The sequence below is a fragment of the Equus asinus genome, chromosome 22, assembly GCF_041296235.1.
Source record: "Equus asinus isolate D_3611 breed Donkey chromosome 22, EquAss-T2T_v2, whole genome shotgun sequence".
Taxonomy (NCBI): Eukaryota; Metazoa; Chordata; class Mammalia; order Perissodactyla; family Equidae; genus Equus; species Equus asinus.
This window is the reverse complement of record NC_091811.1, coordinates 21,665,799-21,809,977: the sequence shown is the minus strand read 5'-3', so window position 1 is coordinate 21,809,977 and position 144,179 is coordinate 21,665,799. Positions and strand designations below refer to the sequence as shown.

Sequence of the window (144,179 nt, the reverse complement as noted above, 5' to 3'; positions counted from 1 at the left end):
ATAGCCTTATGGGATTTCTTTTGTATGTCACTTGTTGCCTTTCTCTTGCCGCTATTAGGATTCTCTCTTTATCTTTAATTTTGGACATTTTAATTATAATGTGTCTTGATGTCGGCCTCTTTGGGCTTATCTTGTTTGGAGACCTCTGTGCTTCCTGTACTTAGATGTCTGTTTCCTTCCTTAGGTTAGGAAAATTTTCAAGTATTATGTCTTCAAAGAAATTTTCTGTCCCTTTGTCTCTCTCTTCTCCTTCTGGGACACCTATAATAGGAATGGTAGTGCTCTTGATATTGTCCCAGACTTCCCTTAGACTGTTCTCATTCTGTCTAATTCTTTTTTCTTTTTTCTGTTCAGCTTGGGTCATTTCTTCTAGTCATCTGTCTAGCTCACTGATCCATTCTTCTGTATCTTCTACTCTGCTATCGAGTCCCTGTAGTGAATTTTTCACTTCCAGTATTGTATTCTTCAATTATGATTGCTTCTTTTTTATATTTTCCAGTTCTGTGTTGATGAGCTCACTGTGTTCATCCAGTATTCCCCAATATCTGTGAGCATCCTTATGAGGTTTTGTTTGAACTCTTTGTTGGATAGGTCACTTCTTTCTGTTTCACTTAGTCATTTTTTCTTGGGTTTTGTCCTGTTTCCTTGCTTGGAATGTATTCCTTTGTCTCCTCATTATGCCTCTTTCTCTGTGTTTATTTCTATGTATTAGGTGAGTCAGCCACATCTCCATAATTTGGAGAAGTGGCCTTTTGTAAGAGATGCCTTTTGAGGCCCAGTAGTCTGCTTCCCACTTTTCACCAGTACAAATGATCCAGGAGTGACTCCTTTGTGGGCTACTGGTGTCCTTCTGCTGTGGCAGGGTTGGTCTTACTGCAGCTACCCACAGAGTCTAGTCTTCCCTTTCCTGCCCAACTGTTTGTAAATCTGGCTTGGGGAGCTTCAGCACCACTGGTTACAAGGTCTAAGAGCACACTCCTTTTGCAGTTTTCCTGTTCATTGTGTAGGTACGCAGTGTAGCTGGTTTCTTAGCTCAGGGGCTTACAGTTGCTGTAGGCCTCAGGCCTATAAGGTTGTTGTCAGTTCTCTTAGGAGTGCAGCTGAGTGGCGCTGGCCTTAGGCATGTGAGCACTCAATTATTTCAGGTTGTGGAAGGTGGGGCTGATCCTTTTTATGGCTATTTGTTAAGCACAGGTCTTCTGCTGCTGCTAAGCCTCACCCCCCACAGGACAACACACACTGTCAACATATTCCTGGTCCATGCACACTTCCCAAAATCCTAGATTGTACCCTGATGCCCCCTGGAGAGGACCCCACCTCTCCACCAATGTCCCCCACAAGTCACCTGGTCCTCACACAGGTCCTGCCAGACAGAGGCAGACACACCTTCCTGCCTGTAGAGGATCAAGGCACCCAGTCAATGCAGGGTGACAAATAACCTGAGGGTTTCCTGTTGGGCTGGGTCAGTCCCTAGCGCAGGCTGCCTACCCTGGCTGAAGTGGATTAAATCTGTGCTCTAGTGGGTGTCGTAGACCCAGGGATAACAGCCCAGGGGAAGAATTTCAATGACTTCTGCTGGGGTCTGTGTCAGCACACAAGGACTAGGTCACAATAATGGACCCTACCAATATCTCAGTCTCCAGAGAGGTCTCTCCTCTCTCCAAGATGCACCCTGAGCCCAACAGGTGTGTGTTTTCACTAAAGCACTATCAGCCTTCTCTAGGTGATTTTAACTTGCTGAGATGGGTGAGTTTGTGCATAGGCCCTTTAAGACCTGAGTCTTTTCTGCTTTTGTCTGTTAGGTTTTCTGGGGGTATCCCTGCTGCAGTAAATAGCCAGCAAAGCCAGATAGTAAGACCCTCATCTCAGTTGTGCTGAGTCTGAAGGATGCTTATAGCAGTATCGGCCTCCACTCCAGACCTCACTCCTCCATGGAGGGCTGCGTGCCTTAGGGTGGCTCCCACCTGGCTGGCTTAGAAACTACACTACTCCTGGCAGTAGCTTTTTTTCTCTACAGAAGGAATTTCTGCCTCTTCTGCTTCAGTCAGGGCTGTCCCTTCTGTGGAGGTTCTCTTTATCCAGTTTTCAGTTTTCTACTCAGGGTAATAATTCCAAAATTAGTTGTAACCTGGTTGTGTTTGTGGGAGGAGATGAGTTCAGAGTCTGCTTATGCCACCATCTTGATGGGATCTCTCTACTTTATGATTGAAGGAGAGTAGTCAAAGAAGGAATCACTTTGTAGCTAGGTTTATCACCTGAAGAAGGTCTTTAGAAATCATTGAAGACAGTGTGGCTGCAGACAACTTCATGGCAGACATTTTCACTGGATTGCCCAGGGACAAAGCTGTTCCACAGTCCACAGGCTGATGTTAATGAGGATGGCTCTCAGGCAATAACTGGCAAGTAGGCAGATGCTGGAGGGCAAGGAAGTATGACTGAGACTGGACACAAAAACTTGCTAGAGAGTGAATACCATAGGACTTCCTGCTTGCATGCAGCTGGAACTAAACCACTTTAGCCAAAAGAGAGAAAACACCAAGAAAACAGGAAGAAGAGCCCTTTCTCCCGCAGTGGCTATTCAGTGATTTTTACTGACAAAATTTAACATCGTGTGAGCTGTCAAGGGAGAAAAGTTTACAGGATCTAGCTCCATTTTTTCAGAAAGCCGTGGAGGATTGTTTGAAGCTGAGAGTAATAAATTGTTAATTGACTTTCAAGGTTACTATGTAAGAACCACAAGGTTGCTGTATAAGAGACATTTGCATCTGCCCCACTTCCTCAGAGAATGCAACCAATTGTATCTTCTGAATCTGTTTTAGTGCAGCATAATCAATGATTAGGTTAAATCTTTGGTAGAGATTGGTCTTTTCGTTGTGTAATAATCAATGTTCTTTCATATTTTTTCACATCTGTGATCTTTTCCCTACTAGATAGCAGATATTTTGGAAAGTATCTTGTTTTATTAAATTTTCTCTCTCTCTATTCCTGTCATTCTTTGTCACCATGCTTAGAAAAATAATTTGATGGAAAAAACAAAATGTCAAAAAATGAAAAAATTGAGTTAAAACAATGAAAATATTTGTGTGGGTTGACCAGCTCATCATTGACAAAATTTGAGATTACCTTTAGTAATTTGCCAATGACTCAGAAATACTTCACCATAATTCAATTGCCAAAGGGAGAGACTTTACACTAGTATTGTTTTCAAAATAAATAATTTCCTATTTGTTTATCTGTAAGAATAGACATATTCTTTATATTCTTTTTAATTATTCTCTATCTTCATAGAGAGAAAATACATGAATATTTTAATTTTATATAATCTGTATATGGTAGCTGTAACTAATTGGTAAAGTTGTGTTACAAAAACCCAAGATGGTATTGACATTTAAATATAAGGACTAAATTCTCACTCACTCATTTGTGGTTTGGCTGGGCTTAAGTTGATGTAGACTAGGTATATATAGACTTGGCTCCAGACAAGAGACTCAGTTCAGATCTTTTTTCATATATTTATTCTCAGAACAGTGGGTTAGTTGGTACAAAACCTTGTAAAGCAGAGATTATCAGGTCTCAGAGTGGCAAATAGAAATTCAATTCTTAATGCCTAGGCTCAGAATTCCTAATTCATTACTTTTCCACTCGCATTACATTGTCAAAATAAGTCATATGGCCAAACATATCATAGCTTGTCTGCAAAGCATACTCTTCTCATAGTGGCCAGAGGGAGGAAATGTAGATTTACTGAAAAATAATCTAATCCATCATAATAGCCATAGCACTGTATTTCTCATATTTCATGAGATATGTAAGTTGTTTGTAAAAAGAATATATTGGGAAATAGAAGAAAATAGTACTTCTTACATTTCCCACGTAGGTTTGTGTTTCCTCTGTGTCAAAAGTTCTGGTGAAGTGGTTTTGTATAGTGGTAAAGATCGTTGTATAGATGCTTACCCCAGGATCCTTGATCCATGTACAAATGAGGAGTAAGTAATATGGAATAAAATTAAAGGACCAGGTGATTTGAGTGTAAATTCTACATGCATCCTATTAGCTTTATGATTTAGTTATAGAACTGTATTGGCTCAGTGTCCTCTCCTTTAAAATATGATAGAAATAGTATCTTATTCATAACATTACTTGAAGATTTTTTGAAAAGCACTTCCTGGAACACAAGTATTCACTAAATACAGTCATTTTTACTTAAAAACTTTATACTTTGATTCTATCACCTGTAACATAATGACCATAATTGTAGACATCTAAAAAAGGTGCTCTGAGAAATAAATAATATAATGCCTTAAAATCCTTAAAATAAAGCCTAACCATATTAAATGTTTGCTGTATGTGGTCTTTTTATATTTTGCTTCCCCAAATGTTCAGTAAAATCATATTTCAAGAGGCCTCAAACCCTAAAACTTTGTCTTCCTTCTTTTGCTTATCAAATCTCTACTGTTTCAAGAAATTAGTTTTAGCCAGGCAACAAAAATATAATCTGATTTAACAAATTCAATAATGCATATCAAAAATATTTGCATTTTAAAGACAGCTTTGCCAAATTCAATACACATTACATACGGATTATAAACGAGAGTAATTTTTTACTGGACATGAATTTCCTTAATTGAAATCAAGTTGCAATTTCACTATTTTTTGATTGGTCCAGAACCCCAGTCTCCTCCTCCAATGTATTATTTTGGACATATGCATAGGCTATCTTTTTTGGAATTGAAGAAATTTTGAAAGGAACTGTCAAGTTTTGGCAAGACAATCTCTCACACTTCCTAGATTTGGGACCAGATGAAAGTTTTACAGTGTGCTTGGGAAAAAGAGACTGAAATGTCCTTTTCCTGCCAAAGTTGGAGTGTCTCATCCACATATGTGCATCTCTTACCATGGAGAATGGAGAAAAGTAATAAAGTAGCCACTTAATACATTCTTAAGAGCCAAAGCTCACAATTTTCTAAAACACTATTTTTTTAACATTCAAATCTTGCACAGAAATGAAGCTAAAAGCTCCATAGGCATCTGTAATAAAGCCATGGGAATTTTTCTACTTGATAGAGTGAGATCAGATCATAGCCCCCAAAAAAACACCTGATATAAATATAGGAAACAATATTAGGAGGTTGTTAAACAAGGTGAATTTAGAATAGAAAGCGTCACAGAGAAGTTAGGAATATAAAGACCAAATTGATAGTTAGCTTTGTGGCTAACTCTCAGAGAATGTACCTTAGGTGTGGAACATAATGGGCTTGCATTCTGGAGTCCAGAATTAAAGAGTACCCATTTGAGTACTAATTTCAGAAGAGATAGTGCTGCTTTAAAATGTACTGCATGTTGAAGCAGAGCAGAAAGAATTTTCTTTGCAGGCAGCCAGTTCCAAAGAGAACACAGGAAGAAATAATTTGTTTATGTAGGTCTTGTGTTCCAAATTTACTAATCTGAAAATTCAGCTTTCTGATAATTAATGAGTGTAAAATTATGGATAAAATATGACATTAGGGAGGATCCAAGATGGCGCCGTGAGTAGTCCTCTTTGTCTCTTCCCCTTCGAGTCTACAGTTATTTAGACACTCATTGCTTAACAAAGGATATCCAGACAGCATCTCTGGATGTCTGAGAGACCCACGCGACTATACATCGGAAGGTGGACAGACTTCCCTCTGGGAGGTTGTAGAGATAGGTGAAAACTCTCTGACCCAGACCAAACAGCCTAGTACCTGCAAGTGGCTTTCTTCCAACGGACGCCCCCAGAGGATCAACACACACCTAGGGCAGGAGCGAGCACGCAACAGAGGAGCAACGGTGGAAACAGGTGACCAGAACCATACCTAAACCCCACGCAATTGCTCCTAAACGCAGGGGGAAACTCTGGAGTTGCACACCTGAGCCCGCGGGGAGAGTCTCTCCCCACCATTGGTGGGGAGATCCCGCCTGGTGTTCGCAGTGCCAGGAGGGTCCCAGAAAGAATCACTGAGGGTACGGAGGCCCCCCGCTGCCACTGCCTGCACGGTGGGGAAAGGGATTGCCGGAGATCTCAGAGAGGACTGGGGCTGGGTGAAGCTGCAGAGGCCGGCTCCACGCCCCAGAGGAGAAGCTCCAGAGTTCCACACGGGCAGCAGACAAAACTCTCTGTCTGCCATTAATGGAGGGGCTACGCCCAGCATTCACAACTCTGGGAAAGTCCCGGAGAGAATCCCAGAGGGCGAGGTGACCCCCAGCTGCCCTTGCCCACCCCGTGAGGCTAGGGATTGCCAGAGATCTCGGAGAGGACTGGGGCTCAGTGAAGCTGCAGAGGCCGGCTCCGTGCCCCGGAGGGGAAGCTCCAGAGTTCTGCCTGGGCAGCAGACAAAACTCTCTGTCTGCCATTAGCGGAGGGGCTACGCCCAGCATCCACAACACCAGGAGGGTCCCGGAGAGGAGAATATCAGGCAGGGCAGCAGCTGACCAGCTACCACTGAAATCGGGATCTCCAGCTATCCTCCAGACAGGGCAAAGGGCTCCCCGAGTTCCTGGGGAACAGGACTAGGGCTGGGTGGAGTTCCAGTGACCCAGCTCCATAGCCTAGGGGGAAATCCTACAGGCTCACAGCAGCCTCAGGGAAAGCCTCTGCACAGCACTAGTAGAGAGCACCCCACTGGCAGCCACAAGGTTGGAAGACCCTGGGACAAAAGTGGCATAGCTAGGTGAGCTAACCACAGACTGTAGAAGATGCCAATAGCTCTGCTGCGACCCACAGTGGACAAGTGAGATTTTGTGGGTGCCGACAGTGAAGGAGTGGCAAATACAAGTGATCCTACCCCTGGCCGCTGGAAAAGCCCATAACACCATTGCAGACCCCAAGGAGGGAGCACGTCTAGGTGGGCTGCAACAGTAGGCACCAGCAGCCTGAATCCCTCCTGTGACGGCCCCCACAGCAGAAGAGGGAATCCAAAGGACCACTGTGACTACAAGGAGGGGCCCAGGCCTGGTTAGCAACTGCAGATAGAGTTCCTGGTTGGTGCAGTATAAACAGCTGCTCCCCCACCACAGGAGCAGAACCAAGTGGAAGGAGCAACTAAACTCTATCTCTATGCGGAGGCACAAATCAACAACATCAAGCAATATGAAAAAATACATTAAATCTCCAGAACAGAAGGAAAATAACAAATACACAGAAAAAAATCCCAAAGAAAATGAGATATATAACCTAAATGATGATGACTTCAAAACAGCCATCATTAAAATACTCAATGAGTTAAGAGAGAATTCAGATAGACAACTCAACGAGTTCAGGAGCTATGTCACAAAAGAGTTTGATACAATAAAGAAGAACCAAACAGAAATAGTGGAAATGAAGAACACAATAGAGGAGATTAAGAAAAATCTAGATGCACTGAACAGTAGGGCCGATAATATGGAGAAAAGAATTAGTAATTTGGAAGATGGCAATATAGAAATGCTGCAGGCAGAGGAGGAGAGAGAAGTAAGACTAAAAAGAAATGAAGAAACTCTCCGAGAATTATCAGACACAATTAGGAGATGCAACGTAAGGATTATAGGTATACCAGAGGGAGAAGAGAAGGAGAAAGGGGCAGAAAGCCTATTCAAAGAAATAATGGCTGAGAACTTCCCAAATCTGGTGAGAGAGATGGATCTTCAGGTGACAGAAGCCAATAGATCTCCAAACTTTATCAATGCAAGAAGACCAACCCCATGGCATATAGTAGTGAAGCTAGCAAAAGTCAACGACAAGGAGAAAATACTAAGGACAGCCAGGCAAAAGAAACTAACCTACAAAGGAACCCCCATCAGGCTATCAGCAGATTTCTCAGCAGAAACTTTACAGGCTAGAAGAGAGTGGAATGATATATTCAAAAACCTGAACGACCAAAACCTACAGCCAAGAATTCTCTACCCAATGAAAATATCCTTCAAATACGATGGAGAAATAAAAACTTTCCCGGATAAACAAAAGTTAAGAGAGTTCATTGCCACAAAACATCCTCTTCAGGAAATCCTCAGGAAAACCCTCATTCCTGAAAAATCAAAAAAAGGAAAGCGGCTACAAAACCAAGAGCAGAGGAGATAAGTAGAAGGACAACAACAAAGAGTAGCAGCTCTTCATCAGAACAGATTAAACCATGGGATGAGAAACAGAGGAAATTGAAGAAAACCACAAAACAAGACATAAAATGGTGGTAGGTCCCCACATCTCAATAATCACTCTAAATGTAAATGGATTGAACTCCCCAATCAAAAGACACAGAGTGGCAGGATGGATCAAAGAACAAGACCCAACAATATGCTGCCTCCAGGAAACACCCTTCAGCCCCAAAGACAAACACAGACTCAGAGTGAAGGGATGGAGAACAATACTCCAAGCTAATAATGAACAAAAGAAAGCAGGTGTCGCTATACTAATATCAGACAAGGTAGACTTCAAAGCAAAACAGATAAAGAAAGACAAAGAGGGACAGTATATAATGATAAAAGGGACTCTCCACCAAGAAGACATAACACTTATAAATATATACGCAGCCAAAATTTGTAAAGCAACTCTTAATAGAACTAAAAGAAGACATCAACAAGCATACAATAATAGTAGGGGACCTCAACACAGCATTAACACCAATGGACAGAACATCCAGACAGAAAATCAACAAGGAAATAATAGAATTAAATGAAAAATTAGACCAGATGGACTTAATAGATATATATAGAACACTTCATCCAAAAACAGCAGATTACACATTCTTCTCAAGAGCACATGGAACATTCTCAAGGATTGACCATATTTTGGGAAGCAAAGCAAACATCAATAAATACAAGAGAGTTGAAATAATATCAAGCATCTTTTCTGATTATAAAGCTATGAAACTAGAAATCAACTACAAGAAAAAAGCAGAGAAGGGTGCAAAAATGTGGAGAGTAAACAACATGCTTCTGAACAAACAATGGATCATTGAAGAAATTAAAGAGGAAATCAAATATTATCTGGAGACAAATGAAAATGAGAACACGACATACCAAATCATTTGGGATGCAGCAAAAGCAGTCCTAAGAGGGAAATTCATCGTAATACAGGCTCACCTCACTAAACAAGAAAAAGCTCACATAAGCAACCTCAAACGACACCTAACAGAACTAGAAAAAGAAGAACAAACAAAGCCCAGAGTCAGTAGAAGGAGGGAAATAAGAAAAATAAGAGCAGAAATAAACGATATTGAAACAAAAAAGACAATAGAAAGGATCAATGAAACAAAGAGTTGGTTCTTCGAAAAAATTAACAAAATCGACAAACCTTTAGCCAGACTCACCAAGAAAAGACGAGAGAAATCGCAAATTAATAAAATTAGGAATGACAGAGGAGAAATCACAACAGATACCAAGGAAATACAAGAGATCATAAGAGAATACTATGAAAAACTATATGCCAACAAATTGAACAACCTGGAAGAAATGGACAAATTCCTAGACTCCTACAATCTCCCCAAACTGAATCAGGAAGAAATGGAGAATCTGAATAGGCCAATCACAAGTAAGGAAATAGAAACGGTAATCAAAAACCTCCCCAAAAATAAGAGTCCAGGACCAGACGGCTTCTCTGGAGAATTCTACCAAACATTCAAAGAAGACTTAATATTTATTCTTCTCAAACTGTTTCAGAAAATTTAGAAAGATGGAGAACTCCCTAACACATTCTATGAAGCCAACATCACTCTGATTCCCAAAACTGACAAGGACAACACAAAGATGGAGAACTACAGGCCGATATCACTGATGAACATAGATGCAAAAATCCTCAACAAAATTTTGGCAAACCGAATACAGCAATACATCAAAAAGATTATACACCATGATCAAGTGGGATTTATACCAGGGACACAGGGATGGTTCAACATCCGCAAGTCAATCAACGTGATACACTACATCAACAAAATGAAAAACAAAAACCACATGATCATCTCAATAGATGCAGAGAAAGCATTTGACAAGATCCAACACACATTTATGATAAAAACCCTCAGTAAAATGGGTATAGAAGGAAAGTACCTCAACATAATAAAGGCCATATATGATAGACCCACAGCCAACATCATACTCAATGGACAAAAACTGAAACCCATCCCTCTGAGGACAGGAACAAGACAAGGGTGCCCACTTTCACCACTCCTATTCAACATAGTACTGGAGGTGTTGGCCAGAGCAATTCAGCAGGAAAAAGAAATAAAAGGAATCCAAATAGGTAACAAAGAAGTAAAACTCTTGCTGTTTGCAGACGACATGATCTTATATATAGAAAACCCCAAAGAATCCATAGAAAAGCTATTAGAAATAATCAACAACTACAGCAAAGTAGCAGGGTATAAAATCAACATACATAAATCAGTAGCATTTCTATACAGTAACAATGAGCTAACAGAAAAAGAACTCAAGAACTCAATCCCATTCACAATCGCAACGAAAAGAATAAAATATCTTGGGATAAACTTAACCAAGGAAGTGAAGGATCTATACAATGAAAACTACAAGACTTTCTTGAAAGAAATTGACGACGACATAAAGAGATGGAAAGACATTCCATGCACATGGATTGGAAGAATAAACATAGTTAAAATGTCCATACTACCTAAAGCAATCTACAGATTCAATGCTATCCCAATCAGAATCCCAAGAACATTCTTCACAGAAATTGAACAAACAATCCTAAAATTCATATGGGGCAACAAAAGACCACGAATTGCTAAAGCAACCCTGAGCAAGAAAAAAAAAGCTGGAGGAATCACAATCCCCGATTTCAAAACATACTACAAAGCTACAGTGATCAAAACAGCATGGTACTGGTACAAAAACAGGTCCACAGATCAATGGAACAGAATTGAAAGCCCAGACATAAAACCACACATCTATGGACAGCTAATCTTCAACAAAGGAGCAGAGGGCCTACAATGCAGAAAAGAAAGTCTCTTTAACAAATGGTGCTGGGAAAACTGGACAGCCACATGTAAAAGATTGAAAATTGACCATTCTTTTTCACCACACACCAAAATAAACTCAAAATGGATCAAAGACCTAAAGATTAGGCTGAAACAATAAGTCTTCTGGAAGAGAATATAGGCAGTACACTCTTTGATGTCAGTTTCAAAAGAATCTTTTCAGACACTATAAATCCTCAGTTAAGGGAAACAATAGAAAGAATAAACAAATGGGACTTCATCAGACTAAAGAGCTTCTTCAAGGCAAGGGAAAACAGGTTGAAACAAAAAAACAGCTCACTAATTGGGAAAAAATATTTACAAGCCACTTATCCGACAAAGAGTTAATCTCCATAATATACAAAGAACTCACACTGCTTAACAACAAAAAAACAAACAACCTGATGAAAAAATGGGCAGAGGACATGAACAGACATTTCTCAAAAGAAGATATGAATATGGCCAATAGACACATGAAAAGATGTTCATCATCGCTAATCATCAGGGAAATGCAAATCAAAACTACACTAAGATATCACCTTACACCCATTAGATTGGCAAAAACATCCAAAACCAAGAGCGACAAATGTTGGTGAGGTTGTGGAGAAAAAGGAACCCTCATACACTGTTGGTGGGAATGCAAACTGGTACAGCCACTATGGAAAACAGTATGGAGATTTCTCAAAAAGTTAAAAATAGAAATACCCTATGACCCAGCCATCCCATTACAGGGTATCTATCCTAAGAACCTGAAATCAGAAATCTCAAGAGTCCGTTGCACCCCTATGTTCATCGCAGCATTATTTACAATAGCCAAGACGTGGAACCAGCCTACATGCCCAGAAACTGATGATTGGATAAAGAAGATGTGGTATATATACACAATGGAATACTACTCAGCCATAAAAAAGACAAAATTGGCCCATTCACAGCAACGTGGATGGACCTCGAGGGTATTATGTTAAGCGAAATAAGCCAGTCAGAGAAAGACGAACTCTATATGACTCCACTCATAGGTGGAAGTTAGTATATTGATAAGGAGATCTGATCGGTGGTTACCAGGGAAAAGGGGGGGTGGGGGGAGGGCACAAAGAGGGAAGTGGTGCACCCACAACATGACTAACAAAAATGTACAACTGAAATCTCACAAGGTTGTAATCTATCATAACATTAATAAAAAAAAAATCGTGGCTAGTACAACACAGGAACTGAGCTTTTAATTTTATTTAATTGAAAATTAATTAATTAGTATCCGAACTGTTGTGTGCTGTCCACATAAAATATACACATTTCAAAGATTTAGAATGAACAAAACATGTAAAACATCACTTTGATAATTTCATATTAATTACACATTGATATTTTGGATATAATGGGGTAAATAAAATATTATTAAAATTAAAAAAATATGACATTAGCATCTAGTAAGTGTTCTGTCATACATTATACATGTCTCCTCCTTAATTATGTCCATTGTTTCTTTGTGGCTCTTGCTAAGCCAACATGCATAAATTTAGCTTTTGCTCCCCAAATGCTCTGAATTGGATAAAAACCATATACTAACAAAGTGTATTAATAAAGTGAAATGTCATTCTCTATCTAAGGTTTATGTTTTCCTGTTCTATTTCACCACCTGTTCCAAAACATAAATATCAGTTTTATCCAAAATTCTGTACCAGATATTCTGGAAGAAAATTCAAGAATGTCATAAAATTATTATAATAGTAAAATGCACAAATACATATAAATAATAAAATGCCAACAATGAAGAGGTACTTCAAATTTTAATAAGCACTAGATATATTGAGTTTCACAGAGGCAAAACAATTATAGATCTCTTTCACATTAAAGAATAAAGACATTTAAATCCAAAGAAATTTGATTTTCTGTTTCTGGTGAGGCTATGTAAGCTCCTACTGGAACCTACCGCTGATAAAAATTATAAAATCTGGATAAAGCAAATAACACACACACAGACATACACAGACACACACCATCCTAGAGATGAAAGGGGGAAAACAAAGAATTTTGGAAAAATAGTTCAAACACGGAAGGAGAAAATGGCACAAAAACAGTTACCTGTTTTCACCATTTTTAGCCTGAAGGAAGACCAAATTCAACTCCATTTATGTGACTAAAACTTCAAGAAAAACCTTTCAGTCTTTCCTTTGTCAAAAAAAAAAAATGGAGGATAGCATACAAGAAAACCACAGCCACTGGAAAATGATGATGGAATCCCAGAAAGGAGTGAGCCGGAGAGTGGGAATAACAAATTCAGTGTATAAACTCTGCCCCAAATTCTGGCTGACAACAAAGCAATGCTGTGTGAAAAAGACCACACCTAAGGATAAACTAGAGAACTAAAATGAGATTTGACCTGCCAGCCCAGAGACAGGTTTCAGTTCCAGTCCCACTAATCAGTTGCCTTTTAACAAATAATATCAATACTCTTCAGAGAAGTATTTGTACCCTGAATCCTCTTAAGGGGATCAAGATTTAAAGAAACATAACGTATACAAAAAGTAGAAAAATGTGACCCATCTGAAGAGAAATGACACTCCAATAAGACCACCTCCAAGATGAACCAATTTTTAAATTATCAGACACATATTTTTAAAATAAAATTAAAAGAATGCTCAAAGATGTATAAGAAAATATACTCACAATAAATAAAAAGATACAAAGTCCCAGCAAATGGTCTAAAACACAACATTTGCAACAGAATATAGAATATAGAAAATGTAAAATTCACTTTACTGGTTTCATGGCACAGTGGATGAAAACTAGTCAATTAATATAGATTACTAGAAATAACCTTATCTGAAGTCGAGAGAAAAATAAATTTTATAAAGGAGATCGATGAAATAATACTAAATTTAAAACACATGTGTAATTAGAATCAAACAAGCAGAAGCAAGAAACATTTGGCAGAAGAATATTTGACCAAATAATGGCTGCAATGATTCCAAATTTGTTGAAAAACGCAAACTTAGATTCAGAGAGCCAAACAAGGTCAATAAGAACTATGTAATGGGAGTGACATCACCATCTCGGTGAAGTGAACTTCCCCAAGACTCTCTCATCTCCAACATACAACAAAAAGAGGAATCCATACTCCAAGAGAGGCCATCCTGACACAACACAAAAACGTCAGAGAGACACACAGCCGCACGATGGAAGGTGGAGAGGACAGAGCTCCACTCAGAGGAGCTGGAATGGGGTAAGAGAGAACTTCACTCCCACCTCTAAATACTGATCTGTGACCATGGGAGGCTCCAGGAGGGAAGGAACATGGGAGAGGATACTCAGTCACAGGAACATCATGGAATCCCTAGGGCCCTTGCAGCAATGAGGGAAGCCCTGTAATAGGGCAAAAGGTTTTACAGGTGGTCACCTCATTAAGCCAAGACCCCGGGAGAACAGATAGTGAGAGTACGGCAAGAAAGCCCTGAAAGCATGCAGGAGAAAGTGTTCCTCACCCCACCCACCCCTCACACACTCCACTGCCTGGGATCTTAGCCAAAGGCAGAATGTTCAGAATACACAGCTCCTGACTTCAACCCTGTGGCGATAGGCAGTAAATGCAACCAAATAATATCAGAATGCCTAAGATCTGCTGCACCTCCTCTAGCAATATCAGACACTACATCAAATTTCCAGACCCAACAGAAAATGACAAGTACCCAAAATTCAGTCCTGAGGACACAGCAACATGTAATCTAAATGACAAGGAATTCGAAAGCGCTATCATCAAAAAACTCAATGAGGGAAAAGAGAATGTAGAGAAACAATTCTACAAGTTCAGGAACCATAGCACAAAACAGATTAAGACTATAAAATAGAATCAATCAGAAATATTAGAGATGAACGAGACAATGGATGAGATCAAACAAAATACAGATTCCCATAACACTCAAGTGGACATCATAGAGCAGAGTACCAGCATAATTGAAGACAGACATGTTGAAATGCTACAGACAGAGGAGGAGAGAGAACTAACACTATAAAGAAATGGAGAAAGTCTCCAAGAAATATCTGACTCAATTAGGAAATGCAAGATAAGAATTATAGGTATTGCATAAGGAGAAGAGGAGACTGGAGCAGAAAGCGTGTTCAAAGAAATAATAGTAGAGGACTTCAAAAACCCAGGGAAAGAAAGGGACATCTGTGTGGAGGAGTCTTCCAGATCTCCCAAATTTGTCAGTGTAAAAAGACCTACAGCAAGGCGTATAATAGTAAAACTGGAATACTGAACGACAGAGAAAGAATACTAAGGCCACCAAGGCAGAAGAAAATAACCTATAATGGAACTCCTATTAGGCTTTCAGCTGATTTCTCTGCAGAAACCTTGCAAGCTAGGAGAGAATGGCACAACATATTCAAATCTTTAGAAGACAAAAATCAAGAGCCAAGAATACTCTATCCAGCAAAAATATCCTTCAGATATGAAGGAGAAATTAAATCTTTCCCAGACAAACAAAAGCTAAGGGACTTCATATCCGCGAGACCCCCCCTACAAGAAATCCTCAAGAAGGCCCTCATACCTGAAAAGAAAGCTGGAGAAAGGGGTCACAAAACACAGATTAAGGAGATAAATAGGTAGACATAATCAGAATAGGATAGCAAATACTCAAGTATAGCATTAAGCTAAAGGGAAGGAAAACACCAAAAACAAAGCTACTCCTGTCGTTTTAACCACAAACTCACAACACAAGATGGAATAAGATATGAGAAAAACAACTTAGGAGGGGAGGCAGGAAGGCACTGAATCAGTTTAGACTAAGGAAATAAGAGGCCATCATAAAATGGACTTTTTTACACACGAGCTGCTGACTGCAAACCTCAGGATAATCACTAAAGAGAAAATCAGAACAGAGACACAAATAATAAACAAGGAGAAAACAAACAAACACATCATGAAAAACTATGTAACCCAATGGGTAGGACAAAACACACAGAAAAAGAAACAATGGAAATGAAGGAAAACCAGATAATGAGTGATAAAATCACAACATTAAGCCCTCATACATCAATAATCACCCTAAACGCAAATAGATTGAATTCGCCAATAAAAAGACACAGAGTGGTGAGATGGATTATAGAACAAGACACAACAATATGCTGCCTTGAGGAAACACATCTCAGCTCCAATGACAAACACAGGCTCAGAGTGAAGGGATGGAAGGCAATACTCCCAGCTAATGGAAAACGAAAGCAGGTGTTGCAATAAACTAAAGCAGGTGTTGCAATACTTATAACAGACAAACTAGACTTTGAGATAAGACAGGTGAAGAGCGACACAGAGGGGCAGTATATAATCAGCAAATGGACAGTCTATCAAGAAGAAATAAGACATAAATATTTGTGCCCCCAATATAGACACATCAAAGTTCATGAAACAACTGTTAACAAACCTAAAAGCAGATATTAATAATAACACAATAATACTAAAGGATGTCAACACTCCACTCACAGCAATGGCTAGATCATCCAGACAGAAAATCAAGAAGGAAACAGTGGAATTAACTGAAAAGCTAAACCAGTTGGACTTAAAGAGACATATATAGAGCACTCCATCCAAAAACAGCAGAATACACATTCTTCTCAAGCGCACACAGAACATTCTCAAGGATGGACTATATGTTGGGAAACAAGGCAAGCCTCAAAAAATTTAAGAAAATTGAAATAATGACAAGTATAATTTCTGATCTTAATGCTATAAAGCTAGAAATTAATTACAAGAAAAAAGCCGAGAAAGGAACAAAGATGTTCAGACTAAACAAGATGTTGTTGAACAAACAATGGATCATTGAAGAAATTAAAGGAGAAATCAAAAAATAACTAGAGACAAATGAAAATGATAACATTCCATACCAAGTCATATGGAATGCAGCAAAGTGGTATAAGGAGGGAAATTCATCACAATACAGCCACATCTTAAAAAAAAGAAAAATCCCAAATAAGGGATCTCAAATTACACCTAACTAAATTAGAAAAAGAAGAACAAACAAAGCCCAAAGACAGCAGAAGGAGGGAAATAATAAAAATCAGAGCAGAAATAAATGCTATTGAGAACAAAGGCAGTAGAAAGGATCAATGAAACAAAGAGCTAGTTCTTTGTGAAGATAAATAAAATTGACAAACCCCTAGCAAGACTGACAAAGAAAAAAAGAGAGAAAGCTCAGATAAACAAAATTAGGAATGAAAGAAGAGCAATGCCAACAGACACCACAGGAATACAATGGATTATAAGAGAATACTAACAAAAAATATGTGCCAACAAAATTGATAATCTAGAGCAAATGGATAAATTCTTAGACTCTTACAACCTCCCAAAGCTGAACCAAAAAGAAACAGAATCTGAATAGACCAATCACAAGGGAAGAGATTGAAACAGCCATCCAAAGCATCCCAAAGAATAAAACCGCAGGACCAAATAGCTTTCCTGGGGAATACTACCAAACTTTCAGAGAGTATCTAATACCTATCCTTCTCAAGCTATTCAGGAAAACTAGGGAAGATGGCACTTCCTAACACATTCTACGAGGCCAACATCACTCTGATACCAAAGCCTGACAAGGACAACACAAAAAAAGAAAACTACAGGCCAATATTGCTGATGAACATACATGCAAAAATTATCAACAAAATATTGACAACCCAAATTCAGCAATATATCAAGAGAATCATACATCATGATCAAGTAGGATTTATATCCGGGACACAGGGACAGTTCAACGTCCACAAATCAATCAATGTGATACACCACGTCAACAAATTGAGGAATAAAAACCACATGATCACCTCAATAGACACAGAGAATGCATTTGACAAGATCAAATAGCCATTTATGACAAAAACCTCTTAACAAAATGGGGATAAAAGGAAATTACCTCAACATAATAAAGGCCATATATGACAAACCCACAGCCAACATTGTACTCAGTGGGCAAAACTGAACACAATACCCCTGAGAACAGGAAGAAGACAAGGACGCCCACTATCACCACTCTTATTCACCATAGTACTGGAGGTTTTGGCCAGAAAATTGGGCTAGAGAAAGGAATAAAAGGAATCCAAATAGGGAGTGAGGAAGTGAAATTCTTACTGTTTTCAGACAACATCATCTTATATGTAGAAAACTCCAAATAATCCAATGGAAAACTAATAGAAATAACAACTACAGGAAGATTTCAGGGTACTAAATCAACTTGTAAAAATCAGTTGCTTTTCTACACTCTAATAAGGAATTTACAGAAAGAGAACTCAAGTATACAATTTTATTTACAAGTGCAACTAAAAGAATAAAGTACTTAGGAATAAATTGAAACAAAGAGATGAAAGACTTACACAATACAACTATAATACATCACTGAAAGAAATTGATAACGACCTAAAGAGATAGAAAGGGATTCCATACATGTGGATCGGAAGAAGAAACATACTTAAAATGTCCATACTACCCAAAACAATCTACAGATTCAATGCAATCTCTATCAGAATCCCAATGATATTCTTCATGGAAATAGAACCAAGAATACTAAAATTCACATGGGGAAATCAAGGAATTTCCCATGAATTGCTAAGGCAATCCTGAGAAAAAAGAGCAAAGCTGGAGGCATCACAATCTATGAGTTCAAAATGTACTACCAAGCCATAGTAATCAACACGGCATGGAAGTGGTACACAAACAGGCAGATAGATCAATAGAACAGAACTGAAAGCCCAGAAATAAAACCACACATTTACAGACAGCTAATCTTCAACAAATCTGCAAGGACATACAATGGAGAAAAGATAGTCTCTTCAATAAATGGTGTTGGGAAAACTGGACAGCCACATGCAAAAGAGTGAAAGTAGACCACTATCTCATGCCATACACAAAAATAAACTCAAAATGGATCAAAGACTTGAAGATACATTCTGAAACCATAAAATTCCTGGAAGATAATGTAAGTAGCACACTCTTTGATATCGAACTAAAAAGCATCTTTTCGAATACCATATCTTCCCAGACAAGGAAAACAAAAGAAAATATAAACAAGGGGCCGTTCATCACACTAAAGAGCTTCTGGAAGGCAAAAGAAACCAGAATCAAAACAAAGAAATAACCCGTTAATTGGGAGAAAATATTTGCAAATCATGTATCTGAAAAGGGGTTAATCTCCATAATATATAAGGAACTCATACACTGAACAATAAAAAACAACAGCCTGATCAAAAAATGGACAGAGGATATGAACAGACATTTTTGCAAAGAAGATATACAGATGGCCAATAAACACATGAAAGGATGTTCAACATCACCAAACATCAGGGAAATACAAATCAAAACCACACTAAGAGGGGCTGGCCCTGTGGCCCAGTGGTTAAGTTCACACACTCCACTTTGGCTGCCCAGGATTTGGCTGGTTTGGATCCTGGGTGAGGACATGGCACAGCTCATCAGGCCACACTGAGGTGGCATCCCATGTGCCACAACCAGAAGGACTCACAACTGAAATATACAACTATGTACTGTGGGGATTTGGGGAAAGAGAGAAAAAAAAAGAAGATTGGCAAGAGTTGTTAGCTCAGGTGCAAATCTTTTAAAGAAAACCACACTAAGATACCACCTTACACCTGTTGAAATGTCTATAATCACTAAGACCAAAAAGACCAAATGTTAGAGAGACTGTGGAGAAAAGGGAAGCCTCATACTCTGCTGGCAGGAATGCAAACTGGTGCAGCCACTATGGAAAACAGTATGGAGATTTTTCAAAAATCTAAAAATAGAACCATCATAAACCCAACTATCCCACTACTGGGTATCTACCCAAATAATTTGAAATCAACAATCCAAATTGTAACATATGCACCCCTATGTTCATTGCAGCACTGTTCACAATAGCCAGGACATGGAAACAATCCAAGTGCCCATCCACTGGTGATTGGATGATGAAGTTGTGGTATGTATACAATGGAATACTACTCAGCCATTAAAAAGACAAATCTATCCCATTTACGACAACATGGAATGACCTGAAGGTAATTATGCTAAGTGAAAAAAGCCAGACTTAGAAAGACAAACACCAGAAGATTTTACTCATATGTGGAATATGAACAAACCCACGGACAAAGAAAACAATTCAGTAGTTACCAGGGGAAGATGGGTGGGGGTTAGCCACAGGGGTGATGGGGAACACTTATGTGATAACAGTCAAAAAATACTGTACAACTTAAATCTCACATCGATGTAAACTATGATGAACTCAATAAGAAAATAACTAAATCATGAAGGCATACCTAATAACTAAACTTATGAAATAGAGAAAGGTAAAATCTTGAAAGCAACCAGAGAATAACATGTAATGTAACATGCAATAGGTATGACACCTATATCATAAGGGATTGAAGAGTCAATAGAGCTGCATGATACAAAATTTCTTAAGTTCTATGAAATTAACTCGGTTTACACAGACTGTCAAAAGTTAAGAATATATTCTGTAATCTTTAGAAGAACCATGAAAATTATAATGTAAACAGGAATAGCCTGGAAGCCAATATATTAATAGAAATGGAATTCTAAAAAGTATTCAAGCTATCCCAAAGAAGGCAGGAACACAGGGCACAAAGATGAAACCAATTATAAAGCCAAAAGTATTTACTTTTGGAACTAACACTTATGTGATGTAAAAGACCAAGAGTAATTAAGGAAAAAATTCATCTATGCCAGATTCTTATTCTATTTATTCTTCACCATAAAGATTGTGTTGCCTGGATTAAGTTTTATTATTCCTTCGGCAAATTCAATTTAGGTTGCCTCATCTGAAGTGGATGTAGTGTTTTCCGGACCACAAAAACATGGATTTAAAAAAATGTCATGTTACCTATTTTTAAATCTCCATATATGTATTAGCGCATAAAGAATTATTAAAACTTTATTCTCTGAGTCGGCATCGTGGCTGAGTGGTTAAACTTCTACCCACTCCAGTTTGGTGGCCTGGGTTCGTGGGTTCAGATCCAGGGTGTGGACAGCTCCACTCATCAGCCATGCTGTGGAGGCATCCCACACACAAAGTAGAGGAAGATGGGCACAGATGTTAGGTCAGGGCTCATCTTCCTTGAACAACAACAAAAAAAAGGAAGATTGGCAACAGGTATGTTGCATCAGGGTGAATCTTCTGCACCAAAACAATAAAAACCATAATAACAAAAGACAAACATCAGTCTGTCATCCATATCATCACCATCTTCATAATAAAACAAAATTCCCCACCCTTACAGTTTATCATGGGAAAAATCATTTTCTTGAAGCCTTGCGATCACTGTGGCAAATATAACGGCAGACTTCATATCTGAACGAAGGAAAATATCTTGACTTGATGTTTTCTGAGTGACTGCTTTTTTTAAATGCTGATAGTTCCACTTTACTTGATATATGAGCTCATACATGTTGGGAGAATTCTTCTTGGTACAGTTAAATACAACAATATGCTTATATATCAGAAACAAGCTTCTAATATTACTTTCTCTTCGATATGTTGTTTGTATTGCAAAGTTAGAAATGTAAAAGGTTTATAACTCAACTTACCAGGTGTCACTTGAAGTACGTTACCTGTACATTCAAAATCCATGAATTTTCTTTCTCCCTTTCATCTCTATGTGTCTGGAACTCTGATAGTATATTGAGCGTGGGTCATTTCTAGTGACATAGCTTCTACATTGTCTCTGAATTGGCAATTTCAATCTTATCTGACACTCGCTGTTATGATTACCTTTGGATTTGGAAATATTTAGGTCTAAGAAATCCACATCCTAAGGAGGATTTTCATACCTCTTTCACTATTGTTGTAACTGGAGAAGTCATCTCACCATATTCCTAAACTGAGACCAATACCAACGATTAAAACAAGACTAGAGACATGATTAGGCATTACAACTCCTCCATGTCTTCCTGATATTGTCTTTTCACAGTTTTTGAATTGTCTAGTCCTAGCTAGCATTTATTTCTGAGATAAATTTATATAAATACGTTTAAATATAATTATTTATTAATATTATTATCCTTTATATATATTTATTTCTGAGATATTCATATGCATATTTTTTCACTGTTGTTATATACTTCTAGTGTTTTATTTATTCCACTTGCCCAGTCAATTTAATCAGGCTGGCTGAATTTGTAACCATTAAGTTCAACTTAATGGCTGTGGTGTATTGATGTGCCTGGTGAGAGGATTATATATCTTCTCTCTGTGGAGCTCAAGTTGGACACTTCTGAGCTGAAATACTAAGAGGAAGTTCATGGTTTTCTGTAGCTTTTTTCTCTCTGACTCGAAGACCAGCAATGTTCCTTACAGAGGCTGCTCCATAAAACTTGATCCAGGAGTGAGGGTGATGTGGGTGAGGGGTCCTATGGCATAAGTAAGAAATAAAGCACTCATGCTGCAGATGTAAATATTTGTTGATGGAAGCCTCCAGTATTTTCAGACTGTTACTGCAGGAAAATCTCACCTGTCTTGACTGATATAATAGTTTTGAATTCTCTATTTGCTTCTTATTTCCTTTGATTCCTGGCAAGACAACTGTGTTTACCTAATTGGCTTTCTCAATAACTTTCCATGCAGTGTTTTTACTTTACTATGGTATCCTCAATTTATATTTATTTATGTATAGATATACACATGTACCTTTTCACACAGAGCTTCCATATGCTTTTTAGAGACGAAGGCATAGCTCTGCTAAGAGAACATTATAACATAGGCACTTTTTGTCTATTTGAATATAACTATAAAAAATAAATTAGCAAATATTCTTTTCATTTAAAAATATTATTCCTTTATGGGATCAAGATGATCAGATTTAGGGGCCGGACCCATGGCTGAGTGGTTAAATTTGCGTGTGCTCCACTACGGCAGCCTTGGGTTTCACCAGTTTGGCTTCTTGGCATGGGCAGACACTGCTCATCAAGAGACGCTATGGTGGCGTCCCACAAACCACAAGTGGAAGGACCCATAACTAAAACTATACAACTATGTAGTGGATGGCTTTGGGGAGAAAGAAAAATAAAATGATTGGCAGCAGATGTTAGCTCAGGTGCCAATCTTTACAAAAAAAAAAAAAGATGAACAGATTTAGCCTTTATGGCTATATTACTTCCAGTGGTAAATTCACTGAAATCATAGGAAAAAGTATTTATAAAATAATCAACTCTTAAAATAAATACAAAATATAAAATAAATGCAAAAGAAATTTTTCAAAATTACTTAACATGATAAAACAAATGCAATGGGATTCAAAAAGTTTAAGTTAAATTTAAAAGTAAACCAAATTAAATTATAAATTAAATCATTCAATGGCAAATATAGCAAATAAAACAGAATAAGAGATGCAGGGTCAGCTTAAAGGTAGCAGATAATAATAGTAGTTTGATTTTTAAGACCATTCTCAGAGCAAGAAATTAAAGATCTTCCTTAAATTTTTAAATTTTATTTAAAGGTGATCAATGCTACATGGCTTTACTTTGAATCTTGAGAAATAAAAAGCATTAGAATTTTCCCTGTTATTATGCCTCTGAGAGAAATGCACTGTAGAGTTTGATTTTTGACATAGGGGACACCAGATTTTATGCTAAGTGTAGTTAAGAGAGTAGCTTACCACCAATTACGACCACCTGCAGGAGGTATGGAAATCCCAGAAGTCAGAATGTAAGATATCCACATACCCTATCCAGTGGCAAGGCTCTTCCCACAATTTCAATATTGCCAGAAATAAGTTTCTTTGCATATTATCTGAATTAGTTAACAAATTAATAAAAATACTATTTCATGATAGAAAAACATTGCTCAAATTTAAAGCCCCAGTTATCAATATGAACAGACAATTAAAAATCACCAAACTTTTGAGGAGAAAATCACCAACCAAAAGAACAACAGATAAGTCTAAACAGGAAATTAATTGATCCAAGACAAGGTTTTTGAACAGAAGTAATGAGACTTCCTGAAACGATCTTGGGAAAATACGGCTTTTGTGTATATAGTTAAATGTCTCTTCATCTCAACAGCTACGACTTTGGAATAAAACAGCAAGCAGAACAAGCAGGATGTAATGATTGAAGAGTTTGAATCTGAACTCCTCTACTCTTCAGAGATACTCAGCATAAATAACAAGTAGAGAAATAAGAAATAAAAATATAAGCAAGGTTTGAGGGATGAGGAATCTCCTTAAAACCATCAGGAAGATTGATATTTCGTGATGACTGAGGGCAAAATATAAACATGTAGCTATACATAGAAAATAAAATTAAGGTATATAGAAAAAATGTAAATAGAAAATTTCTAGAGACATTCTCAAAGCAGGCTGTGTAGAATTTGAAAGCCACAATTCAAAATTTCAAGTCATCCAAAAAAAAACATATCAAATGATATAATTCTGGAATATAAAGTATAGATATTAAATGAATAAAATATAAGAGACAGAAAGGAACACATTGAAAAAGAAGTTAGTGCCTCAGATTTGTGTGATGGGAGGAAGCCAGAAAAATTTGGAAAAGTCACAAATAGGCATTCTAGAAATTAAAACAAAATTATTTGGATGAAATGTCAGTGGATTGATTGAAGAACAAGATTAGAAACATTTAGGGAGAAAGTAAGTGAATCGAAAGAACAATTGAAGAAAAGAGAAACTGTAGAAACGAGAAAAGATACTAAGACATGAAGGATAAATTTCCCGGGATGGAAAGACGGGGAAATGAGGACAAGTAATATTAGAAGAGACCAGAACTGATTATACTCAGGATTGATAACACGTATGATACTCAGATACAAGAAGTACAATTCACTACCATCAGAAAACATACATCTAATAAACATCTGGCTTCATCATGGTAAAACTATTTTGAATTCTTCTCCTATTTTTTTTAAGCCGATCACATTGGATGTTTGCCCCAATAATACTCAAACTATTCCCTACTTTGTGAATCCATTAATAAATTCTCATCTTACTCAAGTTAGCAGCAACATTAAACACATTAGTTCACTCATGCCTCACGGAAAACTTTTCTCCACTTGGCACCCAAGGCAATACATGTTCTTGGTTTTTATTCTTATCTTCCTGCTACTCCTTTCAGTCTTGTTGGCTGATTTCACCTTTCCCTCTTAATCTCTGAGTGCCACAAGGCTCACTCCTTGGACTTCCTCTTTTTTACATCTAATTTCCTTGGTGACACTATCAGCCCCTTAGTTTCAAGCACCATGTATATGCTGAAGATCCAAATTTTATACTTTCCAGACCAAATCTCAAAATTTAACTCAGGACTTAGATATCTGAGTTCCTATGCAACAGCTGCAGCTGTATGTTTAATAGATAAATCATGCTTCACATGTCCAATCAGAAAACAAACTTCTGACCACTCTGCCCCACATCTACCTCATGTATAATCTTTCCCAACTCATTTAATGGAAACAAAATGCTTCCCGTTGGTCAAAGCAAAAGTCATGCTTCATCCTTGACTTCTGTCCTTCTTTCTCAGACCACATTCTACACAAGAGAGTCCTGTTAACACTAACTTCAAAATAGGCCAGAATCCAGTCACTTCTCACCACTTCCACTCTTTACACTGGCCCAAGCCACCATCATCTCTTGCTTGAATTCTTTTAACGGTTTCCCTGTTTTCGACCTTATTCTATATTTCGTTTCACCAGCCAAAGTGACACTATTAAAATATAATCACATCATGTTATTCATCTGTTCAAACCTAGCTAAAGCCTTACAAAAACCTGGTTGATCTGAGCCCTGTTACCTCTTGCATCTTGTCCTCTAGCACTGTATTTTCAACCTTTTTTTTCATTATCATCCTCAACCCACTAAAGAGCCATTCTGGACATATTTTCTTAGCCTGTCCCCATGAAAATTCAAAACCAAAAATATGCTACACCTCTCTTTATGTACTTTAGGTATATCTGTGCTTTATATATAAAATGAATAAGAATTTTTTTCCCCATTTTTGTCCCCTTTTTAGTGATATCAGCTCATCGAGAGTGCATGCTCTAACCCTGTTTAATTTCCTTAGGCATGATAGATAAACATTCCCTTTTTTCTTGACATAAAGTGAAGAATGATAAAAAATAATTCCATTTTATGCAAACTAGATCATTTAAATTTAATAAATTATTTCTTTTGATGTTCATATGTCATTTAACTTGTGTTTTAAAAGTCTACTTTTTATGTTATCCCCATTTTTTAGGTACTGAAACTTTCAAAAATTACCTTTGTTTTCCCCCTACACAGTTAGACTTGGGCTTTTGTCATTTACAACAAAAATTTCTATTAAAGTATAGACAATTAGTTATAAATGGAGGATGAATCAATGAATAATATTATGAATAGTAATTTCATAAATTAATCTCTGGCATGGTGACATAGTTCAATATTGTTTAATGTTTTTTCTTTCCTAGAGACATTTATTTTTATTAGGAGACATCCAAATAATTTACTTATTAGTAATAAGATTGAATGCAGGAATTTTAAGAACAAAGGCGGAGAAATTGAGAAAAAATATTGGGACTTGATGATCGTTGTGACAGTTACCACAAAGTTGAAAATGGAGTCATTCTTCAGAATAATTAGTGACAAATTTCATTAAATGTCTATTGTTAATGATATTATGATTTTAGAATTTTTTCCACTATAATAGAAATGATATATGAAAGTATACGGAAAAGAAGTATGAAATCTCAAAATTTAGCAACCTTTTCTAAAAGTAGAACTTACACATCTAAGAGACTCTCAACAAGACCTAAGTTTTTAGTGTTGGTGATTGAGAGGAAGCAATTACCAGCATGGAGTGGTCAAGTATCTCTCGGCTGATATCTTTCAGAATATGAAAACAATTTCTCAGAGGCACTTGCCAATGTATAAGCTAAATGACACACAACAAGCTCAATCCGGTATTCTGATGGTGTGTGAGGTGATAAACTGTCTTCAAAATAGCCCACGTGTAAGAATTTCCTGTTCAAACTTGAAGTGACACACTGATGAGAAATCTACTTTTTCTGCTATTTCTTCTCTCTGAGCCTTCACAGAGCCGTCCGTGAAGTCCACAGATATCGTTTGTTACAAGAGTAACCCGGCCCCCCACTAGAGGATATACGACTCTCTGGGCAACAGAAGGTATGTGATGCTACTCTCCTGTCTCTCTACTAGCTCAACTCAATTAGTGGGGGATTACCAATGCTAGATATGATGCAACAGTTCATATATAATCAAATCAAAAAGGACATTAGTATCTTTATTTGAATAAATCAGGATAAAAAACAAACATAGAAACATGAAATAAGTTGGAGGATTTCTTAAATATTGAAATTCTTGCCTTTGAGGAATTAGTCAAGTGTGTATACATATGCATATTTGGATTCGTAAATCAATATAATTTAAAGTGAAATCTCATAAGGATCATGACCCTGAACAGTTAATTTTGAATTTTTTAATCAGTATAGATGCTATTTTATACATTATTTTATATTTAGCCCAGCCTTTAAAAATAGGTTCTTAAAATGCATTCATCCAATCATGAAGGTGAAATGTAACTCATCCGTACATTTACTTAGATTAAATAAAGTAGTTTGATTTTTATTAATAATCACAATGAGCTAATTTCCATAGTATGCTAATTTAAACTTAAGTGTAAACAATCAAAAGACTTTAAAATGTTGAACAAAACATTGTAGAAAAATGTATACCACACTGATAAAGAGGCTGCTGTCTAAAGAATTAACTTATACTGTACAACTGATAAGGTTCACAAATAATAGACAGCTGTGTTAAAATAATAATTAAATTAACTAACACATTATTGAGAGCTTATTAATGCCAGATTGAGTATAAAGTGTTTTGCATGCATTATATCATACACATTTGTATTCCCATTTTAGGTTAGTAAATGAAGTTGCTAGACACTAAGTAACTTTTTAAAGGTCACATGTTGTAAGTTTCAAAAACAGAATTAATTCCAGATCTTACTGACTATGGAGCCCCTTGACTGAATTATTAAATTAAATTCTCTGATTTATCACAATTGCTTACACAATTGAAGCTACCCTCACTGATTTGACAGCCATAAGATCCTTCTGGAAGTTTGCACCAACAGTGTGCTTCCATAAATCATCTACACTTTTATTGCTCTTTTATAGTTTCATATCTTAGCCATTAAATCAATTGCCAATTACATGTGTATATTAAAAAAATCTTTTGTTTTATTCTTAATATTTATAAGGTTTTGGACAATTTGGGAGACTAAAATTTATATATTTATACTTTATAAAATATATCTTTAAAATTTTAATAATTTCTCAGAACTCCATGGTCATTCAAAATAAAGTTTAATTGGTAACACCTCATCCCCTTTCAATAAATAAATGTGTCAGTAAATAAAATTAATTTAGTGCAGGAAATTACTGTGTATGCTAATATCATTATTTCCTTAACTTTAGAACACTCAATCTTTAACCATTAGTGGATTTAAAAATTGTCATAAAAGTTGGTGCATCATTTTTCTTCCAATATGGCATTTTAATTTTGACAGTCATTCCAATAGTGTTAAATTGATTCCGTAGAATCTGACTTTAAATTAATAAGGACATTATTATCCATCATCTTCTTTATATCACGCTAACTGATTGCTTTTCATTGCTCCAACCAATACCGTTGTGTGAAATGTAGAATACGGATTAAAAACTACTTAGTCTATCATAAAACACTTACTTAAAGTTTTAAGGCACCTGAAATTAATATAATGTTGGATGTCAGTTATACCTCAATGAAACTGAATAAATAGAGCTCTAAGGAAACTAGACTTTTACATTGTTCAAATGCAAATGAGTACTATTACTCACGTCACACTCCACCCATTTAACTATACTAGCGATCTTGTCATTATATACACCATTGGTTAACTACTTAAGTTCAGTTATAGAACGCAGTCCCTGTCATTACTCAGTAGCAGAGATGAATGACCAAAGAGAAAAGTACTCAGAACTGAACGTGGTTAAAGACCCAAGAAGACGCCAAATGAAAGGTAGGACACTAAGCTCCATTTCAGTAACTCAACAGGAAATATCTCATGTGAAGTTACACATTGAAAATACTTCTCAGTGTCTTCAATAGAATGACAAGAACGACTGCTGCACAGGTAAAACAAATAATAGACACGCAACATAACTGTCCTAGGGTGTGCAGCTGGGACACAGAGGTGTGAGGAAAGAGTAGAAAATCATAATATTTTTCATTTGTGAGGATCAGGGATTGAAATTGGAATATGGTATTCTAACATAAAATCTGAGGACTAATTTTATTTAGGCATTGTTAAAATTTGTAGCGTTTGACCAACAACTTCTAGAGCCTTATATTCTCTGAAAATGCAGTACTATATATTCTGAGAGAAAGATTATAATGCTAGATATGGGTTTGGGTTCCAAGTTTATATATATGATTCCCTGTGCATGTGTACGTAAACTGTACAAAGAGTTATCTCCATTTCTCCTTCCTCAGTGTTTTTATTTCTCTCCCTGCAGATTTACCATCACCTTCTGAGAAGCTCATTGCTCTGATCCTGGGAGTCATCTGCTTTGTCTTGTATATTGTAATAAGATTGATGCTCCTTGTTCCCTGTAATATTGTGGGTTAGAATTCTTATTTTAATGAATGAATTTAGACTGAACGTGGAAGGATTATTCTGAATTCGTCAAATTATAAATAACAGAATGATTTTAGAGGGTAATATACATATATATATATGTATATATATATATATATACCTATATTTTGACTTCATAACTCAAAGAAGTGTTTTAGGAGCCTGAACGATCTTACTGAGAAATATAATTTGTTTTGTGATTGGTTAAACCAAATATTGTAAAAGATGGTGAAGTTGGTACTGAAGGCTTTTGAAATATTATTCCCCCAATCTTTATTATTTTATTAATTCTTTGGTAAAAACTTCTCAAATTAGATTATCCTAATTCTGAACAATACACCAAATTTCAAAGTAAGAAACTATGATTTATTTAGATAATATTAAGTTTTATGTAAATTAGTTTAATTTTTCTAGCTACTGTAATTCTGGAACAGAACAATTATTCCCTGATAACAAGGAACCAGAAAGGTATATAATGATTTTCAAAGTTCTAATATTAGTATAGCTTATATTTTGTCTCTATCTTAAGCTAGGCGAAAATAATAATAGATTTCTTTTGGTGAAAATGAATTAAAATTGAGTAATGTTCATAAATAATTATCAAAGGAATGTATTCCTTCTTATGCAACAATATGAAGAAATTTCATTTAAAATCACCATACCCATTGTTGTGTATTGGCTCAAATTTCCTATTGATAAAAGATAAATAATTTTACTATTCTAAAATAGTTCCATTTGCTGACTTTCAGGACATATGCAGAGTGGATATTTTTCTTTGTGTGTTTGCGTTCTAAATTAGTGGGACATAAATTAGGGGATGAGAGACTGACCCTTCTCTGTAAGTGTGTATATGTGTGTTTAGTTTTATATATGTGTACCAACCTGTGAGGGTGTATAGATATGTTATGTACATATATGTTTATACCTATGCAAGTATGTAAATTAATTTTCATTTTTTAGAATTCAAATATTCAAATTGCTTTGAATAAAAATTCGTAGTCTTTCTTCAGAATATCATTGTGGTCATTGTCCGAAGGATTGGTTAACATATTCCAACAATTGCTATTACATTAGTATTGAAAGAAAAGCATGGAATGAGAGTTTGATGGCCTGTGCTTCTAAGAACTCTAACCTGCTTTACATAGATAATGAAGAAGAAATGGTAAGATTTTAAGAATCCAACATTTTATTGAAAGCAGATTTCAGTCTATGTTATATTTATGGAATTCATCTATATTTTTGCACGTATTTGTAGTCTTTTATTTTAAAATCTGTTACTATTCCATTTTTTTGACTTTATAATATTTTTTTATATCACTCATGCGCATTTGATAATTTCCACTCTTGCTTTTCCTAGAAAATCGTGTTTCTATATATGTCTCTTTTTCCTAAAGTAAACTTTACTGCCCAGTTTTACCATACATCAAGGAAACTAAACATACCACAATCATGCAGGTTGATCACAAAGTGAAAAGACCCATGTAATTACAAATCAGGTCATGAAATAGAAGTTTCCAGCCCTCAGCAGCCCTCCCCTGGATGTACTCTTATCATTTCTCTTCCCTCCTTACTTAACCACTATTTTGGTTTTTAATATTACGAATTATCTTTGCATATTTTTAAACTTTTTGTAAGGGGAGTATTCAGTATATATTTTTATGTATGTCTCCTTTTATTCCCATCCAATGTACAGCAATTCATTTATATTATTACATTTATCTGTAGTTTGTTAATTTTCAATTTCGTATTATATGAATGTGACATTTTTTAATATATTCTGCTGAGATAGTAATGTGGATGCTTTTTAATATGTGAGTTTTATGGAAAATCCTGGTGTATGTATTTTTCCATACATATTGTGTTCATAATAATTTAGATTTTATACATAAATGCCACATATAATAAATTATATTTATAGAATTTAAATATTACAATAATTTATAATTACATAATTTATAATAAAGCAATTGTATTTCTGTATGATTATAATATATTGTCCTCTGTACATCAGAATGAAATTGCAGGGTCCTAAATATATGTGTATGCTAAATTATTAAATTATTCCAACATTTTCCTAGTTTATTGTGTAAATACACATTTTACCCAATAGTCCCTTGATCCAAAATGTAGTACTTTCAGGAATTTTGATGTTGTAAGTTTGGATTGCTATGTAACATTATTATTATCACATTAATAAACATTTTCCTGAGGACTGCTAGATTTGACACATTCTTCTGTGCTGTTAATCACTAAGATATTCTCTTTTGTGAGAATGAGAACTGCTGTTCGTATCTCTCGCCCATTTCTCCCATGTGAGGTCTGTCTTTTTCCTTCCTAGAAGTTCTTATATTTTGGATATGAACTCGTTTTTGGTTTTATGAGATGTAAATAGCTTTTTTGACTCTGTGAGTTATGCTTTACCCTCATATTGGAGCCTCTTTATGACCAGAATTTATTAATGTTATCAAAGTCCAATTTATCCTTTTTGGTGTTAGTGATTATTTTGGACATATTTCAGAAATTGGTCAAAGTTAATGAATATAATTTTCTATATTGCCATCTAGGTTTTCTGTATTTTTCCTTAATTCTTTATTTTTTAACTTTTACATTTAGGTCTATAATCCACTGGAAATTTTTTTTGTGTGTGATACTGTATTTGTGATGCTGTGAGGTGGAATAAAAGTTTATGCTCTTTCTACGTCATTATCTAATTGATGGAGTAGAATTTATAGCAAGGTGATTTTTCTTCATAAATAACTTTATATATGTGTGTAAAGTTTTACATGCACATATATGCTCTAATCTGCTTTACATCAGTAATATATACTGCATATATATATGAGTGACATATAATATATAAATACTGTAATATCTTTGATAAATGTTATGTATTTAAATAAATCCTTCAACACAGTCCATCATAATCTACAGCAGCTAGAGTGAAATGGAGAAGTCTTACCTTCCTTTATGTCCCTTTACCGTGTCTATTTACGATATAATTGTTTTAACTATTTCATCTATATACGCCAAGAATCACATGTGAGAATGTTACAATTTTGCTTCAAATATCAACCAATGTAGAAATCACAAGAAGAGAAGGAAAATCCATTGTATCTAAGGATATTTTTATTCTTTCTTTTCTTCTCTTTTCCTTCCTGAAGATCCAAGATTCCTTCTATCATTTAATTTCTGCTTATAATCTTTTAGAGTGGTCATGTTGGTGACACTTTTTCTTAGTTTTCCTTTATCTGAGTATGTCTTGATTTCCCCTATATTCTGGGTGATATTTTCCCTGGATTTTTCTATGGATTTTGGTTGGAATAAGGCACTTAGAGTCTAGAAGTGCCCTGTCTCTTAGCTTGTCCTTTCCTGGTCATTTGGCTGGAGAGAAAGGACTTTTCTTGGGACTGTTGTCTGTACTCATCGGTGTTGCTGGTTTGCCTGCCTCTCCAGCATCCAGTCTGGGATATATGAGGTAAAAAGGAATTCCAAGGAGCTCACTGCCATATCACTCCTCAGGGCCCGAGTCCCAGTTCCGTCAGCTTTCTCATCACCTTTCAGAATCTTCTCATGTTTGTCTTATATACAATGTCCAGTGTTTTTAGCTGCATTTAGTGGGAGGAATAGGGAAAAGTATGACCGCTCCATCTTTCCAGAGCAAGAAGTCCAATCTGCAGTGCTTGTACTTTTAACTTTCCTAAGGCCAATAGTATTGAGCATGTTTTCATGTATTTATTTGCCATCCATATATGTTTTTTGGTGAAGTATCTACTAAAATATTTGGCATATTTTTTGTTATTTATGTTGAGAGTTCTTTGTGTGTGCTGGAAGTCAGTCTTTTTTTTTTTTATTAATGTTATGATAGATTACAACCTTGTGAGATTTCAGTTGTACATTTTTGTTAGTCATGTTGTGGGTACACCACTTCCCCCTCTGTGCCCTCCCCCCACCCCCCCTTTTCCCTGGTAACCACCGATCAGATCTCCTTATCAATATACTAACTTCCACCTATGAGTGGAGTCATATAGAGTTCGTCTTTCTCTGACTGGCTTATTTCGCTTAACATAATACCCTCGAGGTCCATCCACGTTGCTGTGAATGGGCCAATTTTGTCTTTTTTTATGGCTGAGTAGTATTCCATTGTGTATATATACCACATCTTCTTTATCCAATCATCAGTTTCTGGGCATGTAGGCTGGTTCAACGTCTTGGCTATTGTAAATAATGCTGCGATGAACATAGGGGTGCAACGGACTCTTGAGATTTCTGATATCAGGTTCTTAGGATAGATACCCTGTAATGGGATGGCTGGGTCATAGGGTAATTCTATTTTTAACTTTTTGAGAAATCTCCATACTGTTTTCCATAGTGGCTATACCAGTTTGCATTCCCACCAACAGTGTATGAGGGTTCCTTTTTCTCCACATCCTCTGCAACATTTGTCACTCTTGGTTTTGGATGTTTTTGCCAATCTAACGGGTGTAAGGTGATATCTTAGTGTAGTTTTGATTTGCATTTCCCTGATGATTAGCGATGATGAACATCTTTTCATGTGTCTATTGGCCATATTCATATCTTCTTTTGGAAATGTCTGTTCATGTCCTCTGCCCATTTTTTGATCGGGTTGTTTGTTTTTTTGTTGCTAATCACTGTGAGTTCTTTGTATATTATGGAGATTAACCTTTTGTCAGATAAGTGGCTTGTAAATATTTTTTCCCAATTAGTGAGCTGTTTTTTTGTTTCAATCCTGTTTTCCCTTGCCTTGAAGAAGCTCTTTAGTCTGATGAAGTCCCATTTGTTTATTCTTTCTATTGTTTCCCTCAACTGAGGAGTTATAGTGTCCGAAAAGATTCTTTTGAAACTGACATCAAAGAGTGTACTGCCTATATTCTCTTCCAGAAGACTTATTGTTTCAGCCTAATCTTTAGGTCTTTGATCCATTTTGAGTTTATTTTGGTGTGTGGTGAAAAAGAATGGTCAATTTTCAATCTTTTACATGTGGCTGTCCAGTTTTCCCAGCACCATTTGTTGAAGAGACTTTCTTTTCTCCATTGTAGGTCCTCTGCTCCTTTGTCGAAGATTAGCTGTCCATAGATGTGTGGTTTTATGTCTGGGCTTTCAATTCTGTTCCATTGATCTGTGGACCTGTTTTTGTACCAGTACCATGCTGTTTTGATCACTGTAGCTTTGTAGTATGTTTTGAAATCGGGGATTGTGATTCCTCCAGCTTTTTTTTTCTTGCTCAGGGTTGCTTTAGCAATTCGTGGTCTTTTGTTGCCCCATATGAATTTTAGGATTGTTTGTTCAATTTCTGTGAAGAATGTTCTTGGGATTCTGATTGGGATAGCATTGAATCTGTAGATTGCTTTAGGTAGTATGGACATTTTAACTATGTTTATTCTTCCAATCCATGTGCATGGAATGTCTTTCCATCTCTTTATGTCGTCGTCAATTTCTTTCAAGAAAGTCTTGTAGTTTTCATTGTATAGATCCTTCACTTCCTTGGTTAAGTTTATCCCAAGGTATTTTATTCTTTTCGTTGCGATTGTGAATGGGATTGAGTTCTTGAGTTCTTTTTCTGTTAGCTCATTGTTAGTGTATAGAAATGCTACTGATTTATGCACGTTAATTTTATACCCTGCTACTTTGCTGTAGTTGTTGATTATTTCTAATAGTTTTTCTATGGATTCTTTGGGGTTTTCTATATATAAGATCATGTCGTCTGCAAACAATGAGAGTTTTACTTCTTCGTTACCTATTTGGATTCCTTTTATTTCTTTTTCCTGCCGAATTGCTCTGGCCAGCACCTCCAGTACTATGTTGAATAGGAGTGGTGAAAGTGGGCACCCTTGTCTTGTTCCTGTCCTCAGAGGGATGGGTTTCAGTTTTTGTCCATTGAGTATGATGTTGGCTGTGGGTCTATCATATATGGCCTTTATTATGTTGAGGTACTTTCCTTCTATACCCATTTTACTGAGGGTTTTTATCATAAATGTGTGTTGGATCTTGTCAAATGCTTTCTCTGCATCTATTGAGATGATCATGTGGTTTTTGTTTTTCATTTTGTTGATGTAGTGTATCACGTTGATTGACTTGCGGATGTTGAACCATCCCTGTGTCCCTGGTATAAATCCCACTTGATCATGGTGTATAATCTTTTTGATGTATTGCTGTATTCGGTTTGCCAAAATTTTGTTGAGGATTTTTGCATCTATGTTCATCAGTGATATCGGCCTGTAGTTCTCCTTCTTTGTGTTGTCCTTGTCAGGTTTGGGAATCAGAGTGATGTTGGCTTCATAGAATGTGTTAGGGAGTTCTCCATCTTTCTCAATTTTCTGGAACAGTTTGAGGAGAATAGGTATTAAGTCTTCTTTGAATGTTTGGTAGAATTCTCCAGAGAAGCCGTCTGGTCCTGGACTCTTATTTTTGGGGAGGTTTTTGATTACCGTTTCTATTTCCTTACTTGTGATTGGCCTATTCAGATTCTCCATTTCTTCCTGATTCAGTTTGGGGAGATTGTAGGAGTCTAGGAATTTGTCCATTTCTTCCAGGTTGTTCAATTTGTTGGCATATAGTTTTTCATAGTATTCTCTTATGATCTCTTGTATTTCCTTGGTATCTGTTGTGATTTCTCCTCTGTCATTCCTAATTTTATTAATTTGCGATTTGTCTCTTCTTTTCTTGGTGAGTCTGGCTAGGGGTTTGTCAATTTTGTTAATTCTTTCGAAGAACCAACTCTGTTTCATTGATCCTTTCTATTGTCTTTTTTCTTTCAATATCATTTATTTCTGCTCTTATTTTTCTTATTTCCCTCCTTCTACTGACTCTGGGCTTTGTTTGTTCTTCTTTTTCTAGTTCTGTTAGGTGTCGTTTGAGGTTGCTTATGTGAGCTTTTTCTTGTTTAGTGAGATGAGCCTGTATTGCGATGAATTTCCCTCTTAGGACTGCTTTTGCTGCATCCCAAATGATTTGGTATGTCGTGTTCTCATTTTCATTTGTCTCCAGATAAAATTTGATTTCTTCTTTAATTTCTTCAATGATCCATTGTTTGTTGAGAAGCGTGTTGTTTAGTCTCCACATTTTTGCACCTTTCTCTGCTTTTTTCTTGTAGTTGATTTCTAGTTTCATAGCATTACGATCAGAAAAGATGCTTGATATTATTTCAACTCTCTTGTATTTATTGACGTTTGCTTTGGTTCCCAAAATATGGTCAATCCTTGAGAATGTTCCATGTGCACTTGAGAAGAATGTGTAACCTGCTGTTTTTGGATGATGTGTTCTATATATATCTATTAAGTCCACCTGGTCTAATTTTTCATTTAATTCTATTATTTCCTTGTTGATTTTCTGTCTGGATGTTCTGTCCATTGGTGTTAATGGTGTGTTGAGGTCCCCTACTATTATTGTATTGTTGTTGATGTCTTCTTTTAGTTCTATTAAGAGTTGAATTACAAATTTTGGTGCTCCTGTGTTGGGTGTGTATATATTTATAAGTGTTATGTATTCTTGGTGGAGAGTCCCTTTTATCATTATATACTGTCCCTCTTTATCTTTCTTTATCTGTTTTGCTTTGAAATCTACCTTGTCTGATATTAGTATAGTGACACCTGCTTTCTTTTGTTCATTATTAGCTTGGAGTATTGTTCTCCATCCCTTCACTCTGAGTCTGTGTTTGTCTTTGGGGCTGAGGTGTGTTTCCTGGAGGCAGCATATTGTTGGATCTTGTTCTTTGATCCATCCTGCCACTCTGTGTCTTTTGACTGGGGTGTTCAATCCATTTACATTTAGAGTGATTATTGAGATGCGGGGGCCTACCACTACCATTTTGTGTCTTGTTTTCTGGTTTTCTTCAATTTCCTTTGTTTCTCGTCCCATGGTTTAATCTGTTCTGATGTAGAGCTGCTACTCTCTGTTGTTGTCCTTCTACTTATCTCCTCTGCTCTTGGTTTTGTAGCCCCTTTCCTTTTTTTTATTTTTCAGGAATGAGGGTTTTCCTGAGGATTTCCTGTAGAGGAGGTTTTGTGGCAATGAACTCCCTTAATTTTTGTTTATCTGGGAAAGTTTTTATTTCTCCATCGTATTTGAAGGATATTTTCGCTGGGTAGAGAATTCTCAGCTGTAGATTTTTGTCCTTCAGATTTTTGAATATATCATTCCACTCTCTTCTAGCCTGTAAAGTTTCTGCTGAGAAATCTGCTGATAGCCTGATGGGGGTTCCTTTGTAGGTTAGTTTCTTTTGCCTGGCTGTCCTTAGTATTTTCTCCTTGTCGTTGACTTTTGCTAGCTTCACTACTATATGCCGTGGGGTTGGTCTTCTTGCATTGATAAAGTTTGGAGATCTATTGGCTTCTGTCACCTGAAGATCCATCTCTCTCACCAGATTTGGGAAGTTCTCAGCCATTATTTCTTTGAATAGGCTTTCTGCCCCTTTGTCCTTCTCTTCTCCCTCTGGTATACCTATAATCCTTACGTTGCATCTCCTAATTGTGTCTGATAATTCTCGGAGAGTTTCTTCATTTCTTTTTAGTCTTGCTTCTCTCTCCTCCTCTGCCTGCAGCAATTCTATATTGCCATCTTCCAAATTGCTAATTCTTTCCTCCATATTATCGGCCCTACTGTTCAGAGCATCTAGATTTTTCTTAATCTCCTCCATTGTGTTCTTCATTTCCAATATTTCTGTTTGGTTCTTCTTTATTGTATCAAACTCTTTTGTGACATAGCTCCTGAACTCGTTGAGTTGTCGGTCAGAATTCTCTCTTAACTCATTGAGTATTGTAATGATGGCTGTTTTGAAGTCATCATCATTTAGGTTATATATCTCATTTTCTTTGGGATTGTTTTCTGTGTATTTGTTACTTTCTTTCTGTTCTGGAGATTTAATGTATTTTTTCATGTTGCTTGATGTTGTTGATTTGTGCCTCCACATGGAGATAGAGTTTAGTTGCTCCTTTCACTTGTTTCAGCTGCTGCGGTGGGGGAGCAGCTGTTTATACTGCACCAACCAGGAACCCTGTCCACAGTTGCTAACTGGGCCTGGGCCCCTCCTCGTAGTCACAGTGGTCCTTTGGATTCCCTCCTCTGCCGTGGGGGCTGTCACAGGGAGGCTTCAGGCTGCTGGTGCCTACTGTTGCAGCCCACCTAGATGTGCTCCCTCCTTGGGGTCTGCAACGGTGTTATGGGCTTTTCCAGTGGCCAGGGGTGGGATCACTTATATTTGTCGCTCCGTTGCTGTTGGCACCCACAAAATCTCACTTGTCCTCTATGGGTCGCAGGAGAGCTATTGGCGTCTTCTACAGTCTGTGGTTAGTTCACCTAGCTATGCTGCTTTTGCCCTGGGGTCTTCCAGCCTTGTGGCTGCCGGCTGGGTGCTTTCTACTGGTGCTGTGCAGAGGCTTTCCCTAAAGCTGCTGTGAACCTGTAGGGTTTCCCCCTAGGCTACGGAGCTGGGTCTCTGGAAGTCCCCCCAGCCCCAGTCCTCTCCGAGATCTCCGGCAATCCCTAGTCCCATGGGGCGGGCAACGGCAGCTGGGGGTCACCCCGCCCTCTGGGATTCTCTCCGGGGCTTTCCCAGAGTTGAGTGCTGGGCATGGCCCCTCCGCTAATGGCAGACAGAGAGTTTTGTCTGCTGCCCCGGCAGAATTCTGTAACTTCCCCTCCGGGGCGCAGAGCGGGCCTATGGAACTTCCCCCATCCCCAGTTCTCTCCGAGATCTCCGGCAATCCCTAGTCCCACGGGGCGGGCAACGGCAGCTGGGGGTCGCCCCTCCCTCTGGGATTCTCTCCGGGACTCTCCCGGAGCCGTGAATGCTGGGAGTGGCCCCTCTGCTAATGGCAGACAGAGAGTTTTTGTCTGCTGCCCGGGCAGAATTCTGTAACTTCCCCTCCGGGGCGTGGAGTCAGCCTTTGGAGCTTCACCCAGTCCCAGTCCGCTCGGAGATCTCCGGCAATCCCTAGCCCCACCGTGCCAGCAGTGGCAGCCGGGAGACCTCCATACCCTCAGCGACTCTCTCTGGGACCCTCCGGGCACCGCGAACACCCAGCGAGGTCTCCCCGCCAATGGCGGGGAGAGACTCTCCCCGCGGGCCCAGGTGTGCAACTCCAAAGTTTCCCTCTGCGTTTAGGAGTAATTGCGGGGGGTTTAGGTAGGGTTCTGGTCACCTGTTTCCACCGTCGCTCCTCTGTTGTGTGCTCGCTCCTGCCCTAGATGTGTGTAGATCTTCTGGGGGCGTCCATTGGAAGAAAGCCGCTTGTGGGTACTAGGCTGCTCGGTCGGGGTTGGAGAGTTTTCACCTATTTCCACATCCTCCCAGAGGAAAGTCCGTCTGCCTTCCGATGTATAGTTTCGTGGGTATCTCAGACATCCTGAGATGCTGTCTGGATATCCTTTGTTAAGCAATAAGTGTCCAAATAATTGTAGACTCGAAGGGGGAGAGACAAAGAGGACTACTCACGGCGCCATCTTGGATCCTCCAGTCTCAATATTAAGCCGGAAGTCAGTCTTTTATCATATGTGTGATTTGCAAATATTTTTTCCAAGTCTATTATTTGTTTGTCACTCTTAAAAGTGCAGAAATTTTTCATTTTGATGAGGCACAGTTCATCAACTTGTTCTTTTATGGATCATACTTTTAGTGTTGTTCTAAGAAATCTCTGACTAACCTAAGGTCATGTAGATTTTTCTAATGCAAGTTCCTGAGGTTTTATAGTTTACACTTAGGTTTGTGACCAATTTTGAGCTCATTTTTGTATATACGTGAGTTAGGGATGAAATTATTATTATTATCATATTACAGATTGATGGTCAATTGTTTTTGCAACATTTGCCAAAAGAGTCTACTTTCTCCACTTAATGAGCTTGCGTTTTTGTTGAAATCTGCATTCTGTATATGTGTGGGTATAGTTTTGCACTTTCTGATCTGTTTCATGATCTAGTTATATATTTTTATGCCAATTCCTTACTTTAAGCTCTTTTTTTTTCTTTTTCTCCCCAAAGCCCCCCGATACATAGTTGTATATTCTTAGTTGTGGGTCCCTCTAGTTGTGGCACGTGGGACACTGCCTCAGCATGGCTCATGAGTGATGCCATGTCCGCACCCAGGATTCGAACAGACAAAACACTGGGCCACCTGCAGTGGAGCACGCAAACTTAACCACTTGGCCATGGGGCCAACCCCTAAGCTCTGTCTTTTTTTAATGGAAAATTTATATTAGTTTGTATCAGATATTTTAAAAGTTACCCTGTCTGTTGTAAGTCTTCACATAGATTTTCCTTTTTATTCCTATCTTTTTAAAAGATTGTTTTGTTTTTTTTTAAAAGCAAGAATGTGTGTGTGTGTTTTTTTTAAGATTGGCCCTGAGCTAACATCCGTTGACAATCTTTTATTTTTTCCTCCTTCTTCTTCTCCACAAAGTATCCCAGTACATAGTTGTATATTCTAGTTGTAGGTCCTTCTAGTTCTGTTATGTAGGATGCCGCCTCAGCATGGCTTTGTGAACAGTGCTAGGTCTGCGCTCAGGATCCAAACTAACAAAACCGTGGGCTGCCCAAGAGGAGCATGCAGACTTAACCACTTGACCATAGGGCAGGCCCTGAAAGAACATTAATTTTATCAATGCCTTCTGAATCAAAGTGATCACATCATTTTTCTTTTTTACTCTGTTAATGTGATGGATTAATTTTATGGAATTTCAAATGCAAATTCAATGTGGTATTGTTTCAAGAAATTTACTTTTATCATGGTCCATTATTTTTATTTATTGCTGGAAACTTTATTTATGATTGCCATTGACATGCAATTTCCTTTTTTCTGTGATATTCTCATCAAATTACATATAGCACCTATTTTACCAGCCTCATTCATCTTGCTGGAAATGTTTTTTCTCAACCCTACAAGAGATTTGTCAGATTAGTTTTATATATTTTTCTTTATACCCATTGCTTGCATCAATATCAAAATGATCTGCAACTAAGTATGGAAAGTTTCTTGAGTTACATAGAAAATTCTATTAGAGGTTATAAGACAATTCCGGTGTTTTTGTTTCTTCTGTTTTGATTTTCATAAGTTGTATTGTTAATAATTTTTCTATATAGTGTTTATTTTAAAAGTATTTCCATATTTTTATATTTTCTTATGACAATTTTATTGAGATATAATATACATACAGATGGATGTACATACTATGTATGCCAACAGCTAGCAGAATTTTCATCAGGTATAGCCATCACCTGGGATGAGAAATTGAATTTTACCTTCACTACAAAATGACCCTCTCATGTTCGTTTCTGCATTAAAAAGTACTTTGTATGAATGGAATCACATAGTATATATATAATTACTGAATTGTTCATCTCTCCTTTTGATTCTGATAGTTTTCATTTCATGTGTTTGAGGATTCTGTTGTCAGGTGAATATGTTTTAGTTGTTTTATCTTCCTCTTGTACTGATGGCTTTAACATTTTGAAATTTTTCTTTTTATTTCTAATAATATTTCTTGTTTTAATAGCTACTTTGATATTAGAATAGCTACTTCTGCTCACTTGTGTATTGTGTATATTTTTTCCATCCTTTTACTTTTGCCTATTTGTGCCTTTGAATCTAAAGTGTATTTGTTATGGAGAGCATACAGATGAATCTTACTTTTTTATTCAGTATGACAACTTCTATCTTTTTATTGGAATATTTATTCATTCACATTTAATATGCCTATTGGTCTGTTGATTTAAGACTGCTGTTTCACTATGTGTTCTATGTCTGTATCTTTTCTTCTTTTCTCCCACCTTTCCTGACATCTTTTGGGCTAGACACACATTATTTTAGGGTTCCATTTTAATTCCTCTGTTAAGAGTTTGGCTACATTTTTAAAATTATTTTCTTAGTAGTTGCTGAGGGTATTAGAAATATATCTTTAACTGATTCCCATCTACTTCAAGTTGATTCTGATTAATTCCAGTAAAATACTGAATCTTAGCACCAACATAGCTCCATTTCCTCCCCACCTCCTTTGTGGTCTTAATATTACTTCTAACCATGTACTGAGGCCAGGTAGCACTGGATGGTGAACACCAATTATGCACATCCTTTCCAGCACTGCATTTATGATTTCACACTGTTGACTCGAAATGACCATTCTAGGTGTCTTTGCACCGCAGAAATGAATAAATGCTAAAAAATAGAGTTTTCTTTCTTCCCATAAGGTGCCCACTTGCCATACAAGCTTATACTCATATATGATAAAGACCCCAACCACACAGTGTTATAATTATTGTTTAAATAATCTTATTTTTTAAAGACATTAAGAGAAGAAAAAAACACACAAACTCTTATTTCCCCACATATTTACCATTTCTGTTGCTCTTCATTTCTTCTTGCGGATATGAGTTACCATCTATCATCATTTACTTTTAGCTAAAGAATATTTTTGGAAGGCGATTCTGCTAATAAGAAATTCTCTCTGTTTTCGTGTACATTGGAAGATCCTAATTGCACCTTCTTTTATGAAGTACTGTTTTGCCAAATTTAACACTTTTTTTCTGCTTTTTCTCCCCAAATCCCCCCCAGTACATAGCTGCATATTTTAGTTGTGGGTCCTTCTAGTTGTGGCATGTGGGATGCTGCCTCAGCATGGTCTAATGAGCAGTGCCATGTTTGAACCCAGGATAATGAACTAGTGAAACCCTGGGCTACTAAAGCAGAGTGCACAAACATAACCACTCGGCCACGGCACTGGTCCCTGAATTTAGCCTTTTTGTTTACAGATTTTTCTTGTTTTTTTCCCCAGTACTTTCAGCTCTTTCAATATGTCATTCAATGCTTTCTATTCTTCATTCTTTCTGATGAGAACTCAACTATTAATCATATTGTTATTTTCCTATATGTAATGGGTAGTTTTTCCCTCCTGATTTCAAAGAACACATAGCATAACATTTGCCATAGTTTTGTCTTTTCCAGAATGTTGTATAGTGGAATCATAGAATATCTTACAAATTATTTATTAGATTTCAACTATATCATGCATCTTAATCATTTTTTCTAGGCAGGAGTCTTTTTTATTATCTAAGTTTCAAGTATACAACATTATAATTCAACATCTGTATACACTACAAAGAGATCAAGTATACATTTAGCTCTGCTGACTATATTCACATTATTGTGCAACAGATATCTAGAATTTTTTCACCTTCCAAAATTGAAACCTCTATATCCATTAACCAGTAAATCCCCTAGTCTTCCTAACCGTCCAACCCTTAGCAATTGCCATTCTACTTTCTGTTTTTATGAGTTCCCTACTTTAGCAACCTAATATAAGTGGAATCATATACTTTTTTTTTTATGACTATTTCCCTTAGCAGATTGGATGAGTTTCATCCATGCTGTAGCATGTGACAGGATTTCCTTCCTTTTAAGATGGAATGTCACATTGTTTGCATATACCACATTTTCTTTATCCATTCATCCATCAGTGGACATTTAGGTTGCCTTTAACCCTTGGCTATCTTGAATATTGAACACTCTTGATCGTTATAAACATAGGCATAGAAATATCTCTTCGAGATCTTGTTTTCAATTCTTTTGGATATATTTCCACATATATCACTGGGATTGCTAATTTATATAGTAACTCTGTTTTTCATTTTTTGAGGAACGTCCATACTGTTTTCCATAATAGACGACCAATTTACATTCCCACCAACAGTGTATAAGAATTTTTTTCTCCACATCCTTTCGAACACTTGCTATTTTCTGTTTTTCTTTTTTTTTTATAGTAGCTTTCCTAATGGGTATGAAGCGATATCTCCTTAAGGTTTCGATTTGTATTTTGCTACTAATTAGTGATATTGAGAATCGTTTCATATGCTTGTTGGCCTTTAGATATCTTCCTTGGAAAGATATCTATTCAATTCCTTTGCCCATTTTTAAAATTAGGTTATTTGTTCTTTATTGTTGCTGTTGAATTGCAGGAGTTTCTTATATATTTTGGATATTTACCCCATATCAGATATGATTTGCAGATATTTTCTCTTATTCTGTACCTTGTGCCCTTTAATGCACAAAATGTTTTAGTTTGATGTAGTACCGTTTGTCTATTTTTGCTTTTGTTGCCTGTACTTTTGGTGGTGTAGGCAAGAAATCACTCCACATACAACGTCATTAACTTTCCCTCTATGGTCTTTTCTAGGTGTTTTAGGTCTTATGTTTAGGTCTTTAATGCATTTCAATGCATTCTTTAACTTTTGTATATGGTGTAATGTAAGCATCCAACTTCATTCTTTTGCATGTGGATAGCCAGTTTTCCCAACACGTTTGTGGAGGATATTGTCCTTACCGCATTGAATGGTCTTGACACTCTTGCCAAAAATCATTAGACCAAATATACATGGGTTTATCTCTGGATATATTGTTAATTCTTTTCATGGGGGAACAAGAGACCCAGGCTTCCTATTCTTCCATTTTTCTAATGTTATCCCCCTTTAATGTCACAGCACATTGTCACAAGACAAATGTGGAGATAATGTGGCCTACATGTTGCTGGAGGTGGGAGATATCTCACCCATTCCTTGATTTTCACACTGATTCAAGTCACCTAATAATCTTGCCTATTCCTTCAAGAATATCTCTTTGTCTTCAAGTGTTCTTCAGTAATTTGATTATATTTTGAGATGTGGATTTCAATGTGCTGAATCTATTAGTATTTGCTGGAGTCTTTGGCTCTATAAACATTTTTAAAATATAAAGTTAGAAGTTGTTCATTCACTGTGGCTTAAAGTTGTTTTTCTGTCCCTTTCTGTCTCTCTTCTTCTCAGACTATAATTACACCTATCTTGGTTTTCTTGATACTATTTCAAAGGTCTCTGAGCTGTGTTACTTTTTCTCTCTTTTCTTCTCTCTCATGCTCTGGGAAAAATAATTTCTATTATTCCATCTTTAATTTCATTAATTCTTTCTTCAGCGTCTCAAATTTTCTATAGAAGCAATCTGATGAATTTTTCATTTCACATAATATATTTTTCAACTCAGAATTTCTATTTAGTTGTTTTATATAATTTTTACTTCTCTATTGATATTTTCTACTTGTTTTATCACTTCCATCATATTTTCATTTAAAATTTGAACATAGTTTACTTTATAATTTGCATATAATTATATGCAATAATTACTTTAAAATATTTTTCTAATACATGTAACATTTAATGTCAGTAAAAGAATCTATTGTCTGACTTTTTCCCTGAGTTTGGAAGACATTTTTCAGTTTCTTTGCAAGTTTTCTACTTTATTAAGTAGACACTTTATAAAATAGTGTGGCAAACATGGATTCCATTTCATATTTCTTAGATTTATTACTTTTTGTAACATGCATAAACTTTTCTGCAGAATCTTTTCCTCTGAAGTGTGCCTGTGATATTTCTGCCCAGTTCTTTCAAATTCTTATTGTTTATTTTTAGCTTGACTTCCTAGGAATTACCCTTGTGATTGCATTGCTTAGTTGTCAACCAGTAATTTTTTTAAACGGTTGTATTCAAATATTGCAAGTCAGTAGGGCTTCCACTGTCTACCATTTGTCTATGTGTGTGTGTGTGTGTGTGTGTGTGTGTGTTTTGGGGAATGCTTATAATTTTGTAATTAGTTCTCACATCTACTTTGGTTTTTACTTGTTACGAGGATCATCTTGGTCTCTTCTACAGATCTGCACATTTTTTTCCATCAGTCAAGGATGTGTAGACCTAACGTCATCTCTTCTATTGTACGTTCATTTTTAGTACCTTGCCATTATATTTATGGTTGGCACTATGCTTGACACAAAGGAGACCATAACCTTGAACTAGAAAAAGTACATATTTTCTTCATTAGTTACCTAGAAAATTCAGCACTTTGAAATGAACAAGTAGTGGATTATTTAGTGACCCATTCTTCTCTCCAAATCAAATCTACCCCTTTGGCAACTACAGCATTGCTTTTGCAGCCTTCCCCAAATTGTAAAAACTACAATTCTTCTTGCTCAGTGAGCTGGGGTGGGGATTAGGGTAGTCATTGGAGCAATACAAGGCCAGAAGACTAAAAATTTGCTCTATTTTTTTTCCACTTCACAAATTATTGTTAGTCTTTGATCAATTCTCAGAGCCTTGAAATTGTGTCATTGTCAGTTTGCCCTCTTCACTTAGTCATACATTTTACCTAATTGTCCAATGTGTAACATTATATTGTAAATTGAGAGACTATCTAAAGTAAAAAAATAAATAACTTTATTTGTTGTTACCAAATTCAAATTAGTATAGAAAATTTATTTGATTTCTAATAGAATTTCTTTTCTATATAATTTTTTGAACTCCTTCTATGTTTTTTCATGGATTGGACTCTCTCACAGCACCAGTAATAATACATGGGTGTGGCCAAATGGCTCAACTATCTCTTCCAAACTGTAAGTTTCTTGAGAAGTTTTACATTTTATGCCTTGAAGGAATTAATCCTAGAAAGAAAAAAGAAGCAATATATGAAAAATTATATAAAGATAGTTATTTAAACTTTTCCATATAAAAAATATATGGGAAATATTCAGATTTAGATATATAACTATTAGTCTAAATATAATATTTATTCATCAAAAAACTAAGTTATATTTTACTAAGATAAATGATATCTGTGTATTTCACGTTCTCAATATCTTCAGGGAGAGATAAGAATTGTGCATTCTTGGATTTTACCCAAAATGAACTTGCTCCTGCATCTTGTTTAGAAACAAAAATATATGTTTGTAAGCACCAGGCACTTTAGCTTAACTAAATTTGGTGTCATGTTACTCTCACCATCTGTAAAGAATATATTTGTAGTTTCTTGAAAAGCCATACAATTATTTTCTTAGAATTTTTTTTAAGATATCATTTTTTAGAGTAGCTTTAAGTTCACAATAAAATCAAGAGGAAGGTACAGAGATTTCCCATATACACCTTGTCCCCACACATACGTAGCCTCCCCTATTCTCAACATCACTCACCAGAATGGTTTATTTGTTACCAAGGATGAATCCACATTGATGTATCATAATCACCTTAAGTCCATAGATGGCCTGGGAATTCACTCTTATTGTAGAATTATTTTTAAATTTTTATTTATATTACTTTTAAAATATATACCCAGGTACATATTATATGTTTCTTAAACTTTTACTATTTACTAAAATAGTCATATATAAACATCAAAACCTAATATCAAGAACTGTTATTTCTAAGTCTCAAAAAGGTGAGTAATTCCACTCATATTTTCAAATTAATTCATTTGTCCTAGACCTTGAAGGAGTTCAAAATGAGAATTCAACAGCCTGAAGTGGTAAGGTGTGTAAGTCAGAGTCAACTCAAGAGATGGAAACTAGGGGAGGCCTGATGTAAAGAATTATTAACTGTTTGTAGAGGAGAGCCTAGGAAGAGGGGATAATAGAAAATTACAAAGAACACCTTAGAGTTAAAAGAGAACACCCAAGGAAGGAATCTACTTTGTAGCCAGGTCTATTCCCTAAGAATGGCTTTTAGACATCATTGAAGACACTGTGGCTGCAGACAACTTCATGGCAGACATGTTCACTGGATTGCCCTGGGATAGATTGATTCCTTAGTTAGTAGGCTGAAATTGGTGAGGATGTATCTCAGGTTGTGACTGGAAGACCTCCCTGCCACTGTTAGCAGGCAGAGGGTAGAGGGCAGGTAACTATAAATAGGACTGGACACAAAAACTTCCTGGAAAGTGAATACCACAGCTGCATGCATGCAGCGGGCTACTGCCCCATAGTAGCCAAATAAGAGAGAACATCATGAAACCAGGAAGAAGAGCCCTTTCTTCTTTCATGCCTGTCCAGTGCCTTTTACTATACAAACTTAACATCATGCGAGCTGACAAGGGAGAAAGGTTTATACGATCTAACACCATTTTCGCAGAACAGGGTTTGAAGGACAGATTCGGAGGTGAGAGTGATGAATTGTTAATTGGCAGTCAAAGGTATATGCAACAACCACAAGGTTGTTGTACAAGAGCCATTTGATGTGCCCGACTTCCTCAAAGAATGAAACCAACCTTTACCTTTTGAATTTGTTTTAGTGCAGCATGATCAATGGTTACATTTATTTTTGGTGGAGGTTGGCATTTTCATTGGGTAATAAACAGTGTCCTTTGGTATTTTTTACATGTCTGTTCTTTTCCTTTACTGGATGTCAGATGTCTTAGAAGGTATCTTGTTTTACTAAATTTTCTATCTTTCCCCTTCTGTCACTCTTTATTATCATGATTAGAAAATACTTTGATGGAAAAAATAAAATGTTAATGAAGAAAACATTAAATAGGTTGATAAAAATCTTTGTGTGGGTCAAGCAGCTGGTTATTGACAGAATTCAAGATAAACTTTAGTAACTTGACAATAATTCAGAAATATTTCTACCATAATTCAGTTATAAGAGGGAGAATGCTCACAAGTGATTACTATTTACAAAATAAATTAGTATTTCATACACATTTATCTCTTTGATTGTATACATATTCTTTATATTCTCTACATTTAGTCCTTGTATTCATATAGAGAAAATACATGAATATTAAAAATTAATTTCATGTAATATGTAAATGGTAGTTCCAAGTAAATGCTAACGTTGTGTTACAAAAACCCAAGCTGGCGTTGACATTTAAAAATACGCATTTATTTCTCATTCACCCATTTGTGGTTTGGCTAGGTTTCAGTTCGTGTAAGCTGAGCATATATGGGTTTGGCTTTAAATCACAGATTCAGCTCAGATCTTCTTTCTATATTTTATCCTCAAAACAGTGGGTTACTTGTTACATGACCTTATGTAGCAGAGATTAGCAGCTCTCACAGGGGCAAGCATAAATGTGCTGCTTAATACTTGAGCTCAGAACTCATAATCTGTCCCTCCCCATTCACATTACATTGTCAAAAGAAGTCCCATGGCCAACTTATTAATTATCTGTAAAGTATATAGTTCTATAGTGGCCAGAAGGAGGAAATATAGATTCACTGATAAATAAGCTAATCTACCATAATAGCCATAGGAATATTTGTCTCATTATATTTCATGAGACAAGTTTATTCTTAAAAAAAAATATTGGAAAGTAGAAAACAAATTAGTACTTTTTTGACTTCCCATTTAGATTTTTGTTTCCTCTCTGCCAAAAATTCTGGTCAAGTAGTTTTGTATAGTGGTAAAGATCATCATATAGATGCCTTCACCAGGGTCCTTGATCCATGTACAAATGGGGAGTAAGCAATATGGGGTAAAGTTTAAGGACATGAGCAACGAAAACAGATCACTTGAGTGTAAATTCTACATGCACCCTATTAGCCCTGTGACTTAGCTACATAAACGTTCTGGTTCAGTCTCTTCTCTTGTGAAATATTATTAAAATAATTTCTTATTTATAATGTTACTTGAAGAATATTTCAAAAGCACTTGAAAAATGCTTCTTGGCACATAAGTATTCACTAAATACCAGTTATTTTTACTTAAAAACTTTATGCTACAGTTCCATTATCTGTGAATTGATGACCATAATTGTAGCCACCAAATAGGGCTGCTCTTAGGAATAAATAATATAATGTTTAAAGAGCCTTAAAATAAAGCCTAACCATATTAAGTGTTTGCTATATGTGATCTTTTCACATTTTACTTCCTTAAGTAGTCAATGAAGTCTGATTTCCAAGAGGATCCAAGCTCTAAAACTTTGTCTTCCTTCTCTCACCTAGAAAATCTCTATTGTTCCAATAAGCTGGTTTTAGCCAGGCACCAAAAATACATACCATTTAACCAATTCAATTATATGTATCCAAGATATTTTTATTTTAAAGTAGACTTTTAACAAATTTAGTATATGTCATATGTAAACATTAACGAGAGTAATTTTTTACTGGACATGTATTCTCATTATTGAAATCAAGTTTCAATTGCAGTTCTTTTTCTTATTGCACAAGAACCCCAGCCTCCTCCCCATTGTGTTCTTTTTATACATCTGGAAATGCTATCTTTTTTTGAATTGAAGAAATTCTAAAAGGAATTGCCAAATTTTGGCAAGATAGCCTTTAATGATTCCTAGAATTGAGACCAGGTGAAAGGCATAAAAAAGGTGCCCAAAGGTTTGTATCTGTATGTAATAAGCCATGGGAATTACTTAGTAGAGAGTGTTTAGATCACACTTCCAAAAACCACCTGATATACATATACATGTGGAACGATATTAGGGGGATGCTAAACAAAGGTGAATTTAGAATAGAATAGTCACAAAGAAGTCAGCGATATAAAGGGGACAATGGTAGGTTTTTTTGTGTCCAACTTTGTGAGAATGTACTATCTTCAATGTGGAAAATAACAGGCTTGGTGTTCTGGACTCCAGAGTTAAACAGTATCATTTTAGTACTAATGTCAAGGAAAGATGGTGCCTTTTTAAAATTTACTATATGTTGGAGCAGAACAAAATGTGTGTTTTTTGCAGGCAGCTAGTTCCAAAGAGAATGAAGGAAGGATTGGATTATGTATGTCCAATCTTCTGTTCCAAATTTATGACTCTGAAAATTCTGTTTTCCGGTAATTAATGGGTGTAAAGTTATGGATAAAATAACATTATCATTTAATAACTGTCATTCTGCTCTAAATTTTATGAGTCTCCTCCCTAAATTACAGCCATTGTTCTCTGCACTTCCTCCTGAGGCAACATGTAAAAATTTAGGTTTTGGCCTCCCAAACACTTTGAGTTGGATAAAAAACACACACTGGTTAAATGAGCCCATTGTCTTTCTGTATGTAAGTTTATATTTTTCTGTTCTATTTCACCTTCTGATGCAAATTATATATGTCAATGTTAGCCAAGATTCTCTATTAGAAATTCTGGAATAAAATACAATAACAACATAAAAGTACTACAATAGTAAAATGCATAAATACATACACATAAATAAATGCCTGGAACAGAGAGGAACCTCGAAATTTAATAAGCACCGTAGAGATCCTGATGTTCCCAGAGGTAAAACAATTCAAGATCTCTTTCAAATTAAGGTAAAAAGACATTTGATTCTAAAAGAATTTGTCTTCTGTTTCTGACAGGGCTAAGTAATATCCTGCTGGACTCTACTACTGATAACAAGTATAAAGTCTGAACAAAGCACATACACACACACACAAACACACACATACACATACAAACATCACCCTGAAAATTTGGCGGGGGGAGGCCTAGAATTTGGAAAAACAGTTCAGACTTGGACAAAGGAAATGTCACAGACAGTTACCTGTTTTTACTACTTTTAGCCTGAAGGCAGACCAAATTCAACCCCATTTAGTTTGGCTAAAATTCCAACAAAACCATGCAGTCTTTCCTATCTAAAAATCAGAGGATAGAATTCAAGATAACCACAGCCAATGGAAAAGAATGGTGGAATCCCAGAGAGGAGAGAGACAGAGAGTGGGAAGAAAAAATTTAGTGTATTATCTCTGCCCCAAATCTCGGTTGACAGCAAAACAATCCTTAAGTGAAAAGGACTGAACCTAAGGATAAATTAGAGAATTCAAATGAGATTTGAGCTGCCAGCAAAGAGACAGTTTTCAGGACTAGTCTAGCTAATTTAATTGCCTCCTAAAAAATAACATCAGCAGTCTTCAGAAAAATGTAACTGAATCCAGATCCTCACAAGAAGTTCAACATTTAAAGTAACTGAACATATAAAAAACAGAAAAATGTGATTTGTCTCAAGAGAAATGGAAACTCGCCCATGTCTTCCTCATACTGTCTTTTCCACGCTTTTGAATTGTCTAGTCTTTGTTAGCATTTATTTCAGAGATATGTGTACATATATTATTTGTAAATATATATATTTGTAAATGTATATACTTATTATATATTTATTTATATTTCTGAGATTTTAATATATATAAAAATTTTTTCACTTTTTTTACATTCTTCTAGTGTTTAATTTATTCCATTTGCCTATTTAATTTAATCAGGCTAGCTGAATTTATAACTGTTATGTTCAATTTAATGGCTGTGGCTTATTGATGTTCCTGGTGAGAGGATTATATATCTTCACCCTGTTGAATTCAAATTGGACACTTCTGAGATGAAATATTAAGAGTTGGTTCATGGCTTTCTGTAGGTTTTTTCTCTCTGACACAAAGACCCGCAATGTTCCATACAGAGGCTGCTCCATGAAACTTTTTCCGAGAGTGAGGGTGATGTGGGTGAGGGGTTCTACAGCATAAGTAAAAGTAAAGCTCTCTTGCTGCAGATATAAACTTGTTTTTGCAAACCTCCAATATTTTGGCATTGTTACTGGTGGATAACCTTACCGATCTTGAGGGATATAAACATTTTGGAGTGTTTTATTTGCTTTGTATTTCCTTTGTATCCTGGCAAAGACAACTGTGTTTCCATAATTGAACTTCTCAATAGCTTTCTATGCAGTCATTTTTACTTTACTAGAGTATTCCCTACATATGTATACATATATATGTATCACAAAGGACCTCCTTATGCTTTTTGGAGACAACACATAGATATGCTGGGAGAACATTATGATACAGGCACTTTTTGGCTGTTTAAATATCAGAATAAAAAATACGTTAAATAACATTTTTCCGTTTAAAAATATTATTGGATCAAGATGAACAGATTTAGCACATATGGCTATTTCACTTCTTGTGGTAAATCCATTGAAATCATAAGAAAAAATACTTAAAAATAACCAATTATTTGTGTGTGTGTGAGCAAGATTGGTGCTGGGTAACATCTGTTGTCAATCTTCCTCTTTTTGCTTGAGGAAGATGGCCCCTGAGCTAACATCCGTGTCAATCTTCTTCCATTTTGTATATGTGACCCCACCACAGCATGACTTGATGAGCAGTGTGTAGGTCCATACCCAGGATCTGTATCTGTTATCCCCAGGTTGCAAAAGCAGAGCTTGTGAACTTACCCAACATGAAACTGGGCCAGCCCCCCCAAAATAACCAATTCTTCTTACTAGACCTTGAAAACAATATCAAATGAACACAGAAAAAAATTTGTGAAATTATTTGATATGATAAAATAAATGCAATGGGATTCACATAAAATTAAGTTAAACTAAAATAAATCAAATTAAATTATATATCAAAATTAAATTTAAAATTAATTTTTCATTTGAACCTTTTAAAAGGAAAATATAACAAATAAAACAGAAATAAGAGAGAGAAGATCAGCTTAAATGTAACAGGTAATAAAAATATTTGGATGCTTGAGACCATTTTCAGAGCAGAAAATTAAAGACCTTCATTAAATTATTTTATTTGCTTTAAAAATGATCTAGGCTATGTGGCCTTTTTTGAACCTTGAAAAAATAAAAAGCAATAGATTTTTCCCTCTGATTTTGGCTCTGAAAGAAAAGCACTTTAAAATGTGGGTTTTGGCATAGGAGATATCAGATTTTATGATAAGTGTGGTGAGGAGTAGCATATCACAAGTTACGACCACCTGTAGGAGGTATGGAATTCGCAGAAGTCAGAATATGAGATATCCACATACCCTGTCCAGTTACAAGTTTCCTCCCACAATTTCAATATTGCTAAACTTCTTTGTCTATTATATAATTTAGTTAACAAATTAATATATGTACCATTTCATGACAGAAAAACATTGCTCATAGTTAAAGTACTAATTATCGATATGAATAGGCAAATAATCACCAAACTTTTGAAAAGAGAAATCACCAATTAAAAGAATAGGAGAAAAAATCTGAACAGGAAATTAATTGATCAAAGACAAGATTTCCACATAAAAGTAATCAGACTTCCTGGAATGATTTTGGAAAAATGATGGTTTCTGTATATAGAGTTAAATCTCTCTTCATCTCAACAGCTACTACTCTGATAAAAATAACAGCTAGAATAATCAGCATGTAATGATTGAAGAGTTTGAATATGAACCCCTCTCCACTTTGGAGATATTTAGCATAAATAACAAATAGAGAAATGAGAAACAAGCTATGAGAGATGAGGAATCTCCTTGAAAATATCAGAAAAACTGATATTTCGTGATGATTGGGGGCAAAATTTAATATGAAACTATAAATATAAAATAAAATTATAAAATATAAATAGAAAATAGAATAAAATTGAAAACTTCTAGAAGTATTCTCAATCTAAGCCACATAGCATTTGGAAGCCACAATCCTAAAAGGTAACTCAGGCAAAAAAAAAAAAAAGAAGCCAAATTTTGAAATTCTTCATACAGATAAGGTATAAATACTTACAGTCAATAAAAGTATAAGAAATAGAAATGGATACACCAAAACTGAAGTTTCCATCTGATGGTTGAGTGATGAGGAGTAGCCACAAAAATCTGGAAAAGTCTCCAAGAAGAATTCCAAAAATGAAAACAAAACCTTTTAAATGAAAAATATGTACTGTGATTAAAAAAACAAGAATGGAAACATTTAGGGAGAATGTTAGCGAATTGAAAAAAACAATTGGAGAAAAGAGGAAAGGAGATAGAAACTATGGAAAATATTATGAAGTAAAGGATAAAATTTCCAAAGTGGGAAGATATGAAAAATGCAGAAAAGTAATATTACAACAGACCACAACTGATTGTATTTGGGATTGATAACACATATGATACTTCAAGATCGGGAGATGTGGCTGACTTACCTAATACATAGATATAAGCACAGATAAAGTGGCAAAATGAGGAGACAAAAGAATATGTTGCAAGTGAGGGAACAGGACAATACCCAGAAAAAGAACTAAATGAAACAGAGATCAACATTATAGCTGGTAAAGAATGGAAACTAATAATCATCTGGAAGCTCAATGATCTTTTAGGGAAGAATGGATGAATTCACTGAGAACTTCAACAATGAATTGTAAAATATAAAAAGGAAACAATCAGAAGGGAAGAATACATTAATGGAAATGAAAAATTCACTGGATGGAATCAATAGGAGAGGAGATGGTACAGAAGAATGGATCAATGAGCTGGACAAAAGACTACAGGAAATCACCCAAGCTGCACAAGTAAAAGAAAAAAAAATTAAAAAGAATGAGGACAGTCTAAGGGACCTGTGGGACAAGTCAAGTTCACTAAAATCCCTGTTATAAGTGTCCCAGAAGGAGAAGAGAGAGACAAAGGGGCAGAGGATCTATTTGAAGAAATAGTAACTGAAAACTTTCTTAACCTAAAAAGGAAATAGACATCCAGGTACAAGAAGCACAAGAACACTACACAAGATAAACCCAAAGAGGACCACACCAAGACACATTCTAATTAAAACATCAAGAATTAAAGATAAAGAGAGAATTATAAAAGCTACAAGACAAAAACAACAAGTTACATATAAAGGACACCCCATAAGGCTATCAAGTGATATCTCAGCAGACCTCATGGTCAAGAAGGGGCAGAATGATATATTTAAAGTGCTGAAAGGAAAAAATCTACATCCAAGGATACTGTACCTGGCATGCTTATCGCTCAGATTGAAGGAGAGTAAAGAGTTTTGCAGAAAAGCAAAAACTAAAAGAGTTTATCACCAATAAACCAGTCTTACAAGAAATGCTAGCAGGACTTATTTAAGTGGGAAACAAAAGACTACAGACAGGAATAAGAAAATTACAAAAAAACCCCAATAAAACAATAAAAGCACTAGTAAAGGCAAATACAAAGTAAAGGTAACAGATCATCTACCTATGAACATAACATGAACGTGAAAAAGACAAAAGTACTAAAATTATCTATCTCCATAATAAGAGAATAATGGTTACTCATACACAAAAAAGAGATTAAATATGATATCAAGAACAGAAAATGTGGAAGGGAGGGGAGGAAAATAGAAGAGCTTTTAGTAAGAAGTCAATGTTAAGAGACCATCAACTCAATATTGATTGCTATATACAAAGGCTATTACATATAAGCTTCATAGTGATCACAAACCAGAAACCTACAGTAAATACATAAAAAATTAAGGGAAAGGAACCCAAACATAACACTAAAGAAAACCATCAAGCCACAAGGGAAGAGAACAAGAGAAGAAAGGAATGGAGAAGAATTACAACACATGCAGAGAAAAAGTAACAAAATGGCAATAAGAAAACAGTTATTGAGAGCTACTTTAAATGTCAATGGACTGAATGCCCCTATCAAAATACATAGGGATGTTGACTGGATAAACAAACAGGACCCATATATATGCTGCTGGCAGAAGACACACTTAAGATCTAAGGACACTCACAAAATGAAAGTGCAGGGACGGAAAAAGGTATTCCTTGCAAATGGCAGTGAAAAGCAATTACTACCACACATAAAAAGAGAAATAGAGAGCAACACAATAATAGTAGAGAACTTTAACACTCTGCCTACACCAATGGATAGATCATCCAAACAGAGAGTCAACAAGGAAATATTGGCTTTATATGACACATTAGACCAGATGGACTTTGTAGATATACATAGAGCATTGAATGCAAAAACTGCAGAGTACACATTCTTTTCAAATGCACGTGGAACATTCTCCAGGATAGATCACATACTACATCACAAAACAAGTCTTAATAAATTTAAGGAGGTTTAAATAACACCAAACATCTTTTCTGACTACAATGGTATGAAACTAGAAATCAGCTACAGGAAGAAAATTGAAAAAACCACACATATATGGAGACTAAACAAAATGTTGCTAAACAACGAATGGGTGAATGAAGAAATCAAAGGATAAATTAAAAAATGCCTACAGTGAAGTGAAAATGAAAATACGACATGCCAAAATTTATGGGATATAGCAAAAGCAGTTCTACAAGGAAAGTTTATAGCAATACAGGTCTACTTCAACAAACAAGAAAAATTTCAAATAAACAAATCAACAGTGTACCTAAAGGAAGTGGAAAGAGAAGAAAAAACAAAGCCCCAAATCAGTAGAAGGAAGGAAAAAATAAAAATCAGAGTAGAAATAAATGAAATGGAGACTAAAAAAATAGAACAAATCAATAAAACTAAGAGGCAGTTCTTTGAAAAGGTAAACAAAATTGAGAAACCTTTAGCTAGACTCACCAAGAAAAAAAGAGAGAAGGCTCAAATATATAAAATCATAAATGAAAGAGGACACCCCAGAAATGCAAAAGATTGTAAGAGAATACTATGGAAAGCTATATGCTAGCAAATTGGATAATTTAAAAGAAATGGATAAATTCTTAGAATCATACAACCTTCCAAAAGTGAATAAAGAGGAAATAGAGAATTTGAATAAACAAATCACCAGTAAGGAGATTGAAATAGTAATCACCAACCTCACAAAAAATAAAAGTCCAAGACAAGATGACTTCCCTGGCAAATTCTACCAAACACTCAAGGAAGTCATTACATATCCTTCTCAAAGCCTTCAAAAAGTTAAAGAGGAGGGGAAGCTTCCTAACTCACTTTACAAGACCAACATTACCCTGGTAGCAAAACCAGACAAGGACTACATAAAAAAAGAAAATTATAGGCCAATATCACTGATGAACATAAATGCAAAAATCCTCAACAAAATACTAGCAAATTGAATACAACAATCCATCAAAAAGATCATACACTCTGACCAAGTGGGATTTATTCCACAGATGCAGGGATGGTTCAACATCCTCAAATCAATGTGATACACCACATTAATAAAATGAAGAATAAAAATCACATGATCATCTCAATAGATGCAGAGAATGCATTTGACAAGATACAGCATCCAATTATGATAACAACACTGAATAAAATAGGAATTTAAAGAAGGTACCTCAGCATGATAATAGCCATATATGACAAACCCACAGCTAATAATCATACTCAGCAGAGAACAATTGAAAGCTATCTTCTAAGGACAAGCACCAGACAAGGATGCCCTCTTTCACCACTCATATTTAACATAGTATTGGAAGTCTTAGCCGATCAATCAGGCAAGAAAAAGAAATAAAAGGGATCCACATTGTAAAGGAAGAAGTGAAATTGTCGCTATTTATAGATGACATTGTTTTATATATAGAAAACCTTAAAGAATCCACCAAAAAACTTCTAGAAATAATAGATGAAAACGGTAAAGTCGCATGATACAAAATAACACACAAAAATCAGTTGTGTTTCTATACACTAACAACCAAGTAGCAGAAAGAGAAATGAAGAATATAATCTCATTTATGATTGCAACAAAAAGATTCAAGTACCTAGGGATAAACTTATGCAAAGAGGTGAAAGACCTGTGCACTGAAAACTGTAAGACATTGAAAGAAATTGAAGCAGCCACAAAGAAATGGAAAGAGGAGCTGGAATTTTGAGAAAAAAAAAGAACAAAGCTGGAGGTGCCATACTCCCTGAATTCAAAATATACTACAAAGCTATAGTAAGCATGATACTCACACAAAAACAGACACACAGATCAATGGAACAGAATTGAGAGCCCAGAAATAAACCAACACATCTATGCACAACTAATTCTACAAGGGAGCCAAGAACATACATGGAGAAAGGAAAGTCTGCATAAATGGTGTTGGGAAGACAGGACAGTCACATGCAAAAGAAGGAAAATAGATTATTATCTTACACCATACACAAAAATTAACTCAAAATGGATTAAAGACCTGACCGTAAGACCTGAAGTCATAAAACTTCTAAAAGAAAACATAGTAGTACATTCTTCTACATTCGTTTTAGTAGCATATTTTCAAATACCATGTCAGGCCAGACAAGGGAAATAATAGAAAAAAATAAACAAATGAGTGGCTGGCCCTATGGCCAAGCCACTAAGTTTGCAAGCTTTACTTCCGCAGCCCAGGATTTCACTGGTTCAGATCCTAGGTGTGGGGCCTGTCCAGTGGTGCAGTGGTTAAGTGCACACTTCTGCTTCGGTGGCCCAGGGTTCCCCAGTTCAGATCCTGGGTGCGGACATGGTGCCACGTGGGAAGCTATGCTGTGGTAGGCAACCCATGTATAAAGCAGAGGAAGATGGGCACGGATGTTAGCTCAGGGTCAGTCTTCCTCAGAAAAAAGAGGAGGATTAGCAGATGTTAGCTCAGGGCTAATCTTCCTCGGGAAAACAAAAAAGATCCTAGTCTCAGACATGGCACTGCTCATCAGGCCATGCTGAGGAAGCGTCCCACATAGCACAACAGAGGCACTCAAAACTAGAACCTACAACTATGTACTGGGGGGCTTTGGTGAGAAGAAAAAAAAATAAAAACCAAATAAACAAAAGGGACTACATCCAAGTAAAACGCTTCTGCACAGCAAAGGAAACCATCAACAAAAGAAAAAGACAATCCAACAATTGGGAGAATGTATTTGCAAATCATATATCTGATAAGGAGTTAATATACAAAATATATAAAGAACTCACACATTTCAACAACAAAAACGCCCAACTAAAAAATGGGCAAAAGAGCTGAAGACATTCTTCAAAAGAAGATAAACAGAGGACCAACAGGCACATGAAAAGATGTTTAATTTCACTAATAATTAGGGAAATAAAAATCAAAACTACAATGAGATATCACTTCATGCCTGTCAGAATGGCTACAATTAGCAAGACAAGAAATAACAAATGTTGGAGAGGATGTGGAGAAAAGGTAAGTCTCCATACAGTGCTAGTGGGAATGCAAACTTGTGCAGCCACTATGGAAAACAGTATGGAGAGTTCTCAAAAAATTAAAAATAGAACTACCATCCTATCTAGTTATTCCACAGCTGGGTATTTATCCAAAGAACAGGAAAACATGAATGTATAAAGATATATTCACCTCTGCCCATTATGGCATTTTCACAATACCCAAGATTTGGAAACAAACCTAAGAGCCCATCAAGGGAAGAATGGATAAAGAAAATGTGATATATATACACAATGGAATATTAGTCAGCCATAAAAATTATGAAATCTTACCATTTGTGACAACAAGGATGAAACTTGAGGGTATTATGCTAAGTAAAATAAGTCAGAGGGAGAAAGTCAAATACCATATCATCTCACTTATAAATAGAAGATAGAAAAAAACAACAAACAAAAACATAGAGACAGAGATTGGATTTGTAGTTACCAGAGGGGAAAGAGAAAGGCAGGAGGGCAAAAGGTGACTGGGCACATGTGTATGGTGATAGATGGTAATTAGTATTTGGATGCTGAATATTGTGTAATCTATAAAGAAATCAAAATATAATGATGTACACCTAAAATTTCTATAATGTTTTAAATCAATATTGCCTCATTGAAAACAAATAAATAAGTAAATACTATTAATTATGGTTGTAGAATTAATCAATGGATAATTTAATCAGTTATTTGACATTTTTGTCTCTGGTGTGGTGATATAGCTCAATATTGTTTAATGTGCTATCTATCCCAGAGACAATTATTTTTATCAGGAAAATCTAAATAACTTATATACAAATAATAAAATTGTATGCAGAAATTTTAAGAGCAGGGGCAGAGAAACAGAGAAGATAAATTTGGGATTTGGTGATCATTGTGACAGTTACATTAAAGTTGAAAATGGAGTCACTCATGAGAATAATTAGTAACAAACATCATCAAATACTGACTGTTAAGGGGATTACAATTTTAGAATATTTTCCATAATAATGGAAATTACATAAAGGTATAAAGAAATGTCGTATGTGATGCCAAGATTTTTCAACTTGTCTAAAAGCCTAAGTTTTCCGTGTTTGTGATTGAGTTGGAAGCAAGTTTACAGTATGGGTGGTCAAATCTTTTGTCCTTATTATCTTATAGAATATGAAAACAATTTCTGTAGCACTTACCAATGGAAAAACTAAATGACGCACTACAAGCTCAAAGTCTCCTGTATTCTGGAGGTATGTGAGGAGATAAACTGCCTTCAAAATAGCCCAAGTGTAAGAACTTCCTGTTTAAACTTTAAGTGACACATTGATAGAAATCTACTTTTGCCACTATTGCTTTACTCTGAGACTTCACAGGGCAGAGTGTGAAGACTACAGATATTGTCAGTTTACAAGAGTGACCTGGTCTCCCACTAGAGAATGCGTGACTCTCTGGATGACAGAAGGTGCATGATGCTACTCTCCTGTCTCTCTACTAGTGCATCTCATTTAGTGGGAGATTACAAATGCTAGATATGATGCAACTGAGGTACAATTAATAGAAAATAAAATCAAAAAGAACATTAGTATCTTTGTACAACTCAGGGTGAAAAACAAGTATAAAACACGAAGTATGTTCAAGGATTTCTTAAAATCTTCAAATTCCTGCCTACATACAGGCATAATTGATTTTGTATGTCAATATGGCCAGCCCTGATGGTCTACTCATTAAGATTCGATGTTCTAATCCCTGTGGCACAGGTTCATTTCCTGGTCAGCTAACCACACCACCAGTCTATTGGTTGTCTTACTGTGGCAGCTGCATGTTGCTGTGACGCTAAAAGCTATGCCAATAGTATTTCAAATACCAGCAGGGTCGCCCACAGTGGCCAGGTTTCAGTGGAGCTTCCATATTGGTCAGACTAGGATGTAAGACCTGGCATCTACTTCCAAAAAATTAGCCATGAAAACCCTGTGAATAGCAGCAGAGCATTGTCTGAATATAGCACTGGAAAATGAGAGATTGGCAGAAAAGACTGCGCAGGGTTAGACTCTGTTGTCCACAGTGAAGTTAGGAGTCAGAACTGATTCAATGGCACTAATGACAACAAAATCAACATAAAGTGAAATCCCATAAGCATCTTGACAATTAACAGTTAACTTTGGATTTTGTGACCAATATAGATATTATCATATACATAATTTTATATTTAACCCAGCCTTTAAAAATAGATTTTTTAAATGAATTCATTGAATCATAAATGTCAAACATAATTCTGTATACACTACCTAGATTAAATATAAGCAGTTTGGTTTTTCATATAAATCAGAATGATGTAGCTTTCATAAAATGCTAACTTAAATTTAATTATAAACAATCAGAAGACTTTTAAAAATATTGAATAAAACATTGCACAAAAAGATACACCACACTGAAAAAGGAGACTCCTGTCTAATTATGTTACATTGTCTAACTGACATAAATTAGAAATAGAGCAATAGCAATGGCGATAAAAAATAATTATTAAAATAACTGACATATTATGTAGAGCTTGTAAAAACCAAATTGAGTATTGCGTTTTACACGCATTATATCATACATACTTTTGCTCTCATTCTAGATTACTAAACTAGGTTGTTAGACACTACATAACTGCAAAGATCATACATTGTAAATTTCAAAGCCAGAATTTATTCTTCTCCTTAAGGTCATAATGATTTATATCATTGTGTACTTTCAGGTGTACATTATTATATATCAGTTTCTGTATAGACTGCATTCTGCACACCACCAGTAGTCTAGTTTTTATCTGTCACCATACATATGTGCCTCTTTGCCCCTTTCACCCCTCCTATCCCCTTCCCTTCTGGTAACCTCTAATCTGCTCTTCTTTTCCTAGTGTTTATCTTCCACATATCAGTGAAATCATATGGCATTTGTCTTTCTCTGTGAGTCAGAATTTATTCTTGATCTCACTGAATACAGAGATCATTGACTATATTCTTAAATTACATTATTTGAATTATTACAATTGTTTACACCATAAAAGCTACCCTTACTAACTCTGATATTCATAGGAACTTTCTGTAAGTTTGCACCAACAGTGTTCTTCCATGAATGATCTACACTTTTACTTATCATTTTATAGTTTCATATCTTTGCCATTAAATCAATTGCCAATCACTTGTGTAAATAAGTATTTTTAAAAAATCTTTTAATATTGTTTTGTTTTCATTATTCACTAGGCTTTGGATAAATCTAGCGTATCATGCAATATTTTTCAAAATATAAACCATTTCTTTAAAATTGTAATGATTTCTCAGAAATCCACATTTATTCAAAGTAAAATATCATTTGATAACACCTCATCTTTTAATAAATAAATGTAAGTCAGTAAATAAAAGTAATCTAGTTCAGAAAATTACTGTAAATGCTAACACTACTATTTCCCCAACTTGATAACAATCAATCTTCAATCATTAATAGATTTAGAATTTTCATAAAAATTGGTGCATTTTCTTTCCAGTGCATCATTGTAATTTGTTTTGGTTTTTTATGAGGAAGATCAGCTCTGAGCTAACTACTGCCAATCCTCCTTTTTTTGCTGAAGAAGACTGGCCCTGAGCTAACATCCATGCCCATCTTCCTCTACTTTATATGTGGGATGCCTACCACAGCATGGCTTTTGCTAAGCGATGCCATGTCTGCACCCGGGATCCAAACTAGTGAACCCCAGGCCACCGAGAAACAGAACGTGTGAACTTAACCGCTGCACCACCGGGCCGGCCCCTGCATCATTGTGACCCAGCCTTCTTTCTCTCCCCCAGCAGCAGCATCTCTGACCAACCCTTCCAGCAGCAGGGGCTGCATCCATGATGCCGATATTCCTAGCAGTGGCAGCATTCCCAGCATACAAAAAGCACACTGGCTCCTGAGACCAGAGGCTGCAGGAAGAACAGCAGCACTCATGGCTCATCCTCCCCTCCTCCCCCAGAAGTGGTGGGTGGCACCCAAGACCATAAGCTTCAGGAAATGCAGAGGTACCCATGGCCTAACCTCCGCCCCTTTCCCTGGCAGTGGCACCTCTGACACCAGTCCCTTAAGCAGCTGCACCTGCAACTGAGATCTTGATACCCCCAGCAATGGTGGTGGTGGTGTGCTTTGTGGGGGTACTTGTGGCTCAGCCTGTATCCCTCTCCCAGCTGTCATGATAGATGCCCTTAACCTAGACCTTCAGGAAATGCAGAGTTGTCTACAACCCAACCCCCTCCCACTTCCTTTGTAGCAGTGCATCTGACACAGGCCCTTCCAGCAGCAGGGGCTACATAAAAGATCCTACTCCACAGCAGTGATGGTGGCATAAATCCAGCACCACCCATGGTGGCATTGCCAGCACCCCCAGATAACCTGGGAGCATCAGTGAAGGTGGCCAATGGAGAGTACTCAGAAGGCCAGATCACAGCAGTAGTGGAGCCCACAACCCCAGTCAACCCCAACTGCACAAGTACCCACAATTCGGCCCCAAAACCCATAGCAGCAGAACCAGCAGACCCAACAAACACAAACATGTGACTCCAGTTCCTGCATCAACTTCCCTGTCCCCAACCACTGCAGTAGGGGAACAAATGACCCAGGCAACTGTGAAAACAGCAGAGGCACTCTAGTATGGTGACCCCACTGGCAATACTCATGACTGCAGCAGCCACATAAGCAGCAAGCCACCAGCAACTTTAGGGGCAGAAACAGCATAAGGACATAAGCACAATGAAGAACTACAGTAATATGGTAGCACAAAATGAAAATGACAATTCTCCAGAAACCAAACTTGATGCCATAGAAGATTGTGACCTGACAGAGAATTCAAAATAGCTGCCATGAAGGAACTCAATGAGTTGCAAGAAAACTCAAAGGCAGTTCAGTGAGCTCAGGAATAAAGTTAATGAATAGAAAGAGTACTTCACTAAAAAGGTTGAAACTCTAAAACAAACAAACAAACACAAAACATGGAGCTGAAGAACATTAAATGAGAAGAATAATAAAGTAGAAAGCATTGGGTATAGAGCAGACCATATGGAAGATAGAATTAGTGAGGTCAAAGATATAAAACTAGAAATAATTCAGGTGGAAGAGGACAGAGACCTAAAATTTGTTTTAGAAATGGGAAAAATTCTATGAGAAATGGTGAACTCAATTAGGAAAAGCAGCATAAAGATAATGGGTATCCCAGAAGGATAAGAGAGAGAGAAAGGAACAGAGAGCTTATTCAAAGAAATAATCCCTGAGAACGTCCCAAACCTGGCAGAGCAACTGGATTTACAAATACACGAAGTGAATAGAACATCTAATTATTTCAAAACAAAAAGACCTTCTCTGAGTCACATTGTATTAAAAATGTTAAAAGTCAATGGCCAGAGAGAAAAAAAATAACTTACAAAGAAACCCCAGTTAGGTCCCCAGCAGATTTCTCAGCAGAAACTCTACAGGCTAGGGGAGAGTGGAATGATATATTCAAAATATTCAAAGACAAACATGATCAGCCAAGAATGCTCTATCTAGCAAAGTTATCCTTCAGATATGAAGGAGGAAAAAAAGGCTTCCAGACAAACAAAAGCCAAGAGACTCCATCACCACAAGATCTGTCTTACAAAAAAATGTTTAAAGGAGCCCTCTTGTCTGAAACAAAAAAGGCAAATATTTACAAAGCTTTGAGCAAGGTGATAAACAGACAAAATCAGAAAATCACAACTCTATATCAGAATAGGTTAGTAAACACTTAAATATAACACAAAGGCTAAAGGGAAAGAAAGCATCAAAAATAAGTATAACCACTTCAATTTGCCAACAAACTCACAACAAAGAAAAAGACAATTTGTAACAACAAAAACATACCAGGGGAATAGAAAAGGCTGGAATCTTCAAAGGCAAATGGAGGCAAGATGCTATCAGCAGGAAAAGGACTGTATCATCTATGAGCTCTTTTATACAAAGCTCATGGTAATCACAAAACAAAGACTCAGATCAGATTACAAAGTACACAAAAAAGAGGAAACTGAGAAATACACCACAGAAAACCACCAAACTGAAATGGTAGACAAAAACACAAAGGAAAAGAAACAATGGAGATATGCAACAGTCAAAAAACAAGAGATAAATTGACAATATTAAGACCTCATATATCAATTATCACCATAAATTTAAGTGGAGTTAATTCCTCAATTAAAAGCACAGAGTGGCTGAATGGATTAAAAAGCAAGACCCAGCAATACGCTACCTCCAGAAGGTACATATCAGCTTTAAAGACAAACATAGGCTCAGAGTGAAGGGATGATGATGATACTTCAAGAAAATGAAAGCCAGAAAAAAGCAAGTGTAGCCTTAATTATATGAGACAAAAGGAGAATTCAAGCCAAAAAAGGTAACATGAGACAAAGATGGACATTATATAATGATAAAGGGGGCATTTCACATTATATTTATTAATATATATACACTTAACATAGGATCACCAAAGCAAATACGGCAACTATTAACAGACCTAATAATAGGTCTGTTATTATTATTACAGTAACACAATAATAAAAGGGATTCTAATACCCCAGTAATATGAATGGATAGGTCACTCAGACAAAGTCAAGAAGGAAACATTGACCTTAAATGAAACACTGAACTAGATGGACTTAAAAGATATTTGCAGCAGAATGCAGATTCTTCTCAAACACACATGGAACATTCTCAATGATAGACTACATCTTGGGAAACAAAACTAGTCTCAATAAATTTAATAAGACTGAAAACCTGTCAAGCATCTTTTTCTAATACAATCATATGAAACTAGAAATCAACTACAAGAAGAAAGCTGGAAAAGTCACAAATATGAGGAGACTGAACAACATGCAACTTAATGATAATTAGATCAATTAAGAAATAAAAGGAGAAATAAAAAGACACCTGGAGCCAAATGAAACTATAAACACAATATGCCAAAACCTATGGGATGCAGCAAAAGCTGTATTAAGAGGGAAGTTTATAGGAACACAGGCCTACCTTAAGAAACAGTAAATATCTTAAATAAGCACTCTAATGATACACATTAAAAAGTAAGGAAATAATAAAAATAAGATCACAAACAAATGAAATAGTTACTAAAGAGACAATAGAAAAGATAAATGAAACTAAGAGCTGTTTCTTTGTAAAGATAAAGAAAATTGATAAATCCTTACCTAGACGCACAAAGAAAAAAAAGAGAATGCTCAAATAGAATCAGAATTGAAAGAAGAGAAATTACAATGGAAACCCCAGAAATACAAATGGTTATAAGAGAATACAAAGAAAAGTTTACACCAACTGATTGGATAACCTAGACAAAATGGATAAGTTCTTAGAATCATATAAACTTTCAAAACTGAATCAGGAAACAGAGAATCTAAATAAACCAATCACAAGTAAAGAGATTGAAATAGTGATATAAAACCTCCCCACAAACAAAATCCAGGATCAGATGGCTTCTCTGGTAAATTCTACCAAATATTCAAAGAAAATTTAATATCTATCCTTCACAAACTCTTCTGAAAAACTGAAGAGAATGGGATGCTTCCTAACTTATTTTATGAGACCAACATTATCTGATACCAAAAACAGACAAGGACAATACAAAAAATGAAAATTACCAGGAAATTAGCTGATGACTTCACGTTCAAAACTCCTCAAAAAAAAACTACCAAATCAAATACAGCAATACATTAAAATGAGCAGGGGCTGGCCCAGTGGTGCAGCAGTTAAGTTCGTGTGTTCTGCTTCAGTGGCACAGAGTTCACTGGTTTGGATACCAGGTGTGGACATGCCACCATGTGGCAAGCCATGCTGTGGCAGTCTTCCCATGTATAAAGAAGAGGAAGATGGGCACAGATGTTAGCTCAGGGCCAGTCTTCCCCAGTAAAAAGAGGAGGATGGAGGCAGATGTTAGCTCAGGGATAATTTTCCTCAAAAAATAAATAAATAATAAATAAAATGATCATACACCATGATCAAGTGGTATGGTTTGACAGCTGCAAATCAATGTGATATACCACATTAACAAAATGAAGAGTAAAAATCACAGGATCATTCCTATAGATGCAGAGAAACCAGTTGGCAAGATTCAACATCCATTTACGATAAAAACTCTCAATAAAAAATGGATATAGAAGGAAAGTCCCTCAACATAATAAAGGTTGTATACAATAAACCCTCAGGCAACATCATACTGAACAGTGAAAAACTGAAAGCTATTCCTCTAAGAACACAAAGAAGACAGGATGCCCACTCTTATAGCTCTTATTCAGCATAGTATTGGAAATCCTAGCTGAGCGATTAGGCAAGAAAGAGAAATAAAAGTTATCCAAATTTGAAATGAAGAAGGAAAACTATCACTATGTGAATATGGCATGATTCTATATATAGAAAAGCATAAAGAATCCACCAAGAAAACAATTAGATAATTAACAAATACGCTAAAGTTGCAGGGTACAAAATCAACATACAAAATTTAGTCACATTTCTATACACTAACAATTAACTAGCAGAAAGAGAAATCAAGACTCCAATTCCATTTACAATTGTAACATAAAGAACAAAATATTTAGTAATAAATTTAACTAATGAGGTGAAAGATATGTACTCTGAAAACAATAAGACATTGTTGAAAGAAATTGAAGAAAACATAAAGAAATAAAAATATATTCCATGTTCATGGACTGGAAGAATTAATATAGTTAAGATGTCCATATTACCTTATGTAATCTACAGATTCAATTTAATCTCAGTCAGAATCCCAATGATTTTTTCATGGAAATAGAACAAAGAATCTTAAAAATTATATGGAACAACAAAAGATCCCAAATAGCCAAAGGAATCCTGAGAAAACAGAACAAAGCTAGAGGTATCACATTTCCTGATTTAAAAGTATAATAGAAAGCTATAGTAATCAAAACAGTACAGTACTGGCACAAAAACAGACACACATATCAATGGAACAGAATCAATCAAGAGCCCAGAAATAAAGCCACACATCTATGGAAAACTAATTTTTGACAAAGGAGCCAAGAACATACAATGGAGTAAGGAAAGTATCTTCAATAAATGATGTTGGGTAAACTAAACAGCCATGTGCAAAAATAATAATAATAATAAACCATTATCTTGCACCGTACACAAAAATTAACTCAAAGACTTGAATGTAAGACCTGAAACCATAAAACTACTGGATGAAAACATGAGCAGTACCCTCCTTGACATCAGTCCTAGCAGTAATTTTTTGACTATCATGTCTCCTCTGGCAAGGAAAACAAAAGAACAAATGAAAAAAGTGACTACATCATTGTAAAAAGGTTTTGCATGGCAAAGGAAACCATCATCAAAATGAAGAGACAACATATCAATTGGAAAAAGATGTTTGAAAATCATATCCAATGAGAGATTATTATCCAAAACGTATAAAGAACTCATACAATTCATCAATAAAAAAGCAAAGAATTGATCAAAAATGGACAGTGTGAGTGACTTCAGCATCATAGGAAAGTGAGATCTTCCCTTAGTCTCTCTCTACTAAGATACAATGAAAAGGACATTCATAAACCTACAGACGACATTCATACAACACAATAGATGTCTGAAGGTTTCATGTAGAGATATGTCTGAAGGTGGGGGTGCTAGGCCACCCAGGAGGCAGTGGAAGGTGGTAAGGAGATATCTTTTCCCTCCCCTTATGGCTGTGATCTAGGGTGTGGGAACTTGTAGTGACTGTTACATGACATTGGGAGGAGAATAGGAATAAGGCACCCTTTGCTGGGAACTGTTCTTCTTTCTGAATTGCCTCCCAGCCTGTGGGAATGCTTCACATCAAGGCAGCTAAGCAATTGCAGGGGCATCCACACCAAGTAGAGCAAACCAAGTCAGCAGACAGCCACTGCAGAGTGAAGGCATGTGGTATCATGCACACAAAAGAGAGCACCTCTCCCCACCACATGGTGCACCAGCTTGCCCAGTTGACCAGAACAGAGGATCCCCACCAGAACATCTGTATATACATGTGTAAAGCATCAATAGCCAGTGGGCAAACACAGATGGGCCCAGTCAGCACAACTTCCAACAGACAGACACATCTTCCAGGGATCACAGAGTGCTCAGAAGATGCAGCTCTTGCACCCACCCCAGTGGTGATGGGTGGACTCCCTGACCAGATACTACTACTCTGCAATGGCATAAATCCATCCCATCAAATAGTATGAAAAGCTATATTAACATGCCAGACCAGAAGGAAAATGACAAGTATCCAGAAATCAATCCTGAAGTCACAGAAATTCACAATCTAAACCACAAAGAATCCAGAATAGCTATCATAAAGAAACTCACTGAATTACAAGAAATCTCAGAAAGAAAGTTTAATGATCTCAGGAATTAATGAACAGAGGGAATTCTTCACTAAAGAGATTGAAAATATAAAAAAACAAGCCAATAGGAAGTGTTGGAGATGAAAAACACAATGAATGAGAGGAAAATCTGGAGTCCTTAAAAGATAGAGTTGTCATCATGGAAGACAGAATCAGTAATTTAGAGGACAGAAAGATAGAAATGCTGCATATGGAGGAGGAGAGAGAACAAAGACCACAGAGAAATGAAGAAATTCTCTGTGAAATATTTGGCTCAATTAGGAAATGCAACATAAATAACACAGATATTCCAGAGGGGAAGACAAGGAGAAAGAAGCAGAGAGCTTGTTTGAAGAAATAACATTTGAGATCTTCTCAAACCCTGGGAAGGAGCTGGACTTACACGTAAAGGAACTTCATAGAATTCTAATTACATAAATGTAAAAAGATCTTCTCCAAGGCATATATTAGTAAAACTAGCAAAAATCAATAACAAAGAAAAATATTAAGAGCAGAAAGGCAGAAGAAAGTAACCTATGAAGGAGCCCCTATCAGGCTTTCGGTGGATTTCTCAGTACAAACCTTAAAGGCTAGGAGAGAGTGGAATGATATATTCAAAATTCTGGAAGACTAAACCTTTCAACAAAGAATATTCTGTCCAGAGAAAATATCCTTCAGGTACAATGGAGAAATAAAAACTACCCAGACAAACAAAAGCTGAGGGAGTTCATCACCATAATTCCACCTACAAGAAATTACCAAGAAGCCACTCATGTCTGAAAAGAAAAAGAAAGGGTTTGCAAAGCCTCCCATCAAGTAGATAAATAGACAAAATCAGAAAATTGTAGGTCTCTATCAGAAAAGATTAGCAAACACAATTATAACATAAAGATAAAAGGAAAGAAAGAATCAAAAATAACAATAGTCAATTCATTTTAGTCACAAACTTATAACACAAAACAGAATAAGTTGGGACAACAATAACTTAGACAGGAAATGGAAAGGGATAGAATCTGCTTAAGCTATTGGAGATAAGAGGCTATCAGAAAAAGGACTATCTCATCTATGAAATCTTTTATACAAAGCTCACAGTAACCACCAAATAAAAAACCTGAACAGAGACACAAATGATAAATAAAGAGAAAATTGAGAAAACCATCATAGAGAAACACCAAACTGAACTGGCTGTCAGAAATACACAGGATGAGAAACAAGGGAAATACAGAACAAGGAGAAAACAAGTAATAAAATGGCAGTATTAAGCCCTCATATATCAACATTGACTCTAAAGGTACATGGGCTATATTCTTTAATCAGAAGACACAGAGTGGCTGGATGGATTAAAAAACAAGACCCAACAATATTCTGCATCCAGGAAACACATCACAGTTCTAAAGACAAACACAGGCTCAAAGTGAAGGAATGCAAGATGATACACCAAGCTAATGGCAAAAATAAAGCAGGTCTTGCCATACTTACATGAGACAAAGTAGACTTTAATAAAAACAAGGCAATGAGAGACAAAGAGGGGCAGTATATAATGATAAAAGGAACACTCCAACAAGAAGATATAACACTTATAAATATATATGCACCTAACACAGGAGAATCAAAGTACATAAAGCAACCATTAACAAATCTAAAAGGAGAAATTAATAGCAACACAATAATAGTAGGGGACCACAACATCCCACTTACCTCACTGGATATATCATCCAGACAGAAAGTCAACAAGGAAATAGTGTAATTAAATGAAAAACCAGAATAGATGGACTTAATAGATAAATAGAGGGCACTCTACCCAAAATCAGTAGAATATACATTCTTCTCAAGTACATATGGGACATTCTCAAATATAGACCATGTGTTGGGAAAAAGGCAAGTCTCAATAAATTTAAGAAGGCTGAAATCATATGAAGCATCTTTTCTAACCATAATACTATGAAACTAGAAACCAACTACAAGAAAAAAGCTGGGAAAGTGACAAATTCATGGAGACTAAATAACGTGCTACTGAACAACCAATGGATCAATGAAGAAATTAAAAGCAAAATGAAAAAATATTTGGAGACAAATTAAAATGAACATACACCATACCAACTCATATAGTAAGCAGCAAATGCAGTCCTAAGAGGGAAATTCATAGCAATACAGGCCTACCCTAACAAACAATAAAAATCTCAAATAAGTAATCTTAAACTATACCTAATGGAACTAGAAAAAGAATAATAAACAAATCCCAAAGACAGCAGAAGGAGGGAAATAATAAAAGTCAGAGCAGAAATAAATGAAATAGAAACCAAAATAAAGTAGCAATGATCAATGAAACTAGGATCTGGCTCTTAGAGAAGATAAAATTGGCAAACCTTTAGACAGACTCCCTAAGGAAAAAAGAGAGAAGGCTCAAATAAATAAAATTGAAAATGAAAGAGGAGAAATTACAATGGATATCACAGAAATACAAAGGATTAAAAGAGAATACTATGAAAAATTATGTGCCAACATATTGGACAATCTAGAAGAAACTGTTAAATTCCTAGACTCATACAACCTCCAAAAACTGAATCAAGAAGCAATGGAGAATCTGAAGAGACCAATAACAAGAAAATAGATTGAAATACTAATCAAAAACCTCCCAAAAAATAAAACTCCAGGACCAGATAGTTTCTCAGGAGAATTCTACCAAACATTCAAATAAGACTTATTGCCTATCCTTCTCAAACTATTCCAAAAGTTGAAGAAGACAGAATGCTTCCTAACTCATTCTACTATACCAACAGCACCTTGATCCCCAAACCAGACAAGGACAATATAAAAATGGAAAATAGATGCATAGAAAGCATTTGGCAAGATACAACATGCATTTATAATCAAAACTCAATAAAATGGTTATTTAAGGAAAGTGCCTCAACATAATGAAGGCCATATATAACAAACCCACAGCCAACATCATACTCAATGGGGAAAAACTGAAAGCCATCCTTCTGAGAACAGGAACAAGGCAAGAGTGCCCACTCTCACCACTCTTATTCAACTAGTACTGGAGGTTTTGGCCAGAGCAATTAGGCAAGAAAAATAAATAAAATGAATCCAAATAGACAATGAAGAAGTGAAACTCTTGCTGTTTGCAGATGACATGATTCTATATGTAGAAAACCCTGAAGAATCCACTGGAAAACTAAGACACATAATCAACAACTACAGGAATGTTGCAGGGTACAAAAGCAACTTACAAAAATCAGCTGCATTTCTATTCTTTAATAATGAACTAACACAAATATAACACAAGAAAATAATCCATTTACAATTGCAACAAAAAGAATAAAATATCTAAGAATAAGTTTAAGCAGATGAAAGAGCTATACAATGATAATTATAAGACAGTATTGAAAGAAATCGAGTATGACATAAAGAAATGGGATGATATTCCATGCACTTGGATTGGAAGAATAAACATACTTAAAATATCCATACTATCTAAAGCAATCTACAGATTCAGTGATATCTCAATCAGAATCTCAATGACATTCTTCATGGATTTTAGAACAAAGAATCCTAAAAGTCATATGGGGCAAAAAAAGACCCCTAGTAGCTAAAGCAATCTTGAGAAAAAAGAACAAAGCTGTAGGCATCACAAACCTTGACTTCAAAATATACTACAAAGCTGCAGTAATCAAAACAACACGACACTGGTACAAAAACAGACACACAGATAAATGGAACAGAATTGAAAGCCTAGAAATAAACTCACACATCTAAGGACAGCTATTCTTTGTTAAAGGAGCCAAGAACATACAATGGAGAAAGGAAAATCTTTTCAATAAATACTGTTGGGAAAAGTGGACAGTCACATGCAAATGAATGAAAGTATGCGTTATTTTTTGCCATACACAAAAATTAACTCAGCATGGATTAAAGACTTTAAGGTAAAATGTGAAAACATAAAATTCATAGAAGAAAATATAGGCAGTACATTCTTTGACATCGGCCTTAGACACCTCGTTTCAAATACCATGTCTACTTGGGCAAGGGAAACAAAAGAAAAAATAAACAAATTGGATTTCATCATACTAAAGAGCTTCTGCAAAGCAAAGGAAACCAGGAGCAAAATGACAAACAAGCCACCAACTGGGAGAAAATATTTGCAAATCATATATCCAACAAGGGGTTAATCTCTAGAATATTTAAAGAACTCACACAACTTAACAACAAAAAAAACAACCCAATCAAAAATGGACAGAGGATATGAACAGACCTTTTTCCAAAAAATATATGCATATGCCCAACAGGCATATGAAAAGACGTTTCACATCAGTTTACCATCACTAATCATTAAGGAAAAGCAAATCAAAACTACAGTGTAATATCACCTTACACCTATTAGAATGGGTATAATTATCCAGAAAAAAATTAGAAATGTTGGAGGGGATGTGGAGAAAAGGGAGCACTCTTACAGTACTAGTTGGAATAAAAATTGGTGCAGCAAGTATGAAAAATAATGGAGATTCCTTTAAAAACTAAAAATAGAACTACCACGTGATCTAGCTGTTCCACTACTGGGTATTTATCCAAAGAACACAAAAACACGAATTCAAAAAGATATATTCACTCCTATGTTCATTGCAGCATTATTCACAATAGCCAAGACTTGTAAGCATTTTAGTGCCCATTAATGGATGAATGGGTGAAGAAAATGTGGCATATATATCTATATCTATATCTATAGATATAGATATATATACAATAGAATAGTAGTCAGCCGTAAAAAAGATGAAACTTTTCCATTTGTGATGACATGGATGAATCTTACGGGTATTATGCTAAGCGAAATAAGGCAGATAGAGGAAGACAATTACTATATTACTTCACTCATATGTGTAAGATAATCAAACACATAGATACAGAGACCAGATTTGTGGTTACCAGAAGTGAAGGAGACAGGGGGAGGAAGAAAGAGGTAAAGGGGAGCATGTGTATGGTGATAGATGGCAATTAAACTTTTGGTAGTGAACAAAAAGTGGTCTATACAGAAGTCAAAATATAATGACATATACCAGAAATTTATATAATGCTATAAACCAATGTGATCTCAATATAATATTAATTAATTTAAAAAAGAAAAATAATCATAGATATTATAAATCACTAAAGTCATTGAAAAATTCTCTGCAAGATATGAGTGTAGACAATTTTTATAAATAAAACTTCAAATTCAAAAGAAAGACAAGAACAATTTTTCTGTGGAATCTGGCTTTAAATAAGTAAGAATATTATTATCCCCTCCCCTTTTTTTTTTGCAGGGAAAGATTTGCCCTGAGCTAACATATGTTGCCAATCTTACCCTTTTTTTTTTCCTCCCCAATGTCCCAGTACATAGTTATATATCTTAGTTGTAAGTCATTCTATTTCTTCTGTGTGAGCCACCGCCACAGCATGGTGACTGACAGATGGCTGGTGTGGTTCTGTCACCAGGAAGCAAACCGAGGCCACCAAAAGTGACAAAAGTGAGTGGTGAACTTTAACCACTAGGCCATCATAGATGGCTCAAGAATATTATTAATCTTGAACTTCTTTATTCCCCATTAATTTATTGCTTTTCATTTTTCCAACGAATATTGCATCAAGCACAGAATATAATTTTAAAAACTACTTATTCTATTCACTTTTTCTATAAGTGAAACACTTATTTAAGGCTCTAAGGAAATTAGAACCAGACTTTTACATTGTTCACTTGCAAAATGAGTACTATTTCTCATCTCACACTCCACCCAGTTGACTATACTAGGGATCCTATTAAATACACCATTTATGAACTACTTAATTATCATAGTGCTACATATAACACTGAGTTTTCATAGAGCATTGTCCTTGACATTATTCAGCTGCAGAGATGAAGCAGCAAAGAGTAACCTATGCAGAACTGAATAGGTTAAGGACTCAAGAGGACAGTAAATGAAACCTAACGACACTAAACCTCCATTTCAGTAACTAAACAAGAAATAACTTAATGTAGAATTAACCTTCAAAATGCCTCTCAGGATCTCCAGTAGAATGACAATAACTAACACTATAAATGGAAAACATTTAATAGGCACATCATATAACTGTTCCAGGATGTGCACTTGGGTTGCAGAGGTATGAGGAAAGAGTAGGAAATAAGCTCACATATTTTTCATTTGTGAGGATCAGAGCTTGAAGTTGAAATAAAGTATTCTAAAAGGAAATCTAAAGATTAATTTTATTCAGACATTTTAATATTCTGTATTATTTGAACAACAACTCATGGAGCATTGTATTTACTGAAAATACAATAGTATTTTCTGAGAGAAAGATTACAATGGTAGATACAGGTATGGGGTTCAAGTTTATACATATGATTCCCTGTGCATGTGGGTTATCTCGTATGTAAACTGTCTAAACAATTGTCTCCATCTCTCCTTTCTCAGTGATTCCATTTTTCTCTGTGCAGATTTGCCATCATCTCTAGAAAAGTTCATTGCTGGAATTCTGGGAACCACCTGCCTTGTTGTTTTTTTTTAAAGATTGGCACCTGAGCTAACATCTGTTACCAATCTTTTTCTTTTTTTCCTTCTTTTTCTCCCCAAAGTCCTCCAGTACATAGTTGTATATTCTAGTTGTAGGTCCTTCTGGCTCTGCTTTGTGGGATGCCACCTTAGCACGGCTTGAGGAGCAGTGCCAGGTCCATGCCCAGGATCTGAACCTGTGAAACCCTGGGCCACAGAAGCTAAGCATGCAAACTTAACCACTGGCCCTTGCCTTGCCTTGATGCACATTGTAGTAAAAATGGTAGTCTTTACTCCCTGTAAATAAATTTTTGAATGACTATGAAGTAACAGTGCTTATAAACATTTCATAATATTGTGGAATAAAACTCTCATTTTAATGTGCATATTTGGACGAAATATGGAATGGTTATTCTGAATTTGTCAAAAGTATAAATAACAGAATGATTATAAATAGTATTATATATATTCAGATTTCATAACTCAAAGACATGCTTTAGGTGACTGAAAGACTTTATTGAGAAACACAAATTAATTCTTGAAATCAGTTAAACCAAATACTCTAAGAGATGTTGAAGTTTGGTCTTTTAATATTTTGAAATATTTTCCCCAATCTTCATTACTTTATTAATTTTTATTGGTAAATTCAATTTTATTACAGGTAATCTTCAACAATACACCAAATTTCAAAGCTGGAAACTAAAATTATTATGATTCATTTAGGTAAATATTAATTTTTTATAAAGGTTACTTTAATTTTTTCTGGGAACTATAATACCAGAGCAGAACAATTACTTCTTGATAACAAGTATTCAGAAAGCTACATTATGATTTCGAAGTTCTGATATTAGCGTAATTTTTATTCCGTCTCTATCTTAGGCAAGGCAAAAATGATAGATTTTTGGGCAGAATATAAATTATAAAATCAGGTAATGTTCATAAGTAGTGATTGTAAGACCGTGTTGTTTCTTACACAACAATGAAGAAATATTAGTTTAAAATCTCCATTCCCATTGTTGCCAACTGACTCAAATTTCCTATTGCTGTAATATAATGAGATAAATAATATTGCTGTTCTAAAAGAGTAGTTTCATTCATTAACTTTCAGGAAATAAATACAGTGGGTATTTTTGTTTGTTTATTTGCTTTCTATGGGCACATAAATTAGAGCATGACAGGCTAACCCTCTCTGTGAGTGTGTGCATGAGTGTATTTTGTTTGTATGTACCAGCCTGTGACAATGCATAGATATGTTATGTACATATATGTTTATATCTATGCAAATATGTGAACTAATTTCAATCTTTAAAAATGCAAATTGTTTTTGGATAGCAATTCTTACTCTTTATTCAGCATATCATTGTGGTCATTGTCCAAAAGAGTGGTTAACATATTCCAACAATTGCTGTTACAATGACATTGGTATTGAAAGAAAAGCATAGGATGAGAGCTTGATGGCCTGTGCTTCTAAGAATTCTAACAGGCTTTGTATAGATAATGAAGAAGAAATTGTAAGATATTAAATGCGTCATATATTTTATTAAAGGTTTATTTTAGTCAATATTATATTTGTAGACTTCATCCACATTTTTGTACACATTTGTAGTTCTTTTAAAAGTGTGTTACTATTCAATTGTTTGACCTTATCGTATTTTATTTATATGTTTATACCACTAATACACACTTGATAATATCCAGTTCTTGCTTCTCACAGAAAATCATGTTTCTGTAAATGCTTTTTTTCTAATATAAACTTTGCTATTTCATTTTACCATACATCAAGGAAACTTAACATATCATGATTGTGCAGGTTTATCACAAGGGAATACAACCACGTAATTACAAATCAATTCACAGAATAGAAGTTTCCAGCCCCCAGCTGCCCCACCTGCGAGTGTACTGTCATCACTTCTCCTGCCTCGCTTAACCATTATTCTGGTTTTTAATATTATAAATTATCATTGCTTATTTTTGAACTTCATATTAATGGAATCATACAGTATGTATTTTCTTCCTGTCTCTTTTCACTCCCATATGATATTTTTACAATTCATCCAAATTATTGCATTCATCTTAGTTTGTTCATTTTCACTGCTGAATTACGTGAACGTAACATTTTAAAATTCATTTTATCTATTGTCTCTGGTTGGGGACATGAGACTCATGCCCTCAGGGTTAAAGAGGCTTCCTGGGTTGAGTACTTTTAGTCAGAGGATCCCCTTTGCTGGTCCCACCTCCCCCCAACCCATCTCCCCTGCACACATTCACACACCCTAATGAATCTTGGTGGGGGAGGAGAAGCACTTCCGCGGGTTTCTGATTGTTACCAGGTTTCATAAAGGATCACCCTTGTAAGGCTCACCTGGTGTTGCTGGACAGATTCTTTTCAACACAGAGGAGGAATGGCTTTCCTGAGGCACCCGCTCTTTCTAGGTTGGATGTTGGGAAGCAGCAACTGAGGTCACTCTCTTATGTTGGATGGGGTACATAAGATGCCCTGCCACTCTTGTCCCCTAATCCTAGGGTCCCAAACATTTTGCCTTTCTCTTTGCATGTTTCGGATTTCTCCTTTACTTCTATCTTTCATTTGTTCCAGGATTTATAGTAGCACTTTGCAGAGAGTAGTAGAGAGAAATGAGTCTATGACACCATGTCAAGACAAGGTCAAGCCACTGGATACCACCAATTTAGAAACAGATTTGGGGCTTACCTAGTTAAAGAATGGTGTGGAACCCAGAAAATCAAATTTTTGGCCCCCATGTCATTTAATCCTCAATGGAAATCCCTTAATTTCCTTCTAAAACCCAAACTCTGAGAGACACAGTAGAAAAATATGCTGATTTAGTCAGAGTATCTGAAGAAATGATTATAACAGTATCTGGAAGCCTATTTAAAGCCTTGCTATGTTCATTTTGTCAACATGGATAACTATTAAATTACATGAATCAGAATTTTACTTATTAACATAAGAAGAAGAGTGAAACTGTTAAGTATAAATGTTTGAGTGAATTTTAATCAAAACAACAAACACTGGTGAAAGTTTTTGACACTGTAAAAAAGTTGTTTTCAACTTTAACAATCCTAGTGTTAGATTAGCATCTAACATGCTCATTTCATTCTGAAAATTAAAGATCCTATGAAAGAATATACTGCTTGTATTTTTAAAAATGGTGAATTCTTTCTTAGTGATTGTTTAAATGAAAATTCTTTATTTTGGGGTAGAAATTTCTGAATTCCCTATCAATTCTATCATGGATTGGAGTCTTTTGTAACAGCAGTGATCATTTATAGGTGTAAATAAAGGGATCAACTTCCAAACTAAAGTAAGATTTTTATAATATATATAGAACAAAAAATAAAATTGAAGAATTCAGAATAATAATATTAATACATTTGTTTTGATTGAATTATAGATATTAAGAAAGATGTTGAAAGTTAATGAAATATTGATATAAATATTAAAAATGGACTATTCAGTTTTCCTAATAACCAATTCTTACTAACGTTATATGAAAAATGTCATTACCCATTTTTGACATATTCTTTTATTACAGTTACACAGAAATTGCTATTGTTTCATGGATTGCCCACATTCAACAAAACAATAGAATTATGCATTTTGTTTCCATTACAGGATAACAGAATCATCATCAGTAAACATAACTGTGTCATGCTACATTCATCTGGCCTCAAAGCAGACAGTTGTTGTCTCCAAATAGATATAATTGCAAGCATAAGTTTTAGAATTGAAACATTTGAGTTTGGATTCTGTTGGGTAACATTTTATTTCATAAAATGGAAATAGTATTATGATTGCATGTGTTAAAATGGATTATATGGATTATATTATTTGTTTTAATAATGAGAAAGTTTTTTCAAAAACAATTATTGAAATATACACTCCAAACAGTACAGATAACATTACTTTTGTGTCTGGCTTTTTTTACTCAACATTATATTTGTGGCATTCAATCTTTTTAAAAGACCGTATGCTGAGTGAGTGCATTTATATGAAATATCAAAGTAGGCAAACCCATGAGAGACAGAAAGTGGCTTAGTGGTTGCCAAGGGCTGAGGGGAGGGACAATAGGAAGTGATTGCTAATCCGTACAGTGTTTCTTTTTGGAGTGATGAAAACTTAAATTTTGATACTGGTGATGGTTGTGAACTCTGTGAATGTACTAAGAATCACCGACTTATACACTCTCAATGGATAGATTTTATGCTGTATAAATTATACCTTAACAAAGCTTTTCATACAACTCATGAGATTATGTTTGGGGCTGCATTTAATCTTTAAAGTAACATGTAAAGATTACTTATCTTTACAATATTGACTCTTCCAATCAACATCATGTTTTATCCTTCCATGTATTAGTTTTCTTTAATTTGTCTATTATATTTTGTATTATTTATACTGTCTTAAAGAAATATAAGTATTTCACAGTCATGCTTTCAAAAATCACATTATTTCTAAATTTCCTTTAGTAATTTTTGCTGCTTTAAACAGAAATATACTTGAGCTTTACATGTTGATCTTATATCTAATAACTTCACTGCTTTTATGTAATAATTCTATCACTTCAAATATATATTCTTCTGGATTTTTTTATATAAACAACTATTTTATTTCTTCTTTCAAGAGGCAATTACTTCTTTCCTGACTTCTGTTTGCTGGTTAGGGTTTTATTTCCAATGTTGAATAGAAGGTGCAGTAAAAGGTTCTATTTGTATCCTTCTCTATTTTAGGGGAAAAGATTTCAATAGTTCATCCTTAAGTATCAGGTTTGTTTTAAGGTTTATTTATTTATTTTTAAAGATTTTATTTTTTCCCTTTTTCGCCCCAAAGCCCCCGGGTACCTAGTTGTATATTCTTTGTTGTGGGTCCTTCTAGTCGTGGCATGTGGGACGCCGCCTCAGCGTGGTTTGACGAGCAGTGCCATGTCCGCGCCCAGGATTCAAACCGACAAAACACTGGGCTGCCTGCAGCAGAGAGCACGAACTTTTAACCACTCGGCCACGGGGCCAGCCCCTTTAATGTTTATTTTTAATCATACCTTTCTCATATTAAAGAAATTTATTAATATTCCTGTTTTTCTAATAGATTTTATAACCAATTGATGCCATCTTTTTATTATTTTTACATCAAATAGAATGATAAATGTTTTCTCGGTATAATGTTTATGAAGTAAATTGTCTTTATTTCTCATTTTTAAGCCAATATGCATTTCTGAAATAAGGCCACAATAATCATTCTGTATTGTCCTTTTTAAAAAATCAGTGCATACGTTATATTTAGATTAAGTAGTTTTCTTCATCCATGTTCACGAAGACATTAAACTACATTTTCATTTTTGTTTTGTACTTGGCAGGGTTTGTTATCAAGGCTATTTTGAGAAGGATTCCTCCTTTTCTATTACCTGGAAGCCTTCGTGTAAGAATACTTTTAGATTTACAAGTGTTATTATTCACTACTGATAGCATTTGAGCTTGGAGAATTTTTTTGTATGAAGGTTTACATAATGAGCTCAACTTCTCTAATGTATATTACGTTAACCTAGGTTTCTCTTTGTTGTACTGCATTTGGGTAATTTACATTTTCAAGGAATTTTCAAGTAGAAAACATAGATGTTAAGATGTTTGCTGGGGCTGGCCCCGTGGCCCAGTGGTTAAATTCGCGCGCTCCGCTTTGGCGGTCCAGGGTTTCGGCCTTCTCGCCGACATGGCACTGCTCATCGGGCCATGCTGAGGAGGCATCCCACATAGCACAACTAGAAGGACTACAACTAGAATATACAACTGTGTACTGAGGGGCTTTGGGGAGAAACAAAAGGAAAACAAAAAAAGATTGGCAACAGATATTAGCTCAGGTGCCAAAAAAAAAAGGATTTATTCATACTGTGGCTTTATTATCTGTTTAATATGTGTAAAAATCATAATGGTATTCCCATGTTTAATCTAGATATACAAGATTTGCGTCTTAATTTTTTTTCTTCAATAGTCTTTTATCAATTTTATTAAGTGTTTTCAGAGAGAATGATTTTGGCCTTGTTGATCCTTTTTACCGTGACTTTGTTCCTTGATTTGAGTTTTTACTATTTATTGTTTTCTTCCTTCTGCTTCATTTGAATTTAATTTCATCTAATTGTAGCTTTTCCATTTTTAGTTTCTTGTGATGCATGCTCTGATTTCTGCTTTTATTTTTTGTCTTTTGTAACATACACATTTAATGCAGTCAATACTTCACAAGACATAATTTTGCTGTTATATTTTCTTCATAATTCATATAAAAGTGTGAATATTCTTTGTGATCATTTCTTTGGCCCATATGTTATTTATAAATGTATTACTGTATTTAGAACCATATAAAGATCCTCAATTGTTTGGTTATTAACGTCTATTTTTGACAAACTGTAGTTCGATAATTTTTGTGAAGCTGGAAATGTTCTACATCTCTGTTTAAGTGTGGCTAGTGTGAGAAACCAATTTTAAAATTTTATTTAGTTTTAATTAATTAAAAATTAAATTTTAATACGCAAATTTCTAGTGGCAAATTGTCTAACTTAGCCAGCAGTTACTGCAGTGACACTATGGTTCTATATATTTTATATTAAAATGCCTAGAAATATGACTATATAGTGTATTTTTGGAAAATTTCCATGTGAACTTAAAATGAGTATTCTATGTTAGTATATTGTGTATATATATTGGTTAATTGTCTAGTTTAAATATTTCTATAGCCTTACTGATACATCTGTTTGTTTGATAAGCAGTGAGAGAATTGTGTAAATGTCCATTTCTGTTTTTTACTTCTTCACGTTTTTCAAATCTATGTTGAAGTTGTATTGTTGAGTACATACAGATTAAAAAAAAAACATTGCTAATGATGTTGATATTCAACCTATTATGGTGAAACATGCTTCATCATTTCCAACAATGATTCTTGTGATATATTGTGACAGTACATTAACTATAGCAGTTTTCTACTGGTTTGTATTGTGTGGTGTATTTTTTCACCTTTTTACTTTTATCTTCATGCTTATGTTAAAGGAGTGTCTCATTAATACAGCAAAGTTTTTTAAATATCAACATTCTTGGAATTTAAATCAAAAATTATTCTATTTATATTTAAGATAATTATTGATTATGATACAATGCAGTGTCAGTTATCTATTTTATTTATACGTGTAAATATGTAGATGCAATTAATTGTTAGGTATAATATAGTTACTATTTAATTTGAGATAAACACTACCATTTCTTTGAACTCTACTTTTCATTTATTTTCTTATCTTTCACAATAAATATCTTTATTTTCACTTTCCTCTATAAGAACTTGTTAATTTAATATGCTTTAAATATTCTTTATCAGTGCTTTACATTTTACAGCATACTTTCTTTATTAATTAATGTCTGAGGAAATAGTGCTTTTACCTCTTCTCAAGCAGTGAAAAGACCTAACGAAGCCCTACTTTTATTTACTGCTTATGCACTATTTGCTCCCTTGAATTCTATTACAAATATATACTTTGAAATTTGAAACCTTATCATCAATATTTTATTCGCTCAATATCCATATAGATATATCCACATAATTGCTTTTCTTCAACTCTTCTTTCCTTTCTGCATATCCAAGTTTTCACTTAGAATAAGTGTTTCAGCTTTAAAAGATCCTTAACTATTTTCTTTAGAATTGATAATTAATTCTCTCCTTCTTTTAAAAAGATCTTTGAAAATGAATACATACTGCCATGATATTAAATCATACTTTCACTTGTTATTGACTTCTAATTTATGCAACTTTCTTGAGTCAATAGTAGGTATTACTATTATTAGAAATAGTCACAAATATATTTAGTATTTTTGTAATAAGGAATAAATTCTAACTACTCATTATTTTGAGTGATTTCACTGTGGCTTTGTATTGTCTGAACATACATTTCATTAAAGTTAAATGCCATTAGAATAAACCCATATTTTTACATGTAACAAAAGTACATGATATATATAACATTATTTAATTGAAAACCTCAAGGTAGATGAGCATAGGAATTGTAGATATAAGTATCTCAAATTTAAAAAGACATTTTAAAAGACAATATTAGTGAACGTTGTATTATTTGACTTCATTAATAAACAACTTGAGCATTATAATTCTTTAATGTGGCTAACAGAAGAGAAATTATTGATTAATTTTATGAAAATATAATGAAATGTAATTAATAGAAATATACATACAGTGAGCCAACATTAGCCATTTTTATAGAAGGCTCAAATGTTAGCCCAGATTAGGAGGATATAACTACGTATTTAGTTACCATTTTCCTAAATTTTAGAAAGTTAATTTGAGTTTTTCTGAATTTAATCTCTTAGAGACTTCATTGGAAGTGAATATCCTTAGGAATAATAAACATTTCCCCTTTTCTTGATACAAGATGAAGAATGATGAAAAGAATTCTATTTGCCACACCTAAGTCATTTAAACTAAAGGTTTGTTTCTTTTGGTGTTCACGTATCATTTAAATTTGTGTTTTAAAAATCTACTTTCCTGCCTCCATTTTTGGTTAAGTGAAATTTTTTAAAAACATATATTTTTCACCATCTATGTAGTTTTATTTTGGTTTTAGTCATTTACAACAAATATACCTGTTAAAATATAGACTACAAGTTATGGTTGGAGGATGAATAAATGATGATATAATGAGTGCTAATTTAGTATTTCAACCTCTGGCATGACGATATAGTTCAATATTTAAACAATATGTTTAATAAAACAAATGCTTTATCCTTCTCAGAGACATTTAAAATTTAGAATTTTCTCTATAATAGAAATGACATAATAAGGGTAAAGGAAAAGAAGTATGTACTGCCAGAATTTAGCAACTGGTCTGAAAGGAAAACTTAAAACATCAAAACAAGGCCTAAATTTCCAGTGTTTTTGATTGAGTTGGAAGCAAGTTAATACCATGGGATGGTCATATCTCTGTCCCCCTGTATCTTTTAGAAAATCAAAACAATTTTTTTCAGAGGCACATGCCAATGGACAAACTAAAAGACACACTACACACTCCAATGTCCTATATTTTGGAGGTGTGAGATGGAAAAACTGTCTTTGAAATAGCCCAAGTGTAATAATTTCCTGTGACACATTGATGAGAAACCTACTTTTTCTGCTATTGCTTCACTCTGCATCTTCACAGGGCAGTGTGTGAAGACCACAGATACTGTTTGTGTACAAGAGTAACCCAGCCTCCCACTAGAGGATGCACCACTTTCTGGACAACAGAAGGTATGTGTGGCAACTCTTCTGTCTACTAGCCCATCTCATTTAGTGGGAGATTACAAATGCTAGATATCTCGCGGAGGTACAGTTAATATACAATCAAATCAAAGAGAACATTAGTATCTTTATTTCAGGGTATAAAAAAGCATAAAACATGAAATGTGTTGGAGAAGCTCTTAAATTACTCAAATTCTTGCGTCTGGAAAATTAGTCAAGTGCATACACATACATCATTAGGCTTGTAAAGTGATAAAATTTAAAGTGAAATAACAAAGAAATCATGAATATGAACAGTTAATTTTGTATTTTTTAATCAAGATAAATATTATTCTATATATTTTGTATTTAGCTCAGCCTTTAAAAATTGATTCAAAATGAGTTCATCAAATCATGAATGTCAAACATAATTCCTCATACATGTACTTAGATGAAAAAAAAGGAATTTGATTTTTACTAAAAATCAGATTGAGATGGGTTTCATTAAATATTGATGTAAAAACTATAAACAATCAAAAACCAAAAAATTGAACAAAACATTGCAAAAAGATATAACACACTGGTAAAGAGACACCTGTCTAATGAATTACTTTACATGGTTTAACAAATAGGAATTGCAAATAATAACACGGAAATTGTGTTTATATAATAATTAAAATACTAAGAATTATTGAGGATTCATAAAAGCTAGATTGCATATTCAGTGTTTTACATGCATTATATCTCACGTATTTTTATTCTCACTTTAGTAAAACTAGGTTGCTAGACACTAAATAACTTTTTAAAGGTCACACATTGTAAGTTTCAAAGCCAAAATTAATTCCAGATCTCACTGACTGCAGAGCTCATTGACTGAATTAATAAATTATATTATCTGATTTATTACAATTGGTTGCACAACTAAAGCTATCCTCACTGACTTTGACAGCCATAGAATGTTTCTGGAAATCTGAAACAACAATGTTCTTCCATAAATTATCTACACTTATATTTATCATTTCATGGTTTCATATCTTTGCTGTTGAATCAAATGCCCATTACTTGTGTTAAATAAATATTTTAAAAAAGTTTTATATTGTTTTGCTTTCATTATTTATTAGGCTTAGGGTAAGTTTAGTGTGTCATGTAACATTTTTCAAGATATAAAATAATTCTTTAAAATTTTCATGACTTTTCAGATCTCCACAATCATTTAAAATAAAAGATCATTTGATAACACCTTGTCCACTTTAATAAATAAATATGCCTCTAAATAAAACTAATTTAGTGCAGAAAATTACTATATATGCTAACACTACTATTCCCCAAACTTTAGAACACTCATCTTTAACCATGAATGGATTTAAAAATTGTCATAAAACTTGGTGCATCATTTTTTTCTAACACAGCATTTTAATTTTAAGCCAGTTACTCTAATAGTGTTAAAATGTTTCTATGGAACCTGTCTAAAATTATACAGACAGTATTATTCATAAACTTCTTTATTCCTCATTAATTTGTTGCTTTATATTTCTCTAACCAATAATCTTGTGTCAAACATAGAAAATCATTTTATAAACTACTTATTCCATCATGAAGCACCTGTTTAAAGCTCAAAGGAAATTAGAACCAGAATTTTACGCTGTTCAACTGCAAAATGAGTACTATTACTCACCTCACACTCCACCCATTTGCCTATACTAGGCATCTTGTTGTTATATACACCATCTATTAAACACTCAAGTAGAGTTTTCATAGAGCACAGTCCTTTACATCACCTCGCTGCAGAGATGAATAATCAAAGAGTAACCTATGCAGAACTGAATCTTGTTAAAGACTCAAAGAAACAGCAAATGAAACCTAAGGGTCCTAAGAGCTCCATTTCAGTAACTGAGCAGGAAATAACCTATGCTGAATTAAATCTTCACAATGCCTCTCAGGATCTTCAAGGGAATGACAAGAAGGACCACTGCAAAGGTAAAACATTTAATAGACACATCATATAATAGGAAGTGCAGCAGGGGTGCAGAGAAGTGGGAAAAGAGTAGAGAATAAGCTCACATATTTTTCACTTGTGAAGATCAAGCTTGAAGCTGAAAAATGATATTCTAATATAAAATCTGAAGACTGATTTTATGCAGACATTGGTAATATTTAGAGTCTTTGACCAACAACTCATGGAGCATTATGTTTACTGAAAACACAATGGTATATTCTGAGAGTAAGATTAGAGTAGTAGTTCTGGGTTTGGGTTCCAAGTTTATATATATGATCCCCTGTGCATGTGGGTTCTTTTGTATCCAAACTGTCTAAACAATTATCTCCATCTCTGTTTTCTCAGTGTTTTTGTCTTTCTCTGTAGATTTACCACCACCTCCAGGGAAGCTCATTGCTGGGATCCTGGGAATCACCTGCCTTGTGTTGCTGTCTGCTGTGGTAACAACGACAGTTACTCCTAGTAAGTAAATTTTTGAAAGATTATAAGGAAATTTTTCACTTTAGTGATCGTCAGTGCCTCTAAACATTTTCAATATTATATACTAGAAATCTCATTTGAATGTATGCATTTAGACTAAATGTGGAATGATTATTCTGAATTTGTCAAAAGTATAACAGAATTATCGTAGAGCATTTTATGTATATATATATATATATATTCTGATTTCATAACTCAAAGACACATTTAGGAGACTGAAAGACCATGTCAAGAAATATAAATTAATTTTTGAGATTGATTAAAGCAAACACTGTAAGAGATGGTGAAGTTTGATTCTTGAGGCTTTGAAATATTTTCCCCAGACTTCATTACTCTATTATTTTTTGGTAAAATCATATTTTTCCAGATTATTCGAATTCTAAACAATGCACCAAATTTCAAAGTAAGAAACTAAAATTATGAATTATTTAGATCAATTTTTTAAATAAAAATTACTTTAATTTTTCTAGCTATTGCAATCATGGAGCAGAGCAATTTATCCTGGATAACAAGGAATCAGAAAGGTATATATGATTTTCAAAGTCCTGATATTACTATATTTTTATTTTGTCTCTATCTTAGGCTAATTAAAAATGATAATAGATTTTTGGAGAGATAATGAGTTACAAAATCAAGTAATACATGTTCATATATAATAATTATAGGACAGTCTTCCTTTTTCTTCAACAATATGAAGAAAATTCATTCAAAATCACCATGCCCATTGTTGCTAACTGGCTCAAATTTTCTACCGATAAGAGACAAACAATTTTACTATTCTAAAAACATGGTTTTGTTTGTTGAATTTAAGCACATGTATAGAGCAGATATTTTTGTTTGTGTTTTTGCTTTACATAAGCACATAAATTAGGAGATTAGAGGCTGACCCTCTCTCTGAGTGTGTGCATGAGTGTGTTTTCTTTTATATATAACAGCCTACGAGGATACATAGATAAGTTACATACATATATATTTCTACCTATGCAAATATGTAAGTTAATTTTCACTTTTTAAAATTCAAATTATTTTGAATAATAATTCATAATTTTTCTTCAGTATATTACTGTCATCGTTGTCCAGAGGAGTGGTTAACATATTCCAACAATTGCTATTACATTAGTATTGAAAGAAAAGCATGGAATGAGAGTCTGATGGCCTGTGCTTCTAAGAACTCTAACCTGCTTTATATAGATAATGAAGAAGAAATGGTAAGATTTTAAAGGTTTCCAACATTATATTAATTTATTAATTAATTAATTTTAGTCAATATTATATTTGTGAAAATCATCCATATTTTTGTACATATTTGTAAGTTTTTATTTTAAAGTCTGTTACTATTCCCTTGTTTGATTTTATAATATTTTATTTATATGTTTATATCACTAATGCACATGTGATAAATTCCAGTTCTTGCTTTTCATAGAAAACCATGTTTCTATAACTGGTTGCTTTCTAAAATAAATTTTGCTATTTAGTTTTACCATACATCAAGGAAACTAAACATGTCACCATTGTGCAGGTTGACTGCAAGTGAAAAAACTGTAAATTTTGTAATTACAAATCAGATCATGAAATAGACGTTTCTAGCCCCCAGCAGCCCCACCCCTAAGAGTACTCTCATCACTTCTCTTTCCTCCGTACTTGACCTGTATTCTGATTTTTAATATAATAAATTATCTTTACTTACTTTTAAACTTTATATAAATGGAGCATTCAGTATACATTTTTATGTGTGTCTCCTTTTACTCCCATAAGATATTTTATAATACATTCATATCATTACGTTTATCTGTAGTTTGTTAATTTTCACTTCTGTATTATATTATTATGACATTTTTTAATCTATTGTACTGAGATAGAAATTTGGTTGTTTTTTTTTTGTTTTGGTGAGGAAGATTGGTCTTGAGCTAACATCTGTTTCCAATCTTCCTTTATTTTGTATGCGGGATGCCTCCACAGCATGGCTTAATAAGTGGTGTGTAGATCCACACCAAGCATCCGAACCAGTGAACTCTGGGCTGCCAAAGTAGAATGTGCAAACTTAACCGTTGTGCTCCATGCTAGCCCCAAGGCTGCTTTTTAATATGTGGGTATTATGAGTAATTATTTTATGAAAATCCTTGTGTATGTCTTTTTACACATATATTGTATTTATAACATTTACATATTGTGTAAAAATTATGTCTATTATACTATAAGTCTGATTGTTATATAACAGTATCTTTATAACATTAATAGGCATTTTTCTGGTCACTATTAGATTGAACACATTTTTCTGGTCTCTTAATCATTAGAATATTTTTTTGTGTGAGAATGAGAAGTGCCTGTTTGTGTCTCTTAGCCATTTCTCCTATGTGGTGTCTGTCTTTTCCTTTCCTAGAAGTTGTTCCATTTTGGATATGAGGTCATTTTTGATTTCATGAGATGAAAGTAGCTTTTTTGACTCTGTGACTTACATTTTCACTCTCATATTGGAGTCTTTTAATGATCAGAATTTATTAATGTTATCAAAATCCAATTTATCATCTTGAGTGTTAGTGATTATTTTGGGCCAATTTCAGACAGTAGTTAAACTTCATGAAGATAATCTCCTACATTACCCTCTAAGTTCTATCTTTTTATTTTATTTTTCAACTTTTACATTTAGATCTATAATCCACTGGGAATTTATCTTTTGTGATGCTATGAGATGGAAGTGAAGTTTATAATTTTCTACATCATTATCTACATGATGGAGCATTATTTATAGCAAAACTGATCTTTTTTCATAAGTAACTTTATATTTATATATAAAGCTATATATACACATATTTATGCTCTAATTTTCTTTATATAGACAATTTATCTTCTTGAACTTTCATAGTTTATACTTTTATAACCAATTTTGTGCTTATTTTTGTATATAATGTGATGTGTGGATAAAACAATAATAATAATAACTATCATTATATTATTTTATTTTGAATATTGATAGTCAATTGTTTCCACAGCATTTGTTGAAAAGATATACTTTCTCCACTTAATGAGTTTGCATGTTTGTTGAAATCTGCATTCCAGATACGAGTGGGTATAGTTTTTCACTTTCTAATCTGTTTTATTGATCTGGTTATCTATTTTCATGCCAAATCCCTACATTAAGCACTCTTTTTTTCTTCACAATAAATTTGCATTAGTTACATTAGTTCTTCTTTTTCAAAGTTGTCTTGTCTGGTCTAGGAATTTGTATGGATGTTTCTTCATTATTTCTATCTTTTTTAAAGATTGTTTTGCTTTTTCTTTTTGTAAGCAAGCATGAATCTTAGTTTTATCAAGGCCTTCTGCATCACAATGACCAGATCATTTTATCTTCTTTACTTAGTTAATGTGATTAATATTATGGAGTTTCAAATGTAAATCCAACATCATATTGCTTCAATAAATCTATTTTTGTCATATTTCATTATTTTTATATATTGCTGGAATCCTTATATCACTTTATGATTGACATTGACATGTAATTTCCTTTTTTGTGATGTTCTCATAAAAAATACGCAAGACATATTTCATTAGCTTCATTCATCTTGTTGCAAGTGTTTTCTCTTTTCTCTGTCCTACAAGAGATTTTATAAAATTGACATTATATATTTTTTTCACCTATTACTTAAGCAACATCAAAATGGTCTGCACCTGACTGGAAAGTTTTTTGAATAACAGATAAAGTTCTAAAAGATGTTGTAAGGCAATTCTAGTATTTTTATTTCTTTTTGTTTTAGTTTTCACAAGTTATATTTGTTAGAATTTCTTCCACTTTGTCTATTTTTAAACGTATTTGCATATTTCCATCATATTCTCTTATGATAATTTTATTGAGGTATAATATACACACAGATAAATGCACATACTATATCCAACAGCGTACTGAATTTTCTTCAAGTGTAACCATCATCCAGAATGAGAAATTGAAATTTACCTGCATGACAAAATGACCCTCTCATGTTATTTTCTGCATTAAAAGATGCTTTATATAAATGGAATCATGCATTTCTAATTTATCGCTTTGTCTTCAGAGAATATATTTTGAATTATTTCAATGCTTTTAAATGATTGACACCTAAAATACTTTCTGTATATGTCGGATGTGTAAAAATAATTCATAGTGTTTTTACAGTCTTCTACTGTCTTTCTTATTTTCTGACTAGTTGTTCTATCACTTACCGAGGGAAGAGCTTTTAAATCTCCAACAGTAATTATTGAATTGTTTGTTTCTCCTTTTAATTCTGTCAGTTTCCACTTAATGTGTTTGAGAGTTCGATTGTTAGGTAAATATATGTTTATAATTGTTTTATTTTCCTCTTGTACTGACAGCTTTAACATTTTGAAGTGTTTCTTTTTATTTCTAATGGTATTTCTTGCTTTAACAGCTACTTTGTCTAATATTTGAATAGCCATTTCTACTCATTATGGTTACTGTTTATAGGGTATATCTTTTCTCATTGTTTTCCTTTGCCTATTTATGCCTTTGAATCTAAAGTGTGTTTGTTATAGAGAGCTTACCAATGAATCTTACCTTTTTTTTTTCCAATGACAGTAGTCTAGGTTCACACCCAGGAACCGAACCTGGGACACCAAGCAGAGTGCGCTGAACTTAAACCACTAAGCCCTGAGGCCAGCCCCTGAATCATACTTTTTTATTCAGTATGACAATTTCTGTCTTTTGGTTGGAATGTTTATTCATTCATATTTAATGTAGTTGTTGGCATAGTTGGATTTAGGTCTGCCAGTTAGGCATTTCTTCTATGCCTGTGTCTTTTGTTCTTTTCTTCTACCTCTCCTGACAACTTTTGTGTTAAACACATTATTTTAGTGTTCCATTTTAATTCCTTTGTTGATAGTTTGGCTATATCTCTGAAATTATTTTTTAGCAGTCACTGCAAATATTACAAATATATCTTTAACTGATCACTACCTACTCAAGTTAATTCTGACTAAATTCCAGTAAAACGTAGAAACTTAGCACCAATGTAGCTCCATTTCTTCTCCCCTTCCTCTGTGGTCTTGGTAGTACTTCTAACAATGCTGTACTGAAACCTGGTTTGTGAACACCCAGTATGCTCTTCCTTTCTCAATTGCATTTATGATTTGACGTTGGTGACTTAAAATGACCATTGTGGGTGTCTTTGCACTACAGAAATCAACAAATGCTAAAAAAATAAGGTTTTCTTTCCTCCCCCAAGGTGTCATTTACCAGCATGAGGTTTTACCCATATATGATACAGTCTCAACCATATAGTGAAGTGAAATATTAGTGGGCTATTTAGTGATCCATTCCCCTCTGCTAATCAAATCTGCCCTGTATCAGCAACATCATTGATTTCTTTCAGCCTTATCCAAATTGTAAAAACTACAATTCTTCTTGCTCTCTGAGCTGGCCTGGGCAGGAGTCCAGGTGTGGGATCAGTCCTAGGCAAAAAGATTAGAAGTTTCCTCCATTTTCACTTGAACACTAGAAATCTAATTTGGGTCTTTTTTACATATTTCTTGTCTCTACATAATTTTTGAACATACATAAAATATTTAGCATAACTATTTTAATGTTCATTTTTCCAATAATAAGTAATTCACAAATTATTATTAAACTTTGATCAGTTTTCAGAGCCCTGAAATTGTTATTGTTTCAATGTATCCTCCTCATTTTGTCATAATGCATTTTTATAATATGTCCAGTGTGTAACATTATGTTGTAAATTGAAAGACTCTATAAAATAGGAAAGAATTAACTTTATTTGTTATTACAAAATCCAAAATAGTATAAAAGTTTTTATTTGAATTCTAGTAAAATTTCTTTCCTCATAGAACTTTTTGATCTCCTTGAGTGTTTTTTCGTGGATTGCACTCTCCCACAGAACCAGTAATAATTCATGGGTTTGGTCAAATGGCTCAACTTTCTCTTCCAAACTGTAAGTTTCTTAAGAACTCATATTTTGCCTTGAAGGAATTAATCTTAGAAGGAAAAAAAGAAATATATCAACAATTATATAAACACAATTATTTAAGTGTTTCCATAGAAATATATATGGGAAATCTTCAGATTTAGATATGAGACTATTGGCTTAAATATATTTGTTGATCAAAATAGGAAGTTATTGATTATCAATATTAATGACGTATTATTCTTTGTATTTCAGGTTCCCAGTATCTTTAGAGAGAGACAATAACTGTGCATATTTTAATTATCAGAAAAACACACTTTCTTCTGCATCCTGTTTGGAAATAAAAATATATGTTTGTAAGCACCAGGCAATTTAGCTTACCTAAATTTGGTATAATGTTACTCTCACCATCAATAATGAACATATTTGTAGTTTCTTCAAAAGCCATACAATTATTTTCTTGTAATTATTTAAGATACTATATTTTAGAGCAGGTTTAGGTTCATAACAAAATTAAGAGGAAGATACAGAGATTTCCCATATCCTTTTGGGCCCACACATGCATAACCGCCCCCATTATCAATATCACTCATCAGAATGGATATTTGTTACCAGCAATGAATCTATATTATTGCATCATAAGCACCTAGAGTCCATAGTTTGTGTGAGGCTTTACCCTTCATATTGGAATTATTTTGAAATATTTATGTATATTAATTCTTAAAATATATACCTAGGTACATATTATACAATTCTTAAGCTTCTGTTATTTATTAAAGTAAATCATGTATAAATTGTAAATCATAATATCAAGAAATGTTATTTCTATCTACAATAAGTTGAATAATTCCCCTCATGTTTTCAAATTAAATAATTTGTCCTAGTCTTTGAAGATGCTGAAAAGAGAACAGAACAACCTGGAGTGGTAGGGTATATAAGTAAGAATCGAGTCAGGAGACAGAAATCAAGGAAAGTTTGACATAAAGCATTATTAACTGTTTATAAGGAGTAGCCTAGTAAGAGGAGGCAAAAGAAAATTACAAAGAATACTTTAGGATTAATGGAGAGTATCCACAGAAGGAATCACTCTGCACCAAGGTTACTCCCTGAGGATGGGTTTCAGATATCATTGAAAAGAGTGTGGCTGCAGATAACTCCATGGCAGACATGTTCACTGGATTGCCCTGGGACACAGTGGTTCCTCAGTCAGCAGGCTGAAATTGGTGAAGATAGATCTCAGGCTGTGACTGACAAGCAGGAAGACCTCATTGCCAGAGTGTCAGCAGGTAGGAGCTGGAGGACAGGGAACTATGGATGAGACTACACACAAAAACTTGCTGGAGGGTGGATGCCACAGGACTTCGTGCATACATGCTGCTGGCAGCCACGCCATAGTAACTAAAGGAGAGAAAACAGCATAAAGCCATGAGGAAGAGCCCGATCTCCTGCAATGTCTCTTCAGTGCCTTTCACTGACAAAACTTAACATCATACAAGCTGACAAAGGAGAAAAGTTTACAGGATCCAGCTCCATTATCTCAGGACAGGCAGTGAAGGATAGATTTGGACATGAGAGCAATAAGTTGTTAATAGGCAGTCAAGGTTACTATGCAACACTCACAAGGTTGCTGTAACAAGAGACATTTGGATCTGCCCCACTTCCTGGGACCAACGTGTATCTTCTGAATCTGTTTTAGTGCAGCAATATCAATGAGTAGATTTATTTTTGGTGGAGATTAGCATTTTCATTGGGTGATAATCAGTGTCCTTTGATATTTTTTACATGTATGATTTTTTCTCTACTGTATTTCAGATATTTCAGAAGGTATCTTGTTTTATTAAATTTCTATCTTCCTCCATCTGACTCTTTATTATCATGCTTAGAAAATACTTTGATGAAAAACTAAAATGTGAAATAATGAAGAAAACAAGAATTGAAATAATAAAAATATTTGGGTGGGTCAAACAGCTAATTATTGAGAGAATTTGAGATAAAGCTTAGTAATTTTACAATGATTTAGAGATATTTCTACCACAATTCAATTACAAGAGGGAGAGAGCTTGTATCTGATTATTATTTGCAGAATAAATTAATATTTCATATTTATTTATCTCTTTGAATATATACATATTATTTATACTTTCTATTCTCTTTCTTTATATTCATATAAAGAAAATATATAAATACTCAAATTAATTATATATATATATGTGATATGTAAATGGCAGCTGTAACTTATTCCTACAGTTGTGTTACAAAAACCCAAGTTGGCACTGACATTTAAACATAAGCACTCATTTCTCATTCACTCATTTGGCATCTGGCTGGGTTTTAGATGATGCAGTCTGGAGTATATAAGCTTGACTCCAGACCATAGTTTAAGCTCAGACCTTTTTTGTATATTTTATTTTCAGAATACTCTGGGTTACTTGGTACATGACCTTCTATCTAACGATGAGCAGGTCTGTGAGCGGCAAGTAGAATGTACCTCTTAATGCTCCCACTGACATTGTATTGTCAGAAGAAGTCTTGTTGCCAGACCTATCACTGATTGTCTGAAAATATACTCTTCTCATAGTGGTTAGAGGAAGAAAATGTAGATTCACTGATAAATAATTTATCATAATACCCATAGGAATATTTTCCTCATTATATTTCATGAGATAGATAAGTTTGTAAAAGAAATATATTAGGAGATAGAACAAAAATTGGGGGTTTCCAAGATGGAAGGTATCAAGTTGGCAATGTATGCAGACTCTGATCTCTCCTCCTCCCATGAACACAACCAAGTTACAAATATTTTTGGAACAATTACCCCTCAGACAGAATTGAAAACTGGATAAAATAAACCCCTACCACAAGAGACGGTCCTAACTGAGGTAGAAGAGGCAGACATTCCTGTCTAGAAAGAAAAAAGCCACCTTGATGAGCTACCAAGCTTCACAGCAGGCTGGCTGGGAGCAATCCTACAGTACACAGCCTTCCCTGGAGGAGTGGGGGACCTGAGCAGGGGAGTGTTACCAATATAAGCATCCTTTGGACTCAGGACAACTGAAATGAGAGTCATAATATCTGGGCTTTGCTGGCTCTTAACTATGACGGGGAATATCCCTAAGAAAGCTAGCAGACATAAGCAGAAAAAAGCCAGCTCTTAAAGGACTCATACACAAACTCAGCCATTTCAGAAAGCAACCTAAAATCACCAGAGAGAAAGGGGCACTGCCATTTGGTCAAAAGGGTACTCACCCAATTGGCTCTGGGTGCATCTCAGTGAGAGGTGAGACCTCACCAGGGACTGAGACACTGGCATCAGCCATTATTGTGACCTATTACAGGCAGGCTGTCACAGATGCTGGCAGATCCCATTGGAGTTCTTCCCTGCTATATTAGCCCAGGGCCTGCCCCATCTACTAGAGTGCTTATTTAATCAAGCTCAGCAAAAGCAGGCAGCCCACCCTAGGGACTACCCCCACCCAAGAGCAAGCCCTAAGGCAACTTTTTGGCCTGCATAGACTGGGTGCTTGGATCCTTTGCAGGTGGGCAAGTGGGGCAAGGCATGCATGAAGAGAGGGTGGAGGATGTGGGGGCATCATCAGTGTAGTGGCAGGGTCCACTCCAAGGGGTCAGAATGTGTGCATGAACCAGGACTGTATTGATGGTGAGTGTGGACCTGTGGGCCATGGGGCATATCAACCAGAAGACCTGTGTTTCTCAAACAGCCACATAGGGGATTGGCTCCACCTTCCAAAGCCTGAAACAATTGGGTACTCTTGTGCCTGGGACGAGCCCCACTCAGCTGCAATCCTGATAGAGCTGAGAACAACCTTGCAGGCCAGATGCCTACAGCAATTGTAAGCCATTGAGCCTAGGAACTGGGTATGCTGAGGGCCTACTCACTTAACAGAAAAAACACAACAGGAATGTGCTATGAGACCTTGAAGCCAACCGTGCTGGGGCTCATCAAACCCAATAAACTGACTGAAGGGTCCATAGAAGCCAAATGCAGCTGAGCACTACCACCAGCTAGTCAGGAGGACAACCTACACTCTCTTGGCACCTGCAGCAAGAGAAACCCTGCCCTCAATATAAGGACACATGTACCTGACACAGGGGTCACTCTGAGAACTCTTGGAACTGAGGATGAAGAGGAAGCACAATGCTGGACCTCAAAAGATGTCTCCACTTCTCCAAGATGAGGAGACATAGCTGACTGATCTAATATGTAGATATAAGCACAGAGAAAGGCAAAATGAGGAGGCAAAGGAAAATGTTTCAAGCAAAGGAACATGACAAAACCCCAGAAAAAGAACTAAACAATCTACATAACAAAGAGTTCAAGCAAAAAGTCATAAGGATGCTCACTGCTCTTGGGAGAAGAATGAATGAACAAGGTGATTACATCAACAAAGAAATGGAAAATATAAAAAAGAACCCATCAGAACTGAAGAATACAATAATGGAAATGAAAAATTCACTAGTGGGACTTAGTAGCAAATTAGATGATACAGAAGAATGGATCAACGAGCTGGATGAAAGACTCAAGAAAAATCACCCAAGCTGAACAGATAAAAGAAAAATAATTAAAAGGAATGAGAACAGTCTAAGGGAACTCTGGGACAACATCAAGCACACTAACAACCCTATTATAGGTGTCCCAGAAGGAGAAGAGAGAGACAAACTGGCAGAGAATCTATTTGAAGAAAAAATAGCTGAAGACTTTCCTAACTTAAAGAAGAAAACAAATGGCCAAGTACAGGAAGCACAGAGAGCACCAAATAAGATAATCCCAAAGAGACCCATGCCAAGGTATATTATAATTAAAATTTCAAAAATTAAGTATAAAGACAGAATCCTAAAAGCTGCAAGAGAAAGGCAACAGGTGATGTACAAATGAAAGCCTATAAGGCTATCAGCTGACTACACAGCTCAAACTTTACAGGCTAGAAGGGAGTGGAATGATATATACATAAAGTTCTGAGAAAAAAAAAAGCTACCATCAAGAATACTCTGCTTGGCAAGGTTATCATTCAGAATAGGAGAGATAAAGAGTTTCCCAGACAAGCAAAATTAAAAGAGTTTATCACCAAGAAACCAGTTTTAGAAGAAATGCTAAAAGGACTTAATTAAGTGGGAAAGAGAAGACCACAAACAGGAATGGAAATATTATCAACAACAAAAAAAGGCAATAAAATCACTGGTACAACAAAAAGAAAGTAAAGGTAGCAGATCTACCACCTATGAAAATAATATGGAGATCAAAAAGCAAAAGTACTAAAATTACCTATTTCAATGATAAGAGGGAAATGGATACACACAAAATAAAAGGTTAAATATGATATCAAAATCATAAAATGTTGGAGAAAAGGAGTAAAAGAGTAGAAATTCTACAAAGAGGTCAAACTGAGAAGATCATCAATTCAATATACATTTCTATATACATAGATTATTATATATGAACCTCATGGTAATCACAAACCAGAAACCTATAACCAATACACAAACAATTAAGAGAAAGGAACCCCAACATAATATTAAAGAAAGCCATCAACCACAAGAGAAGAGGTCAAGAGAAGAAGAAAGGAAGAGAGAAGAACTACTAAGATATCCAGGAAAAAAGTAACAAAATGACAATAAGTACATATTTATAAATAGCTACCTTAAATGTCAATGGACTAAATGCTCCAATCAAAAGGCATAGGGTGGTTGATTGGATGAAAAAACAAGACCCATATATATGCTGCATTCAAGAGACACACTTCAGACTTAAAGGCACTCACAAACTGAAAGTGAAGGGATGGAAAAACATATTCCATGCAACTGGAAAATAAAAGAAATCAGGGATAGCAATACTTATCTCAGACCAAATAGACTTTAAAACAAACACTGCATTAAGAGACAAAGGACACTTCATAATGATAAAAGGAACAATCCAATAAGAGGATATAACGCTTGTAAATACCTATGTACCCAAGATAGGAGCATCTAAATATATAAAACAATTATTAACAGATATAAAAGGAGAAATAGACAGTAATACAATAATAGTAGGGGACTTTAACACTCCACTTACACCAATGGATAAAACATCCAAACAGGAGATCAATAAGGAAACATTAAATGACACATTAGACCAGATGGACTTAGCAGATATATATACAACATTCCATCCAAAAAACGCAGAATACACATTCTTTTCAAATGCACATGGAAAATTCTGCAGGATTGATCACATGTTAGGCCACAAAACGAATCTCAATACATTTAAGAAATTGAAATAATACCAAGAATCTTTTTTGAGCACAAAGGTATGAAACTGGAAATCAACTACAGGAAGAAAATTAGAAAAGCCACAAATATGTAGAGATTAAACAAAGTATAAGTGAACAACTATTGAATCAATGAAGAAATCAAGGATAAATCAAAAAGAATACTTAGAGGCAAACGAAAATGAAAATACAACATGCCAAAATCTATGGGATACAGCAAAACCAGTTCTAAGAGGGAAGTTTATAGTAATACAGGCCTACCTCAACAAGCGAGAACAATCTCAAATAAAAGTCTAATACACTTAAAGGAACTGGAAACAGTAGAACAAGTAAAGCCCAAAATCAGTAGAAGGAAGTAAATAATAAAATTCAGAGCAGTAATAAATGAAATAGAGACAAAAAAAATCAATGAAACTAAAAGCTGGTTCTTTGAAAACGGAAACAAAATTGACAAACCTTTAGCTAGAATAACCAAGGAAAAAGAGAAAGAAGGCTCAGATAAATAAAATGAGAAATGAAAGAGGAGAAATTGCAGTAAACACCTCAGAAATACAAAAGGTTATAAGAGACTACTACAAAAAGCTATACACCAACAAACTGGATAATCTTGAAGACATGGACAAATTCTTTGAATCATGCAACCTTCCAAAACTGAATCAAGATGAAAAACCGAATTTCAATCAGAGTAAAGAGATCAAAACAATAATCAAAAACCACACAAATAATAAAAATCTAGGACCAGATGGCTTCCTAGTGAATTCTACCAAACATTCAAAGAAGACTTAATACCAATGCTTCTCAAACTCTTCCAAAAATTTGAAGAGGAAGGGAAGATTCCAAACTCATTCTACAAAGGCAACATTAGCCTGATACCAAAACCAGACAAGCCCAACACAAGAAAAGAAGACTGGAACCCAATATCACTGATGAATATGGGTGCAAAAATCCTCAACAAAATACTAGCAAATTGAATACAACAATCCATTAAAAAGATCATACAACATGATCAAGTGGGATTTATTCCAGGGATGCAGGGATGGTTCAACATCTGTAAATCTATCAACATGATACACCACATCAACAAAATGAAGAATAAAAATCATATGATCATCTCAATAGACACAGAGAAAGCATTTGACAAGACTCAGTATCCATTTATGACAAAAACTCCAAATAAAACAAGTATAGAAGGAATGTACCTCAACAAAATAAAGGCCATATATGATGAACCCACAGCTAATATAATACTCAATGTAGAAACACTGAAAGCTATCCTTTTAAGAACAGGAATGAAACAAGGATACTCACTCATTTAAAATAGTGATGGAAGTCTTAGCCAGAGCAGTCAAGCAAGAAAAAGAAATAAAATAGATCCACATTGGAAAGGAAGAAGTGCAACTGTCACTATTTGCAGATGATGTGATTTTATATTTAAAAAACTCTAGAGAATCCACTAAAAACTTTTAGAAATAATATATAAAGACAGTCAAGTTGCATGATGCAAAATCACCATTAAAAAAATCGGTTGTGTTTCTATACACCAAACAAAGAAGCAGAAAGAGAAATTAAGAATACAACCTCACTTACAATTGCACAAAAAGAATAAAATGCCTAGGAATAAACTTAACCAAAAAAGTGACAGATCTGTACACCAAAAACTATAAAACATTCTTGAAAGAAATCAAAGAAGACACATAGAAATGGAAAGATATTCCATGCTCTTGGATTGGAAGAATTAACATAGTTAAAATGTCTGTACTTTCTAAAGGAATCTACATATTCAATGCAATCCCTATCAAAGTTCCAATGACATTTTGCACAGAACTAGAACAAAGAATCCTAAAATTTATAGGGAACAACAAAGGGCCCCAAATCGGCAAAGGGTTCCTGAGAAAAAAGAACAAAGCTGGAGATATCACGCTCTCTGATTTCAAAATATACTACAATGCCATAGTAACCAAAACAGCATAGTACTGGTACAAAAACAGACACACAGATCAATGGAACAGAGTTGAGAGGCCAGAAGTAAACCCACACATGAATGGAGAACTAATATTCGACAGGGGAGCCAAGAGCATACAATGGAGAAAGGAGAGTCTCTTCAATAAATGTTGTTGGGAAAACTGGACAGTCACATGCAAAAGAATGAAAATAGAACATTATTTTACACCATATACAAAAATTAACTCAAAATGGATTAAAGGCTTGAATGTAAGACATATAACCATAAAAACCTTCTAGAAGAAAATATAGGCAGTGCGGTCTTTGGCTTTAGTCTTAGGAGCATATTTTCAAGTACCATGTCTGGCCAGTTAAGGCAAACAATAAAGAGTATAAACAAGTGTGGCTATATCAATCTAAAAAGCTTCTTCACAGCAAAGGAAATCATCAATAAAATTAAAAGACAACCTAACAACAGGGAGAAGATATTTGCAAACTGTATATCTGATAAGCAGTTAATATCCAAAATATACAAAGAGCTCATAAATCTCAACAACAAAAAACTAACAACTCAATTAAAAAATGGGCAAAAGGTGTGAACAGACATTTCTCCAAAGATGCACAGATGGCCAACAAGCACATTAAAGGATCTTCAACGTCATTGACTATCAGGGAAATGCAAATAAAAACTACTATGAGACATCAACTCACTCCCATCAGAATGGCTATAACTAAAAAGACAGGAAACAATAAGTGTTGGAGAGGATGTGGAGAGAACGGAATCCTCATAAACTGCTGGTAGGAGTGCAAACTTGTGCAGCCATTATGGAAAACAGTATGGAGATTCCTCAAAAAATTAAAAATAGATCTACCATATGATCCAGCTATTCCATTGATGGGTATCTAGCCAAAAACATGAAAACACAAATGCACAAAAATATATGCACCCCTATGTTCATCACACTATTATTCACAATAGCCAAGACTTAGAAGCAAGCTCGCTGTCCACCAAAGGCCTAATGGATAGAGAAATGTGGTATACATACACAGTGGAATACTACTCAGCCATAAGAAATGATGAAATCCAGCCATTTGTAACAACATGGATGGGCTTTGAGGGCATTATGCTAAGTGAAATAAGTCAGAGGGAGAATGTCAAATAGCATATGATCTCACTCATAAGTAGAAAATTCAAACAACGACAAACAAACACACAGAAACAGAGACTGGATTGGTGGTTGTGAGTGGGGAAGTGGGGAGGGAAAATGTCCGACGGGGTGATTAGGCATATGTGTGCAGTGATGGATTGTAATTAGTCTTTGGGGAGTGAACATGCAATCCTACACAGAAGTCAAAACTTGTAACGATGTTCACCTGAACTTTATATAATGTTATAAATCAGTTACCACAATTAAAAAAAAAAGAATTAAAATTTTTTTTTTTAAATTGGTACTTTCTTAAATTCCTGTTGAGTTTCTTTTCCTCTCCCTAATTCTGATAGCTTTGTACAGTGGTAAAGATTGTCATATGGAGGCTTTCACCAAGGTCCTTGATCCGTGTACAAATAAGGAGTAAGCAATACGGAATAAAGTTTAAGGACATGGCCAATGAAACCAGGCCACTTGTGTGTAAACCCTACACGCACCCTATTAACCCTGTGACCTAGTTACAGAATCGTTCTGGCTTAGTTTTCTCTTCTGTAAAATCTGATAGAAATAGTATCTTATTTGTAAAGTTACTAGAAGATTATTTGAAAGGCACTTCCTAGCACATAACTATTCACTAAATATTAGTCATTGTTACTCAAAAACTTCATGCTTCAATTCCTTCACCTGTGACACAATGACCGTAATTATAGCCACCTAATAGAGTTGCTCAGAGGAATAAATAATATAATGCCTGAAGATCCTTAAAATAAATCCTAACTATATTGTGTTTCCAATATGTGATCTTTTAATATTTTGCTTCCCCAAACACTCAATAAAGTCTTATTTCCAAGAGAACTCAACCTCCAAAACTTTGTCTTCTTTCTTTCACCTATCAAAATCTCTTGTTTCAATAAATTCATTTTATCCAGGCATCACAAATGTAATCTTTTTACTGGACATGCATTTCCATTACGGAAATTAAGTTACGATTACTGTTATTTTTCTTATTGGTTAAGAACCCGATTCTCCTTCCCCAGTGTGATATTTTGGACATATATAAATGCTATATTTTTTTGGAATTGCATAAATTTTGAAAGGAATTGTCAAGTTTTGGCAAGATAACCTCTAACACTTCCTAGACTTTGGACAAGATGAAAGTTTTACAGGTTCCTGGGGAAGAAGAGACTGAAATGTCCTTTTCCTTCCAAAGTTGGAGCATCTCATTTGCATATGTGCACCTCTTACAGTTGAGAATGGAGAAAAATAATAGCGAAGCTTCTTAACACAATTTTCTCCAAAACTATTTTTTGCATATTTAAATCTTGCACAGAAAAGATGCCTGAAGTTTTACATGGGTCCATAATAAAGCCATGGGAATTACTTGGTAAGGTGAGCTTAGATCATAGCCCCCCAAAAACCACTCTTTTTTTCCCTGGTGAGTCTAGCTAAAGGTCTGTCAATTATGTTTATCTTTTCAAAGAATCAACTCTTACTTCATTGATGTTTTCTATTTTTTTTTTGTCATCTCTATTTCATTTATTCTTATTTTTATTATTTCCTTCCTTCTACTGATTTGGGATTTTTTCTTCTTTTTCTAGTTCCTTTAGGTGCAATTTTAGATTGTTTATTTGAGATTTTTCTTGTTTGTTGAGACAGGCCTGTATTGCTGTCTACTTCCCTCTTAGAACCACTTTTGCTGTATCCCATAGATTTTGGTATGTCCTATTTTCATTTTCATTTGTCTCCAGGTATTTTTTGATTTCTTTTTTCATTTCTTCATTGACTCAATTGTTATTCAGTTATATTTTATTTAATCTCTACATATTTGTGGCTTTTCTGATTTTCTTCCTGTATTTGATTTCTAGTTTCATAACTTTGTATTCATAAAAGATTGTTGGCATTATTTCCATCCTCTTAAATGTTGTGAGACATTTTTGTGGGCTAATATCTAATCTATCCTGTAGAATGTTCCATTTGCTTTCTAAAAGAATATGTATTATGTGGTTTTTGAATGGAATGCTCTATATTTATCTGTTAAGTCCATCCTTTCTAATGTGTTATATAAGGCCAATGTTTCATAATTGATCTTTTGTTTGAGTGCTTTATCCATTGATGTAGGTGGAGTATTGAAATCTGCTACTATCATTGTGTTAGTGCCTGTTTCTCCACTTATGTCTGCTAATAATTGCTTTATATATTTAGGTGCTTTTATGTTGAGTGCATAGATATTTACAAGTCTTGTATCCTCTTGGTGGATTGTTCTTTTTATCTCTATGTAGTGCCCTTCTTTATGTGTTGTTATAGTTTTTGTCTTAAAGTCTATTTTGTCTGATATAAGTATTGCTACCCTAGCTTTCTTTTCATTGCCAGTTGCATGGTGTATCTTTTCCTATCCCTTCACTTTCAGTTTGTGAGTGCCTTTATGTCTGAAGTATGCCTTTTGTATGCAGCATATAGATGGGTCTTGTTTTTTCATCTGATCAGCTTCCCTATGTCTTTCAATTGGAACATTTACTCCATTGACATTTAAAGTAGTTATTGATAAGTATGTACTTATTGCCATTTTGTTACTTTTTTCTTGATGTTTTAGATGTTCTTCTTTGTTCCTTTCTTCCTGTGCTCTCTTCCCTTGTGGTTTCATGGCTTGCTTTAGTATTATGTTTGGGTTCCTTTCTCTTAATTTTATTGTGTATTTATTATTGGTGTCTAGTTTGTGATTACCATGAGGTTCCTATATAATAAGCTACACAAATAGCAATCTATATTTTTTCTTTTTCTTTTTCTTTTTTTTTTTTTAGGAAGATTAGCCCTGAGCTAACTGCTGCCAACCCTTCTCTTTTTGCTGAGGAATACTGGCCCTGAGCTAACATCTATGCCCATCTTCCTCTACGTTATATGTGGGATGTCTACCACAGCATAGCTTGCCAAGCAATGCCATGTCTGAACCTGGGATCCAAACTGTTTGTTTAGTTCTTTTTCTGGGGATTCCTCCCGTTCCCTTATTTAGAACATCTTCCATTGTCTCCTCATTTTACCTGTTTCTCTGTGCTTATATGTATATTTTAGATAGGTCAGCTACATCTCCTTATCTTGAAGAGGTGGCCATATGTAAGAGATTCTTTATAAGTCTCAGCAATGTGCTTTCCTCTCATCACCAGTTCCAAATGTTCCAGGAATTTCCCCTGTGTGGGCTATGTGTGTCTTTCTATTATTGTAGGGTTGCTCTTACTGCAGGTGCACAAGAATGCTAGACTGTCTCCCTGGCCAGCAGGTTTTAAGGTTCAGCTGTGTGCTGCTGCTACAGCCCCAGTAGAGTTAGCTGCAAGCTCTAACAGCACATTCCTGCTGCAGTTTTCCTGTTAAGTGAGTGGGTCCCCAGCATAGCTTGTTGTCAGGGTCAGGGACTTACAATTGCTGTAGGCCTCTGCCCTGCAAGGCTGTTGTCAGCTCTCCCAGTAATGCAGCTTTGTGGGGCTGGCCACAGGTGTGACAGTCTTTCCCTGTGCACACACCCCACCCCACTGAAGTAGACCTACTCACCCTGCCCCACCCACACACTCCACCAACACTTGTCCAGCCCTAGCATACTCTCTGTCCTGCAAATATGGACCCATTCACCTCATTGCAGTGGTCCCACACACCTTACCTATGCAGGCCTACAAATTTCCTGAAGATTTTCTGGTGGGTAGAGCCCATCTCTAGGGCAGGCTGCCTGCCCTGGGTGAGCTGGATTAAATGAGTGTTCTGCTGGATAGGGCAAACTCCTGTGCTAACAGATCAGGGAAAGAACTCCAATGACATCTTCCAAGGTGTGTGTCAGCATGCCTGCACTAGGTCACATTAATGGCTGTGGCTAATGTCTTAGTCCCTGGGGAGGTAGTCCCAGCCACATCCTGCCTCACTGAGAGGTGCCCAGAGCCTATCTAGTGAGTCTCTTTTCACCAAAGGACTGTGGACCTTTCTTTCTGGTGATATTTTGTTGCTTTACAACGTGGGTAAATTTGAGCATGGGCCCTTTAAGAACAGGCTTTCCTTTCTTTTATGTTCAACAGCTTTTCTGGGGGTATTCCCCTTTGTTGTTGATAATAGCCAGGAGAGCCAGTTATGACACTCATCTTGGTTGGGCTGAATTCAAAAGCTGCTTATTGTGGCATAGCTCTCCCACTCAGATCCCCTCTCCTCCAGGGAATGCTTTGTACCTTAAGATTGCTCCTAGTCATGAAGTGCTGTGTCTAGAATGCGGCTTTTTCCTCTCCAGAAAGATATTTCTGCCTCTTCCACCTCAGTCAGCATTGTCCTTTGTTGTGGTTGTTCTTTTTATCTAGTTTCTGGTTCTTTCTCAGGGGTAATTGTTCCAAGGGTAGTTGCAAATTTGCTGTGTCTGTGGGAGGAGGTGAGTTCACAGTCCTCCCACACCATCATCTTGCCAGCAATCTCTTTTTGAACCTTGAAAAATAAAAAGCAAGAGACTTTTCCCTGTTACTGTGGCTCTAAGGGAAAGGCTTTCTGCAATGTGATTTTTGGCTTAGGAGGTATCAGATTTTGTGCTAAGTTGGGTGAAGAGAGTAGCATGCCACCAGTTATGACCACCTGCAGGAGGTATGAAAATCCCAGAAGTCAGAATATAAGATATCCACATACCCCGTACAGCTACATAGTTTTTCCCATGATTTTAATATTGTCAGAGATAACCTTCTTTGCATAGTACCTGAATTAGTTAACAAATTAAAGAAATACTATTCCATGATAGAAAAACATTGCCTAGATTTAAAGTGCCAGTTACTAATATGAATAGACAAATAAGAATCACCAAACTTTTTGAGGAGAAAATCACCAACTAGAAGTATAGGAGAATAAGTCTAAACAGGAAATTAAAGGATCAAAGACAAGATTTCCAAACAAAAATAACTAGGGTTCCTGGGAGTATATTGGGGAAATGATGGTTTTTGTGTGTATTGTTAAATCTGTCTTCATCTCAACAGCTGCTATTCTCATATAATACAGCAACTAGAACAAGCAGCATGTAATGATTGAAGAGTTTGAGTCTGAACCCTTCTCCTCTTCTTAGATATTCAGCATAAATAACAAATAGAAAAATAAGAAACAAGGCATGAGGGATGGGGAATCTCCTATAAACCATCAGGAAGATTGAAATTTTGTGAAGATTGGTGGCAAAATATAAATACAATACTATAAATATAAATTATAATTATAATATATGAATAAAAAATAGAAATAGAAAACTTCTAGAGATATTCTCAAACCAGCTGTGTAGGATTTGGAAGCCACAATTGAAAATTGCAAGTCATGTTAAAAAATAAAAGATAGTGAATGATGTAATTGTTGAATACAGATTATAAACTATAATTATTTAAAGTCAATAAAATATAAGAGATAGAAATAAACACATTGAAAAAGAAGTTAGTGTCTAAGAGTCGAGGTTGGGAGGAGGCAGAGAAATTTGGAAAAGTCACAAATAGGAATTCTAGAAATTAAAGCAAAATCTTTCCAGTGAAAATCAGTGGAGTGGTTGAAGAACAGGTTAAAAATGTTTACAAAGAAAGTAAGTGAATTGAAAGAACAATCGAAGAAAAGAGAAATTGTAGAAACTACAAAAGATACTAAGACATGAAGGTTAAAATTTCCAGGATGGAAAGACAGGAAAAATGAGGACAAGTAACAGAAGAGACCACAACTGATTTTATTCAGGATTGATAATGCATATGATACTCAGATTCAAGAAGCACAATTCACCACTATCAGAAAACAAACATTTACAAAACATCTGGCTGCATTATAGTAAAACTGCTTCAAATTCCTCCTTCTATTTTCTTTTAAATCTGTCACATCAGATCTTTGCCCCAATGGCATGCTGAAACTATTTCACATTTTGTAAATCCATTAACAAATTCTCATAGTAGTTGAATTAGCAGCAGCTTTAGACACAGTGGATCACTCCTGCCTCAGGGAAAACTTTTCTTCACTTGGCACCCAAGGCAATACATTTTCTTAGGATATTTATTCTTATCTCGTTGCTATGCCTTTCAGCCTTACTGCTGATTTCCACTCTTCTTAACCTCTGAGTGTCACAGGACTCAGTCCTTGGACTTTCTCTTTTTTGTATCTACATTAATTTCCTTGGTGACACTATCAGTCCCTTTGCTTTAAGCACAACATATAATCTGAAAAGCCCAATTTTTTACTTTCTAGCCGAAATCTCACCATTTAACTCAGAACTTAGATATCTGAGTTCCTATTCAACAGTTCCACTTATATGTTTAATAGGTAATTCATACTTGACATGTCCAACCTAAAAACAAACTCCTAATCTCTCTATCCCACACTCACTTCATGCATATTCTTTCCCAACTCATTTAATAGAAACACATTTCCAGTTCCTCAAAGCAAAAATCGTACTTCCTGACTCCTTTTTCTTTCTTTCTCAGACAACATTTTACATAAAAGAGTTCTGCTAACTCGAACTTCAAAATATGCCATACTCCAATCACTTCTCACCATTTCCACTGTTTACCCTGGTCCAAGCCACCATCATCTCTTGCCAGAGTTATTTTAAGGACCTCCCTATTTCATACTTTAATCTCTGTATTTCATGTCTGTAGCCAAATTGACACCATTAAAATATAGTCAGATCATGTCACTCATCTGTTCAAACCTAGGAGTTGCTCTCCGTGCTTCTCCATGAAGAAGATAAAGCCTTACAAAAGTCTGGATGATCTGAGCCCTGTCACCTCTTACATCTTATCCTCTAGTACAGTGTTTTCAACATTTTTTTTCATTATCACCCCCAACCTCAACTCACTAAGGAGCCTTTACAGACATATTTTCTTAACCCATTCCCATGAAAATTCAAAACCACAAATATGCTACACCATTCTTTATGTACTTTACATATATCTGTGCTTTATACATTAAAATTAAGGATCTTTTCAATACCTTCAAGAATCAATTTTTGTCCCCTTGTCAGTGATATCACCTCTATTGAGAATGCATGCTCTAGCGCTATTCCCTTCATTCACTCTGCTCCAACCATATCAGCCTCCTTGCTGGTCCTTAGGTATGTCAGGCATGCTTCTTCAATAGGAAATTTTATTAGTTATTTGGTCTATGAGAAATGTTCTCCATTTATCTACATTACTAATTTCCTCACCTAATTCATGTGTTTGTCATAGTATTACCTCCTCAGGGAGTCACACTTGAGTTGCAGTTCCCTCTCACAGGTGGCTCCCACAATTCCTCTTACTCTTTACATCTTCAAAGACTCTATTTCCAAATAAAGTCATGTTCACAGGCTCTGAGTGGACATTAATTTGCTGGGGAAAGGGAGCGTGACCCTGTTGAGTACAGGGTGAAAACCAGAAAATGACCAAAAATAGCAGGTTTAATGTCCAAGTCTTTCATTTTAGTATCATTGTAACTGGAAATACTATTTGCTTTGGTGTTTGTGAAAACTTGATTTCAACATATATATATTAAATGTTGTCAGAGTGATGTGAAGGCTCTCAAAAGAGAGGGGGAAAAGTGTCCAGAACATGAAATCAGAAGCAACAGTTCACCTAGTATTCATCTCTCCATGGCATTTCAAATCTTTAAACATTCTTAACTCTTTGAAATATAACAACCAGAAAACCAAATATGTTAATTTTAGTAGATAGTAATGATAAATATTTTGGAATAATTACTTCATACACATGTACACATATATCACATTTTGTATGACACATTTCTGAATTTTATTAACATTGTATGTTTTCTTCTTTCTACAGATTAAACTCTTCTCTCATTTTAGGGGTCAATAAAACATAGTATACAACATTCAAATGACACAGACCAATATATGAGTATAGCAAAAGATGAAAGATAATAGACATCAGTCAACTAGAATTTCTTCCATAAAGGGGTGGGTAAATCCACAAGATATGGATCTGATGATGTAAAATTATAGGATCTCATCTGTGTAGAAATTATTTAGCTGTTTTATGGCTAATACAAAATAATACAATATGATTTTCCTTAACTAGACTATGATTTCTCTGACAGTCAATTTCTGTTTAGAAATTGTCAAAATATTAATTTGATTTAGAGATAAATCGTATTTGTAATATAGTTCATTCTTCTAGGAATTAGGTTTATAATTTATACCATTTACAATGTGTTTCTTTCATTACCTGCTGAAGCTGTTCATCTGTTCTTTTAAGTCATCACTTGTCAATACTGATTTATTTGAGTTACATTTAAACTAACCTGATCCAAAGCAGAGAGACTTGACTGAATTGTAATTTTTTGCCGATTTGTGTTTGCGAGTTTTAGAAGACCATGTTTACGTTATCCTATAACATTTAATGATTCTGATAGCTTAGGGACAAAGGGAAAAGGCAGAGGAGAGAAAACATAACTAGAAAAAGAATGGCAAAAAACCACAATGATGGGCCGGCCTGGTGGCGCAGCAGTTAAGTTCTCAAATTCTGGGGTTCAGATCCCAGGTGTGGACCTACTACTGCTTGGCAAGCCATGCTGTGGCAGCCATCCCACATATAAAGTAGAGGAAGATGGGCACAGATGTTAGCTCAGGGCCAGTCATTCTCAGCAAAAAGAGGAGGATTGGCAGCAGATTTTAGCTCAGGGCTAATCTTCCTCAAAAAAAAAATACATAAAAATTTTTAAAAGATTTTTTAAATCATGATGAGTAAACATGATACCTGAGGTTACGTAATTTTCTTTTTTAGTGAATATTTCCCACATAAGTCATTTTAGACTAACTACACAGCAAGGCCAATTGGTTAAAAAGTAAACACATCGATCAGATTTTTTCTCTGTCAAATGATGTAATGGAAATAATTTCCTTGGTGCCACAAACACATTTCTTTATTTTATTAGTTTAAAAAATTAGTTATGGCATGAAGATCAAACTTATAACTCAAAATAACTCAGCCTTTTTGTCTCATAATAGGATAACTTCTGCTAACCTTTTTTCCTAATGAGCAAGCATATTATTCACTTAGGGAAAGTTGATCATGTTAGCTTTTTTGTTCTTTTGTGTTGATGAATTGCAGATTTTTAATACCCTGTTACGGAACCTGAAGTGAGTTTGCTCACCCATTGTGCAGCAAGCCAATCTCTGACAGCGGGTGTGGTGGAAGAAAGTAGGAATTTTATTTTTGCACAACACTGAGCAAGGAGACAGGGCAGCTAATGCTTAAATCCCAAACTCTCCGAAGAGCTAAAAGGAAGGGTTTTTATTTGGGGTTTTAGGTAAGGGAGGGGAAGTCTATGGCCTTGCTGGTCGGAGCTTTCCCACCAGCCTGTCTTTGGCCTTGAGACCGTTTGCAGAGAGGAGGAAGCCTGTGACTTTGCCGGTCAGCAGCTTTCCCACGAGCCTGTATCTCTCTGCCTGGAGGAGATAATCCAGGTGCTTGTCCTTGATGGTGTCTGTCTCCATGGAGGATAGTGGATTCTGGAGCCAGGAAGCCAGAGAGTAAGCAGGGAATGAGTGTTTTGGTTTTAACCCCATATATGTTGGGTTTAATGTGGGGAAGCTGATATCCGGGTCACTATCAACCCCGTACTTTTATGACATAATTTTCTGACCTCGATTTTACTTCTCAGAATGCAACACGGTAATAAGTAATGGAATCATTTGTAAGGCTTTTATAAGGTACACTTAAAGAATGAGATAAAACATATTATGTGATTTTCTACTAGAGCTTTGTATTCAGTAGGATTGCATATCAATTGGATTGTTGTTAATCTGTGAATTATGTCTTTACCTCTTTGTGGGTGAGAATATTTAAGTTCTACTCTTTTAGTAAATTTCAGTTATGAACAATACAGTATCATTGACTATAGCGACCATGTTATACACTAGATCCACAAACTTTATTCATCTTATAACTGAAAATTTGTACTCTTTTACTAGCCTCTTCACTATTTTCTCCACCCCCAGTCCCTGGCAACCATTTTTCTACTCTTTGTTTCTATGAGTTGGATTTTTTTTTTTTTTTTTTTAGATTTTATATATAAATGTTACCATGTAGTTTTTGTCTTTCTTTGTCTGGCTTATTCACTTCACATAATGCCTTCTCAGTTCATCCTTGTCACAAATGACAACATTTCCTTTTTCTTATGGTTGAATAACAATCCATTGTATACATAGCCACATTTATTTATCCATTCATCCATTGATAGACACTTAGGTTGTTTCCATACCTCATTATTGTGAATAATGCTGCAATGAACATGGGAGTACAGGTATCTCTTGGAGATAATGGAGTCATTTCCTTGGGATATATGCCCACAAGTTGGATTGTTGGATCATAAGGTACTTTCCATTTTTAATTTCTTTAAGAATTATAGGTAAACATTCCCTCTTTCCTTGATACAAGATGAGGAATGATAAAAATAATTCTATTTGATACAAACTAGGTCATTTAGATGTAATGTTTTCTTTCTTTTGATGTTCATGTGTCATTTAAGATTTTTTTTTGAGGAAGATTAGCCCTGAGCTAACTGATCCTTTTTTTTTTTTTTGCTGAGGAAGACTGGCCCTGAGCTAACATCCATGCCCATCTTCCTCTACGTTATATGTCGGATGCCTACCACAGCATGGTGTGCCAAGCAGTGCCATGTCCGCACCTGGGATCTGAACCTGCGAACCCCAGGCTGCCAAAGCAGAACATGCAAACTTAACCGCTGCGCCACTGGGCTGGCCCAAGATGTTCTTTTAAAAGCCTACTTTTTCGGCCACTCCCACTTTTTGGTTAACTTAGATTTTCAAAAATTATCTTTCTCTTCCCCCTACATAGTTAGACTTGGGCTTTTGTCATTTACCACAAATATTACTATTAAAATACAGACAATTAATTATAATTGGAGGATGAATCAATGAATAATATTTCAATCTCTGCGATGGTGATATAGTTCAATATTGTTTAACCTGTTAGCCTTCCCAGAGACTTTTTTTTTCAGGGGATATCTAAATAACTTATTTATGAATAATCAAATTGAATGCAGGAATTTTAAATACTAACGCAGAGAAATTGAGACAAAGATGTTTGGGAATTGATGATCATTGTGACAGTTACAATAAGGTTGAAAATGGAGTCATTCTTCTGAATAATTAGTGACAAATATCATTAAATATCTATTGTTAATGGGATTATGATTTTAGAATTTTTTCCACTATAATAGAAATGACATTGAGAGTAAAGGAAAAAGAGTATGAAATCCCCAAATTTAGCAATCTTGTTTAAAAGTAGAACTTAAACATCTAAGATACTCTCAACAAGGTCTAAGTTTTTATTGTTTGTGATTGAGATGGAAGCAAGTTAATACCACAAATGATGAAGGCTCTCCCTTGATATCTTTTAGAATATAAAAACCATTTCTCAGAGGCACTTGCTGATGGACTCACTACAAGCTCCGTCTCCTCTATTCTGACAGTGTGTGAGGAGATAAAATGCCTTCAAAATAGCCCAAGTGTAAGAATTTCCTGTTCAAACCATAAGTACCACATTGATGAGAAATCTACTTTGTCCACTATCTCCACTCTGAGCCTTCACAGGGCAGTCTGTGAAGACCACAGCTATTGTTTGCTTGAAAGTGTAACCTCGTCTCCAACTAGAGAATGCACGACTCTCTGGCCAACAGAGGTAAGTGACATTACTCTCCTTTCTCTCTACTAGCCCTTTCTCATTTAGTGAGAGGTTACAAATGCTACATATGATGCCACAATTAATATGTAATCAAATCAAAAATAAAATCGATATCTTTATTTGAATAATTCAGGGCCAAAAACAAGCATAAAATATGAAATATTTTGAAGGATTTCATAAATATTGAAATTCTTGCCTGCAGAGAACTAGTCAAGTACATACACATATGCATAATTTGATTTATAAATCAATATAATTTAAGGAAGAATCCCATAAGGATCATGACAATGAATAGCTAATGTATATCTTATAATCAGTATAGATATTATTTTATATTTAGCCAGCTTTTAAAAATAGATTCTTAAGATGCTCTCATCCTAAGGTGAAACATAATCCTCCACACACTTATTTAGAAACAATAAAAGTAGTGCGATTTTTAATAAAAATCAGAATGAAGTATTTCCAGAAAATGCTGATTTAAACTAATTATAAAAAATCAAAAGACTTTAAAAAATTGACCAAAACATTGCAAAAAAAAAAAGGTACCACACTGATAAAGAAACTCCTGTCTAATGAATTGTTATATTGTCTAACTGATGTGGTTCAGAAATAATAAATTGGTAACTGTTAAAACAATAATTAAAATAACTAACATTATTGAGACGTTATAATGCCAGACTATTAAGTGTTTTACATGCATTATATCATACATATATTTATTCTCATTTTAGGTTATAAAACTAGGTTGCTAGTTTTATAGCAACTTTGTTTTTTAAAAGATTTTATCTTTTTCCTTTTTTCTCCCCAAAGCCCCCTGGTACATAGTTGTGTATTCTTAGTTGTGGGTCCTTCTAGTTGTGGCATGTGGGATGCCGCCTCAGCATGGTTTGATGAGCAGTGCCATGTCTGCGCCCAGGATTCGTACCAACGAAACACTGGGCCGCCTGCAGCAGAGCGAGGGAACTTAACCACTCGGCCATGGGGCCAGCCCCCTAAGTAACTTTTTAAAGATCACATGTTGTAAGTTTCAAACCCAGAATTAATTCCAGATCTAACTGACTACAGAGCTCATTAACTGAATTATTAAATTGCGTTATCTGATTTATTACAATTGCTTGCACAACTTAAGCTGCACTTACTGACTTTGACAGCTGTAGAATCTTTCTGCAAGTTTGCACAAACTGTGTTCTTCCATAAATATCTACACTTCTATCATTTTATGGTTTCATACCTTCGCTGTTAAATCAATTGCCAATTACTTGTGCAAAATAATATTTTTCTAAATTCCTTTTTATATTGTTTTCCTTATTTATTAGGTTTTGGATAAGTTTAGTGTGTCATGTATAAGTGTTAAACATATAAAATATTTCTTTAAAATTGTAATGGTTCCTCAAAAATACACAATTATTCAAAATAAAACATCATTTGGTAACACCTCATCCACTTTTAATAAAGAAATGTAAGTCACTAAATAAAAGTAATTTAGTGCAGGAATTACTATATATGCTAACACTACTATTCCCGCAACTTTAAAACACTCAATCTTTAACCATTAACATGTTTAAAAAATGGTGCTTTTTTTTCCCAATGCAGCATTTTAATTTTAATACTGTTAAAGTGTTTCTGTGGAATCCGACTTTAAATTAATAAGGATATTATTATGCATCAACTTCTTTATTCCTCTCTAATTTATTGCTCTTCATTACTCGAACCAAGAATATTGTGTCAAATATAGTATATCATTTTAAAAACTATCTGAGCAACCCTATCATGAAACACTTATGTAAACCCTAAGGAAATTAGAACGATACTTTTACATTGTTCAACTGCAGAATGAGTACTATTACTCACCCCACACTCATTTGACGATACTAGAGATCTCGTCATTGTATACATCATCTATTAACTAAAGTAAAGTCATCATTGAGGACAGCCTTTGTCATTAGTCAGCTGCAGAGATGGATAACCAAAGAGAAAACTGTTCAGAACTGAAACCGGTTATGGACTCAAGGAGATATCAAATGAAAGGTAAGAACACTAAGATCCATTTCAGTAACTGAACAGGAAATAACTTATGTGGAATTAAACCTTCAAAATGTTTCTAGGATCTTCAAGAGAATGACAAGAATGACCACTACAAAGGTAAAACATTTGGTAGACACACAGTATAACTGTTCTAGGATGTGCAGCTGGGGTGCAGAGGTTTGGGAAAAGGGTAGAGAATAAGCTCAGGTAGTTTTTATTTGTGAGGATCAGAGCTTGAAGCAGGAACACAATATTCTAAGATGAAATCTGAGGACTAATTTTTTTCAAGCATTGTTGTAATTTGTAGTCTTTGACCAACAATTCCTGGAGGATTACATTTACTGAAAATGCTGTAGAATATTCTGAAAGAAAGATTACAATGGTAGATATGGGTTTTGGATCCAAGTTTTCTGTATGTGATCCCCTGTGAATGTGGGTTCTCTTGTATGTAAACTGTCTAAACAAATGCCTCCCTCTCTCCTTTCTCAGTGTTTTGATTTCTCTCCCTGTAGATTTACCACCATCTCCAGAGAAGCTAATTGCTGGGATCTTGGGAATCATCTGCCTTGTCTTAGTGTACACTGTAGTACAAATGATACTCTTTAGTCACTGTAAGTAAATTTTGAAAAATTATACGAAGATTTTTCACTTTATTGATGGTCAGTGCCTCTATCCATTTCATAATATTGTGATATAGAATTTTCATTTTAATGTATGCATTTAGACTAAATGTAGAATGAATATTCTGAATTTGTCAAATTATAAATAACAGGATGATTGCAGAGAGTATTACACATAAATATATATATATATATATCTGATTTCTTAACTCAAAGACATGCTTTAAGAGACTGAACAACCTTATTGAGAAACGTAAATTAATTCTTGAGATTGGTTAAACCAAGTAATGTAAAAGATGGTGAAGTTGGTCCTTTAGGATTTTGAAATATTTTTCCCCCGATCTTCGTTACTTCATTAGTTTTTTGGTAAAGTCATATTTTTCCAGATTATTCTAATTCTAAACAATACATCAATTTCAAGGTAAGAAACTAAAATTATTATGAGTTATTTAGATCAATCAATATTAATTTCTGTAATAATTACTTTAATATTTCTAGCTACTGTAATCTTGGAGCAGAATAATTCATCCCTGATAACAAAGAGCCAAAAAGGTATACAATAATTTTCAAAGTTCTGATATTAGTATAGTTTTTATTTTGTCTCTATCTTACGCTAGTGAAGAGTGATAATAGATTTTTTGGGGACAACAAATTGTCAGGTAACAAATGTTCATAAAAATGATGAGAGTAGAGTATTCCTTCTTATGCAACAATATGAAGATATATTCATTTAAAATCACAATACCCATTGTTTTAGATTGGCCTAAATTTTCTACTGATAAGAGATAACACTACTACTCTAAAAAGTGGTTTTGTTTATTGAATTTCAGGACATATGTAGAGTGAATATTTTTGTGCATTTACTTTTTATGAGCATATAAATTAGGGGATGAGAGGCTGACCCTTCTCTGTACGTGTGTGTATGAGTGTGATCTGTTTTATATATACAAGCCTGTGAGTTTGAATAGGTGTTATGTACATATATGTTTCTACCTATGGAAATATGTAAGTTAATTTTCATTTATTAAAATTCAAATTGTTTTTAGATAATAATTCATAACCTTACTTCAGCACATCATTGTCGTCGTTGTCCAGAGGAGTGGTTAACCTATTCCAACAATTGCTATTACATTAGTATTGAAAGAAAAGCATGGAATGAGAGTCTGATGGCCTGTACTTCTAAGAACTCTAATCTGCTTTATATAGATAATGAAGAAGAAATGGTAAGGTTGTTAATGTTTTTAACATTTTATTAAAAGCAAATTTCAGTTAACGTGGTATTTGTAGGTCATCCATAACTTTGTACATATTTGTAGATTTATTTTAAAGTCTGTTACTATTCCATAGTTGGACTTAATAATATTTTACTTATATGTTTATATCACTAATGTGCATTTAATAATTTCCAGTTCTCACTTTTCATAGAAAAGCTGTTTTGAAAAATGCCTTTTGTTCTAAAATAAATTTTACTGTTCAATTTTACCATACATCAAGGAAACTCAACATATCACAATTGTTCAGGTTGATTACAAAGTGAATAGAACCATGTAATTACAAATAAGGTCATGAAATAGATGTCCAGACCTCCAGCAGTCCCACCCCTGAGTACTGTCATCACTTCTCTTCCCTCCTCACTTAGCCACTATTCTGATTTTTAATATTATAAATTATCATTGCTTAATTTTAAACTTTATATAAATGGGACATTCAGTATACATTTTTATATGCGTCTCCTTTTACTCCCACATGATATATAGCAATTCATTCATATTATTACATTTATCTTAGTTCATTAATTTTCACTTCTGTATTATGTTATATTAATGTGACATTTTTAATCTATTCTGCTGAGATAGAAATTTAGTTGCTTTTTAATATCTAGCTATTATAAATGCCTGTATAATGAAAATCCTCGTGTATGTATTTTCCCATGCATATTGTTTTTGTAATTTATGTATTATATACAAATGAATCAGATATAATAAACTATATTATAGAATATAAATATACTTACAATAATATAATAATAATTTACAAATACACTTACGTTAATTGTATTTCTGTATGGTTATAATATATTATCCTCTGCACCATAGTGAAATTGCAGGGTCATAAATATACGTATATGTCAAATTTATTAAATTATTTCCAAATTTTTCTAGTTTGTTGTGTAAATACACATTTTACTCAATGGTCCCTTGTTCCAAAAACTGAGTACTCTCAGAAATTCATATTGTAAGTTCTGATTGTTATATAATTATCTTGATCACTTTAAAAAGCATTTTCCTGAGAACTGTTAAATTCAACACATTTTTCTGGACTCTTAATCACTAGGATAGTCTCTTTTGTGAGAATGAGAAGTGCCTGTTCGTGTCTCTTGCCCATTTCTCCTATGTGGTGTCCATCTTTTTCCTTCTTAGAACTTCTTGCTATACTTTGGATATAAGCTCTTTTTTGATTTTATGAGATGTAAATAGCTTTTTTGACTCTGTGACTTACAGTTTTACCCTCATATTGGAGTCTTTTAATGGCCAGAATTTTTTTAACGTTATAAAATATTATTCCTGGGAAGAATAGGGAAAAGTAGTATCCACTCCTCTTTTCAGAACAGGAAGTCTGATCTGTACCAGTTTTAATTTGAATTTTCCTGAGACTAATAGTGTTGAACATGTTTTCATGTATTTATTTATTTGCAATCCACGTATCTTTGTTGGTGAAGTATCTATTGAAATATTTTCTTTTTTGGTTTGTATTTTGAGAGTTCTTTATGTGTCCTTGTTCAAATCTTTTATCAGATATCTGGTTTGCAAATATTTTCTCCAAGTTTACTACTTGAAATCTCCACCTAACCCAAGGTTGTGTAGGTTTTTCTAATATATCTTTTTGAAGTTTTGTTGTTTACACTTTAGTTTATGACCGTTTTTCAGCTTATTTTTGTATATAGTGTGAGGTATGGATAAAATTATTATTTATTTTTTATTTTGCATATCAACAACCAATTGTTTCTGCAACATTTGTTGAAAAGACTTTAGTTTCCTCATTGAATAATTTTGCATCTTTGTTGAAGTCTGCTTTCTATAAATGTGTGGGTATAGTATCGCAATTTCTAACTTCTTTCATTAATCTAGTTATCTGTTTTTATGCCAAATCCATACTTTAAATGCTGTGCTTTTTTTTACAGTAGGTGTATATTAGTTCTTCTTTTTAAAAGCCATCTTGTCTATTCTAAATCTTGCATGATGTTTCCTTTTTTATTCCTATCTTTCTAAAAGATTCTATTGCTTCTTCTCAATGCAAGTATGAATGTCAATTTTATTAAATGCCTTCTGTAACAAAGTAATCATATTTTTTCTTCTTTATTCTGTTAATGTATTGGATTAATTTTATGGAATTTCAAATGTAAATCCAACCTAATACTGCCTCAATAAATCCACTTATGTCATAGTCCGTTATTTTTATATATTGCTGGAATTCTTAATAACTATGTATAATTGCTGCTGGTATGTAATTTCCTTTTTTGTGTGTGATATGCCCATCAAAATGCATGTACCACACACATTTTATTAGCCTCATTCATCTGCGTGGATGTGTTTTCACTCTTCTCTACCCTGCAAGAGATTTTGTAGTATTAGCATTATATTTCTCATTGTAAATATTGCTTGCATCAACATTGAAATGATCTGCAACTGAGTGTGGAAATTTTTTTGATATTTATAGATAAAATTCTATTAGAAGTTGTAAGACAATTCTAGTATCTTTATTTCTTTTTGTTTTAGTTTTCACAAGCTGTATTTGTTAGGATTTTTTCCATTTTATGTTTATTTTAAGATGTGTTTACATATTTTTATAACATTCTCTTAGGATAGTGGTATTGAGTATAATATACATACAAATGGATGCGCTTGTTATATATACCAACAGACTGCAGAATTTTCATCAAGTGTAACTATAATCTAGAATGAGAAAATGAGTTTTGCAAGCACTAAAAAATGACCCCCTCCTGTTCTTTTCTGCAAAAAATAATAATTTATAGATATGGAATCATGTAGTATATATTCTTTATTTTTGGCATTTTCAGGAAAGCTAAACTTGTGAGATTCACCCATATTTTTGCACGAAATTGTAGATGGTCCATACCTCCTTGGTGCCATTGTCTAATTATACTATAATGCACTTATCCATTCTATTGCTGATGTTCAAGGGTATTTTGAACATTGTTGCATTTGGAGCTACCATGAGTTATTCTACTATACAGATTTCAGCGTAAACTTTTGACTAAAAATATATTTATCATTTCTTCCTTCTATAACTTTAATTGACTCTTCCTTTTATAGCTTCTTGAGAGGGAAGCTTCTCAGATCATTCATTTTAGAATATTCTTCCTTTTGAACATGAGACAGAGATATGAATTGTCTCTAAGTACTACTTTAGTTCCAACCTAAAATTTTTATATATTCTCATTTTATTATCATTCATATCTGTGCCCATCTTCTAACATCTGTGCCAATCTTCCTCTATTTTGTACATGGGATGCTGCCACAGCATGGCTTGATGAGTGGTGTGTAGGTCCACACCTGGGACCCGAACCTGGGAATCCCCAAGCCACCAAAGCAGAGTGCACGAACTTAACCACTATGCCACCAGGCCAGCCCCATCGCCTATTTCTGCCTTTGAATCTGAAGTCTGTTTGTTATAGAAAACATATAGATGGATCTTACTTTTTTATTCAGTATGACAATTTCTATCTTTTGATTGGAATGTTTATTCATTCACATTTAATGTAATTATTGGTATAGTTGGATTTAGGTCTGCTGTTTTACTATTTATTCTATGTTTATATCTCTTGTTCTTTCTTCCACCTTTCCTGACATCTTTTGTGTTAAATACATATTATTTTAGTGTTCCAATTTAATTCCTTTATTGATAGTTTGACTATATTTTTTTAATTATTTTCCTAGTAGTTGCTGAGGATGTTACAATTATATCTTTAACTGTTCACCATCTACTCAAGTTAATTCTGACTAAATTCCAGTAAAATATAGAAACTTAGCATCAACATAGCTCCATTTTGTCTCTGCCTCCTTTGTTATCTTACGATTGCTTCTAACGGTGCTGTACTGAAGCCAGCTAGCACAGGTTTGTGAACACTAATTATACACATCCTTTCTAGCACTGCATTCATTATTTCACATTTGTCAGTTGAAATGAACCATTCTAGGTGTCTTTGCAAGACAGAAATCTACAAATGTTAAAAAATAAGGTTTTACTCCCCTCACCCAAAGGCATCCACATACCAGCACAAAGTATCACCTATATATGTTATAGACCCAATCATACAGTATTATAATGATTACTTTAAATAATCTTATTTTTAGAAGAAATTCAGAGAAGAAAACACACATACACAACAACCCTTATTTACCCACATATTTACCATTTCTGCTACTCTTCATCCCTTCTTATGGATATGAGTTATCCTCCAGTATCATTTACTTTTAGCCTGAAAAATATTTTTGGAGGGCAGGTCAGTTAACAAGAAAATCTGTTTTGTGTATGCTGTAAGATCCTATTTCATCTTCTTTATTGAAGGATTCTTTTGCTGAATTTAGAATTCTTGTTTGACAAAGCTTTTTTTTCTTTGCAGTACATTCAGCTCTTTGAGTATGTCATTCCCCGCCTTCTATTCTTCATTGCTTCTAATGAGAATGCATCTGCTAATTGTATTGTTATTTTCTTATATGTAATGGATGGTTTTTCTCTTGCTGATTTTAAGATTACCTCTTTCATGTTTTTTTTGCTTTTTATTTTATTTTTCAAATTTTGTAGTAAAAAAAGAACACGTAACATAAAATTTACCTTACGACCCATTTAAAAAAAATAACTGTATTTTCTAAGAGCAGTTTTAGGTTTCCAACTAAGTTGAGACAAGGTACAGAGATTTCCCATACACTCCTACTGTCTACGCATGCATAGCTTCTCCCATTATCAATATCTCCCACCAGAGTGGTACATATGCTACAATTGATGTACCTATGTTGATACATTTTTATCACCCAAAGATTGTAATATACATTAAGGTTGACTCTTGGTGGTGTACATTTCATGAGTTTGGACAAAAATATAATGACATGTATGCACCATTATAGAATTATAGAGAATACTTTCACTGCCCTAAAAATCCTCTTTGCTCTACCTATTAATTGTTCCCTTCCCTCTAACCCTGATAATCACTGATCTTTTTACTGTCTCCACGCTATTGTCTTTTTTAGAATGTCATAAAGTTTACTCATACAATATCTTTCATCTTATCCATTACATTTTAACTATATCATACATCTTAACCATTTTTAAGTGTACCGTTTATCATTGTTGACTATATTTGCCTTGCTGTGCAACAGTTCTCTAGAACTTTTTCTCCTCATAAAACTGAAACTCTGTACACATTGACCAATAATTCCCCTTGGTCCACTAAACCCCCAACCCTTAGCAATAACCATTCTACTTTCTGTTTCCTTGAGTTTGTCTACTTTAGACACCTCATATTATTGGAATCATTTGGATTTTTTTGTGACTGGCTAATTTCACTTAGCTTAATAGCCTGGAGTTTCATCCATGTTGTATTATGTGACTAGATTTCCTTCTTTTTAAGGCTGAATAATATTGCATTATATATATATATACTGTATTTTCTTCATTCATCCATCAGTGGAAATTTGGTTGCTTCTACATCTTGGTTATGGTGAATAATTCTGCAATGAACATAAGTGTGCAAATATCTCTTTGAGATCTTGCTTTTGATTCCTTTGGATATATTTTCACTTGTGGGATTGCTGATTCATATGGTAATTCTATTTTTAATTTTTTGAGAATATTCCATGCTGTTTTCCATAATGGCTGACCAATTTACATTCCTACTAACAGTATACAAAGGTTCTTTTTTCTCCACATTCTCCTCAGTACTTGTTATTTTCTGAGTTTTTTATAGTAGCTGTCCTAATGGGTATAAGGTGATATTTAATTGTGGTTTTGATTTGCATTTCTCTAATAATTAATGATATTGAGCATATTTTCATGTTTGGTCATTTGCACATCTTCTTTGGAAAATTCTCTGAATTTGCCCAATTTATAATTGAGTTATTTGGTTTTAAATTGTTGCACTACAGAGGTTCCTTATATATTTTGGATATTAACTCCTTATCAGATATGATATTTAAATATTTTCTCCTATTCTGGACCTTGTCTTTTCACTCGTGATTGTGTCCTGTGATGCAGAGTGTTTCAGTTTGATGTAGTCCCATTTGTCTACTTTTACTTTTGTTGCCTGTGCTTTTATTGTGCATCCAAGAAATCATTGCCAAATACAGTGTCATTACCTTCCCCCGCATGTTTTCTTCCAGGAATTTTAGGTCTTATGTTTAGGTCTTTAATCCATTTTGAGTTACCTTTTGTATATGGTGTAATGTAAACTTCCAGCTTCATTATTTTGCATGAAAATAGTCAGCTTTTCCAGCACCATTTGTGGAAGATACTGTCCTTTCTCCATTGAATGTTCTTGACACCCTTGTAGAAAATCATTAGACCTTGTAGAAAATCATTATAAATGGCTTTATTTCTGGATATATTGTTGAGTTGTTGTTTCTGTGAGGGAATGAGGGTCTGCGGCTTCCTGTTCCTCGATCTTGCTAATGTCATCCCCCTCCAATGTGGAATAGTTTTCAGGAAAATATGGATTTTGTGTGAGGTAATTTGACCTATGTGTTGCTAGAGGTGGGAAATATCTCACTCATTCTCTGATTGGCACATTGACTCAAGTCATAACAATCCTGCTTGTTCCCTCAAGATTACTTCTTTGTCTTTGTCTTCAAATGTTCTTCATTCATTTGATTGTGCTGTTTTGAGATGTGGATTTCAATGTGCTGAGTCTATTAGTATTTGCTAAGCCCTTTGGGTCTATAAATATTTTTAAACTCAAAATTAAGAAGTTATTCATTCATTGTCTTATAATTATTTTTCTGTCCTTTTCTGTCTTTCTTCTTCTTCTCAGTCTATATTTACACCCATATGGGTTTTCTTAATACTGTTTCAAAAGTCTCTGAACTGTGTTAATTCTTCTCAGTCACCTTCTGGGATGAATAATTTCTATTACTCGATCCTCAATTTCATCAGTTCTTTTTTCTGCATCTCAAATTTTCTGTAGAATCAATTTAGTGAATTGTTCATTTCAGGTAATGTATTTTTCAACTAAGCATTTCTGTTTGGTCCATTTATAGTTTGCATTTCTCTATTGACATTTCCTACTGGTTTTGTCACTGCCATCATATTTTCATATAATTATTTGAACACAATTTTCTTTATAATTTACGTGTATTTATAATAATTCCTCTATATATTTTTTCTAATAAATCTAACATTTTATCCCAGTGAAGGATTCCATTGTCTGATTTTTTCCCTGAGTATGTCAAACAATTTTTAGTTTATTTGCATGCTTTCTATGTTTTAAGTAGACATTTTTGATAATATACTGTAGTAAACATGGATTCTGCTTCAGTTTCCTTATATTTGTTGTTATTATTATTATCATAATCATATTTGGTGAGGAAGATTGTCCCTGAGCTAACATCTATTCCAATCTTCCTCTATTTTGCATGTGGGGCCGTGCCACAGCATAACTTGATGAGTGATGTGTAAGTCTGCACCCGGGATCTGAACCCACAAACCCCATGCTGCCGAAGTGGAGCACATGAACTTAACAGTTATTCCACTGGGCCAGTCCCACCTTACACTTATTACTTTTTGTAACTTGCATAAACTTTTGCTGCAGCATCTTCTCTAAAGTGTGCCTGTGATATTTCTGCTCAGTTTTTAAAAATTCTTACTGTTTATTTTTACTTTTTAGCCTGACTTCTTAGGGATTGCCCTTGTGATTGCATAGCTTAGTTGTGAAACAATGATTTTTCAATGGGCTTTATTCAAATGCCGTAAGTCAGTAGAGCTTCCATCTTCTACCATTTGGGGTGTGTGTGTGTCTGTTTTGGAGAATGCTCAAAACTTTGAAATCAGATCTCAAGTCTCCCTTCGTTTTTACCTTTTACTAGTATCATTTTTGTCTCTTCTACACATCTACACATTTTTTCCATCATCCAAGAATGCGTAGATCTAATGTCATCTCTTTCATCGTAGTCTTGGTTTCAGTACCTTCCCATTATATACAGCTGGCACTGTGCTTGACACAAAGGAGATCACAACCTTGGACTAAAAAAGGATGGTTTTCCTCATTAATTACCTAGGAAGTTTGACACGTTGAACTGAAATACTAGCGGGCTATTTAGTGACCCATTCCCATCTGCTAATCAAGTCTGCCCCGTATCAGCAACATTGTTGATTTCTTTCAGCCTTATCCATATTGTACAAATTGCAATTCTTCTTGCTCTCTGGGCTGGGCTGGGCAGGAGGGCAGATGTGGGAGCAGTCCTAGGCAAGAAGATTAGAAGTTGGCTCCATTTTTACTTGAATCTCTAGTCAGTTTTCCAATAATAAATACTTCTCAAATTATCGTTAACCTTCGATCAGTTTTCAGAGCCCTGAAACTGTCATTGTTTCAATGTGCCCTCTTCATTTAGTCATAATACATTTTTATAATGTATCCCGTGTGTAACGTTATATTGTAAATTGAAAGACTCTATAAAATAAGAAAGAATTAACTTCATTTGTTGTTACCAAATCCTAATTAGTATAAAAGTTTTTAATTGACTTCTAGTAAAATGTCTTTTCTCATAGAATTTTTTGAACTCCTTGAGTGTTTTTTCATGGATTGGACTCTCCCAAAGAACCAATAATAATTCATGGGTGTGGTCAAATGGCTCAACTTTCTCTTCCAAACTGTAAGTTTCTTGAGAACTCATATTTTACCTTGAAGGAATTAATCTTAGAAGGAAAAAAAAGAAATACACAAGTAATTATATAAACACAATTATTTACGTGTTTCCACAGAAAAATATATGGGAAATATTCAGATTTAGATATGGGGCTATTGGTCTAAATGTGTTGTTTATTGATTAAAATAGAAAGTCATAGATTACCAATATTAATGATGTATTATTCTTTGTATTTCAGGTTCCCAATATCTTTAGATAGGGACAATAACTGTACATATTTGAATTATCAGAAAAACACGCTTTCTTCTGCATCATGTTTGGAAATAAGAATGTATGTTTGTAAGCACCAGGCAGTTTAGCTTACCTAAATTTGATATACTGCTCTTTCACCATCAATAAGGAGCATATTTGTAGTTTCTTCAAAAGCCATACAATTATTTTCTTAGAATTATTTAAGATACTATATTTTAGAGCAGGTTTGGGTTCATAACAAAATTAAGAGGAAGGTACAGAGATCTCCCTTATCCCTCCTGGCCCCACACATACATAGCCTCCCCCATTATCAACATCACTGACCAGAGTGGACAATTGTTACCAAGGATGAATCCATATTAATGCATCAAAATCACCTAAAGTCCATAGTTTGCCTGAGGCTTCACTTTTGGATTTGTAGAATTATTTTTAAATCTTTGTGTATATTAATTTTCAAAATATATACCCAGGTACATATTATCAATTTCTTAAGCTTTTGCGATTTATTAAAATAAATCATGTATAAATTGCAAATAATAACATCAAGAACTGTTATTTCTATCTTTAGTAAGTTGAGTAATTCCACTCATATTTTCAAATTAATTGATTTATCCCACCTTACCTGAGGGTGTAAGGTAAGGTGTATAAGTCACAGTCAAGGAGACAGAAATCAAAGGAAGATTTATGTAAATAATTATTTACTATTTGTAAGAAATTGCCTACTAAGAGAGGATAAAGGAAAATTACAAAGAATACCTTCAGGTTAAAGGAGAGCACCCAAGGAAGGAATCACTTTGCAGCCAGATCTATTCCCTGAGGATGGGTTTTAGACATCACTGAAGACGTTGTGGCTGCAGGCAACTTCATGGCAGACACATTCACTGGAGCGCCCTGGAACAGAGTAGTTCCTCAGTCAGCAGGCTGAAATTGGTGAGGATGGATCTGTCTGTGACAGGCAAGCAAGAAGACCTCCTTGCCAGATTGTCAGCAGGCAGAGACTGGAGGGCAGGGAATTATGAATGGGACTGGACACAAAAACTTGCTGGAGAGTGAATATCACAGGACTTCCTGCGTGCATGCAGCTGGCAACCACACTGTAGTAGCCAAAGTAGAGAAAATTCCATGAAACCATGAAGAAGAGCTGTTTCTCCTGCAGTGCCTGTCCAGTGCCTTTTACTGACAAAACTTAGCCTCACGCGAGCTGACAAGGGAGAAGAGTTTATAAGATATACTCTATTATCTCAAAAAAGGGCAATGAAGGATAGATTTGGAGCTGAGTTTAATAAATTAATTGGCCCTCAAGGTTACTACGCAACAACCGCAAGCTTGCTGTATAAGAGCCATTTTGATCTGCCCAACTTCCTCAGAGAATGGAACCAACATCTATCTTCTGAATCTGTTTTAGTACAGCATTCTCAATGATAGATTCATATTTTTGGTGGAAACTGGTATTTTCATTGGATAATAATAGTGTCCTTTGATTTTTTAATGTTTTCTTTTCCTCTACTGGATTTCAGATATTTTGGAAGGTATCTTGTTTTATTGAATTTTCTATCTCCCACCTTCTGTCAACGTTTATTACCATGCTTAGAAAAATAGTTTGAGGAAAAAAATAAAATGTTAAATAATTTTAAAAATCAAAAGTGTAAAAATATTTGTGGGGCTCAGACAAATATTCATTGAGAGAACTCAGAATAAACTTTAGTTATTTGACAATATTCAGACACAATTCCGCCATCATTCAATTACAAGAGGGAGAGATCCTATACATGATGATCATTTGCAAAATAAATTAACATTTCATATACATTTATCTCTTTGAATATGGACATTTTCTTTAGTTCTCTATATTTATTCCCATATTCATATTGAGAAAAATATATAAATGTTAAAAATTAATATTATTCAATATGTAAGTTGTAGCTATATGTAATTGCTAAAGTTGTGTTATAAACAAAGCAAGATGGCATTGACACTTAAAAATAATCATTTATTTCTCATTCTCCCATTTATCTTTTGGCTGGGTTTCAGTTGAGGTAGGCTAGGTATACATGGGCTAACCTCCAGACCACAGATTCAGCTCAGATCCTTTTTATATATATTATTCTCAGAACAATGGGCTACCTTGTACATGATCTTCTATAGCAGAGATTAGTAGCTTTCAGGGGGCCAAGCAGAAATGTACTTCTTTATGCCTGGGTTCAGAACTCATAAGCCATCACTTTCCCACTCACATTGTCTTGTCAAAACAAGTCACAGGGCCAAACCTATCATTAATTCTCTACAAAATATACTCTTCTCATAGTGGTCAGAAGGAGAAAATGTAAGTTCACTGAAAAATAATCTAATGTACCATAACAGCTATGAGGACGTTTTTCCCATTATATTTTGTGAAATGTTTTTTTGTGAAAGGAAAATATTGGGAAATAGAAAAAATGTTAATATTTTCTTAACTTCTCATCTATGTTTTTGTTTCCTTTGTGCCAAAAGTTATTATGAGATAATTTTGTATAATGGTAATGATTGTCATGTAGATACTTTCACCAGGGTCTTTGATAAATGCACATATGGGGAGCAAGCAGTATGGTATAAATTTCAAGGATGAGTGAGCGTAAATTCTAATACAGCACATTCGCCCTGTGGTAAAAAGGACTGTTTTGTTCATGTCCAAGCTTGTGTGCCAAAGTTACTAATCTGAATATTTTGTTTACTGGTAATTAATGTTATGGATAAAATAAGACATTAACATTTAAAAAGTGTTGTTCTGCTCTACATTTTATGAGTCTCCTCCATTCATTACAACCATTATTTCTTTGTGGTTCCTCCCAAGACAACATGCAAAAATTTACATTTTCTTCCCCCAAAGACTGAATTGGGTAATGACCACACACTAATTGAATGAATCCAATGTTTTTCTCTACCTAAGGTTTATATTTTCCTTTTCTATTTCACTTTTTGTTCCAAACTACATATGTTAATGTTATCTAAGATTTCCTATCAAAGATTCTGGAATAAAATTCATAAACAACATTTGGTTACCACAGTAGTAAAATGCATAAATATCTACCAATAATAAAATGCCAGCAACAAATAGTGCTTCAAATTTTAGTAAGTACTATAGAGATCATGAGGTCCTCAGACGTAAAACAACTGAAGATGTTTTCAAACTAAAGAAAAAAACACTTAAATCCAAAGGAATTTGAGCTTCTGTTTCTGGTATGGCTAAGCAAGCTGCTGCTGGACCCTACCACTGATAACAATTATAAACTCTGGACAAAGCACACACATGCATACACACATCACCCTGGAGGTTGAAGGGGGGGAAAGTCAGAGTTTTGGAAAAGTAGTTTGGACTTGGAAGAAGAAAATGACACAAAAAGAGTTACCTGCTATTACAATTTTTAGCCTGAAGGCAGACCAAGTTCAGCTTCATTTATTTGTCTAAAACTCCAATAAACACCTTGCAGTCTTTCCTTTCTAAAAAAAAGTAGAGGATAGAGCTCGGGACAACAACAGGGCTAAAAAATGACGGCAGGATCCCAGAAAGGAGAGTGCCGAAAAGTGGCAGTAATAAATGCAGTGTCCAAACTCTGCCCCAAATTCTGACTGACACCAAAACAATCCTTGTGTGAACAAGACTGCACCTAAAGACAAATTATAGAGCTGAGACGTGATTTGAGTTGTCAACCAAGAGACAGTTTTCAGTGCTAGTTCAGCTAATTTAATTGCCTTCTAAATAATAACACCAACACTCTTTAGAGAAATATAATCGAATCCAGAGTCTTCTCAAGAGTGTCAAGATTTAAAGTAACATTAAAAAAAAAACAAACAGAAAAATGTGACCTGTCTCAAGAAAAATGACAATAAAATAAGATCACTCTGAAGATGACCCAGATTTATAAATTATCAGACAAATTTTTTTTGGAGAAAGATTAACCCTGAGCTAACGTCTATGCTCATCTTCCTCTACTTTATATGTGGGATGCCTGCCACAGCATGGCTTCACAATCACTGCTTAGGTCCACGCCCAGGATCCAAACCAGCAAACCCCAGGTCACTGAAGCATAGCATGTCAACTTAACTGCTTCACCACTGGGCCAGTCCCCAGACAAATGTTTTTAAAGTTGTATTTAAATGATGCTCAAGTATGTATAAGAAAATATGCTTACAATATGCAAAATGCTAAATCTCAGCAAATGATATAAAACAGAACATTCGCAACAAAATGTAGGATATGTAAAACACGCAATCCACTTTATAGGTATCACAGCACAATGCATATGACAAAGAGCCAATTAACTTTGACAGAAATCAATAGAAATAATTCAATCTGAGGAAAAGGGCAAAAATACTTTTTAAAAAAGAGACCAATGTGATAGCATCGAAAGTTATAACACATGTAATTAGAATCTTACAAGGAGAGGAAAACACTTGGCAGAAAAATATTTGAAGAAATAATGGCTGAAACCATTCCAAATTTGTTGAAAAACAGAAAGTTAGATTCAGGAAGCCCAGTAATACCCAAACAAGATAAATAAAAACTAAGTAATAATGGATACATTATAGTCAAACTTCTGAAAGTGATAGAGAGAAAATCTTGAAAGCAACTAGAGAATAATGACACTTTATATGGCCATAAATTTATTAGAAATAATGAAAACAAGATAATAGAATATTCATCTCAAGAAAAAAAATAAAACCTGCCAACCCAGAATTCTATGTCAATGATATCTTTCAAGAATGGAAATAAATTAAAACACTTCAAAAAAATTACTAGGAACATCCATCACCAGCAGTCCTGCATTACAAGAAATGCTAAATGGAGGAAATTCTTCAGGCTTATGAGTAATAGTACCCAAAGGAAAACTGGGTATTTGAGAAGGTAAGAAGATCATGAAAAATTGTAAATATCTGGATAAATATTAAAGACTACTTTCTGTTGATTTCCTTACAGTATATATGACTATTTAAAGCAAAAATTGTAACATTGTCAGGGCTGACGCAGTGGTGTAGTGATCAAGCTCGTGTGCTCCACTTCGGTGGCCCAGGGTTCGCAGGTTCAGATCCTGGGTGCAGACCCATGCAGCACTCATCAAGCCATGCTGTTGTGGTGTCCCACATACAAAATAGAGGAAGGAGGGCACAGGTGTTAGCTCAGGGCCAGTCTTCCTCAAAAAAAAAAAAATTTAACATCGTCTTCCAGTGTTTCCAATGCCCATAAGATGTAATACATATGAAACTATACCATAATGGATAGGGTATGTGTTAAATAAAGCTGTATGGTACAAGATTTTTAAGTTGTACAAAATTAACTTTAACCAGACTGAGAAAATTTAAGGGTGTTTACTGTAATTTTTAGAACAACCACTGAAAATATAATGCAAACAGGTAATGCCTAGAAGGCAATATATTAATTGAATGGAGTGGTAAAAAATTCAGATAACCTCAAGAAAGCAGGAACAGAGGGCACTAAGATAAAACAAATTATAGGTCTCAAAGTAGCTAACTTTGAAATTAACACTTATGTGATATAAAAGGATAAAATTAATTAAGAAAAGAGTTCATCCATTCCCAAATTCTTATTCTGTTTATTCTTCAGCTTAAAATATGTATCGCCACGATTAAGCTAATGTTCCTCCAGCAGATTCAGCTTAAGGTTGCCTTCCCCTGAAATGGACGTAGATGTCCAGACCACAAAAAATTGCATTTTTAAAAATCTCATGTTACATATTTTTAAATCTCCAAATATTCATTAGCACATAAAGAATTATCAAAATACTAGTCTCTCATCCACATGATCATCATCATCATCATCAAACAAAAATTTCTCACCCTTGGAGTTTATCTTAGGCAAAATTATTTTCCCAGAGCTCAGGGACCATTGTTGCAAAGATAATGGCAGACCAAATGATATCTGAACAAAGGAAAACATTCGGACAACATTTTCTGGGTCACTGCTTTTTTTTTTTTTGAATGCTAATTGTCCACTTTGCCTGATATATGAGATTATACATCTTGGGAAAAATCTCCTTTAGACAATTACATATGACAGTATATTTATAGCAGGAATAAAATTAAACTTCTACAATTGTCTCCTCTTAGATATGTTGCTTCTTTACAAAGTTTAGAAATGTGAAATGTCTTCAATTCAATTAACCAGGTTTTATTTGAAGTACCTTACTTGTACTTTCAAAATCCATGAATTTTCCTGCTCCCTTTTATCTCTGTGTGTCTGGAACTCTGATAGTACATTGACCGTGGCTCATTTCTATCTTCCCTCTGAATTGGCAATTTTAGTCCTATCTGACATTGGCTGCTTTGATTGCCCTTTGTCTTGGAATATTTGGGTCTAAGAAATCTGTGTTCTAGGGAAGGTTTTCACACCTCTTTCATAATTTTTGTAACTGGAAAAGTCATATTTACCATATTCCTAAACTGAAACCAACACTGATGCTTATAATGTACTCTAGAAACATGATTTGGTAGCCTAATAGCTAAGATTTGGTGCTCTCAACTCCACAGTCCAGGTTTCTTTTGCTGTGGCACTAACAAAAAAAGAGCATCATCAGGCATGACTCCACCATGTGTTCCTCATACAGTCCTTTCACACCTTTTGAATTGTCTATGCCTTGTTAGCAATTATTTCTGGGATATGTATATAGTTGGACAGTTCTGACATGAAATAGTAAGAGGCACATTCATGGTTTTTTGTAGTCTGTTTCTCTCTGATACAAGAAGCAGCAATGTTCCACACAGAAGCTACTCCATGAAACTTTGTCCAGGAGTGAAGGTGATGTGGGTGAAGATTTCCACAGCACAAGTTGAAATAAAGCTTTCTTGCTGTAGATATAGATTTTTGTTGTTCTAAGCCTTCAATATTTTGAGATTATTTGTTACTGCAGGATAACCTCACCCATCTTGACTAATATAATGGTTTTGAGAGCTTTATTTGCTTCTTATTTCTTTTTGCTTCCTGGCCAAGATAACTGAGTTTCCCTAATGGAATTTCTCAATAGCTTTCCATGCAGTAATTTTTAATTTGCTATAGTACCCCCGATTTTCGCACAGGACCTCCACATGGCTTTTAAAGATAAAGGCATAGCCGGGCTGGTAGGACATTATAATACGGGCACATTTTGGCTATTTGAATATAAAAATTAAAAATAAATTATTAAATAAAATTTTTCCACTTAAAAATATTACTCCTTTATTGGATCAAGTTAAACAGATTTAGCATATATGGCTATATCACTTACTATGCCAAATCAATTGAAATAATAGGAAAAATACCTATAAAATAATCAATTCTTACCAGACCCTGAAAATAGTATCAAATGAATAAAAAAAAAATTGTGAAATTATTTGCATGATAAAACAAATGCTATGGGGTTCACAGAAAATTAGATTATAAGTTAAAAAGAAGTTATCAATTATATCATTTAAAGAGCAAATATAGCAAATAAAACAAAATAAGAGATATAAGATCAGCTTAAAGATAACAGGTAATAAGAGTAGTTGGATGCTTAGGGCCACTGTCAGAGCACCAAAATTAAAGACTTTCGTTAAATTCTTCAATTTTCCATAAAGATGATCTATGAAGCCTACTTTGAACCTCGAAAAATAAAAAGCAATAGATTTTTCCCCGTTATTATGACTGAGAAAAAGGCACTCTGGAATGTAATTTTTGGCTTAAGAGATACCAGATTGTATGGTAAGTGTGGACAAGAGGGTAGTGTACCACCAGTCATGACCACCTGCAGGAGGTATGGAAATCCCAGAAGTCAGAATATAAGATATCCACATACTTTGTCCAGCTACATGATTCCTCCCACAATTTCAACATTGCCAGAGATAAGCTTCTTTAAATATTATCTAAATTAGTTAACAAATTAATAGAACTACTATTTCATGATTGGAAACATTGCATAAATTTAAGAGCCAGTGATCAATAATAATAGACAAATAAGAATCACCAAACTTTTGATGAGAAAATCACTAACTAGAGGAACAAGAGAGTAAGTCTAAACAAAATTAATAGATCAAAGACGAGATTTCCAAACAAAAGTAATCAGAGTTCCTGGGATTATATTGGGGAAATGGTGGTTTTGTGTATATAGTTAAATCTCTTTTCTTCTCAACAGCTGCTACTCTGGTATAAAATATCTAGAATAAGCAGTATGGTAATGAGTTAAGAGATTAGATCTGAACCTGTCTCCTCTTCAGCAACATTCAGCATAAATAACAAATAGAGAAATAAGAAATAAGGTTTGAAGGATGGGCATTCTCTTTAAAATAATCAGGAAGATTGATATTTTGTGATGACTGGGGGCAAAATATAAAATGAAACTACAAATATAAAATATAATTATGATTAAAAAATATAAATAGAAAACTTCAAGAGACGTTCTCAACCTAGGCCACATAGGGTTTGGAAGCCACAATCTAAAATATCAAGTCATGCAAAAAAAAAAAATTAAGAAAGACAGCAAATGATGTAATTCTTGAATATTGGATTATAAAGTATAAATATTTTAAATGAATAGAAATTTAAGAACTAGAAATGAACACACCAAAAGGAAGTTAGTGTCTTAGTGTTGGGTGATGGGAAGAAGCCAGAGAAATTCGAAAAAGTCACAACAGAAATTCTAGGAATAGAAACAAAATCGCTTAAATGAAAAATCAGTGGAGGAACAAGATTAGAAACATGTAGGGATTTCTTGCTTCACTGATGTAAGTGAATTGAAAGAAGAACTGAAGAAAAGAGACAGGGAGATAGAAACTATAAAAGACATTAAGAAGTGAGGGAAAAAATTTCCAGGATGGAAAGATAGGGAAAAACAAGGACAAGTAATATTTCAAGAGACCACAATTGATTGCATTCAGGATTGAGTATGATACCAGACTCAAGAAGGACAATTCATCACTATTAGAAAAAATGCATTTAATAAACATTTAACTGCATCATGCTAAAAGTATTTCAAATTCATTTCCTTATGTGTTCTTTTTCTTTTTCTCCAAGTAATTTCATTGAGATCATAATGGTTTATAACATTGTGCAGTTTCTAGTGTACACTTTAACTTATCAATGTCTGAATTCACTTCATCATGCTCACCCCCAGCAGTCTAATTTTTATCCGTCAGCATATATATGTGCCCCCTTACTCTTTTTGCCCACCCGCCAGCCCTCTTCCCCTCTGGTCACCACTAATCTCTTCTCTTTAACCATATATTTGTTATCTTCCACATATAAGTGAAATCATGCAGTATTTATCTTTCTCTGTCTGGCTTATTTTGCTTAACATCATACTCTCAAGGTCCATCCATGTTTTTGCAAATGGGACGATTTTGTCTTTATTATGGCTGAGTATTATTCTATTGTATGTATATCCCACATCTTCTTTACGCATTTATCTGTAGAAGGGTACTTGGACTGCTCCCATGTCTTGCCTATTGTGACTAATGCAGCAATGAACACAGGGGTGCATAATCTCCTTAGATCATTGATTGCAAATTCTTTGGATAAATACCCAGTAGTGGGATAGCTAGATCATATGGTAGATCTAGTTTTAATTTTTTGAGAAATCTCCATACTGTTTTCCATAATGGCTGCACCAGTTTGCATTCACACAAGCAGTGTATGAGGGTTCCCCTCTCTCCATATCCTCTCCAATAATTATTGTTATCTATCTTGGTAATTATAGCCACTTTGAGAAGTGTAAGCTGATATTTCATTGTAGTTTTGATTTGCATTTTCCTAATAAATAGTGATATTGAACATCATTTCATGTAGCTGTTGGCCATCTGTATATCATCCTTGGAAAAATGCCTGTTCATATCCTCTGCCAATTTCTTGATCAGGTTGTTTGCTTTTTCAGTTGTTGAGTTGTACGAGATTTTTATCTATTTAGAAATGAATCCCTTGTTGGACAAATGATATGCAAATATTTTCTCTCAGTTGGTGGGTTGTCTTTTCATTGTGTTCGTGGTTTCTTTTGCTTTGGAGAAGATTTTAGTCTGATGTAATACCAGTTGTTAACTTTTTCTTTTGTTTCCCTTGCCTGAGAAGACATGGTATTTGAAAAGACATTTCTAAAACCAACGTCAAAGAGTGTACTGCCTATATTTTCTTCCAGGAGTTTTATGGTTTCAGTTCTTACATTCAAATCATTAATCCATGTGAGTTAATTTTTGTGTATGATGTAAGATACTGGTCTACCTTCATTTTTTGCATGTGGCTGTCCAGTTTTCCCAACACCATTTATTGAAGAGACTTTCCTTTCTCTATTGTATATTTTTGGTTCCTTTGTTGAAGATTAGCTGTCCATAAATTTGTGGTTTTATTTCTCAGCTTTCAATTGTGTTCCACCGATCTGTGTGTCTGTTTTTGTGTCAGTACCATGCTGTTTAGTTAACTATAGCTTTGTAATATATTTTGAAGTCAGAGATTGTGATGCCTCAAGCTTTGTACTTTTTTCTCCAGATTGCTTTGGCTATTCGGTATCTTTTGTCATTCCATATAAATTTTAAGATTATTTGTTCTCTTTCTGTGAAAAATGTCATTGGGATTCTGATTAGGATTGCATTCAATCTGTAGATTGCTTAGGTAATATGGATATTTTAACAACGTTTATTCTTCTGACCCATGAGTACAGAATATCTTTCCATTTCGTTATGTCTTCCTCCATTTATTTCAATAATATCTCATAGTTTTATGTGTACAGGTCTTTCACTTCTTTGGTTAAATTTATTCTAGATACTTTATTCTTTTTGTTGTGATGGTAAATGGGATTATATTCTTGATTTCTCTTTCTTCTAGTTCATTGTTAGTGTATAGAAATGCAACTGATGTCTTTAAGTTGATTTTGTACTCTAAAATTGTGCTGTAGTTGTTGATTATTTCTGATAGTTTTCTGATGGAATCTTTAGGGTTTTCTATAGATAGAATCATGTCATCTGCAAAAAGTGAGAGTTTCACTTCTTACTTTCCAGTTTGGACTCCTTTTATTTCTTTTTCTTGCCTAATTTCTCTAGCCAAAACTCCAATACTATGTTGAATAGGTGAGAGTGGGCATCCTTGCCATATCCCTGTTCTCAGAGGGTTGGCTTTCAGATTTTCACCATTAGGTATGATGTTGGCTGTGGGTTTGTCATATATGGCCTTTATTGTGTTGAGGTATTTTCCTTCTTGATCATTTTATTGACAGTTTTTATCATAAATGGATGCTGGATCTTATCAAATGCTTTCTCTGCATCTATTAAGATGATCATGTGATTCTTATTTCTCATTTTATTATTGTGGGGTATCACATGGATTGGTTTTTGGAGGCTGAACCATCCCTGCTTCCCTGGAATAAATTCCACTTGATCGTGGTATTTGCTCCTTTCAATATATTGCTGTGTTTGGTTTGCCAATATTTTGTTGAGGATTTTTGCATCAAAGTCATATTGGCCTTTAATATTGCTTCTTTGTGTTGTCCTTGTCTGGTTTTGGTATCAGGGTAATGTTGACCTCATAGAATGAGTTAGGAAGTGTTCCATCTTCTTCCATTTTTTGGAATAGTTTGAGAAGGAAAAGTATTAAATCTTTGAATGTTTGGTAGAGTTCTCTAAAGAAGCCATCTGGTCCTGGACTTTTGTTCTTTGGAAGGTTTTTGATTTCTCTTTCAGTCTCTGTACCTGTGATTGGTCTATCCAATTCTCTACTTCTTCTTGATTCAGTTTTGAGAGGTTGTATAAGTCTAAGAATTTATCCATTTCTTCTAGGTTATCCAATTTGTAGGTATATAGTTTTTCATAGTATTCTCTTATAATTCTTTGTATTTCTGCAGTATCTGTTGTAATTTCTCTTTCACTTCTAATTTTATTTATTTGAGCCTTCTCTCTTTTTTCTTGGTGATTTAGGCTAAGAGTTTGTCAATTTTACTTATCTTCTCAAAGAACCAGCTCTTAGTTTCATTAATCCTGTCTGCATTATTTTTTATTCTCTGTGTCATTTATTTCTGCATGATTTTTAATTATTTCCCTCCTTCTGCTGACTTTGGACTTTGTTCTTTTTCTAATTCTGTTAGGTGCTTTTAAGATTGGTTTTTTGAGATTTTTCATGCTTGTTGAGGTGGGCCTGTATGGCTGTGAATTTCCCTCTTATGATCACATTTACTGTGTTCCATAAGAGTTGGTATGTTGTCTTTTCATTTTCATTTGTTACCAGGTGTTTTTAAACTTACCCTTTGATTTCTTCATTGATACAATGTTTGTTCAGTAGCATGTTGTTTAGTCTCCACATATTTATAACTTCTCCAGTCTTTTTCTTTCAGTGCATTTCTAGATTCATAACATTGTGGTCATAAAAGAGGGTTGGGATGATTTCAATTCTCTTAAATTTATTGAGGCTTGCCTTGTTTCCCAACATATGGTCTATCTTTGAAAATGATCCATGTGCACTTGAGAAGAATGTGTATTCTACTGTTCTTGGATGGAATTCTTTATATATCTCTTAAATCCACCTGATCTACAGTTTCATTTAAATCTACTATTTCCTTGTTGACTTTTTGTTTGGATGATCTGTCACTTGATGTAAGTGGGGTGTTGAGTTCCTCTACTATTATTGTGTTGCTATTAATTTCTCCCTTTAGGTCTGTTAATGTTGCTTTATGTACTTTGATGCCCCTGTGTTATGTGCATATATACTAATAAATGTCATGTTCTCTTGGTGGGATGCCCCTTTTTCATTATATACTGCCCTATTTGTCTCTCATTGTCTTTTCAAACTTGAAGTCTGCTTTGTCTGATATAAGTTTGGCAATACCTAGAGGCAGTGTATTGTCAGGCCTTGTTTTTTAATCCATAAACCTACTTAGTGACTTTTTATTGGAGATTTCAATACATTTATATTTAGAGTGATTATTGATTTATGATGGCTTAATCTTGCCATTTTATCTCTTGTTTTCTAGTTGTTCTCTGTTTCCATTGTTTTTCTTCCTTTGTATTTCTGCCGGCCATTTCATTTTGGTGGTTTTCTGAGGAAGTTTTCTCCCTTTTTGTGAATTGTGGCTCTGTTCTGATTTTTTGTTTAGTTGTTACTGTGATGATTGTGTAAAAGATCTTGTAGATGAGATAGTGTTTTCTCATAGTCTTTTATCTCCATTAACCTAAGCAAATTCCTTCCCTTTCCTCACCCTTTCTGAATAATTGCTGCTGCAAACTGTTCTGTTTTTAATTTTCTGAGTTGGTGGCTAAGTTGAAGTGTTTATCATAACATTTGATGCTTTCTTTCCCTTATCCTTTAAGTCGTAATTGAGTCTCTGCCTCCCTATTATGGTAGTGAGCTACAGTTTTCTGAATACATCTGTCTGTTTATCGCCTTGCTCGGAGCTTTGTAGACCTCTCCATTTGTTTCTGGTGTGAGGGCATCTTTAGTTATTTCTGGTAGGGGAGATGCAGTGGCGATGAACTCCCTCAGTTTTTGTTTATCTGAGAAAGCTTTTATTTCTCCATTGTATCTGAAGGAAAGTTTTGTTGGATAGAGTATTCTTGGCTGAAAGTGTTTGTCTTTCAGTATTTTGAATATACCATTCCGTTCACTCCTAGCCTGAAGACTTTCTGCTGAGAAATCCACTGAAAGCCTGATAGGGTTTCCTTTGTAGGTTAGTTTGTGCTGCCTTGCTACTCTTAGTCTTTTTTCTTTGTCATTGACTTTTGACATTTTTACTATTCTATGCCTTGGGGAAGTTCTTTTAGCACTGACGTCATTAGGTGTTTTGTTTTTTTTAAAGAAGAATTTCTTCCCTTTTTCTCCCCAAAGGCCCCCAGTACATGGTTGTATATTCCTAGTTGTGGGTCCTTCTAGTTGTGGCATGTGGGATGCTGCCTCAGCATGGCTTAATGAGTGGTGCCATGTCCATGTCCATGATTCGAACTGGCGAAACCCTGGGCAACTGCAGCAGAGCACACAAACTTAACCACTCAGCCACAGGGCCGGCCCCCAGGTGTTCTATTAACTTTGTGTATTTGTAAATCCAGCATTATCCCCAGGTTTGGGAAGTTCTCAGCTATTATTTCATTGAACAAGCTCTCTGCTCCTATCTCCCCCTCTTCTCCCTCTTGAATACCTATAATCCTTATGTTGCTTTTCCTAATTGAGTCAGATATTTCCTGAAGAATTCCTTCATTTTTTTAAATCTTACTTCTATCCCCTCCTCCACCTGTAGAATTTCTGTAGTTTCATCCTCTAAATCACTAATTCTTTCCTCTGTAATATGAGCTCTATTTCTTAAGGATTCTAAATTATTTTTTATTTCATTAAGTATGTTTTCTATATCCAGAATTTCTGCTTGATTTTTTTTATAGTTTCAGTCTCTTTGGTGAAGAGATTCATTTTATTGCTGAGCTCCTTTCATTGTCTTTCCATGTTCTCTTTTATGTCATTGAGTTTCATTATGACGGCTATTTTGAATTCTCTGCCATTTAGGTTGAACACTTCTGCTTATTCAGGGTTGCTTTCTGGATAATTGTCATTTTCCTTGTGGTCTGAATTGTTGCTGCAGTTTCTCATGGTGTTCATTGAGCTGGTCTTTTGTCAGGACATTTGTGGTTGTATTAGGTCACAGATCCCACCAATTACCGCTAGAGGGAAACAGGAACAGAGTTTCTGGCCCCACCCCATCTTCTGGAAGCTGTGGGGGTGCTATGAGTCCCTGCCTTGTCCTGGGGTGCATTCAGATGCTTGTGTGGACTGTGCTTGGTAGGCAGGGCTTCCTTGCTGGATTGAGGAGCTAAGGTCACTCTTTGGCACTGCAAGGGTGCTATGGGCTCCCACTCCCTGCCAGGAAAGTAATCACAAACTGGCTAAAAGCTGCTGTTGCCTCTTCCCACAGCTGCTTAGGACATGCTCCCTCTTTGGGGGCTCCGCAGCACTATTAGTGCCCACATGAGTCTGGGGTGATTTTGCCCCAGCACGTAGATCTGCTGTGGTCTCTGCTTGCAGTCTGTGTGGCTGCTGAGTTTGCTGGGCAGGGCTTCCTCACTGGAATGGGTTAAGGCTGCTCCTTGGCACCACAGGGGCATGGTGTGCTCCCCGTCCCTGCTGTAAAAGTGGTCATGAGCATGGGATAAGGGCTGCCATCACTTCCCCCTACTGCCACCCTGGTACATGTTCCCACTTTTAAGCCACTTGTGCAGGGCTGGAATGAATTCATGTGCATGCACAGGACTGCTGAGGGAGAGCAGGGTGTGTTCACCTATTTTTGCCACTTCCCAGAGGGCCAGTCTATCCACCTTCAGCTGTATAGCTGCATGTGTCTCTCACTCATCCTTTTGTGCTGTGTGGGCTTCCTCTATTGGTCAGTGAATGTCCATTTAGTTGTAATTCAAAAGGCAGTGAGAAAAAGGGAACAGCTCACTCTGCCATGTCTGGAAGACACTGCTTCTGTTTTCTTTTAAATCTCTCAAAAATTAGATTTTTGCTGAGTAATACATGGCAACTATTTCCTATTTTGTAAATCCAATTATAAATTATCATCATACTTGACTAAGTAGCAGTATTAGACACTGCTAATCTTCATTTATGTCTCATGGACATTTTCATCACTTGGCACCCAGGGC

General features: G+C 34.9%; 3 protein-coding genes across 9 annotated transcripts in view; all 3 read left to right on the top strand.

The window, feature by feature from the left end:
- The window catches only part of LOC106837399 (NKG2-A/NKG2-B type II integral membrane protein-like), a 16,606-nt gene extending 12,280 nt beyond the window's left edge, over positions 1-4,326 (top strand). For all 4 annotated transcript variants that reach the window (XM_070494484.1, XM_070494486.1, XM_070494482.1 and 1 more), the window contains one exon: positions 1-4,326. This exon is cut by the window's left edge and continues 2,862 nt beyond it. The gene's annotated coding sequence lies outside the window, so the exon portion shown is untranslated.
- An 83,800-nt stretch (positions 4,327-88,126) lies between these two features.
- Positions 88,127-96,739, top strand: LOC106837401 (NKG2-A/NKG2-B type II integral membrane protein-like). Of its 4 annotated transcripts, none has more exons than XM_044756294.2 (6): positions 88,127-88,375; positions 88,740-88,856; positions 89,345-89,398; positions 89,931-90,082; positions 94,707-94,810; positions 95,039-96,739. In XM_044756294.2, the coding sequence occupies exons 1-6, from the start codon at positions 88,189-88,191 to the stop codon at positions 95,157-95,159; spliced, it is 735 nt and encodes a 244-aa protein (XP_044612229.1). In that variant the 5' UTR covers positions 88,127-88,188; the 3' UTR covers positions 95,160-96,739. The 4 variants fall into 4 exon arrangements, with proteins under 4 accessions (XP_044612229.1, XP_070350437.1, XP_014706401.1 ...); XM_014850915.3 differs by having other exon boundaries at positions 88,128-88,375; positions 88,761-88,856; XM_070494336.1 differs by lacking the exon at positions 94,707-94,810.
- Positions 95,844-131,603, top strand: LOC106837400 (NKG2-A/NKG2-B type II integral membrane protein-like). The gene is made up of 8 exons (XM_070495139.1): positions 95,844-96,069; positions 115,524-115,804; positions 117,913-117,949; positions 118,345-118,443; positions 118,951-119,004; positions 119,524-119,675; positions 128,230-128,333; positions 128,566-131,603. Exons 1-8 carry the CDS (start codon positions 95,844-95,846, stop codon positions 128,684-128,686), a joined length of 1,074 nt encoding a protein of 357 aa, XP_070351240.1. The 3' UTR covers positions 128,687-131,603.
- The last annotated feature ends 12,576 nt before the right edge of the window (positions 131,604-144,179 follow it).

Excerpts from the sequence above, each read along its gene's own strand:
- LOC106837401 (XM_044756294.2), top strand. The coding sequence starts at position 88,189 with ATGAATAATCAAAGAGTAACCTATGCAGAACTGAATCTTGTTAAAGAC. Across the intron at positions 90,083-94,706 it reads TAGATAATGAAGAAGAAATG|AACTTTTTGATCTCCTTGAG; the intron begins GTAAGATTTTAA and ends CTTTCCTCATAG. Across the intron at positions 94,811-95,038 it reads TCAACTTTCTCTTCCAAACT|GTTCCCAGTATCTTTAGAGA; the intron begins GTAAGTTTCTTA and ends TTTGTATTTCAG.
- LOC106837400 (XM_070495139.1), top strand. The coding sequence starts at position 95,844 with ATGGAGAGTATCCACAGAAGGAATCACTCTGCACCAAGGTTACTCCCT. Across the intron at positions 118,444-118,950 it reads AATGATACTCTTTAGTCACT|CTACTGTAATCTTGGAGCAG; the intron begins GTAAGTAAATTT and ends TAATATTTCTAG. Across the intron at positions 119,676-128,229 it reads TAGATAATGAAGAAGAAATG|AATTTTTTGAACTCCTTGAG; the intron begins GTAAGGTTGTTA and ends CTTTTCTCATAG.